This window comes from Oncorhynchus tshawytscha, unplaced genomic scaffold (assembly GCF_018296145.1).
Source record: "Oncorhynchus tshawytscha isolate Ot180627B unplaced genomic scaffold, Otsh_v2.0 Un_contig_540_pilon_pilon, whole genome shotgun sequence".
Lineage (NCBI taxonomy): Eukaryota > Metazoa > Chordata > Actinopteri > Salmoniformes > Salmonidae > Oncorhynchus > Oncorhynchus tshawytscha.
Window position 1 is genome coordinate 57,584 of NW_024609641.1, and position 109,077 is coordinate 166,660.

At 43.2% G+C, this 109,077-nt stretch overlaps 8 protein-coding genes and 1 long non-coding RNA gene across 9 annotated transcripts; 5 read left to right on the top strand and 4 right to left on the bottom strand.

Moving 5' to 3' along the window:
- Positions 1–2,168: 2,168 nt before the first annotated feature.
- LOC112241560 (zinc finger protein 501-like) lies at positions 2,169–13,647 on the top strand. Its single transcript, XM_042316562.1, has 2 exons — positions 2,169–2,825; positions 12,462–13,647. Exons 1-2 carry the CDS (start codon positions 2,426–2,428, stop codon positions 13,325–13,327), a joined length of 1,266 nt encoding a protein of 421 aa, XP_042172496.1. The 5' UTR covers positions 2,169–2,425; the 3' UTR covers positions 13,328–13,647.
- A 1,279-nt stretch (positions 13,648–14,926) lies between these two features.
- LOC121845363 (gastrula zinc finger protein XlCGF17.1-like) lies at positions 14,927–22,502 on the top strand. The gene is made up of 3 exons (XM_042316571.1): positions 14,927–14,939; positions 18,641–18,811; positions 20,930–22,502. The coding sequence occupies exons 1-3, from the start codon at positions 14,927–14,929 to the stop codon at positions 21,526–21,528; spliced, it is 783 nt and encodes a 260-aa protein (XP_042172505.1). The 3' UTR covers positions 21,529–22,502.
- A 4,863-nt stretch (positions 22,503–27,365) lies between these two features.
- On the top strand, positions 27,366–33,341 carry LOC112239567 (zinc finger protein 239-like). Its single transcript, XM_024408008.2, has 2 exons — positions 27,366–27,992; positions 31,766–33,341. Exons 1-2 carry the CDS (start codon positions 27,632–27,634, stop codon positions 32,572–32,574), a joined length of 1,170 nt encoding a protein of 389 aa, XP_024263776.2. The 5' UTR covers positions 27,366–27,631; the 3' UTR covers positions 32,575–33,341.
- A 3,517-nt stretch (positions 33,342–36,858) lies between these two features.
- On the top strand, positions 36,859–39,844 carry LOC121845360 (gastrula zinc finger protein XlCGF17.1-like). The gene is made up of 2 exons (XM_042316566.1): positions 36,859–37,416; positions 38,658–39,844. Exons 1-2 carry the CDS (start codon positions 37,143–37,145, stop codon positions 39,239–39,241), a joined length of 858 nt encoding a protein of 285 aa, XP_042172500.1. The 5' UTR covers positions 36,859–37,142; the 3' UTR covers positions 39,242–39,844.
- A 6,017-nt stretch (positions 39,845–45,861) lies between these two features.
- Positions 45,862–48,192, bottom strand: LOC112240447 (gastrula zinc finger protein XlCGF7.1-like). Its single transcript, XM_042316570.1, has 2 exons — positions 47,982–48,192; positions 45,862–46,697 (listed from the first exon to the last, which is right to left on the bottom strand). Exons 1-2 carry the CDS (start codon positions 48,160–48,162, stop codon positions 45,985–45,987), a joined length of 894 nt encoding a protein of 297 aa, XP_042172504.1. The 5' UTR covers positions 48,163–48,192; the 3' UTR covers positions 45,862–45,984.
- A 4,038-nt stretch (positions 48,193–52,230) lies between these two features.
- On the bottom strand, positions 52,231–60,444 carry LOC112240450 (gastrula zinc finger protein XlCGF57.1). The gene is made up of 4 exons (XM_042316569.1): positions 59,846–60,444; positions 59,117–59,361; positions 58,603–58,762; positions 52,231–53,585 (listed from the first exon to the last, which is right to left on the bottom strand). Exons 1-4 carry the CDS (start codon positions 59,982–59,984, stop codon positions 52,771–52,773), a joined length of 1,359 nt encoding a protein of 452 aa, XP_042172503.1. The 5' UTR covers positions 59,985–60,444; the 3' UTR covers positions 52,231–52,770.
- Positions 60,445–69,873: 9,429 nt separating this feature from the next.
- On the bottom strand, positions 69,874–71,993 carry LOC121845362. The gene is made up of 2 exons (XR_006082526.1): positions 71,935–71,993; positions 69,874–71,215 (listed from the first exon to the last, which is right to left on the bottom strand). It is a non-coding gene; the product is annotated as an uncharacterized LOC121845362 (long non-coding RNA).
- Positions 71,994–72,143: 150 nt separating this feature from the next.
- LOC112240448 (zinc finger protein 2-like) lies at positions 72,144–80,064 on the bottom strand. The gene is made up of 2 exons (XM_042316568.1): positions 79,447–80,064; positions 72,144–73,972 (listed from the first exon to the last, which is right to left on the bottom strand). Exons 1-2 carry the CDS (start codon positions 79,844–79,846, stop codon positions 72,654–72,656), a joined length of 1,719 nt encoding a protein of 572 aa, XP_042172502.1. The 5' UTR covers positions 79,847–80,064; the 3' UTR covers positions 72,144–72,653.
- A 9,035-nt stretch (positions 80,065–89,099) lies between these two features.
- Positions 89,100–108,060, top strand: LOC112240449 (gastrula zinc finger protein XlCGF57.1). Its single transcript, XM_042316572.1, has 4 exons — positions 89,100–89,724; positions 89,989–90,233; positions 90,586–90,745; positions 106,649–108,060. Exons 1-4 carry the CDS (start codon positions 89,391–89,393, stop codon positions 107,623–107,625), a joined length of 1,716 nt encoding a protein of 571 aa, XP_042172506.1. The 5' UTR covers positions 89,100–89,390; the 3' UTR covers positions 107,626–108,060.
- Positions 108,061–109,077: the final 1,017 nt, after the last annotated feature.

Here is a 109,077-nt window from a genome sequence, read left to right on the forward strand (position 1 = left end):
AGAAAGTTACATATTTAAATTTGCTCAGTAGCCGGCTAGTGACAGTGACTAAGTTCAGGGCAGGGTATTGGGTGGTAGCCGACTAGTGACAGTGACTAAGTTCAGGGCAGGGTACTGGGTGGGGGCCGGCTAGTGACAGTGACTAAGTTCAGGGCAGGGTACTGGGTGGGGGCCGGCTAGTGACAGTGACTAAGTTCAGGGCAGGGTATTGGGTGGTGGCCGGCTAGTGACAGTGACTAAGTTCAGGGCAGGGTATTGGGTGGTAGCCGGCTAGTGACAGTGACTAAGTTCAGGGCAGGGTACTGGGTGGAGGCCGGCTAGTGATGGCTATTTAACAGTCTGATGGCCTTGAGATAGAAGCTGTTTAACAGTCTCTCTGTCCCAGCTTTGATGCACCTGTACTGACCTCGCCATCTGGATGATAGCGGGGTGAACAGGCCGTGGCCCGGGTTGTTGATGTCCTTGATGATCTTTTTGGCCTTTGTGACATCGGGTACTTTATTTATTTCACCTTTATTTAACCAGGTAGGCTAGTTGAGAACACCTTTATTTAACCAGGTAGGCAAGTTGAGAACACCTTTATTTAACCAGGTAGGCAAGTTGAGAACACCTTTATTTAACCAGGTAGGCTAGTTGAGAACACCTTTATTTAACCAGGTAGGCTAGTTGAGAGCAAGTTCTCATTTACAACTGCGACCTGGCCAAGATAAAGCAAAGCAGTTCGACAGATACAACGACAGAGTTACACATGGAGTAAACAAACATACAGTCAATAATACAGTATAAACAAGTCTATATACGATGTGAGCAAATGAGGTGAGATAAGGGAGGTAAAGGCAAAAAAAGGCAATGGTGGCAAAGTAAATACAAAATAGCAAGTAAAACACTGGAATGGTACATTTGCAGTGGAAGAATGTGAAAAGTAGAAATAAAAATAATGGGGTGCAAAGGAGCAAAATAAATAAATAAAATACAGTAGGGAAAGAGGTAGTTGTTTGGGCTAAATTATAGGTGGGCTATGTATAGGTGCAGTAATCTGTGAGCTGCTCTGACAGTTGGTGCTTAAAGCTAGTGAGGGAGATAAGTGTTTCCAGTTTCAGAGATTTTTGTAGATTGTTCCAGTCATTGGCAGCAGAGAACTGGAAGGAGAGGCGGCCAAAGAAAGAATTGGTTTTGGGGGTGACCAGAGAGATATACCTGCCGGAGCGCGTGCTACAGGTGGGTGATGCTATGGTGACCAGCGAGCTGAGATAAGGGAGGACTTTACCTAGCAGGGTCTTGTAGATGACATGGAGCCAGTGGGTTTGGCGACGAGTATGAAGCGAGTGCCAGCCAACGAGAGCGTACAGGTCGCAATGGTGGGTAGCATATGGGGCTTTGGTGACAAAACGGATTGCACTGTGATAGACTGCATCCAATTTGTTGAGTAGGGTATTGGAGGCGATTTTGTAAATTACATACTTTAGGTGTCCTGGAGGGTTGCGCTTTCTTCACCACACTGTCTGGACCATTTCAGATTGTCAGTGATGTGTACGCCAAGGAACTTGAGGCTTTTCACCTTCCTCACTGCGGTCCCGTCGACGTGGATAGAGGCTCCCTATCTGTGCTGTCTCCTGAAGTCCACCATCAGCTCTTTTGATTTGTTGACGTTGAGGGAGAGATTATTTTCCCGGCACCACTCTGCCACGACCCTCACCTCCTCCCCGTAGGCCGGGGAGGTGGGGGGCAATTCCAGTCCTCGGGTTTCTTATTGGTGTCACAGTTTTACCCCATCCCCAGCTAACACACCTGACTCCAATAATCACCTAATCATGATCTTCAATTCAGAATGCAGTTTGATTAATCAGCTGTGTTTGCTAGGGATGGAGAAAAAGTGTGACATCAATCAGGCCCCTGAGGATTGGGGTGTCCACCCCTGCTGTAGATGTCTCGTGATTGTTGGTAATCAGACCTACTACTGTTGTGTAGTACAGTATTTAAATTCTCTTATAAAAAAAAAAATCTGCACTCATCCATCAACACACGCGTCTCTTTGTACGTTTACATAAAATATTACACTTAGATTATTAAACAAACGTTTGGCCCCCAAAATAAAATAAATACTACTGCGTTACCCACTCCAAGCAGCAGATGGCGTTGTGCAGATTTCAGGCGATACCGCTTGTGTGACGTCTAATGTAGTGGACGGACACCTCATCACCAGTCAACAGTTCGTCGGCCACCTCCGTAGCCGAAAACATCAAATGTTTTTAGGCTGTTTTGATGTACATTAGTCACTGTGTTTTAAACATATTTCTGTTTTGTTTACTTGTTGGTCCATTTAATGTACTATTTACGTTGTTTGTCAGGTAGCTGGCTTGCTAAGTTAGCTTTGCACGAGGCTAATCGCTAATGCTAAGTAGCTAGCGAGCTAACATCCCCGACCATGAGTTCACTAAGCTACTCCACTCCTGCTGAAGAAGAGGGGGTCTGCTGGACGGAGAAAGAAGAAGAGGCTGTCACAGTTAAACAAGAAGTAGAGGATGAGGCTGTTACAATGAAAGAAGAAGAGAAAGAAGTTACTGTGACAGAAGAGAAAGAAGCTTTCGAAGTAAAAGAGGAGGAGGAAGGTGTTTTCAGAGTGAAAGAGGAGGGTGAGATTACTGTCACGTTGAAAGAGGAGGAGGAAGGAGAGGAAGAGGGGCAGATTACTTATACGTTGGAAGAGGAGGAAGAAGAGGAAGAGGGGCAGATTACTTTCACGTTGAAAGAGGAGGAAGAGGAGGAGCAGATTACTTTCACGTTGGAAGAGGAGGAAGAGGAGACGGGAGATCTAAGTAAAACCAGTAAGTAGTGTCTTAAAAACGGAGGTACAAACTCTTCAGTCCTTGAAGATTTCTAGGTCACATGTTTGAAGACGAGGTATTAAAATGTAAAAGTTTCAAATATTTATTTAAAAATGTGTAAGTGCTTTATTGGAAAACCATAGGGTGAACGATCCTATGGGAAAACCTACCCTCTGAACGATCCTAAGTTGGTTTTAGGTTTCTCTGACCGAGCTATTGAAATTAAGTGATTTGTTGAACATTTTATTATATAAATAAAAATAATGTGCAACAGTGGACCATTGAAATTAGGTTTCTAAATCAAGTGGTGAAAGAGGTGATTCTCATAAAGAGTCTGAAGACATATTTCTCATTACCGTAACACTTGTTTAAGTTGCTGTAAAAACTCCAGTATTTGTTTTTACAAAGTTTTATTCCCCCATGATGGGGTATTGTGATGTCATTATGGGTTATTGTGATGTCATTATGGGGTATTGTTGTAAACTCCAAGTTTTATTCCCCCATGATGCATCATCTAGTGGAATATTCATTAGATGAGCACAAGATATTTAAATTGTTTCACTTATATGCGTTCAGAATGAGGGTCTTATTCTCACACCCTCCTCCTTTATGACACTTGACCTTGCCAATACTGAAATTACAAAAAAGCTAAAATTTGAGAAAAACTTAGAGACCCATTACCTTACCAACATGGAGACATGAATGGGCTTTAGTGATGTGGTCAACACTTAGAGACCATTACCTTACCAACATGGAGACATGAATGGGCTTTAGTGATGTGGTCAACACTTAGAGAACCATTACCTTACCAACATGGAGACATGAATGGGCTTTAGTGATGTGGTAAACACTTAGAGAACCATTACCTTACCAACATGGAGACATGAATGGGCTTTAGTGATGTGGTCAACACTTCGAGAACCATTACCTTAGCAACATGGAGACATGAATGGGCTTTAGTGATGTGGTCAACACTTAGAGAACCATTACCTTACCAACATGGAGGCATGAATGGGCTTTAGTGATGTGGTAAACACTTAGAGAACCATTACCTTACCAACATGGAGGCATGAATGGGCTTTAGTGATGTGGTAAACACTTAGAGAACCATTACCTTAGCAACATGGAGACATGAATGGGCTTTAGTGATGTGGTCAACACTTAGAGAACCATTACCTTACCAACATGGAGATGTTGGGCTTTAATGATGTGGTAAACACTTAGAGAACCATTACCTTACCAACATGGAGGCATGAATGGGCTTTAGTGATGTGGTCAACACTTCGAGAACCATTACCTTAGCAACATGGAGACATGAATGGGCTTTAGTGATGTGGTCAACACTTAGAGAACCATTACCTTACCAACATGGAGATGTTGGGCTTTAATGATGTGGTAAACACTTAGAGACCCATTACCTTACCAACATGGAGACATGAATGGGCTTTAGTGATGTGGTCAACACTTAGAGAACCATTACCTTACCAACATGGAGACATGAATGGGCTTTAGTGATGTGGTAAACACTTAGAGACCCATTACCTTACCAACATGGAGACATGAATGGGCTTTAGTGATGTGGTAAACACTTAGAGAACCATTACCTTACCAACTTGGAGGCATGAATGGGCTTTAGTGATGTGGTCAACACTTCGAGAACCATTACCTTAGCAACATGGAGACATGAATGGGCTTTAGTGATGTGGTCAACACTTAGAGAACCATTACCTTACCAACATGGAGACATGAATGGGCTTTAGTGATGTGGTCAACACTTCGAGAACCATTACCTTACCAACATGGAGACATGAATGGGCTTTAGTGATGTGGTCAACACTTTGAGAACCATTACCTTAGCAACATGGAGACATGAATGGGCTTTAGTGATGTGGTCAACACTTAGAGAACCATTACCTTACCAACATGGAGATGTTGGGCTTTAATGATGTGGTAAACACTTAGAGACCCATTACCTTACCAACATGGAGACATGAATGGGCTTTAGTGATGTGGTCAACACTTAGAGAACCATTACCTTACCAACATGGAGATGTTGGGCTTTAGTGATGTGGTAAACACTTAGAGATCCATTACCTTACCAACATGGAGGCATGAATGGGCTTTAGTGATGTGGTAAACACTTAGAGACCCATTACCTTACCAACATGGAGATGTTGGGCTTTAGTGATGTGGTAAACACTTAGAGAACCATTACCTTACCAACATGGAGGCATGAATGGGCTTTAGTGATGTAGTCAACACTTAGAGACCCATTACCTTACCAACATGGAGGCATGAATGGGCTTTAGTGATGTGGTCAATAGTTTGCTGACTCATAATGTCTGTCTCCTATTTCTTCCAGATGAAGCTGAGGGCCTCTCATTACCAAAACACACATTTCTCATTACCGCATCATTTTTAGGCTCGTTTCGGTAATGATAATAAGTTAATTCTAATGTATCGTCAGTGGGTGTGCTGTGCTGGTAACTTTCATTATTTACCTGGACCACCTATTGTATAGGTGAAAGCAGTAGGGGTTAAGTAGGGCTTGTCAATAAACATGGGTGTATAAACCCCATTTAATTCACATAAAGCCACAATCTGGAGTTTGTGTTATAGCAAAGAGCAACCCCACCACTTACAGAAGGATATCCCCCTATTTTTGACATGAGCACCTGTTATAACACCTGTAGTGTTATTAGATATCCTACCTGTTATAACACCTACCTGTAGTGTTGTTAGATATCCCACCTGTTATAACACCTACCTATAGTGTTGTTAGATATCCTACCTGTTATAACACCTACCTGTAGTGTTATTAGATATCCTACCTGTTATAACACCTACCTATAGTGTTGTTAGATATCCTACCTGTTATAACACCTGTAGTGTTGTTAGATATCCTACCTGTTATAATACCTACCTATAGTGATGTTAGATATCCTATCTGTTATAACACCTACCTGTAGTGTTATTAGATATCCTACCTGTTATAACACCTACCTGTAGTGTTGTTAGATATCCTACCTGTTATAACACCTGTAGTGTTGTTAGATATCCTACCTGTTATAATACCTACCTATAGTGATGTTAGATATCCTATCTGTTATAACACCTACCTGTAGTGTTATTAGATATCCTACCTGTTATAACACCTACCTATAGTGTTGTTAGATATCCTACCTGTTATAACACCTGTAGTGTTGTTAGATATCCTACCTGTTATAACACCTACCTGTAGTGTTATTAGATATCCTACCTGTTAGAACACCTACCTATAGTGTTGTTAGATATCCCACCTATTATAACACCTACCTATAGTGTTGTTAGATATCCTACCTGTTATAACACCTACCTATAGTGTTGTTAGATATCCCACCTGTTATAACACCTGCCTATAGTGTTGTTAGATATCCTACCTGTTATAACACCTACCTATAGTGTTGTTAGATATCTTACCTGTTATAACACCTACCTATTGTTTTGTTAGATATCCTACCTGTTATAACACCTACCTATAGTGTTGTTAGATATCCTACCTGTTATAACACCTACCTATTGTTTTGTTAGATATCCTACCTGTTATAACACCTACCTATAGTGTTGTTAGATATCCTACTTGTTATAACACCTACCTATAGTGTTGTTAGATATCCCAGTTGGTTCGTATCCCACATATTTAGATACTTAACAGGCATATCATGTTATGCCATTTTCCCTTAGAATCCCACTCAACTTAGAAATACATCTAAAATACCTGAGAACTACACTTATCCACGTCTGATAGAGATCAGTATAGTTTGATGATATATTGGGGTTACTGAATCTCTGATAGAGATCAGTACAGTCTGATGATGTATTGGGGTTACTGAATCTCTGATAGAGATCAGTACAGTCTGATGATGTATTGGGGTTACTAAATCTCTGATAGAGATCAGTACAGTCTGATGATGTATTGGGTTACTGAATCTCTGATAGAGACCAGTACAGTCTGATGATGTATTGGGTTACTGAATCTCTGATAGAGATCAGTACAGTCTGATGATGTATTGGGTTACTGAATCTCTGATAGAGATCAGTACAGTCTGATGATGTGTTGGGGTACTGAATCTATAATGAGCCTATAGCTGATCAGTGGGCAACAGCCGGCCTCCTACCAGGCGAAATAAAACAGACTAAATATTTTTTATTTTTTATTCTTTTGCACTTTGTCGCAAATATCTTAATGCCCAATTGTTTGAAAAAATTATACTTCAACAATATCAAAGTACTGTATGTCAACACTACTACTCAGACACCAAAAAAAAGTCACAGATTGGCCCATAGGTGGCACTGTAAGAAGCATTCAAAGTAGAAGGTTAAGCCCGCCACCCTGTTTGACGTACAACCTAGTACCTTGGTACAAGTGCTTCTCATCATAGTGAACATATTTGCCTCATGAACCTATGACTTCTGCCATATCTTCTCATGAACCAAAACATCTGATCGACGCCAAACTCAGTCCATTAACCATGAACTCAAATCATGTCTGTCTCTCGTACGTTTGAGTAAAGATAAACAACAAATAAACAATATCTCAAAAGATTAAATAAAATTCCATCTTTGTTAAAAATAAAAAATAATTGTCTTCAATGAAACTGTAATAACTCCACTTCTCTTCTCTCTTTTAACTTGAAAACCTGAAGTGTTTTGAATTGTTACACGTCCACAAGGGAGGATGTATAATACTGCTGCTGTCTCTGTCAGCCTGGACCTGTAGTACTATAATATACTATACTATAATATATAATACTGTAATATATAATACTATACTATAATACATTTTGAATTGTTACACGTCCACAAGGGAGGATGTATAATACTGCTGCTGTCTCTGTCAGCCTGGACCTGTAGTACTATAATATACTATACTATACTATATAATACTGTAATATATAATACTATACTATAATACTATACTATAGTACTATACTATATAATACTGTACTATAATACTATAATATATGTATAATACTTCCATGCTGCTGTACTTTAATACTATAATATATAATACTATACTATAATACTATACTATAGTACTATAATATATAATACTATAATATATAATACTATACTATAATACTGTACTATAGTACTATAATATATGTATAATACTTCCATGCTGCTGTACTTTAATACTATAATATATAATACTATACTATAATACTATAATATATAATACTATAATACTATACTATAGTACTATACTATATAATACTGTACTATAATACTATAATATATGTATAATACTTCCATGCTGCTGTACTTTAATAGTATAATATATAATACTATAATATAATACTATACTATAGTACTATAATATATGTATAATACTGCTGCTGTCTCTTTCAGCCTGGACCTATAGTACTATAATATACTATAATACTATACTATAGTACTGTAATATATGTATAATACTTCTGCTGTCTCTTTCAGCCTGGACCTATAGTACTCTAATATATAATACTATAATACTATACTATAATACTTTTCTATAGTACTATAATATATGTATAATACTTCCATGCTGCTGTCTCTTTCAGCCTGGACCTATAGTACTATAATATATAATACTATACTATAATACTACAATATGTCGTGTCTTTGGCTATGCCGGATTAAGTGATATGACATGCTATTCTATAAAATCCTTTCTCTGTAATTAATATTACCTGATTGAGCTAATCCTGTAAATGTAATTAACTAGAAAGTCAGGGCACCACAAAATAATATTTATAGAGCTGTTATCTCCCGAATAATCTCTTAACTTCTGGATGCTACCCATCCCTTAAATGGGATAATTGTCATTAGCAACCGCTGAATAGCATAGCGCCCCAGTCAAATAATATTACAAAAAATATTCATATTCATGAAATCACAAGTGCAATATTGCAAAACACAGCTTAGCCTTTTGTTAATCCACCTGTCGTCTCAGATTTTGAAATTATGCTTTACAGCGAAAGCAATCCAAGCGTTTGTGTAAGTTTATCGATCACATGACAAAACATTAAGTACACTTAGCATCAGGTAGCTTGGTCACGAAAATCAGAAAAGCAATCAAATGAATCGTTTACCTTTGATGATCTTCGGATGTTTTCACTCACGAGACTCCCAGTTAGACAACAAATGTTCATTTTGTTCCATAAAGATTATTTTATTTTTATATCCAAAATACCTCCGTTTGTTTGGCGCATTATGCTCAGAAATCCACAGGAAAGAGCGGTCACGACAACGCAGACAAATTCCAAATAATATCCGTAATGTCCACAGAAACATGTCAAACGTTTTTTATAATCAATCCTCAGGTTGTTTTTTAAATATATAATCGATAATATATCAACCGCAAATGTATTTCACAGTAGGAGAGGGAAAAACAATAGCTGTCCAAATTCTGTTGCGAGCAAAACTCATGAGAGCACTTGACGCGATGTTATCAGTCTGGCTAATTTTTCAAAATAAAAGCCTGAAACTACGTCTGAAGACTGTTGACACCTTGAGGAAGCGATAGGAAAAGGAATCTGGTTGATATCCCTTTAAATGGAGCAATGGGAAGCTATGGAACATGGAGTTTTCAAAATAGAAGCCACTTCCTAGTTTGATTTTCCTCAGGGTTTTGCCTGCAATATCAGTTATGTTATTCTCACAGACAATATTTTGACAGTTTTGGAAACTTTAGAGTGTTTTCTATCCTAATCTGTCAATATATATATATATATGCATATTCTAGCACCTGGTCCTGAGAAATAGGCCGTTTACTTTGGGAACGTTATTTTTCCAAAAATAAAAATAGTGCCGCCTAGCTTCAAGAGGTCAAAGACCTAGTAATATTTTACATCAATTGCAGTCAATATCAATCGTCACCTTATTTATGTCTCATCTGAAAGTTGTAAATTCTTGGTTATCTTCACGAACCCTGGCTAACAAGTTGAATCAGCAATACAAAATTGGGTTAATTATTTATTTACTAAATACCTAACTAATCACATAGAATTACATATACACAGAATGAATCATACCTTGATTACAAATGATGTCATAAAGGAAAATGTCCCTGGTGGACGGAGCAGATATGACAGCTGGTTACACAAAGAACGGGGGTTGGGTTTGAGTGAAAGAGCGGGAAGACTGAAGAACAAAGGGAGAAGCTATGCTATCGTAAATACAATATCCTATGCATTCTAAATTACCGCCCATTTGTAAAAGGAAAATGCAATAAATATTAACTCTGAGCTGCGCTTCCATAGATTGGTGGTAGATGGAAGGCCGTGTGGCCAACAGAGTCCTTTGTCCTTTGAAGAGTGTCTCTGGTGGTGAGCGGGAAACGTTGTAGTGTTCTCGTTGGGTGGTAGACGGGATACTCTGTCTGTCCTTTCCTAGCCCATGTTTTTAACTGCTCAACATCTAGGATGTCTCACTTCTTTAGTGAATAAGAGTTCAAAGTTCATACCATTCACAACCAAAGCTCACGCTGAGGTTGGCTTAGTTCTGTAGTTGACATGTTAGTCCTTTTTAATGTATGGACCGTCGTCCTCGGAACAGATAGTTATATTGTCGTCAAGGCTTTATATAGGAAGGGAGAGGAAGGCGTGTTTCATAGTTTATAACCAATGTCTCCTCAGGTGGGCGGGCCACTGAGTCGGGGCTAATTCACTCATGAAAACCCAATTCTCACATTTTAGAAGCTAAAATCACATTTCATCCCCTCCCAAATAATTTCATATTCAAACATTTAAATTGCACAACAATTCCATGTGAATCTGATAACTATAATATGTAGGCTTTCCACTGTTTTTCACTGCACTGCATCGCAGTTACTACAGACCCAGGTTCGATCCCAGGCTGTGTCTCAGCCGGCCACGACAGGATTACCCATGAGGCGGCTCACAATTGGCCCAGCGTCGTCCGGGTTAGAGGAGGGTTTGGCCAGCCGAGATGTTCTTGTCCCATCGCGCTCTAGCGACTTCTTGTGGCGGGCAGGGCTCAATGCACGCTGATGCCGTCGCCAGTTGTACGGTGTTTCAACTGACACGTTGGTGCTGCTGGCTTTCGGGTTAAGCGAGCAGTGTGTCAAGACGCAGTGTGGCTTGGCAGGGTCATGTTTTCGGAGGATGCATGACTCTCGAGCTTCGCCTCTCCTGAGTCCGTACGGGAGTTGCAGCGATTGGACAAGACTGTAACTACCAAATGAAAATCACTAAATACAGGAGAACCTGGGGGTAAAAAAATGTATAAATACAATTTCCCTTCAAGTGGCCCGAACCATGAAAAACAGACCATTATGCCTTCTTCATCAAACCTTACAGTTGGCACTATGCTTTGGTGCAGGTAGTGTTCTCCTGGCATCTGCCAAACCCAGATTTTTCCGTTGGACTGCCAGATGGTGAAGGGTGATTAATCTCTCCAGAGATTTTCATCCCTCCAGTGATTGCATTTCCACTGCTCCAGAATCCAATGGTGGCGAGCTTTACACCACTCCAGCCGACACTTGGCATTGCGCATGTTGATTTTAGGCTTTTCTGCGGCTGCTCTGCAATGGAAACCCATTTCATGAAGCTTCCGACTAACAGTTCTTGTGCTGATGTTGCTTTCAGAGGCAGTTTGGAACTTGCTAGTGAGTGTTGCAACCGAGGACAGGCTATTTTTACACGCTTCAGCACTCGTCGGTCTCGTTCTGTCAGCTTGTGTGGCCTACCACTTTGCGGCTGAGCCATTGTTGCTCCTAGACGTTTCCACTTCACAATAACAGCACTTACAGTTGACCCAGGTAGCTCTAGCAGGGCAGAAATTTGACAAACTGACTTGTTGGAAAGGTGGCATCCTATGACAGTTGAAAGTCACTGAGCTCTTCAGTAAGGCCATTCTACTGCCATTGTTTGTCTATGGAGATTGCGTGGCCGTGTGCTCGATTTTATACACCTGCCAGCAACGGGTGTGTCTGACATAGCTGAATCCACTAATATGAGTGTGTGTCCACATACATATCGTGTATATTTATTATTATGATGGACACAAGTGTTTTTTAAAAATATTGTTAATATTCTGAAAACCTGACCTCAAATATTCTGACCTCAGATTAATGAGGGTTCTAGTCTGGATTAAACCTCATAGGAAGTAGGATTACATAAATCTAGTCTGGATTAAACCTCATAGGAAGTAGGAACTAAAAGTAAAGAAAGAAGTTAACTTTATATTTGGGGCAAATCCAACACATCACTGAGTACTACTCTTCATATGTTCAAGCATGGTGGTGGCTGCATCATGTTATGGGTATGCTTGTCACCTGCAAGGACTAGGGATAAAAAGAAACTGACTAGCGCTAAGTACAGGCAAAATCTTGGAGGAAAATTGGGAGACAAATTCACCTTTCAGCACGACAATAACCCAATACACAAGGCCAGATATACAGTGCATTCATAAAGTATTCAGACCCCTTGACTTTTTCAAAATGTTGTTTTATGTTACTGCCTTATTCTAAAATGGATTCAATTGTTTTTTAAACTTGATCTTAACCGCTAGGCTACCTACTGCCCATTAAACCACATAGGAAGGTTTCATTCAGGCCTCTGTTTAGTATTTAACTAAATACTTTGTCTTTAGCAGGAGAGCGACCAGACTCTCACTCTGACAGCGGGGAGAGTCATTCAGGGGAACCAGACCCAGAGACGCCCAAACCAGCAAGACGACACCACTGCTCCCAATGTGGAAAAAGTTTTAACCGATCACAACACCTGAAATTACATGAGAGAACACACACCGGAGAAAAGCCCTACCACTGTTCCCAGTGTGGAAAGAGTTTTAGTCAGTTAGGGAGCCTGAAAGGTCATAAGAGAACACACACAGGAGAAAAGCCTTACCACTGTTCCCAGTGTGGAAAGAGTTTTAGTCAGTTAGGGAGTCTGAAAAGTCACAAGCGAATACACTCTGGAGAGAAGCCTTACCACTGCTCCAAATGTGGAAAGACATTTACATGGTTAGTGGGCCTGAAAATGCACGAGAGGACGCACACAGGAGAGAGGCCTTACCACTGTTCCCACTGTGGAAAGAGTTTTAGGTTGTTAGGGATTCTGAAACTGCATGAGAAAGCACACACACGAGAGAAGTCTTACCCCTGTTCCCATTGTGGAAAGAGTTTCAGGTGGTTAGGGTCCCTGAAAACACATGAGCGAGTACACACACACAAAAAGGAAAAGCTCTACCAATGTTCACTGTGTGGAATGAGTTTTACCCAGTTAGAAGCCTTGAATAGGCATGACAGGACACACACACGAGAGGATAAGCCCTACCACTGCTCCCAGTGTGGAAAGAGATTTAATTGGTTAAGGCAGCTGAATAAGCATGAAAGAATACATACACAGGAGGAGAAGACATACCACTGCTCTCATTGTGGAAAGACATTTTCCCAGTTAGAGGACCTGAAATCACATGAGAGAATAGAGAGCCTGTGTTCTGACTTGAGTTTTTGACTGATCATTTGTGTTTTTGTCTAATCCTCATGAAATTAAAATCATTTTGCTTTTTTTGTTGCTTTTTTTCATTTCGAGACATGATCATGTCTAATATCAGATTACATATTTTAAAATGTCTATTGAGTTTTGATGAGCTTTGCTTGATTGATTTGATACAAGTATAAACCCTCTGTTGTTCATCATATGCTTTTCATATTGCAAAATGTACATAAATATATATATATATAAATAAGTAGCTGTCACGTAAGAGTAGGCCAGAAGGCCAAACTGGAAAACCTAGACCTCAATCACAATAAAAAGATGTCGGAGAAGCAAAAGGTCTTCTGTGCTTCTGGGTGTTTATTTACACAGTGGTTCCGGAAGAAAAACAACCGTACTGCCATTACAAGTATACCTTTTGAGGACAGCTTAAACCAATCCACAGCTCAATCCAAAATGCCTCTTCAATGAACTGAAAGAGAGGCTCCTTTTGTACCCATCAGAACAATTAACACTAATTAATTAAGCAATTACCTATTCAAACCTACGTTTTACATTCAACTAAACATACTGAAGTATATACATTACAACACCTTTTTTTAATGAAACAATATATAATATCTTTGTAATAATAACATTTACAAAATTATATCACTACTGAAATGGTGTCTTTCAATATGCCCATTTACATTAATGAGCCATTCGGAACAGGCACTACAAAGTCAGCCCGATTCCCTTCGCTCGGGTCCTTATCCAGCATACCCGGAAGCTACAGCGATGGAGAGATAGGAACAGAACAAGCAACACGCTCATCCATAACATTGATAAGTTTATTTGCTTACATTATCTGTATACTCTTTATACCATAACCGGTTACTGACGGGAGGTAAGTGTGTAATGTACTATAGGGACATTAACTTGTGTGTCGACCCACTGTTAATAAGGGAATTTTTATCAATGATGACTAATTATGTATACATTTCAATCAGGACTGACTAATCAGAATAATATTATGTTACTGTATATGTACTAATCAGAATACTATTATGTTACTGTATATGTACTAATCAGAATACTATTATGTTACTGTATATGTACTAATCAGAATACTATTATGTTACTGTTTATGTACTAATCAGAATACTATTATGTTACTGTATATGTACTAATCAGAATACTATTATGTTACTGTATATGTACTAATCAGAATACTATTATGTTACTGTATATGTACTAATCAGAATACTATTATGTTACTGTATATGTACTAATCAGAATACTATTATGTTACTGTATATGTACTAATCAGAATACTATTATGTTACTGTATATGTACTAACCAGAATACTATTATGTTACTGTATATGTACTAATCAGAATACTATTATGTTACTGTATATGTATGAATTGTCTGTTTAATCCTAGTACTGAATATAATGTGTGTAAATATAATCAAGAATTAGAACAATGACTGTCTGTACCATGGTAGAAATGAATGAACTTATAGCCAGACTGGCTAGAAGGCTTATCTACACAAGCTGACCTTGGCTCAGTCATATATTATCTTAATAGGGAGAGACATGTGAGAAACCATACAGCCATTGTACTAGAGCGGAGATGAGGCGAGCTAGTACTGAAACTAATAACGTCATTTTCAGTTTATAACCTGTGGTAAAATGTGTAATGAGCAGTACTCTCGTGAATAAAAGCTGCTGGTTGACTTTAAGACTGGGCTCTGTCCATTTTATACAAATAAGGGTCATACAAATCCTTATGAATTGACAAGAGTGTTTGATTTTAATTGGGTATTAAAACAGAGGAATTTAATTCCTGCAACACCCACATTATTAATATTAACGTAGCTGATAACGGAGCAGCGAGGCGTGATGTGTGTGTGTGTGTGTGGCAAACGCTGTCCGCGGCCAGTGACAGACTTCTCCGTCACTGTAGCCTTGCACAAGCCTTTGTTTTTATTATGGATCCCCGCTACGCTTCCTGGGGTTTCACAACATATTAAGTGTGTTCCCTCAGGCCTCTACTCTACTACCACATATCTACAACGCATTAAGTGTGTCCTCAGGCCTCTACTCTACTACCACATATCTACAACGCATTAAGTGTGTCCTCAGGCCTCTACTCTACTACCACATATCTACAACACATTAAGTGTGTCCTCAGGCCCCTACTCTACTACCACATATCTACAACATATTAAGTGTGTGTCCTCAGGCCCCTACTCCACTACCACATATCTAGAACATATTAAGTGTGTGCCCTCAGGCCCCTACTCTACTACCACATATCTACAACATATTAAGTGTGTGCCCTCAGGCCTCTACTCCACTACCACATATCTAGAACATATTAAGTGTGTGTCCTCAGGCCCCTACTCCACTACCACATATCTACAACATATTAAGTGTGTGCCCTCAGGCCCCTACTCTACTACCACATATCTACAACATATTAAGTGTGTGCCCTCAGGCCTCTACTCCACTACCACATATCTAGAACATATTAAGTGTGTGTCCTCAGGCCCCTACTCCACTACCACATATCTACAACATATTAAGTGTGTGTCCTCAGGCCCCTACTCCACTACCACATATCTAGAACACAACATCCATGTGTACGTGTGTGTATAGTGCAAAATGTTATTGTGTGTTTGTATGGATGTGTCTATGTTTGTGTTGCATCACAGATTGTTTGAGACCAGCCATACGGACAGTTGATGAAACCTAGGAGTATTTCTGTCCGTTATCAATCCCTTTTGTGGGGAAACTCATTCTGATTTGCTGGGGCTGGCTCCCCAGTGGGTGTGCCTATACGCTCCCAGGCCCACCCATGGCTGCACCCCTGCCCAGTTATGTGAAATCCATAGATTAGGTCCTAATGAATTTATTTGCGTTGACTGATTTCCTTATTTGAACTTTTAACTCAGTACAATTGCTGCATGTTGCGTTTATATTTTTTTGTTCAGTATAGAAGTGTTCAGAAACATCTTCTATTCTCACAATACAAATATAATAAAAGTGCCTCCAATATGTTATTCACCATTTAAGGCAAAAATAATCCAAAACACAACCCAAACAAACTGCTAATACATCCAACACAGGTTTTTTTTAGTCTCAAAAGCTTGATGTGGTCATTGACTGAGATGAGCATGGCACCAGACCATTAATACATCATAAATGAATCATGGACTAGATCCATAGAATGCCCTCATTTTGATTTAAAACGGTAAAAACAGAGGAAAACATTCTTTAATGCCGTTCTGTAATTTAGCTTCCCTGTCTAAATACACATGGAGGTGAATGTATCAAATGCTGCATTTTCTGTGTGTGTGTGTGTGTGTGTGTATGTGTGTGTGTGTGTGTGTGTGTGTATGTGTGTGTGTGTGTGTGTGTGTGTGTGTGTGTGTGTGTGTGTGTGTGCGTATGTGTTAATCAAGTGCAATTTGCATTTGCTCTGTTGTTTACATTTGCATATGTTATCTTACGTAATGTGGCTTTTTCAGAAGGGATATCAATAAGACGGTTAACTTTGAAAAAGAACCCAAAATAACTACTGATTTTCTGGTTACTAAACGTTTTTGGTTGTCGAGTCAATTTCAAGCTTGTATTTTTTTTTTTTCCCCTCAGAATATTTAGGCAAGTAACTAACTCATTGACCCTGCTTTCTTCTGTATGCCTCAGGTCTTTGTGGGTTTTTATCCAGGATTTATGCTGCAGTAGTCTAGGGTCAGTCTGTTATATCTGGAGTATTTCTCCTGTCTTATCCGGTGTCCTGTGTGAATTGAAGTATGCTCTCTCTAATTCTCTCTTTCTCTCTCTCTTTCTTTCTTTCTTTCTCTCTCTCTCTCAGAGGACCTGAGCCCTAGGACCATGCCTCAAGACTACCTGGCATGAGGACTCCTTGATGTCCCCAGTCCACCTGGTCATGTTGCTGCTCCAGTTTCAACTGTTCTGCCTGCAGCTATGGAACCTTGACCTGTTCACTGTGAATATTATTACTTGACCATGCTGGTCATTTATGAACCTTTGAACATCTTGGCCATGTTCTGTTATAATCTCCACCCGGCACAGCCAGAAGAGGACTGGCCACCCCTCATAGCCTGGTTCCTCTCTAGATTTCTCTTTCGACTTTGGCCTTTCTAGGGAGTTTTTCACAGCCACCCCTCAGAGCCTGGTTCCTCTCTAGGTTTCTTCCTAGGTTTTGGCCTTTCTCGGGAGTTTTTCCTAACCACCGTGCTTCTACACCTGCATTGCTTGCTGTTTGGGGGTTTAGGCTGGGTTTCTGTACAGCACTTTGAGACATCAGCTGATGAGAGGTCTATATAAATACATTTGATTTGTTTACTTTTTTATGATCCCCATTAGCTACTGTGTAACAGATGTGAAATGGCTAGCTAGTTAGCGGTGGTGCGCGCTAAATAGCGTTTCAATCGGTGACGTCACTTGCTCTGAGACCTTGAAGTAGTGGTTCCCCTTGCTCTGCAAGAGCCGCGGCTTTTGTGGAGCGATGGGTAACGATGCGTCGTGGGTGTCAGTTGTTGATGTGTGCAGAGGGTCCCTGGTTCGAGCTCTGGTGGGGACGGACTAAAGTTATACTGTTACAATTACAGCAGCAACTCATCCTGGGATACACATAAAACAAATGAATACACAACTGTTATAGACAACAACAACAACATAAGATAATATTTCATTACAAAATTGTTTTTTTTTTAAATGATGTCATTGCATAGAGAAAAGTACTGGTAAGAAGTAAGAGAAAACATGAGCTCTGGTTGTTTTGCAATGACTCACGACAGAATAAGCAACGTAGTGAATATTTAAACTGCGTTACTCCAGCCAGCAGATGGCGACTTAAGTCTTCCAGTTGATGCCTCTTGCGTGACGTATAATCTAGTGGACGGGACGCTTTTTCAACAGCAACAAGGCTATTGATTCAACCACTTCGCTAGCCAACTAATAACCGAAATATTGACTTTTCTTTGGCAATTTTTTCGTATATTAATCTCGGTGATTTAAACACAACTATGTTTACGTATCTACTGGTTTACTTGAATGTAATTTGCTTGGTAACTTTGCAAAAAACGTGTTAAATTTGATACTGAGTCTAGCACAAGGCTTGTCGCTAATGCTAACTAGCTAACGTCCCTGACCATGAGCTCACTAAACTACTCCTCTGCTAAAGAAGATGAGGTCTGCTGGACGGAGAAAGAAGCTCTGGGGATGAACATTGTTGTAAAAGAAGAAGAGGAGAATATTACAGTGAAAGGAGAGGAAGAAGCTTTCAGAGTAAAACAGGAGGAAGAGGAGGCTGTTATAGGGAAAGAAGAGAAGGAACATTTTGGAGAGGAAGAGGCAGAGGAGGCTCTCACGTTGAAAGAAGAGGAAGAACCTTTTGGAGTGGCAGAGGAGGCTATCTCAATAAAAGAGGAGGAGGAAGACGTATTGGGGGTGGAGGAAGAGGAGACAGAAGATCTGATTAACATCAGTGAGTACTGGTTTACAAACGGGGCAAAAAACTCAACGCTTGTTGAACTAATGTGTGTGTTTAAAAAAATAATAATAATAATCCGCCGACGGAACCATGGAATTCAGACATTAAAACCAGGGATGTAGTTGACCCTAAGCATTGTTTTCAACACATTTTTATTTGCAAAATTGCGTTTTACTTAACTTTTTATTTTGTTAACTGGCGTTTACCCACTTATTGCGTTCCCAGTGTTGTTCAGAGCTCAGAAAGTTTATATTCTTGATCCGAGTTTTAATCGCTTCTGCCTCTTAGTCAATGAGTGGAATCATGAACGGTTGTTTGTTCGACTGCGCCCCTCGGTTTTGCCTTGTTACCAGCATGTTGCGTTTCTTTTACGCCTGCTGCGTTAGTTTTTGCAGAGCTGGGTATAATTTGTGTTACGTTCCAACAGGAATCTGTTCCAAAAACGTTGTAAATAACAAGGTTGCCAACACACAACTCATACAAAGTTGTATAGTGGCAGAAAAAGATACCGGGTAAGGAGTTTATTCTGAAAAATGTCTGTCCTCACTCTGGTAGCCTATGGACAAACATTAAGAATAAGCTACATGGTGAGTTGATGCCTATTCGGCAGTTAGTTAGCTAGGTGAATTATTCATGCTACTTTGTTTGCATTGTTTGTTAGAATCATTCTACATTACAATGTTTTTGGAACAGATTCCTGTTGGGACACAAATTATACCCAGCCGTTTAGCAGCACATTCACCGCTCAACCCTCTCGCCCTGTCCCGGGACAGTTCAAGGGCCACTGAGATTTGAAACGATCTACCCCAGCTCTAGTCGAGCTCAGCAGACCAACGGCAGGTGGCTATACAAGTAGGCAACTAGACACCGCTGCTGACAGACTAGTGGGGTTTGTGAGATTCTGGATATAAAGTAAGTTTTATTTTTCTATTGGACACAAAATAATCTGAAACACAAGCAAAACAAACAGCAAATGCATCCAACAAGTTTGTAGAGTCACAAGCTTAATGTAGTCATTGCGTGCTAGGAATATGGGAACAGTTTTTTATTTTTTTATAAATGTTTGCTACTTTAATACACATATAAGTGAATTTGTCCCAATACTTTTGTCCCTTAAAATGGGGGAGAGAAAGTGCTGTACTTTCTAAACAGTTCACCTGATAAAAATTCCCTCAAAAGAAAGTCCTGCAAATCCAAAATGCTGAAGTCAGAGCCATAACAACAACAGAAATGGTCACTGTCCCAATATTTTTGGCGCTCACGTGGAAAGGAAGCTATTGAAAAATTAGATCTGTACGTGAATTCATATCTAAAGCTGTAATAGAAAAAATATTTGTAGAGAATCGAGGGGGACCACTGGTGTAGCCTATTACCAACAACTACAGGAGCAGAATGGCAGAATCTGTGAAGGCCAGCAGCAGGAGGAGGAGGGTTGGGAACAAGGTTTTTCCCCTCTGGTTAGGCTATCTTGATCTCTGGCTCCCTCTTGAGTCATTTTTAATTATTTTAAATATTTAGCTAATTATTTTATTTATGCATAAATCAGAGAAGCTCAGTGCCTATACTTGATTTTGATTGATGTCTATATATGGAAAAATACTGATTTTTTTCTAAGCATACTGCTAAAGCAGTATGAAACCATTTAAATGTCTTGGAATGGTCTTCAATCCAATTGAGAATCTGTGGTATGACTATAAAGATCGTTGTACACCAGTGGAACCCATCCAACTTGAAGGATCTGGAGAAGTTTTGCCATGAAAAATGGGCAAAAATCCCAGTGGCTAGATGTGCCAAGCTTATAGAGACACACCCCAAGAGACTTGGGGGGGGTGAATAGTTATGCACGCTCAAGTTTTCTGTTTTTTTTTGTCTTGTGTCTTGTTTGTTTCACCAAAAAAAAGTGTTGCATCTTCATGGTGGTAGGCATTTTGTGTCAATCAAATGATACAAAATCCATTTTAATTCCAGGTTGTAAGGCAACAAAATAGGTTATTGAAGGATATATAGTTATTGAAGTATATAGTCCAGGTTAAACCTAATAGGAAGACATTTTTATTTAATGGAGGTTTCATTCAGGTCTCTCTGTTTAACCAAATACTCTGTCTTTGGCAGGAGAGAGACCAGACTCTCACTCTGACAGCAAGAAGAGTCCTTTAGGGGAACCAGAGCCAGAGACCCCCAAACCAGCAGGACCACACCACTGCTCTCAATGTGGAAACAGTTTTTCTACGTTAGGGAATCTAAAACGTCATGAGATGGCACACACAGGAGAGAAGCCTTTCCAATGTTCCCAGTGTGATAAGAGTTTTACCCAGATAGGGAGCCTGAAAAGGCATGAAGGAATACATCAAGAAGGGAGGAAGACCTACCACTGCTCTCAGTGTGGAAAGAGATTTACTCAGTTAGGTAGCCTGAAAACACACAAGACAGTACACACAGGAGAGAAGCCTTTCCAATGTTCCCAGTGTGATCAGAGTTTTACCCAGATAGGAAACCTGAATAGGCATGAAGGAATACACACTGGAGAAAAGCCCTACCAATGCTCCAAGTGTGAAAAGAGATTTTTGCGATCACAGTACCTAAAATCACATGAGATGACACACACAGAGGAAAAGTCTTTCCACTGCTACCACTGTGGAAAAAGCTTTACTCAGTTACGGAGCCTGAAAAGACATAAGAGGACACACACATGTGAAAAGCCCTACCACTGATCCCACTGTGGAAATAGTTTTACTCAGTTAGGGAGCCTGAAAATGCATACGAGAAGACACTCTGGAGGAGAAGACATACCACTGCTCTCATTGTGGAAAGATATTTTCACAGTCAGAGGACCAGAAGTCACATGAGAGAATAGAGAGGCTGTGTTCTGACTTATGTTTTTGACTAAGAATATTTTTTTGGGGGTTATGCCACATTAAATCATATTGTTTATAATAAATCACTCTCTATACCCTTATGCAATTTATGTTCCTCCAACTCCCCCGAGTGCCTCTGTAAATTCAACAACTATTGTATGCAGCAATCATGTGCCTATAAACCAGAATTATACTATTAACATTGAGACGGTTTGCCCTCGTAAGAAGTCCACTGTGTGCATAACATTAATAACATGAGCATGTCTACTTCCCAAATCAAATTTTATTTGTCACATACACGTGTTTAGCAGATGTTATTGCGGGTGTAGCGAAATGCTTGTAACAATTAGAATCTGAGACAAGTGCTACAAATAGTCCACGTTAACTTGTGTAGCCTTAGAAACAAGGTTCATGATATCAGTAAGTCGCTAGTAACAGACAACATTCATATACTTTCTCTGAAACTCACTTAGAGAATACCTTTCGATGAACCAAGGGTAGCAATACGTGGTTACGACCTCCTATAGAAGAGACAGAAATTCCAATGGGGGTGGTGTCTCTGTTTATACTCAGTCATATTCCTGTTAAGCTCAGAGACGATCTAATGTGAAATGCTGTGGAAGTAATATGGCTACAGGTTCACCTGCCTCACCTAAAGCCCATTCTGGTGGGAAGCTGCTATAGATCACCAAGTGCTAACAGTCAGTATCTGGATAAAACATGTGTGAAATACTTGATAATGTATGCGATGTCAACAGAGGTATATTTTCTGGGTGACTAAATATTTACGGGTTTTCATCAAGCTGTCCACTCAGGAATACTCTTCCAACTGTAACCAGTGCCTGTATCCTGGTTCAGGTTATCAGTCAACCTACCAGGGTCGTTACAAACAGCACAGGAATGAAATCATCCACACGTATTGATCACATCTTTACTAATTCTGCAGAAATTTGTTTGAAAGCAGTATCCAGATCCATCGGATGTAGTGATCACAATATAGTAGCCATATGTAGGAAAACTAGAGGCGGGGCCTAACATAGTGTATAAGAGGTCATACAAGAGGTATTGTAGTGATTCCTATGTTGAAGATATGAATAATATTTGTTGGTCTGTGGTGTGTAATGAGGAGCAACCAGACTCTGCCCGTGACACATTTATGACGTTTCATATCCCAGTTACTAATAAGCACGCACCCCATTAAGAAAACGACTGTAAAATGGTATGGTTGAGAGGGATGAGGCAAAAGGAATGAGAAATAAGTCTGGCTGCACAGCCGATTGGCTACTGAAGTCATGTGACTCAAACTGAAAAAAAGAAGAATAAACTGTACTATGAAACAAAGATAAATGACCTACAGCTTATAAAGGGTTCATAAGGCCTTCATAAACACTATGTGAATGTGTCACAAATGATCTAGAACCTTATGTCATGCTTTATAAAGGGTTCTTAAGGCCTTCATAAACACTATGTGAATGTGTCACAAATGATCTAGAACCTTATGTCATGCTTTATAAAGGGTTCATAAGGCCTTCATAAACACTATGTGAATGTGTCACAAATGATCTAGAACCTTATGTCATGCTTTATAAAGGGTTCTTAAGGCCTTCATAAACACTATGTGAATGTGTCACAAATGATCTAGAACCTTATGTCATGCTTTATAAAGGGTTCATAAGGCCTTCATAAACACTATGTGAATGTGTCACAAATGATCTAGAACCTTATGTCATGCTTTATAAAGGGTTCATAAGGCCTTCATAAACACTATGTGAATGTGTCACAAATGATCTTGAACCTTATGTCATGCTTTATAAAGGGTTCATAAGGCCTTCATAAACACTATGTGAATGTGTCACAAATGATCTAGAACCTTATGTCATGCTTTATAAAGGGTTCTTAAGGCCTTCATAAACACTATGTGAATGTGTCACAAATGATCTAGAACCTTATGTCATGCTTTATAAAGGGTTCTTAAGGCCTTCATAAACACTATGTGAATGTGTCACAAATGATCTTGAACCTTATGTCATGCTTTATAAAGGGTTCATAAGGCCTTCATAAACACTATGTGAATGTGTCACAAATGATCTAGAACCTTATGTCATGCTTTATAAAGGGTTCTTAAGACCTTCATAAACACTATGTGAATGTGTCACAAATGATCTAGAACCTTTGTCATGCTTTATAAAGGGTTCATAAGGCCTTTATAAACACTATGTGAATGTGTCACAAATGATCTAGAACCTTATGTCATGCTTTATAAAGGGTTCATAAGGCCTTCATAAACACTATGTGAATGTGTCACAAATGATCTAGAACCTTATGTCATGCTTTATAAAGGGTTCATAAATGTGGCATAACTGTGTGACATAACCACCCATGTCAAATGTGACATAACCCACTATGTGAAATGTGACATAACCCACTATGTGAAATGTGACATAAACCAGGGCTTTATAAAGGTCAGGATAAGGCTTTATAAATCATATTAAATTGGGGCTTCATGAAGTATCTATAACCTTGTCATGCGTCTTGGTAGAGCATTGCAACACCAGGATAGTGGGTTAGATTTCCGGGACCACCCGTATGTAAACATTTACGCACAACTGTAAATCTCTTACCTTGAGATGGGGGCTTTCATAGAGGTCAGTGTTTCCTTCAGTTGGGGGGCTTTCATCAAGGTCAGTGTTTCATTATGTTGAGTACTTTCATCAAGGTCAGTGTTTCATTATGTTGAGGGGCTTTCATCAAGGTCAGGGTTTCATTATGTTGAGGGGCTTTCATCAAGGTCAGTGTTTCATTATGTTGAGGGGCTTGTTTCATTATGTTGAGGGGGTCATCAAGGTCAGTGTTTCATTATGTTGAGGGCTTTCATCAGGTCAGTGTTTCATTAGGCTTTCAGTCAGGTTTCATTATGTTGGGGGCTTTCATCAAGGTCAGTGTTTCATTATGTTGAGGGGCTTTCATCAAGGTCAGTGTTTCATTATGTTGAGGGGCTTTCATCAAGGTTGTTTCATTATGTTGAGGGGCTTTCATCAAGGTCAGTGTTTCATTATGTTGAGGGGCTTTCATCAAGGTCAGTGTTTCATTATGTTGAGGGGCTTTCATCAAGGTCAGTGTTTCATTATGTTGAGGGGCTTTCATCAAGGTCAGTGTTTCATTATGTTGAGGGGCTTTCATCAAGGTCAGTGTTTCATTATGTTGAGGGACTTTCTTCAAGGTTGTCGTCCCCTTTACGCTGCTTCTATTCTCTGTTTATTGCCTATGCATCACTTTAACCTAAATGTACATATTACTTCAATTACCTTGACTAACATTGACTCTGTACCGGTACCTCCTGTATATAGCCTCCACATTGACTCTGTACCGGTACCCCCTGTATATAGCCTAACCTCCACCCCCATTGTTGGTTACTGGTACCCCCTGTATATAGCCTCCACATTGTCTGGTTACTGGTACCCCCCGTATATAGCCTCCACATTGACTCTGTACTGGTACCTCCTGTATATAGCCTCCACATTGACTCTGTACTGGTACCCCCTGTATATAGCCTCCACATTGACTCTGTACTGGTACCCCCTGTATATAGCCTCCACATTGACTCTGTACTGGTACCCCCTGTATATAGCCTCCACATTGACTCTGTACTGGTACCCCCTGTATATAGCCTCCACATTGACTCTGTACTGGTACCCCCTGTATATAGCCTCCACATTGACTCTGTACTGGTACCCCTGTATATAGCCTCCACATTGACTCTGTACTGGTACCCCCTGTATATAGCCTCCACATTGACTCTGTACTGGTACCCCTGTATATAGCCTCCACATTGACTCTGTACTGGTACCCCTGTATATAGCCTCCACATTGACTCTGTACTGGTACCCCTGTATATAGCCTCCACATTGACTCTGTACTGGTACCTCCTGTATATAGCCTCCACATTGACTCTGTACTGGTACCTCCTGTATATAGCCTCCACATTGACTCTGTACTGGTACCCCCTGTATATAGCCTCCACATTGACTCTGTACTGTTACCTCTGGTATATAGCCTCCACTTTGTTGGTTACGGGCTTGTCAGTCAGCATTTCACTCTATTCTGTGCATGTGACAAATAACATTTGATTTGATTACGTTCCTAAAGAAAATAAAGTGCTTTTTACTCCATACTGACACCCAAAACTACTCGTTACGTTTTGAATGCTCAGGCAGTTCATACATTTATCGATAAAAATGCGTTGTTGTGTCAAAAAACACAAATACTGTGTTTGTAAACGATGTCTTAGTGTTGGAGCCCCTGGTTGTCCGTAAATTTTTATAAACAAGAAAATTGTGCCGTCTGGTTTGCTTAATATCAGGAATTTGATGCATAGCATTTAATTTTCCTTGGAATTTTTATTCAAGTATGACAATTGAGTACTTTTTCCACCACTGTGCATTTAAAACCAGATACTTTTAGAATTGAACTCAGTCTGTTATGTACTGATTTAATTTATATGTAAATAAATGATTTGGAAATTACAAAATGTTCATTATTAAATGGATAAATAGAATGTGCATTTCTTGGGGTCTCCTAATTTGCGCAGCCGTCTAAGGCACGGCACAGCATCGCAGTGCTTGAGTTGTCACTATAGAGCCAGACTGTGTCACAACCGGCCGTGACCGGGATTCCCATAGGGCAACGCACAATTGACACAGCGTCTTCCGGGTTAGGGGAGGGCTTTACTTGGCTCATTGCGCTCTCGTGACTTCTTGTGGAGTCCTGCAGGCTGACCTAGTTCGTCAGTTGAACGGTGTTTCCTCTGACACATTGGTGCAGCTGGCTTCCGGGTTAAGCGGGCGGGAGTTAAGAAGTGCGGTCATCTTTCAGATGACGCATGACTCGACCTTCGCCTCTCCCGAGCCCGTTGGCGATGAGACAAGATCGCAATTGGATGTCACAAAATAGAATTCAAAAATTCATAATGTGATTTTAAAAAATTCTAACCTTGAATAATTGATTTAATTGAGTTAATTTGTGTTTCTAGTCGTCAAGATAAAGGTGACTGAAAATGTGTTGAGGTTCCGTGTTCCGAGAACATTTTGTTGACATGAAAAACATTCACTACCTCATGATTGTTACCATCAGTATTACTCCAACATGTCAGAGGAAACACAGGTACTGATTGTAAAAAAAAAGGATAAAACTAAATTGTTTATTCTGGCCAACAATGTCCTAAAAAAATATTTTCAAAATTAGCACAATGTTGTGTCTGACTTCTAAGTAGAGCCAATACTTTCCTCTGTGCAGACTGAGACTTGAATATGAGTATGTACATTATGAATGAATACTAGAATAGTAATTGTTTAAAAAATATATGTTTGTTTCTTTTCCCCGTCTAGATCAAATCACAATTTATTTAAAGTGCATTTAACAAAGTCACAACACACATTATAGAGACAAAATAAGACAGAAAGCAAAATCAAAATAATGTGAAAACAGAGAAATCTGTCTCTCTGTGGTTGATTTCTCTGTTTTCACTGTATTTGACCTGTCAGGTGGATGGAATATCTTGGCAAAGGATAAAATGTTTGTTTTTTATGACATTGTGGGCCAGAATAAACAATGTCGTGAATATTTTTCTAAACTGCGTTACCCACTCCAGTCAGCAGATGGCGTTCTGAGTTTCAGGTGAATGCTTCTAGCGTGACGTATAATCTAGTGGACGGGAAAGCACACTTCAACAACAATGCTGCTAATTTAACCACTTCGGTAGCTTGCTAGACAACAGAAAAGCGAAACACTGAAGCGCCTTAGCCCATTTTGGAAATAATAATCTGTGTTTTAAACACAATTCTGTTTACGTATCTAGTAACGTTAGTTCACTTAAACGTAACTGACAATTTGTTGAAATTGATAGTCAAATTAGCACTAAGCTAATGCTAACTAACTAACTAGCTAGCTAACATCCCCGACCATGAGCTCAGTAAGGTCCTCTGCTAAAGAAGAGGAGGTCTGTTGGACGGAGAAAGAAGCTCTGGGGCTGAACATTGTCGTAAAAGAGGAAGACGAGGATATTACCATGCAATCAGAGGAAGGGGCTTTCAAAACGATAAAAGAGGAGGAGGATGTTACAGTGAAAGAGGAGAAAGAAACGTTTGGGGTAAAAGAGGAAGAGTGGATAGAGGCTGTCACAGTGGAAGAGGAGGAGATGGATGCTTTCAGAGTTAAAAAGGAGGAAGAGGAGGAGGATATAATAGGGAAAAAAGAGGAAGAGCCATCTAGAGTGGAAGAGGAAGGAGGGGAGGAGGAGACTGAACAGGATCTGATGTTCACCAGTGAGTACAGCTGCTTTTGTCAAAATAAAAGTCCTGCAAGTGTGCCAAATGTGCACCAAAAAAAAGTAATAACTTTTATTTTGAAAGCAGAGAGAAAATGGGTCTGGAACGTTTGGAAAGTCCGTTTAATAATACGTTCCTTTAGCTATTTGTGTCTCAAATTTCTTCCGTTTGAAAGACCAATAAGTCCAGCTCACCAACTCAGTAAGTTCAAATGTAATTTTATTTCACTTCTGGCTTCTGACTGTTTTTGTGCAACGCAATTGCGAGCAACGCTAGTGTAAATACCTCAGCATTGGTAAAAGCAGCTACAGTGAGAACCATCTTTTAAAAACAGGGGCACAAACACTGAAGTTGTTGAACTAATCTGTCGTTTTGAAGAGTTCTTCAACTGAAGTTCTACACTTGAATATGTTGTTCAGTACTGTATTTAAAAAAATGTAAAGGCTCAATCTGCCATTGGAACGTGCTTTTATTTTGTTGACATTTACATTCAGGATGTGGCTGCGTTTCCAGATGCTCCTGGAAGCCTCTTACAGATAGCTAAACAACCAAATCTTCTGCTTCTACTCCACAGTAAAGTAAAGTGCAGTAAAGTAGAGTAGAGTCCAGTAAAGTAGAGTAGAGTGCAGTAAAGTAGAGTAGAGTGCAGTAAAGTAGAGTAAAGTGCAGTAAAGTAGAGTGCAGTAAAGTAGAGTAAAGTGGAGTAAAGTAGAGTAAAGTGGAGTAAAGTGCAGTACAGCAGTGTGCAGTAAAGTGCCGTAAAGTAGAGTGCCGTAAAGTAGAGTGCCGTAAAGTAGAGTGCCGAAAGGTAGAGTAAACTGCAGCTGGTTACAGCAAATGGAAATAAAAGGGAGGCTGGTTACAGCAAATGGAAAGGGGGGCTGGTTACAGCAAATGGAAATAAAGGCTGGGGGGCTGGTTACAGCAAATGGAAATAAAAGGCTGGGGGGGGCTACAGCTGAAATAAAAGGCTTGGGGGGGCTGGTTACAGCAAATGGAAAAAAAAGGCTGGTTACAGCAAATGGAAATAAAAGGGGGGAAATAAAAGGCTGGGGGGAAGGGCTGGTTACAGCAAATGGAAATAAAAGGCTGGGGGGCTGGTTACAGCAAATGGAAATAAAAGGGGGGGCTGGTTAGCAGCAAATGGAAATAAAAGGCTTGGGGGGCTGGTTACAGCAAATGGAAATAAAAGGCTTGGTTACAGCAAATGGGGGGGCTGTTACAGCAAATTACAGCAAATGGAAATAAAAGGCTTGGGGGGCTGGTTACAGCAAATGGAAATAAAAGGCTTGGGGGGCTGGTTACAGCAAATGGAAATAAAAGGCTGGGGGGCTGGTTACAGCAAATGGAAATAAAAGGCTGGGGGGCTGGTTACAGCAAATGGGGGGGGGCTGGTTACAGCAAATGGAAATAAAAGGCTGGGGGGCTGGGGGCAAATGGAAATAAAAGGCTTGGGGGGGGCTGGTTACAGCAAATGGAAATAAAAGGCTTGGGGGGGGGGGCTGGTTACAGCAAATGGAAATAAAAGGGGGGGGGGGCTGGTTACAGCAAATGGAAATAAAAGGCTGGGGGGGGCTGGTTACAGCAAATGGAAATAAAAGGCTGGGGGGCTGGTTACAGCAAATGGAAATAAAAGGCTTGGGGGGCTGGTTACAGCAAATGGAAATAAAAGGCTGGGGGGCTGGTTACAGCAAATGGAAATAAAAGGCTGGGGGGGGCTGGTGGCAGCAAATGGAAATAAAAGGCTGGGGGGCTGGTTACAGCAAATGGAAATAAAAGGCTGGGGGGCTGGTTACAGCAAATGGAAATAAAAGGCTGGGGGGCTGGTTACAGCAAATGGAAATAAAAGGCTGGGGGGCTGGTTACAGCAAATGGAAATAAAAGGCTGGGGGGCTGGTTACAGCAAATGGGGGGGGGCAAATGGGGGGCTGGTTACAGCAAATGGAAATAAAAGGCTGGGGGGGGCTGGTTACAGCAAATGGAAATAAAAGGCTTGGGGGGGTAACAGAGTGATAACTTTTAATCACTAAATAATTCATAAACACAATTGAATATCAGTTAAAACACTATACGTTATTGTTAGGTCTACTTTTACTTGTTACTTATGTGAACTTATATTGTCCACCGTCCTCAAAATATTTTAATGATCTGTTTGTTTTTTTAGTGACAAAATGACAAGGCACTGCCACTACTTTCTTAAAGCACTTTTCTAAACCTTCCTCTTTGGGCTGGATGTGTCACTATGTAGTTCATACATGCATCATTAATATCTTACCTCAATTAGCCACGGAAATCTCTAGTTTGAAAGTGACACTTTCTCTGGAAGTTGTGCTGCGCCATTTTCCCTACATCTTCCCCCTCGTGGGCCAGCCCCCGAGCAATTCAAGTTCAACAAATGAGCTTCAGTCCCTCGCCATATGAGTGACGGCTAGCAAGAGGCTCATCATGCGCCCACAGCAGAGCAGAGGGAGAGTAATGACGTGGTGCACAAATCTACATGTGACGTAGTACGCAATTTTCCAGGGACCACATTTGGATAGTGAGCACTACTTTCAGGGAAAAAAAGTATTCAAAAGTAAAGGAGAATCTCTTTAAACTTACAGAAGGAAAATAGAGTATCTGAAACTAAGTATAATAGTTGTCAGGGGAATTTACTTCAACATGATTCTGTTTTGATGCAGCCTGTTTCCAATCCCTTTTCAGACTGTTTCCAATCCCTTTCAGCCTGTTTCCAATCCCTTTTCAGACTGTTTCCAATCCCTTTTCAGCCTGTTTCCAATCCCTTTTCAGCCTGTTTCCAATCCCTTTTCAGACTGTTTCCAATCCCTTTTCAGACTGTTTCCAATCCCTTTTCAGACTGTTTCCAATCCCTTTTCAGACTGTTTCCAATCCCTTTTCAGACTGTTTCCAATCCCTTTTCAGACTGTTTCCAATCCCTTTTCAGACTGTTTCCAATCCCTTTTCAGACTGTTTCCAATCCCTTTTCAGACTGTTTCCAATCCCTTTTCAGACTGTTTCCAATCCCTTTTCAGACTGTTTCCAATCCCTTCTCAGACTGTTTCCCTTTTCAACTGTTTCCCCCTTTTCAGCCTGTTTCCAATCCCTTTTCCTGTTTTTCAGACTGTTTCCAATCCCTTTTCAGACTGTTTCCAATCCCTTTTCAGACTGTTTCCAATCCCTTTTCAGACTGTTTCCAATCCCTTTCAGACTGTTTCCAATCCCTTTCAGACTGTTTCCAATCCCTTTTCAGACAGTTTTTCCAATCCCTTTCCAATCAGACTGTTTCCAATCCCTTTCAGACTGTTTCCAATCCCTTCTCAGACTGTTTCCAATCCCTCAGACAGTTTCAGACTGTTTCCAATCCCTTTTCAGACTGTTTCCAATCCCTTTTCAGACTGTTTCCAATCCCTTTTCAGACTGTTTCCAATCCCTTTTCAGACAGTTTCCAATCCCTTTTCAGACTGTTTCCAATCCCTTTTCAGACTGTTTCCAATCCCTTTTCAGACTGTTTCCAATCCCTTCTCAGCCTGTTTCCAATCCCTTCTCAGCCTGTTTCCAATCCCCTTTCAGCCTATTTCCAATCCATTTTCAACCTGTTTCTAAAATCTTTTCAAACTAATTCTGGTAGATGTTTTATAAGACTGTTTGACCTGAAATGTTTGCTTATGCCACAAATGATTTGCATAACAACAGTGAAGTTCAATAGTGTTTTCAATTAGTGTTTATTCAGGTCTCTCTGTTTAAATAAACCCTCTGTTTGTCTTTGGCAGGAGAAAGATCAGACTCAGAGGAACCAGAGACGTCCAAACCAGCAAAACGACACGACTGCTCCCACTGCGGGAAGAATTTTACCAAGTTAGGAAACCTGAGAAGACATGAGAGGACACACACAGGAGAGAAGCCTCATCACTGCTCCCAGTGTGGGAAGAGTTTTACCCAGTTAGGGAACCTAAAAATACACGAGAGAACACACACAGGAGAGAAGCCTTACAAATGCTCTCAATGTGGAATGAGTTTTACCAAGTTAGGGTACCTGAAATCACATGAGAGAACACACACAGGAGAGAAGCCTTTCCACTGCTCACTGTGCGGGAAGAGTTTTACAGAGTTAGGCAACATGAAAAGGCACGAGCGGACACACACAGGCGAGAAGCCTCATCACTGCTGTCAGTGTGGAAAGACTTTTACAGAGTTAGGGAGCCTGAAAATACATAAGAGAATACACACAGGGGAGAAGCCTTACCGCTGCTCCCTGTGTGGAAAGCGTTTTACAGAGTTAAGCAACCTGAAAAAACATGAGAGGACACACACAGGAGATAAGCCTTTCCACTGCTCCCTGTGTGGAAAGAGTTTTACAGAGTTAGGGAGTCTAAAAATGCATAAGAGAATACACACGGGCGAGAAGCCTCATCACTGTTCTCAGTGCGGAAAGAGTTTTACAAAGTTAGGGAACCTGAAAATGCATGAGAGAATACACACAGGAGAGAAGCCTTACCAATGCTCCCTGTGCTTAAAGAGTTTTGCCTCATTAAGGCAATTGAAAGAACATGAAAGAATCCACACCATAGAGAAACGTTAGCAACGCTCCTAGTGTGAAATTATATATTTTTAACCTGTCAGTTTTAACCAGTCAGTTTTAACCAGTCAGTTTTAACCAGTCAGTATTAACCAGTCAGTTTTAACCAGTTAGTTTTAACCAGTTAGTTTTAACCAGTTAGTTTTAACCAGTTAGGGCACCTGAAAAAACCATGATGTAATACATACAGTGGAGATACCTTACCGCTGTTCCAGTGTAGAAACGAATATAGCACATCAAATAGACTTCAAGTTAATGACATTCTATTTTAAAGCTACAATGTGTAATGTTTTTGGGCAAACCTGATACACATTCACCTAGAAAAAACCCCACAAATAATGCTCCCACACTTGTCTCATATATTGTACCGCAAAATGTTGTGCTTTTGTTTATGCCACATGCAATCAAGTTGTATAAAATTGACCAAAAAATACATCTATGTTTTTTTCATTTCAAAATAATAACTGAATATGAAGCAGGCTATTGTCAGTGTGAATGTATCCGGGTAAAGAACGTCACGCTGCTTACTTAGCGATTACCACTTTCCCCTGATTAGACACATACCTGACTCGAACTCGGGACCTCTGCTTTACAAACACACGTGACCGTCCTCTATCTCTCAAACGTCTCTACTATTCGTGTCACTCAAAAGTTAGTAATCGAGTGTCGCGCGATTGGGACACTTACAACTGACGAGTAAGTTTCACACGTCTTCGATGTGCTCCATTCAGCCCCTCAAAACTTACAACAGCGACCACAGCGTTGAGCTGAGCACAACTGTACATCCGAGTCACTGTGAAGGACGTCACGTTGCTTACTTCAGGTTTGCCACAAGCTTCACGGAGACTGAAGATTCAGAGCGTAGCGCAGTGTTCCAATGTCGTTTCACGTCACAAAAGAGGCAACTCTTTGTAAACCAAATGCTGCTCCAGTTTCAACTGTTCTGCCTTATTATTATTCGACCATGCTGGTCATTTATGAACATTTGAACATCTTGGCCATGTTCTGTTATAATCTCCACCCGGCACAGCCAGAAGAGGACTGGCCACCCCACATAGCCTGGTTCCTCTCTAGGTTTTGGCCTTTCTAGGGAGTTTTTCCTAGCCACCGTGCTTCTACCTGCATTGCTTGCTGTTTGGGGTTTTAGGCTGGGTTTCTGTTCAGCACTTTGAGATATCAGCTGATGTACGAAGGGCTATATAAATACATTTGATTTGATTTAATATGTTCCGCTATTCTAAGCACTTTTTGTGCTCCCTGGAAATTTGAGACGGTGTCACTTTTGCCACATTGTTGATTCCTTGCCTTTTCTCGGTGATATAATGATATTCTATTTTAAAGCTACAACGTGTCACTTTTTGGGGGGCAAACCATTCCATTCACACAGAAATATGAGTTATAGATCTGTTAGTGTCATTGAAAGAAAGTCCAAGAAGCTGTAGATCTGTTCCATGTGTGCAATTTCTATGCTTCCCTGTTCTGAAGTTTAGTTTTTGTATCTTTTTAATTGGGAATCGAACCAGGGTGTCTGTAGTCCACCAGCTTCAAAACAGCTGAACATTATTTGGTTGTGTACAATATATTTCTATAGTGGTTTAGATGGTAAAATGATTCTCTACACAATGACTGCTTGTCATTGTGAAATTAGACTGAAATGAGGTGAACTACTAGAATTTAGGAGCCAGGAAAATGGTTGAGAGATTTCTGCATAGTACATCTTTAAGTTGATGTGTGGTACGAATACATTGAAGCAGCATATCAACTTGACATCGTTTTTTTTAGGTTCCACTGGGGAGTAGAATCATATTTTACCGGGGCTAATTATGTATACAACTCATTATTTCACATGGGGGAGATTTGCGAAGTTAAAAGACCAGCCTGCTTCCTGTCATCTAGCTGCTGTCAGAATAACCCACAGCCTACTGGCACAAAACCAGGTAAGAACAAAACATTCATTACATGTAACTATTATTTAAATATGCAGTTGGTTTTCTTTCAAATGAGCTTCCGGTGGTGAATTTCCGGTGGTGAATGATGGGCTTCCGGTGGTGAATGATGGGCTTCCGGTGGTGAATGATGGGCTTCCGGTGGTGAATGATGGGCTTCCGGTGGTGAATGATGGGCTTCCGGTGGTGAATGATGGGCTTCCGGTGGTGAATGATGGGCTTCCGGTGGTGAATGATGGGCTTCCGAGTGGTGAATGATGGGCTTCCGAGTGTCGCAGTGGAATAAGGCACTGCATCTCTGTCCTATCCGGTGTCCTGTGTGACTTTAAGTATGCTCTCTCTAATTCTCTCTTTCTTTCTTTGTCTCTCTCGGAGGACCTGAGCCCTAGGACCATGCCTCAGGACTACCTGACATGATGACTCCTTGCTGTCCCCAGTCCACCTGGCCGTGCTGCTGCCCCAGTTTCAACTGTTCTGCCTTCTTATTATTCGAACATGCTGGTCATTTATGAACATTTGAACATCTTGGCCATGTTCTGTTATAATCTCCACCCGGCACAGCCAGAAGAGGACTGGCCACCCCACATATCCTGGTTCCTCTCTAGGTTTCTTCCAAGATTTTGGCCTTTCTAGGGAGTTTTTCCTAGCCACCGTGCTTCTACACCTACAATTCTTGCTGTTTCTGGTTTTAAGCTGGGTTTCTGTACAGCACTTTGAGATATCAGCTGATGTACGAAGGGCTATATAAATACATTTGATTTGATTGTACATTTTTTACCCCTTTTTCTCCCCAATTCCGTGGTATCCAGTTAGTTAGTCTTGTCCCATCGCTGCAACTACCGTACCGCCTCGGTAGAGGCGAAGGTCGAGAGCCATGCGTCCTCCGAAACACGGCCCTGCCAAGCCACACTGCTTCTTGACACACTGCTCGCTTAACCCGGAAGCCAGCAGCACCAATGTGTCGGAGGAAACACATTACAACTGGCGCCCACAGGAGTCGCTAGAGCGCAATGGGACAAGGACATCCTGGCTGGCCAAACTCTCCCCTAACCCAGACGACGCTGGGCCAATTGTGCACCGACTCATTGGTCTCTCGGGGATCGAACCCAGGCTGTGTGCCCTCTTCACGACTTTGATTGAACCCAGAGGCGCTGTTGTGTCCTCTTCACGACTGTGTTGGTGTGTCCACCATCAGCTCCTTTGTCTTGCTGACGTTGAGGGAGAGATTGTTGTGCTGGCACCAATAGGCTGTCTCATCTTCATCGGTGATCAGGCCTACCACCGTCATGTCGTCGGCAAACTTAATGATGGTGTTGGAGTTGTACACAGCCACGCAGGCGTAGAGGAGGGGACTAAGCACGCACCCCTGAGGGGCCCCTGTGTTGAGGGTCAGCATGGTGGATGTATTGTTGCCTACCCTCACCACCTGGGGCCGGTCCGTCAGGAAGTCCAGGATCCAGTTGCAGAGGGAGGTATTCAGTCCCAGGGTCCTTAGCTTACCATATTTTTACTGTAGATATGCGGTATTTTTCTGCATATGCTTCTATTTTTCAACGCCAAACCTACTACAAGTGTGGCCAACGAGCTCTATTGTTATGTCATCTGACCTGTGTGATCAGCTGACAGTCACTCCTGTTTTCTCTTTGAGCTGTAGTCTAGAAACTTGCTTACAATGGGATTTGTGGGATTTTGCAGAGAATAAAAGACATATGCTAAAAAAAGATGTTTAAATTTGGAGCATTCGCTTATTATAAAGGTGTGTGGGGGGGGTATTTTATTTCCCTTTGAGTCTCCAAAAGTTGGCCCTGCTCCCAAAGTACCATTATCATGTCTCCTGTACTATGAGGAAATAGTGTGCTGGACCCACGGGTACACAAACATCCTTGACAAGTATAAAGCCATCACTCACCCCCACATTTTCGAATCAATAAGTTCACTTCTCTCTGTTCCAGGGAGCAACCAAAACAGAGAATTGTGAGGCGCTGGACAGAGGAGGCATACTCAATGCCTCAGGATTGCTTGGCGACAACTGATTGGAATATGTTCAAAGACTCATCCACCCAAGACTCATCCATCAACATTGAGGAATATACAGTATATATATTCTACAAACCTGCGGCACCCACAATATTTTTTGCTTTATAAAGACAATACGAAATATGGCCAATTATTTGACCTTGGAAAATGGTTTAAAACCCATATTTAATGCAAATGTTACAAATATAAATAATTGTTTAAGGTTTAGACAATTACTTATCATATATAATGAATAAATACAGGTCATTGACACCTTTCCACTATTACGTGTGGGACTTTTATTTAGAAAATCTTCCAAAATTCCGTGACCCGGAAGTACTTTTTCTGTGTTGCTAACGGGACGCTGATGTAGTTATCAACCACAGTAGCTTGCTAGCCAATATAGATAAAACGTTAAAGCTCATTAGACACTTTCGGTGTGTATTAGCCACTGTTTTAAACACACTTATGTCGTATAGCTAGCTAATTGTCGCATTTAATTTCATTTTACGTTGCTAGTAGTCAGCTAGCTCGCTGGTTAAATTAGCAGAAGCACTTGCCTTGTCATTAATGCTAACCAGCTAACGTTAGCTAACTAACATCCCGACCATGAGTTCACTAAGTTACTCTCCCACTGCCGAAGAAGAGGAGGTCTGCTGGACGGTGAAAGAGGAGAAGGAAGAGGAGGCTGTCACCGTCAAAAAAGAAGTAGCGGGTGAGGCTGTGACAGTGAAAGAAGAGGAAGAAGCTTTCCGAGTGAAACAGGAAGAAGCGAAAGAGCAGGACGCAGATGTTGGAGTGGAGGGGGAGATCACTGTCACATTGGACGAGGAAGACGTGTTTGGAGTGGACGAAGAGAAGACTGGAAATCTGATCAACACCAGTAAGTAGCATCTTAAAAACAGGGCCACAAACTCTGCAGTTGTTGAACTAATGTCTGTTTTTTTTTTTAAAGAGCACTTTACACTTGAATATGTTGTTCTGTACTTTAGTAATTGTTAAAGCTATAAAGAGTGGTGGTCAACCAACAAAACGTTATTGGATTAAATGCTTTACATGACATTTTTCCGAATCTCTTTCTGTAGTGCTTTGCTCAGTCTCTACTCTTATACTCGACAACCCATGAGCAAATTATATATATATTTTTTTTAAACATGTTTTGAAGCGCTACAATCATTAGTGTTTTTATAATCTCAATGGTGTCATTAGGTCCTTCATATTTTAGCTATAAGGTTTAGATAGACTGATCTGATTTAAAATATCTACGATACCACATCATATAACCAGTTATTACAACCAACTCGTGTCTGATTTGAAATATCTACGATACCACATCATATAACCAGTTATTACAACCAACTCGTGTCTGATTTGAAATATCTACGATACCACATCATATAACCAGTTATTACAACCAACTCTACGATACCACATCATATAACCAGTTATTACAACCAACTCGTGTCTGATTTGAAAATGATGAAGAAAATCGAATCGACGATTATTTTTGATCGGGATTAAATGTTGTAAAAGGAACTGGGCCACCAGTTATTTAATTGAAGCAAACAAGGAACGACGGCTGTTCTTAGGTGTGTTGCGAAGCGGAGTGCCGGGGAAACAGCCCTAAACACCGTGTTGTTCATTTACAGGTTCTAGTAAAATGGTTATTATTATGATCTTGCATGTCTATGTTTCTTCTTCCAGTGGAGATACAGTTGATAAATTAGCTGGCTGGGCTGTGGGACAGTGGAGATACAGTTGATGAATTACCTGGCTGGGCTGTGGGACAGTGGAGATACAGTTGATAAATTACCTGGCTGGGCTGTGGGACAGTGGAGATACAGTTGATGAATTACCTGGCTGGGCTGTGGGACAGTGGAGATACAGTTGATGAATTACCTGGCTGGGCTGTGGGACAGTGGATGTACATGGATAATTCAAATGGAACTGTTATTTATTATCATAAAAATAACTAGCACTTGTCAACCAATCAGCACCCAGGATCCAAACTATACTGAAGGATCTAGTCTGGATTAAACCTCATAGGAAGACAGTTTAATCATGTGGAGATTTTTATTTAGGTCTCGCTGTTTAACCAAATACTCTTGTTTTTTTCTTTGACAGGAGCGATATCAGACTGTCACTCTGACAGAGGAAAGAGTCCTTCAGGGGAACCCGATCCAGAGACGTCCAAACCAGTGAGGAGACACCACTGCTCCCAGTGTGGAAAGAGATTTTCCAGGTTAAAGCACCTGAAAGAACATAAGAGAACGCACACAGGGGAGAAGCCTTATCATTGCTCCCAGTGTGGAATGGGTTTTGGACACTTGGGGTATCTAAAAGTGCATGAAAGAACACACTCTGTAGAGAGGCCTTTTCAATGCTCTCAGTGTGGCCAGAGATTTATCCAGGCATCACATCTGAAAGAGCATGAGAGAACACACACGGGTGATAAGCCTTTCCAATGTTCTCAGTGTAAAAAGAGTTATACCAAATTAGGGAACCTGAAAATGCATGCGAGAATACACACCGGAGAGAAGCCTTTCCACTGCTCCCTGTGTGAAAAGCGTTTTACCTATTTAGGGATACTGAAAAAGCATGAAATGACGCACACACGAGAGAAACCTTTCCAATGTTCCCAATGTGGGAAGAGTTTGACAGAACACACACAGGAGGGGAGAAGACCTAACGTTGTTAAGACCAGTTAAGGCCCCGGAATAACCACCTCCAAAATGATTAACACCCTTGATAAAGATGTGTTCAAGATCGATAATACAAGTACTGAGCTGAATATTGTATGCTGAAATTGTGTTTTTATATTATAGAAGAAAAATATTTTGTTTAACAAGTGAAAAAAACGTTAACTTTCATTTATTGGCACCTCGTAAAGATTCTTGTTCATTAAATAAATAAAATAAAATCTACGTTAACATTGTGATGGGAAATTTCTCTCTCTGTGTATCAGATTGTATGTTTAGAATAATGCTGCTCTGTTATTACATGTCTTGGTTTGGTTCATGCGAGTGACTGACTGATTGTACACACTGATTGTAGATGGGAGTAAACCATAAGAAATGTAGCAATACGGCCCAGAACATTGTTCTGTGGGACAAAAGGAGTATCTCAACCCCGTGAGGTATCAGTCAGTCACATGCAGGAACCAACGTTAATAATGTAAATTATGCTTATATAACTTGTTTGTGTAGCAGTATATAAGGACTGAAAGGGGAACGCCCTTTTCATCAAGCTTGGATTGAGTTTGTGAACCTCTCCAGGCCGTGATAATAAAGAGTGATTTGTTTAAAATTTTACTTCAAGCGTTCCTGGTGTTGAATTTCCACCACAACATTAAAACTTTTTTTTAGTTCATGTCTTCCTGTGTCACTGGGGTATAAAAGTTATGTAAAAATTAATCTGCCATCACATTGACATGTGAGTCATTTAGCAGACTCTTATCGAGAGCCACTTACAGTAGTGAGTCATTTAGCAGACTCTCTTATCCAGAGCCTCTACAGTTGTGAGTCATTTAGCAGATGCTCATATCCAGAGCCACTTACAGTAGTGAGTCATTTAGCAGACTCTCTTATCCAGAGCCTCTACAGTTGTGAGTCATTTAGCAGATGCTCATATCCAGAGCCACTTACAGTAGTGAGTCATTTAGCAGACTCTCTTATCCAGAGCCTCTACAGTAGTGAGTCATTTAGCAGATGCTCATATCCAGAGCCACTTACAGTAGTGAGTCATTTAGCAGATGCTCATATCCAGAGCCACTTACAGTAGTGAGTCATTTAGCAGACTCTCTTATCCAGAGCCTCTACAGTAGGGAGTCATTTAGCAGATGCTCATATCCAGAGCCACTTACAGTAGTGAGTCATTTAGCAGACTCTCTTATCCAGAGCCTCTACAGTAGTGAGTCATTTAGCAGATGCTCATATCCAGAGCCATTTAGTAGTGAGTGCATGGGGAAGGGCAAACAACTCACAAATGAAAAGAGACACGGTTGTTGATCTTCATAAATCAGGTAATGTGCAAAAAAAAAACAATAGCTAGGGCAATGATGAAGACATTTAAAACCACTGGAACAGAGGTAAAGTTGTCTGATAGAGGACACAAGTGTATCTTATCTCCAGAGGAGGATGGTTCAGGAAGGGCCACAGTTGGAAAATTCTAGAACTTGGTCATCTTGGAGTCACCAAGTCTCTGAATCTCCAATTAGAATTAGAATTCCAGAACTTAGTCATCTTGGGGTCACCAAGTCTCTGAATCTCCAATTAGAATTCCAGAACTTGGTCATCTTGGGGTCACCAAGTCTCTGAATCTCCAATTAGAATTCCAGAACTTGGTCATCTTGGTGTCACCAAGTCTCTGAATCTCCAATTAGAATTAGAATTCCAGAACTTAGTCATCTTGGGGTCACCAAGTCTCAATCTCAAATTCGAATTCCAGAACTTGTACATCTTGGGGTCTCTGAATCTCACATTAGAATTAGAATTCCAGAACTTGGTCATCTTGGGGTCTCTGAATCTCCAATTAGACACCACCTACATGCCAGAAGGCTCTTGAGGGGTTGTAAGAAAAAAACAGCCTTTAGTGAGAGTAACCAACACATGTAAACACCTGGAGCTAAACAGCGTTGGAGCCAGTGGTGAGTTTGGCACTTGGATTGGAAAAAGGTCATATGGTGATATGAAACAAAGATGGAGGTCTTTGGCTAGACACACTAGCGGTGGATTTGGCATCGAAAGATAGACAAATGCGCAGTAAAGAACCTCATATCTACTGTAGAATATGGTAGGGTATATTTGATGTTATGGGGCTGTTCCCCTTCCACTGGTCCTAAAGGCCTTTGTTACGGTCAACAGCATCATGAATTCTAGCAAGTACCAGGAAATGTTTGGCCGAAATCTGGTTTCCTCTGACAGGAGGCTGAAACTTGAAACTTCAAACCCATGGCTTCAAATGGATCATCCAGATAGACAATTCTTATTTTATTTAACTAGGCAAGTCAGTTAAGAACAAATTATTATTTACAATGATGGTTTAGGAACAGTGGGTTAAGAGCGACATATTTTTTACCTTGTCAGCTCGGGGATTCGATCAATCAACGCTCTAACCACTAGGTTGCCTGCCACCCCAAGCACACATCAAAACCCACATAGAAATGGTTAATTGACTACAAACCAACATTTTGCAATGGCCATTTCAGTCTCCGGAACGAACCCCATTGAGAACCCGTGGTTTGAATTGAAGAGGGCAGTCCATAAACGCAGACCGACGGATATCAAGGATCTGAGTGGAGTCTGTATGGACGAACGGTCTAAGATCCCTCCTAGTGTGTTCTAGAACTCATTAACATCTGGTAGGATTCTGTATGGAGGAATGGTCTAAGATCCCTCCCAGTGTGTTCTAGAACTCATAAAACATCTGGTAGGATTCTGTATGGAGGAATGGTCTAAGATCCCTCCCAGTGTGTTCTAGAACTCATAAAACATCTGGTAGGATTCTGTATGGAGGAATGGTCTAAGATCCCTCCCAGTGTGTTCTACAACTCATCAAACATCTGGTAGGATTCTGTATGGAGGCATGGTCTAAGATCCATCTACAATCTCATAAAACATTAATTATAATTTAAAGAAAATATTATTATAAATATTATAAATTATATTATTATAAATATTATTATTATTATTCTTGCAAGGGGAGGTGCCCATAATATTGATGATGATGGTTGTCATTAGCATCATCGCTAACAGCTACACATAGTGGTAGACAAACGCACTCACTCATGATGGTTGTCATTAGCATCATCGCTAACAGCTACACATAGTGGATCATTAGCATCATCGCTAACAGCTACACATAGTCGATCATTAGCATCATCGCTAACAGCTACACATAGTGGATCATTAGCATCATCGCTAACAGCTACACATAGTGGTAGACAAATGCACTCAGACAAGGGCATTTCCTGGCTGTTTCCTCTTCAGAAACTTGAAGGAAAATACTAATCACTTAGGCAAATTTAATGACGACTTGCAGACAGTGAATATAGAATAACTATGACAAAAAAAATTATACAAATTATACCACCACCCAAAAGGGCACTTCAGAGACTGGAAGGGTAAAGGGGCATGTGCTCTACACAGGTAGAGACATATCTGTCCACGTTGCCTTTTGCAAAGTGGCCACTGCTTCATGTGTCAACAGCAACACTCACCTAAATATGCCACTGGGTGAGAGAAATGTTCAATGTTTTAGGGCACCATCATGTGAGGTGTTATTATGTGTTGTTAGTGAGGGTTAATTATTATAAGGAAAATACGTTTTCAGGCCACTGTCCATATACAGTACCTTGTGAAAGTATTCGGCCCCCTTGAACTTTGCGACCTTTTGCCACATTTCAGGCTTCAAACATAAAGATAAAAAAACTGTATTTTGTATTTTGTGAAGAATCAACAACAAGTGGGACACAATCATGAAGTGGAACGACATTTATTGGATATTTCAAACTTTTTTAACAAATCAAAAACTGAAAAATTGGGCATGCTAAATTATTTTTGGACACACCTACTCATTCCAGGGTTTTTATTTAATTTTACTATTTTCTACATTTTAGAATAATAGTGAAGACATGAAGACTATGATATTACACATATGGAATCATGTAGTAACCAAAAAAGTGCTAAACAAATCAAAATATATTTGATATATTCTTCTTCAAAGTTGCCACCCTTCGCCTTGATGACAGCTTTTGCACACTCTTACAAGGAGCAAATGTGTAAAAACACACAAGTCAGCCTGGACTGTCCCCTCTTGCACCAAGGAATTGCTAGTTTTGCTGTGGCGCTGACTGGTAAAACGATTCAGGAGGTCACGTGTGCTATCGAGACAGAGAAGTCCTGGGTTTGATCCTCGGTGTGAACCAGGCCGAAGTGGCAAGCAGTGACCATTACATTTACACGTTTCACTTCACACGTCCACAAATTTACTGAATGAAAGAAAAACGACTAAATTCAACTATATAATCAAGAAATGCAAATTATATGAATCTATTGAATACTTTACGTTAAATATCCAAATCATATAACGAGCCATATCTGAGGGTTTGTACATGTATCAGATCAGGTAATAATTAAATACATTCTGATTTGAGCTAAAATTTAAAAAAATAGGCCAATTTTTTTGACAAGCTAATATACACCGAGTATACAAAAACATTAAGAACACCTGTCTTTCCATGACATAGACCAGGTGAACCAGGTGAAAGCTTTGATCCCTTATTGAGCTCACCAATATATTATACACAGGCAGTTAGGAAAGCTAAAGCTTTTTCAAACAGGAATGTGCATCGAATAGCCCCCGCGATATGCAACTTTTCAGGGAGTTTAGGAACCCATATACTCAGGCAGTTAGGAAGGAAAGCTAAGGCTAGCTTTTTCAAACAGAAATGTGCATCCTGTAGTACAAACTCAAAAAAAGTTCTGGGACACTGTAAAGTCCATGGAGAATAAGAGCATCTCCTCCCAGCTGCCCACTGCACTGAGGATAGGAAACACTGTCACCACTGATAAATCCACAATAATCGAGAATTTCAATAAGCATTTTTCAACGGCTGGAGATGCTTTCCACCTGGCTACCCCCACCCCGGTTAACAGCCCTGCACTCCCCACAACAACTCACCCAAACCTCCCTCACTTCACCTTCACCCAAATCCAGTCAGCCGATGTTCTGAAAGAGCTGCAAAATCTGGAAACCTACAGATCAGCCGGGCTAGACAATCTGGACCCTCTCTTTCTAAAATTATCTGCCGAAATTGTTGCAACCCCTATTACTAGCCTATTCAACCTCTCTTTTGTATCGTCTGAGATTCCCAAAGATTGGAAAGCTGCCGCAGTCATCCCCCTCTTCAAAGGGGGTGACATTCTAGACCCAAACTGCTACAGACCTATATCTATTCTACCCTGCCATTCTAAGGTCGTCGAAAGCCAAGTTAACAAATAGATTACCGACCACTTCGAATCTCACCGTACCTTCTCCGCTATGCAATCTGGTTTCAGAGCTGGTCATGGGTGCACCTCAGCCACGCTCAAGGTTCTAAATGATATCAGAACCGCCATCGATAAGAGACATTACTGTGCAGCCGTATTCATCGACCTGGCCAAGGCTTTCGACTCTGTCAATCACAACATTCTTATTGGCAGACTCAACAGCCTTGGTTTCTCAAATGATTGCCAACCGTTTTGTCACCAAAGCCCCATATACTACCCACCACTGCGACCTGTATGCTCTCGTTGGCTGGCCCTCGCTTCATACTCGTCGCCAAACCCACTGGCTCCAGGTCATCTACAAGTCTCAGCTAGGTAAAGCACCGCCTTATATCAGCTCACTGGTCACCATAGCAGCACCCACCCGTAGCATGCGCTCCGGCAGGTATATCTCTATGGTCACCCCCAAAGCCAATTCTTCCTTTGGCCGCCTCTCCTTCCAATTCTCTGCTGCCAATGACTGGAACGAACTGCAAAAATCTCTGAAGCTGGAGACTCTTACCTCCTTCACTAGCTTTAAGCACCAGCTGTCAGAGCAGCTCACAGATCACTGCACCTGTACATAGCCCATCTGTAAACAGCCTATCTATCTACCTCATCCCCATACTGTATTTATTTATCTTGCTCCTTTGCACCTCAGTATCTCTACTTGCACACTCATCTTCTGCCTATCTACCATTCCAGTGTTTAATTGCTATATTGTAATTACTTTTCCACCATGGTCTATTTATTATCACTGTATATAGATTTGTCTACTGTATTATTGATTGTATGTTTGTTTATTCCATGTGTAACTCTGTGTTGTTGTATGTGCCGAACTGCTGTGCTTTATCTTGGCCAGGTCGCAGTTGCAAATGAGAACTTGTTCTCAACTAGCCTACCTGGTTAAATAAAGGTGTTCTGTGTGTTATACGTGTTCTGTTAAATAAATGTGAAATAAAAAAATTAAATAAAATAAAAAACGTGTTAAATCCACTTCAATCAGTTTATATGATATGGAGGACACAGGTTAACGAAAACCTTTTAAACCTGGATTGTGTGTATGCTCCATTCAGAGGGTGAATGAGCAAGACAAAAGATGTAATTGCCTTTGAACTGGGTATAGTAGTAGGTGGCAGGCTGGGTTTTTCAAGCTCAACAGTATCCCATGTGTATCAAGAATGGTCCACTACCCAAAGGACATCCAGCCAACTTGACACAACTATGGGAAGCATTGGAGTCAACATAGGCCAGCATCCCTGTAGAAGGCTTTCAACACCGTGTAGTCCATGCCCCGATGAATGGAGGCTGTTCTGAGGGCAAAATGGGGGGGGGTGCAACTCAATATTAGGAAGGTGATACTAATGTTTGGTGTACTCAATGTACAATATGATTTCATGTGGCTTGAAGAAGTAACACATTCTAAGTCAAAAACTCAAGTCGGAACACAGCCTCTCTATTCTCTCATGTGATTTCAGGTCCTCTGACCGGGAAAATGTCTTTCCACAATGAGAGCAGTGGTATGTCTTTTCCTCCTCCTCCTGTGTATTTGCATGTTTATCACGATGTATTCTCACATGCAATTTCAGGTTCTTTGAACCAGTAAATCTCTTTCCACACTGGGAGCACTGGAAGGGCTTTTCTCCCGTGTGTATTCTCTCATGTGATTTCAGGTTCCCTAACTGGTTGTAAGTCATTCCACATTGGGAGCATTGGTAAGGCTTCTCTCCGGAGTGTATTCTCTTGTGTGTTTTCAGGTACCCTAACGTAGTAAATCTCTTTCCACACTGAGAGCATTGGCAGGTCTTCCTCCCTGCTGTATGTATTTCTTCATGCTTATTCAGGTACCTTAACCAGGTAAAACTCTTTCCACACTGGGAACATTTAAAAGGCCTTTCTGCAGTGTGTGTCCTCTCATGCTGTTTCAGGTTCCCTAACATGGTAAATCTCTTTCCACACTGGGAGCATGGGTAGGGCTTCTCCCCTGTGTGCGTTCTCTTATGGTGTCTAAGGTGCCCTAACCACCAAAAACTCTTTCCACAGTGGGAGCAGTGATGTGGTCTTGCTGGTTTGGACGTCTCGGAGTCCGGTGCCACTGAAGGACTCTTCCCGCTGTCAGAGTGAGAGTCTGGTCTCTCTCCTGCCAAAGACAAACAGAGTATTTAGCTAAATACTAAACAGAGACCTGAATAAGACCTCCACAAGTTAAAACGGTCTTCCTATGAGGTTTAATCTAGACTAGATCCCTCAATAAAATACAGAGTATTTAGTTAAACAGAGACCTGAATGAAACCTCCACATGATAAAACTGTCTTCATATGAGGTTTAATGTAGACTAGATCCCTCAATAAAATGCTGAGTATTTAGTTAAACAGAGACCTGAATGAAACCTCCACATGATAAAACTGTCTTCATATGAGGTTTAATCTAGACTAGATCCCTCAATAAAATACTGAGTATTTAGTTAAACAGAGACCTGAATGAAACCTCCACATGATAAAACTGTCTTCATATGAGGTTTAATCCAGACTAGATCCCTCAATAAAATACTGAGTATTTAGTTAAACAGAGACCTGAATGAAACCTACACATGATAAAACTGTCTTCATATGAGGTTTAATCCAGACTGGTAATAACCCGAGGCCAGTTTTATTATTTTTAAACTTGGTGGCCAATATAATACAAATAATAATACCACTCTAGAACCTTGCTTTCATAGAGGCAGGTTTTTAGCCGATTGACCTTTGACCTCTGTTCTAGGACCACTACCCATGTTTTAGTACTTAGAAATGAAACTATTGTGAACCCGAAAACATTATTATATTGAAATTGTTACACGATTTGTCAATTAGAAGACTCTCTTATCAAAGATCAATTAGGGTTTAAGTACCTTGCTCAAGGGCACATTCACATATTTTTCACCTAGTTGGCTCGGGGATTCGAACCAGCAACCTTTTGGTTACTAGCCCAATGCTCTTAACCTGAAGCGAATGATGAGACTCAGTCCAGGACTCTATACTTAATGCTCTACTTCATCCACAGCGACTGATGGACAAGACTCAGTCCAGGACTCTATATTTAATGCTCCACTCCACTTTTAGACAGCGTTACTGTACAGCACTTTGAGATATCAGCTGATGTACGAAGGGCTATATAAATACATTTGATTTGGTTTAATAGATGAAACAACAGGGTCGTTCCATATGAATGAAGTGAGTACAGGAACCAGTTAAATAGACTAAACAGCTGGGTCGTTCAGTAGAATGCCTGTCCCTTTAGGGTCGTTCCAGATGAATGGGGTGAGAACCAGTTAAATAGACTAAACAGCTGGGTCGTTCAGTAGAATGCCTGCCACTTTAAAACTATACTTTGGTTCCATAACTGCAGACAGAGTTTATGCCCCTGTTTTTAAGATCGTACTTACTGGTGTCAATCTGATCTTCAGTCTCCTCCTCTTCCACTCTAAAAGGTTCTTCCTCTCCTTTCACTAGAACATCCTCTTCTTTCAATGTAATAGCCTCCTCCTCTTCCTCCTTTATAATTTTGAAATCTTCTTCCTCCTCTTCTTCTTCTTTCACTGTGACCTCGTCCTCCTCCTCCTTCATCACTCTGAACACTGCATCCTCTTCTTCCTCTCCTTTCACTCTAATATCCTCTTCTTCTTTTACGACAATGTTCAGCCCCAGAGCTTCTTTCTCCGTCCAGCAGACCTCCTCTTCTTTAGAAGTGGTGGAGTAGCTTAGTGAACTCATGGTCGGGGACGTTAACTAGGCAGATAGAATTAACCTTAGGTTAGTTGCTAATGCTAACTTAGCAAGCCACCTACCCGACAAAACAACGTAACAGCTTCCTCTTCCTTCTTCCCTTTCACGGGGCTTCTTTCTCCGTCCAGCAGACCTCCTCCTCTTTAGAAGGTGGGGGAGTAACTTAGTGAGCTCATGGTCGGGGATGTTAGCTAGCTAGATAGCATTAGCTGTTTAGCATGAGCTAAAATAGCTAGCTAACTATGTGGAATAAAACAGGTTAACACGTAGACATGTGCGTGTGTTTAAAAAACAAACAGTGTCTGATATACACAGAACGTGTCTCGAATTCGACTATTTTAGCAAGTTGCCCAAGTTCACCTTTACCAGGCTTGTGGTGAACAAAAGAAGCGTACCGTCCGTCCACTGGTTTATACGTCACACAGCATCCCCCGACAAAAAATACACACGTTGCCATCTGCTGACTGGAGTGGGTAATGCAGCTGAGGTAAAAAAAAAAATATTCACTATTCAACCACACCAAAGAATACATAGATTTGATCCATTTCAAATAAGCAAATATGCTTTCCAAACATGCCAGAAGGCAATCTAAAACAATGTAGTTAGAAGCTCTAGTTGGGCGCTATCAACTAGTGTCTGTGATGAACTGGTAGTCTCTTCTTCAAATCACAAGCAGTTTCCTTTACACACTTTAATTAATACTTTGCCATCCTCTGGGAATATATTACATATTGTTGTATTAGGTTTTCACCCAAATAAATTCAATTCAATTCAAAGCTGAGTGACGTCGAGGCATAAATGTTAAGTCCAGTGTACATTTATGAATGTATCTGCAACATACAATATGTTGTATCATATTACCTTGGTCTACCTTTATAAATGTTAGGTTCAGTGTAGATTTATGAATGAAGCATGGTGGTGGCAGCATCATGCTGTGGGGGTGTTAATTATGTCTTTATAAATGTTAGGTATCATATTACATGCTGTTGGTCTACCTTTATAAAATGTTGAAGCATGGTGGTGGGCATCATGCAGTGTCTACCTTTATAAACATTTATGAATGAAGCATCATGCTGTGGAGGTTTTAATTATGTCATATCATATTACCTTGGTCTACCTTTATAAACATTTGGCAGTGCATTTATGAATCATGCTGTGCTGGGGGTGTTAATTATGTCATATCATATTACCTTGGTCTACCTTTATAAATGTTAGGTTCAGTGTAGATTTATGAATGAATGGTGGGGGCAGCATCATGCTGTGGAGGTTTTAATTATGTCATATCATATTACCTTGGCTTTATAAATGTTTGGCAGTGTAGATTTATGAATGAAGCATGGTGGGGGCATCATGCTGTTTTAATTATGTCATATCATATTACCTTGGTCTACCTTTATAAATGTTTGGTCCAGTGTACATTTATGAATGAAGCATGGTGGTGGCAGCATCATGCTGTGGGGGTGTTAATTATGTCATATCATATTACCTTGGTCTACCTTTATAAATGTTTGGTCCAGTGTACATTTATGAATGAAGCATGGTGGTGGCAGCATCATGCTGTGGGGGTGTTAATTATGTCATATCATATTACCTTGGTCTACCTTTATAAACATTTGGTCCAGTGTACATTTATGAATGAAGCATGGTGGTGGCAGCATCATGCTGTGGGGGTGTTAATTATGTCATATCATATTACCTTGGTCTACCTTTATAAATGTTTTCATAATTTGAAGCATTTGGTCCAGTGTGAAGCATGGTGGGGGTGTTAATTATGTTCATATTACCTTGGTCTACCTTTATAAATGTTAGGTCCAGTGTACATTTATGAATGAAGCATGGTGGTGGCAGCATCATGCTGTGGGGGTGTTAATTATGTCATATCATATTACCTTGGTCTACCTTTATAAACATTTGGTCCAGTGTACATTTATGAATGAAGCATGGTGGTGGCAGCATCATGCTGTGGGGGTGTTAATTATGTCATATCATATTACCTTGGTCTACCTTTATAAATGTTAGGTCCAGTGTACATTTATGAATGAAGCATGGTGGTGGCAGCATCATGCTGTGGGGGTGTTCAATCCATGGAGGAGTCACCCTTACCAAAAGGTATTGCAGTAAGAGTGTATTATAACTGCAGTATGCAGCAAATAATGCATCCAAAATAAATAGTGGACTGTAATTACTGCAGTTTCCAAAACGGCAACCTTTGTCAGGGCAGAACCACGTATTTAATTTGTGCTGCAATCTAAATGAAGGAATAGTTATCTTGCAAACTCAGCAGGCTGGTGTGAAGTAGGCATCTCTATTTTATTACATTATTACTTGTCATTAATGTGATCTTTGGTGTGCTTTATCAATGCACAAGCACCTTTTTCACCAATACTATAGGTAAAATAGTTATTTATTTATCCAAAATTTTTACTGTGTGTGAAAAGATGTAATGTGATCAGTATTTTAATGTTTAAAAAATTTACATAATTTGATTTATTCATTATTTATATCAGTCTTCCTCAAATTAAATGGGACAATTCAGGATTCAGGATAAGTGGAGTTAGTCCTGAGTTAGCCTGCCCCAGACCAGGTTAGTCCTGAGTTAGCCTGCCCCAGACCAGGTTAGTCCTGAGTTAGCCTGCTCCAGACCAGGTTAGTTCTGAAGGATTCCTTACAATAGAAATGTACCTGGCTTAAAGGTGAGCCACATTCGTGTGACTGGTTATCCCGAGTCGAACTTAGAGTTAACCACTAAGTTACCTCGCTAACTCCTCAAACCTAATTCATAGTATAGAGTTCAGGACTAATAACGCCAATATAACTGCATGTTTTAAAGAATAATTTTTATTTATATTTTTATCGATTGAGATATAGCTTATATGATGTCTAGCTACTTCTGAAGCACATGCTGTGCCCTAGAAACGAGTTGATTAAAAATACCAAGAATATTGAGACAAATAAGTAATTTGTGTAATATTAGGTTTTTACTTGATGTAAAAGCACCATTTCCTATTGAGATGCGGAACATAGAACACGGTCTCTTTCAGAACGTTTGTGACGACCAAGAGATCTGTCATTCATTCATTGCTATGATCTCCTGAAGAAGCTTTCCCGTTTCCAATCTTTCTGTGCCCCCAAATGTTTGAATGTACTAATAATGTTAACAGGTTGTTATCTACCTGGCTAATGAGGTAACAAACATGACTGAACAACATGTAAAAGAAAATGGTTAACAGCCCGCGAGGAGTTTTAGAACAGCAAGCGACGTGTTTTATGAATGGAAAATGCGCCCCCCAATACGTGACAGGAATAAAAAAGAAAATCCTGTTTGGTTTAGAAATTAGCAGTAGTAATGGTGCTAGCACGACGCTAACGAAACTGTACCCAGGAAACAACAGCACAGCGAAGCTTTATCATTACAAAAGTATTTATCTGGGTGATATTTTTTTATAGGCGTACTGGTGCTCCTGAATTAAAATTCCAGGTCGCACAGGACGATATTAAGGGGCATGTGCGACTGAAACGGGGGGGTATTTATTGTCTCATCTAGGGTGGTGGAACAGTGTGTGTGTGTGGGGGGTGTATTTGTCTCTCCTAGGGTGGTGGAACGCCAGGATCTGTCCTGTTTTCCTCTAGGCAGACTTAGACCTGAGTGGTATACAACAACAGCAGGATCGATGAGTTAGCCAGCTACCTTTTATTATTTTGAAAAGGGACGCTAGAAATGGGCATGGTCTGAAAAACGCATATCAAAGTTGAGATTTTTCAATGAACCAGAAAATCCATAGTTATTTCTGGTTCTTTATCAAAGTTAGATGGCTAGTCCTTATTGATCCTGCCTTGCAGTACACCCCTCTCAATATTAACATGTACATTATGAATAAATACTGTTTAAATAAGAATCGTACGTTTTTCTCAGTCTGTACATTTGTTTATTTTTTCACACACACACAATGCAAACACAAGAGGAAATATATCACATGTAAATAGACAGCACTTGACTAACACACAGAGAAAATACACAAAGACAGAGTTCTAAAAAGTGATAATTTATTTAAAAAGCATTACAACTGACCTACATATACTCACTCTATGTCCAATTCATGTTTTAAAAAAAAAACATTGAGTTCACTTTGTACAATTTGATTTCGTGTGGCATAAACAAATAAACAGTCAGTCAAAAATATGAGACAAGTGTTGGAGCACTGTATGTGTTCACTCATTAATTAACTGATGTATTATTGTTAAATCTCTCTTTCCACACTGGGAGCAGTGGTAAGGTGTTTCCCCTGTGTCTGTTACCATCAGTTAATTAATGAGTTACGTTAAATCTCTCTTTCCACACTGGGAGCAGTGGTAAGGTGTTTCCCCCGTGTCTGTTACCTCGTGGTCTTTCAGGTTCCCTAACTAGGTAAATATCTTTCCAATATATATTTCTCTGCAATGTGTATTCTTTCAAGGCTTCTCCGCGGAGTGTGTCCTCTCATGTTTTTTCAGGTATCTTGACTGTGTGAAACTCTTTCCACACTGGGAACAGGGGTGAGGCTTCTCTTTTATGTGTGTCCACTCATGTGTTTTCAGGCCCCATAACTGGATAAAACTCTTTCCACACAGGGAGCAGTGGAAATGCTTCTCTCCTTTGTGTAATATCTTATGTTTTGTCAGGCCCCCTAACTGAGTAAAACTCTTCCCACACAGGGAACAGTGGAAGGGCTTTTCTCCTGTGTGAATTCTCTCGTGTGCTTTCAGGTGCCCCAACCGGGTAAAACGCTTTCCACAATGTGAGCAGTGGAAGGGCTTTTCTCCTCTGTGCATGCTCTCATGTCCTTTCAGGCTTCCTAAATGGGTAAAACGCTTTCCACAAAGTGAGCAGTGGAAGGGCTTTTCTCCTGTGTGCATTCTCTCATGTTCTTTCAGGCTCCCTAATTGGGTAAAACTCTTTCCACAATCGGAGCAGCGGAAAGGCTTCTCTCCTCTGTGCCTTCTCTCATCCATTTGCAGGTGCCATAACCGGGTAAAACTCTTTCCACACTGGGAGCAGTGGAAAGGCTTTTCTCCCGTGTGTATCATCTCATGTCTTTTCAGGCTAAATAACCTGGTAAAACTCTTTCCACACTGGGAGCAGTGGTAAGTCTCCTCTCCTGCGTGTATTCCTTCATGCCTTTTCAAGGACCCTAACCGGGTAAAACTCTTTCCACACTGGGAGCAGTGGTGTCGTCTTACTGGTTTGGATGTCTCTGGCTCTGGTTCCTCTGAGTCTGGTCTTTCACCTGTTAAAGAAAATCAGTATGTGTATTTAAAAGAGAGACCTGAATGAAACCTCCACATGAAACAACTGTCTTCCTATGAGGTTGAATCCTAACCACATCCCTCACTAACCTGAGGCCAGTTTTCAAATAATTCTTACATTTTAAAAAGTCTTATAGCAGAGCACTATAATCATAGAAATTGAGGACTACAGTATTTAAATCAATGTCATAGGCTGCATTTGATCCATTGTTAATAATGTTTTGTTGTTGGCCCACTCTTTGACGGTAAACACATCTTACACTGTGGCTTTAAACGGATACTGCGAGATTCTGGCAGCTCGTGTTAGCGCAATGACTGAAAGTCTACAGGTATGCTAGCGGATGCTAGTTAGCATTGTCCTGTGAAACTACCTCTAACATCTTTCATACTGCACGGCAGTCAACAGGTATGCTAGCGGATGCTAGTTAGCATTGTCCTGTGAAACTACCTCTAACTTCCTTCATACTGCACGGCAGTCAACAGGTATGCTAGCGGATGCTAGTTAGCATTGTCCTGTGAAACTACCTCTAACTTCCTTCATACTGCACGGCAGAGACAGACAAAATGGATCCACGAGTTCATCTGACATTGGGTCCAGTGCCTTCAGAAAGTATTCATACCCCTTGACTTGTTCCACATGTTGTTGTGTTACAGCCTGAATGCAAAATGTATTAAATAAAACATTCTAATTCATCCACACACAATACCCCGTAATGACATCACAATACCCCGTAATGACATCACAATAACCCATAATGACATCACAATACCCCATAATGACATCACAATACCCTATAATGACAAAGTGAAAACATGTTTTTAGACATTTTTGCACATTGATTGATAATGAAATACAGGAAATATCTAAATTTACTTAAGTTTTCCAACCCCCCCCGAGGCAATACATGTTAAAATCACCTTTGACATTGATTACAACTGTGAGTTTTTCTGGGTAAGTCGGTCAAGTTGGTTGTTGATCATTGCTAAACAGCCATTTTAAAGTCTTACAAAAGATTTTCAATACGATTTAAGTCAAAACTGTAACTACGCCACTCAGGAAGATTCAATGTCGTCTTGGTAAGCAACTCCAGTGTAGATTTTCTGAATGCTGGAAACATTTGGCTACTCGGTTTTGTTGTTTTTGATTTTTTTTAAAACCTAAGTTAGATTATAAATACTGGACTTGTTTTTTGCATGGATTTATTGTTCCGGAATCCTGCTTAAAGGGGAAGTTGACCCACAAACTCTTGTGGGTCCTTTAGAACACGTGGCTGTTTGTCAGGATCCCAGACAGTTTTTAGGTACATTGTTTGAGTATTTAGAGCGTAATAATAAATACACAATGAGTAACGATAACATGGCTGTAAACACAGGGGTACCAGTACTGAGTTGATGTGTAAGGGTACGAGGTAATAACATGGCTGTATGCACAGAGTACCAGTACTGAGTTGATGTGTAGGGGTATGAGGTAATAACATGGCTGTATACAGAGTACCAGTACTGAGTTGATGTGTAGGGGTACGAGGTAATAACATGGCTGTATGCACAGAGTACCAGTACTGAGTTGATGTGTAGGGGTATGAGGTAATAACATGGCTGTATACAGAGTACCAGCACTGAGTTGATGTGTAGGGGTACGAGGTAATAGCATGGCTGTATACACAGAGTACCAGTACTGAGTTGATGTGTAGGGGTACTAGGTAATAACATGGCTGTTTACAAGGAGTACCAGTACTGAGACCATGGTCTAACTAATGCTGAGTGACACTGTGAATTGCTTAGTAACTGTAATTGTTTTATGTTTAATAATAACATTAAATTGTTAATAAAACAATTTAACTACAATGTTATTTCTTGAAAATGCTATTTGTCTAAGACGCTATGAGCCTCAGCTTCCTGGAATCCAATGTAGCTGCTGTTGTGGTCAGGGTAGTTAGATATAACTGCTGCCACCAAAAGCTGGGATGACCAGTCGTTGGCCTCGACCTAGATGTTCTCCCCTCAACATCCACTCCAGGGTGAGACCCGTCGTCAGTCTGATGTTCTACCTCCTCCATTATCAGAATAAACTGGTCCCATTGTCAACAGCAGGGACATTCACTGTCTTTTGGTAGAGGTAGGCATCTCACTCAACTACACCACCAGTCCCCGTGCGTTCTGTGTGGAGTAAAGGTGGTCTAGAGTTTGTTTTCCTCTGGTTGCACATTTAGCATGCTGGTAGAAATGAGGTCAAACTGATTTAAGTTTCCCTGCATTAAAGTCCCAGGCCACTAGGAGCACCACTTCTGGATGAGCATTTTCTTGTTTTCTTATGACCTCATACAGTTTGTTGAGTGCAGTCTTAGTTCCAGCATCAGTCTGTGGTGGTAAATAGACATTGTTTTTTTTTAAATGTTTTTTAAACTTTTAGCTTTGTCCGAGACAGTTTTAGAATTTTAGCTAACCCTAATTCTAAAACCTAAAATTCTACTAACCTACCACGTTAATTATCCTAACCTTAACCTAATTCTACTAACGTACCACGTTAATTATCCTAACCTTAACCTAATTCTACTAACCTGCCATGTTAATTATCCTAACCTTAAGCTAATTCTACTAACCTACCACGTTAATTATCCTAACCTTAAGCTAATTCTACTAACCTACCACGTTAATTATCCTAACCTTAAGCTAATTCTACTAACCTGCTACATTAATTACCCTAACCTTAACCTAATTCTACTAACCTGCTACATTAATTATCCCAATTCCTATTTTAAAGGTCCCTGATTTGAAATCAGTATTTCTGTTAATAATTATATATTTTTAATTAATTCTTATCCACATGTGGTATCGCCATTGTTACCTTCCCACAAGACAAACTGAAAATGTCTCTCACAAACAAGTGAACTCACAAAGAAACTCCCTGGGACAACCAAAACCAAACAGGTAGGGTTGTAGAAGGGGTTCTGAAAGACATCCTTTAAAGTTGACATGTAACTAGGAAATGTGCCCTAAATGATTCCCACCATGGATACCCACAAAGGAGAGCCAAATGAAAAGACAAACCCACACCAACTTAAGACAGGGAGTCAACAGAAAGCAGAGCTATAGGAAACAGGGAAGACAGGGAGTCAACAGGAAGCAGAGCTATAGGAAACAGGGAAGACAGGGAGTCAACAGGAAGCAGAGCTATAGGAAACAGGGAAGACAGGGAGTCAACAGGAAGCAGAGCTATAGGAAACAGGGAAGACAGGGAGTCAACAGGAAGCAGAGCTATATGAAACAGGGAAGACAGGGAGTCAACAGGAAGCAGAGCTATAGGAAACAGGGAAGACAGGGAGTCAGCAGGAGGCAGACTATATGAAACAGGGAGACAAGACAGGGATCTATCAACAGGAAGAACAGAGGATCACCTGGGAAGACAGGAGTCAAAGGAAGCAGAGCTATAGGAATGACAAGACAGGAGTCAACAGAAAGCAGAGCTATAAGGATTCAGAAGACAAGTCAACAGGAAGCAGAGCTAAGACAGGAGTCAGGGAGTCAACAGGAAGCAGAGCTATAGGAAACAGGGAAGACAGGGAGTCAACAGGAACAGAGCTAAGAAACAGAAGACAGGGAGTACAGGAGGCAGAGCTATATGAAACAGGGAAGACAGGGAGTCAACAGGAGGCAGAGCTATATGAAACAGGGAAGACAGGGAGTCAACAGGAGGCAGAGCTATATGAAACAGGGAAGACAGGGAGTCAACAGGAAGCAGAGCTATAGGAAACAGGGAAGACACCGGATAAAAGGCTTGGGTTCACACTTAAACAGGGAGAACCAACAAGTCATTACTCTCTCAACATCTATCATGCCAACTGATGAACATGCCAGCAGGTCTTAAGGATCACCTGGGGCAGTACAGGTGAAACGCCTTCTGACGAGAGATGACAAGCCAGCATGGGTGAAACACCTGACTAACACCATTCAGTGCACAATTACTTTAGCAAAAAGCAGCTCGAGTAGTTTCAGAACTAATGAGCTGCTATACAACAGTGAATACACTGACCACAGAACTAATGAGCTGCTCTACAACAGTGAATACACTGACCACAGAACTAATGAGCTGCTGTACAACAGTGAATACACTGACCACAGAACTAATGAGCTGCTCTACAACAGTGAATACACTGACCACAGAACTAATGAGCTGCTATACAACAGTGAATACACTGACCACAGAACTAATGAGCTGCTATACAACAGTGAATACACTGACCACAGAACTAATGAGCTGCTATACAACAGTGAATACACTGACCACAGAACTAATGAGCTGCTCTACAACAGTGAATACACTGACCACAGAACTAATGAGCTGCTATACAACAGTGAATACACTGACCACAGAACTAATGAGCTGCTATACAACAGTGAATACACTGACCACAGAACTAATGAGCTGCTATACAAATGAATACACTGACCACAGAACTAATGAGCTGCTACAACTACAACAGTGAATACACTGACCACAGAACTAATGAGCTGCTATACAACACACTGACCACAGAACTAATGAGCAGTGAATACACTGACCACAGAACTAATGAGCTGCTGTACAACAGTGAATACACTGACCACAGAACTAATGAGCTGCTGTACAACAGTGAATACACTGACCACAGAACTAATGAGCTGCTCTACAACAGTGACCACAGAACTAATGAGCTGCTCTACAACAGTGACCACAGAACTAATGAGCTGCTCTACAACAGTGACCACAGAACTAATGAGCTGCTCTACAACAGTGACCACAGAACTAATGAGCTGCTCTACAACAGTGAATACACTGACCACAGAACTAATGAGCTGCTATACAACAGTGAATACACTGACCACAGAACACTGACCACAGAACTAATGAGCTGCTGTACAACAGTGAATACACTGACCACAGAACTAATGAGCTGCTAATGAGCTGCAGAACTGTAACAGAAGCAGATTGTAGTCTCATCCACACACCACTGTTCTTACTTGAATCTGAATCTCCCTCTTCTTCTCCTCTCACAGTTCCACGCAGACCCGGTGTTTTCCTGCAGTCGACCAGCCGCACACACACCCTCTTCAGACCCCACAGTAAGGCAACATTGGGAGAGGCACGACCTGTGGACTCTGGGAGAGGGAAAGACATGTCCTGGAAACCACAAAAATAAACAATCAATTTAGGGTGGGAAACACTCTCCTACCTTGATTCCTCTCATTCTCTGGACCTCCTGCTATAAATGTTGTGGAGGAGAAAGTCCAAGAGGAGGAACCTCAGATCAGAAACACACCCTCCTTCATTCCTAATTCTCTGGACCTCCTGCTATAAATGTTGTGGAGGAGAAAGTCCAATCAGAATCATCTGTATTTGCCTAAAAACATTCACACATATCAGTATTTGGATGAACCTCAAATGTTCTCCTCCAATGGATTTATAGGAGGAGGTCCAGGAACTAAGGAAGGAATGTTGAGAACCAGAATCACTTTGTGACTGGGATGTACTCACACCACTCCCCCTCTGCTCTGGGGTGTGGCTCTCTGGAGCCGACTCCGCCTTCAGCCTGTTGCTAGGAAACCAATCCTTGTCTTTCACGTCGCATTCTTTGTCGCAGTGAATAGAATCGTCATCACCACCAAACTGTCTGGGACTCGCGGGTGTCACATTAGATTCTTCCTGTATCTTTCTGATGTCCTCCTTCACTGAAGAGCCCTGGGAGGGCCAGGAAACTGCATATTGCCTCGTTTTTAGATCTGTAAAAGGGAAGAGAGTTTGACTACCGGTAAAAACATAGGTTGTAGCTTGCTCCCTCATCTGATTCCAAACATGTCACTTATCATCCTAGGACCTTCCGACGGAGAGCAATAGATGAGCGAACTCTGAATACAAACTAAAGAAAAATAAATAAATACACTTTTTAAAAAGTAGTATTTTTATATGAGGTCATTAGAATAAGCCCAATAATGACAACAACAACAAACAACAACACGTCTTAATACGCTGTGATCAAAATCTTAATTTTTGTTTTTTGCTCCTTTAAGATTGCACCCCAGACATGTATGTGGGGTGTATTGAATGTTATAATGGCAGGATTAAATTGGAGTTGATGCTTTAAATCAATGTTTTTTACTGGTTAAGCTCTTTTTAGTGTATTGACACATGTATATATTTTTTTACAATTTAAAACCAGTTCAACAACTGCACAGTTCTCCCCCTGTTTTTAAGACAATTACTCACCAGTGTTAACCGGATCTTCTGTCTCCTCCTCCTCCTCTTTCACCCCAAAAGGTTTCTCTTCTTTCAATGTTATTGACTCCTCCTTCACTCCAAAAGGCTCTTCTTTCAATGTGATAGAGGAAGCCATCTCCTTTTTCATTCTGAAAGCTTCTACCTCCTCTTTCACTGTGACTGCCTCTATCCCCCCTCTTCATCTGTTTTAATTCGACAAGCTTCTTCCGTTCCTATCACTGTAATATCCTCCTCTTCTTCTTCTTTAATGACAATGTTCATCCCCAGAGCTGCTTTCTCCGTCCAGCAGATCTCCTCTTCATTAGCAGGAGGAGAGTATCTTAGTGAGCTCATTGTCAGTGATGTTAGCTAGTTAGCATTAGCGACTAGCCTAATGCTAGGCTCGGTAAACACATGTGCAAATGTAGCAATCTAATCACGTTTACTTGAACTAGTAGATACGTTAAATGAACTGTGTTTAAATCAGCGAGATTCGTGTAGCTACACAAAAATGGCCTACAGAGCTTCAATGTTTGTATTTCATGTTGGCTAACAAGCTACAGAGATGGTGTTGTTGAAGACGCGTCCAACGCAGTCGGTCGTCACTAGTTACCACAACCACAAAGTCATAAACCCCACCCATTCCCACAATTTATCTTCTTAAAATTAGATTTCAACCTTAACTCTAACCACATTGCTAACCTTATGCCGAACTCTAAATTAAGACCAAAAAGAAAATGTTTGTTTTCAACCAAAAAAAATGTTTTCATTAATCTTTCGATTGGCCCATTTTGACATTGTGGCTGTGGTAACTAGTGGAAACCCGTGTGTCCACTACATTATACGTCACGTGAGAAGCATCACCTGAAAGACTTCGCCATCTGCTGACTGGAGTGGCTAACGCAGTTTCTAAAAAGATTCACTATATAGTTTTTTTTTCTGGCAAACGATGTCATTACATATCATTCCAAATAAGGAAATGTGTCTTCCTCTTTTTGAACCTGTTGGACTGTATATGTTGAGGGTTTGTGTTCATCTCCCAGGCACTTGTAAGTTGAGGTCGTTTAACGCTGATTCACACAGAGCAAGAACAGTGCAGTGTATGGGGCTAAGACACTGAGTTCGAGGTGCTAAAGGAAACTCGACCCCCCCAAAAAAACATCCGTGTCAAATGGTTTAGACCCTTTCTGGTTGCTGCCACTATCATCACCAAGCCCTATCTCTAACCTTTTAAACCTGTCTCTCCTTTCTGGTTGCTGCCACTATCATCACCAAGCCCTATCTCTAACCTTTTAAACCTGTCTCTCCTTTCTGGTTGCTGCCACTATCATCACCAAGCCCTATCTCTAACCTTTTAAACCTGTCTCTCCTTTCTGGTTGCTGCCACTATCATCACCAAGCCCTATCTCTAACCTTTTAAACCCGTCTCTCCTTTCTGGGGAGGTTCCCATTGACTGGAAGGCAGATACAGTGGGTCCTTTATTTAAAGGGGGAGATCAAGCTGACACTAACTGTTTACAGGCCTATTTTTAATTTGCCCTGTTTGTCAAAAAGTGTTGGAACAACTTGTCAATAATCAATTGACTGTCTTTCTTGATGTCTATAGTTACTCTCTGGTATGGAATCTGGTTTCCTCTCAGGTTATAGATGTGTCACTACAACCTTAAAGGTTCTAAATGATGTCACCATTGCACTTGATTCTAAGCAATGTTGTGCTGCTATTTTTTTTGACTTGGCCAAAGCTTTTGACACGATAGACCATTCCTGTGACAATACAGAGGCGGATGCAAGATGCAAGCAACGATGGTTTAATGAATACAGTTTACAGCAGCAACAGGACAGACAGACTGTACTCAGACGGAATCCGACCCAGGGACTAGGGCGCATCTTCCGATGATAGTGTGCTGAGAAATCCAGGGGAGTGTGTCCGGATGGGTAGGAGGAAGCACAGCAGATAATCCACACAAGGGCGGTGAGAGATGAGCACGGACACACGACACAACCTCAGAGAAGTAACAACGATCTGACAACAAGAAACACTGGTTACAGAACATATAAAGGGAAGATAAGTGATTCCAGCTGGCACAGACAATCAGGCCGAGATTGGGAACCACGCCCACACAAACACGGGAGAGAGAGAGGAGAGAGAGAGAGAGAGAGAGAGAGAGAGAGAGAGAGAGAGAGAGAGAGAGAGAGAGAGAAAGAGAAAAAGAGAGAGGGAGGCAGTGGATTCATGAACCGTGACACTACCCCCCTAGGAACGCCTCTTGGCGTTCCCAGGTGAATTTACCTGTCGATTGAAATCATCGATAAGGGAGTGATCCAGAATGTCCCTAGCAGGTACCCAACTTCTCTCCTCCGGGCCGTAACCCTCCCAGTCCACCAGGTACTGGAATCCGCGTCCCCTCCTTCTAGAGTCCAAAATACGATTGACAGAAAAGGTGGGTTCCCCATCAACAAGTCGTGGCGGCGGGGGAACCGGGACCGGCGGGTTAATGCGTGCCTGAAACACAGGTTTTATTTTAGACACATGAAAGGTAGGATGAATTCTCCTATACGCCGGAGGAAGCTTGAGCCGGACCGCCACCGGACTAATGATCCTGGTGACTTTGAACGGGCCGATAAATTTGGGGGCAAGCTTGTTCGAAACGGATCGGAGTGGAATGTTCTTAGTAGAAAGCCACACTCTTTGGCCAACGACGTATACCGGAGGCTTCGACCGGTGGCGATCGGCCTTAGCCTTGGTGCGCGCCCCCACCCGGAGAAGAGTCTCACGGGCTCTGCTCCATGTGTGACGGCACCTCTGGATGAAAGCGTGAGCGGAGGGAACAGTGACCTCGGACTCCGTACTGGGAAAGATAGGTGGCTGGTAACCTAAACTACACTCAAACGGAGAGAGACCCGTGGCTGCCACTGGCAACGAATTGTGAGCGTACTCAACCATAGAGAGTTGTTGACTCCAGGAAGAGGGATTCTTAGAAACCAAACATCGCAACACTCTCTCCAAATCTTGGTTGGCCCTCTCCGTTTGACCGTTGCTCTGGGGATGAAACCCTGAAGACAGGCTGACACTCGCTCCCAGTAACCTACAAAACTCTTGCCAAAACTTGGACACAAATTGGGGCCCCCTGTCAGAAACTACATCCATCGGCAGGCCATGTAAGCGAAAGACGTGATCCACGACAGTTACCGCTGTCTCCTTGGCAGATGGTAATTTAGGCAAGGGAATAAAATGAGCCGCCTTCGAGAACCGGTCCACCATGGTCAAAACAACCGTCTTGCCCTGGGAGGGCGGGAGGGCGGTAACAAAATCTAGCGCGATGTGGGACCAGGGTCTCGAAGGGACCGACAGCGGTTGGAGTAACCCACCTGGGCGTCGATTAGAAGTCTTCCCAGTGGCACAAACCGAGCAAGCCAAGACAAAACTGTGAATGTCACGAGCCATCAGTGGCCACCAAAAGCGTTGCTTAACCAAAAAGCTAGTGCGGCTGACTCCTGGATGACACGCTACGTTGGAGCAATGCCCCCACCGAATAACATCGGACCGACACCCCTCCGGCACAAACAACCGATTAGGCGGGCAACCGGGCGGAGGCATTACCCCTTCTAAGGCCGTTTTGACCCTCGATTCAACCTCCCATGTGAGTCCCGGGTAGGATGCACTCGGGAGTGGATGGGTGTTCGGAATGGTCAAAAATGCGAGAAAGGGAATCGGGTTTGACATTCTTGGAACCCGGGCGATACGAGAGAGAGAAGTCAAAACGTCCGAAAAAGAGTGCCCACCGCGCCTGCCTGGAGTTGAGTCGCTTGGCGGTTCTGATATATTCTAAATTTTTGTGATCGGTCCAAACTATAAAAGGTACCCCCGAACCCTCTAACCAATGGCGCCACTCCTCCAGTGCTAACTTCACTGCCAACAACTCTCTGTTGCCAATGTTGTAGTTGCGTTCCGCAGGTGATAACCGATGGGAAAGGAACGCGCAAGGGTGCATCTTGTCGTCAGAAGAGGAACGTTGGGAAAGTACCGCACCTACCCCCACCTCTGAAGCGTCCACCTCCACCACGAACTGACGCGAGGGATCGGGAGCTATGAGGATGGGAGCCGAAACAAAGCGGCTCTTGAGTTTGGCGAATGCAGCCTCGGCTGTATCGGACCACCTGAACGTCACTCTGGGGGAGGTTAAGGCGGTAAGAGGAGCGACTATCTGGCTAAAGTTGCGAACGAAACGCCGGTAGAAATTGGCGAATCCCAGAAACCTCTGTAGGGCCTTACGGGAATCTGGGCTTGGCCAATCCACCACAGCCTTAACCTTGTCAGGATCCATGCGAATACCTTCAGTCGAGACGATGTAACCTAGGAATGGAACGGATTGTGCATGAAAATGCATTTCTCCGCCTTGACAAAAAGTCCATTCTCCAACAACCTCTGAAGCACTCGTCTGACGTGCTGAACGTGTTCCTGGAGAGAAGAAGAAAAAATCAGTATGTCATCCAGGTAAACATATATGAACTGATCAATCATATCTCTCAGCACGTCATTGACGAGTGCCTGGAAAACCGCTGGGGAGTTGGATAGCCCAAAAGGCATGACCAAATATTCGAAGTGCCCTCTGGGGGTGTTAAACGCGGTCTTCCATTCGTCCCCCCCCCTTATGCGAACCAAATGATATGCATTCCGTAAATCCAACTTAGTGAACACGGATGCTCCCTGTAACCTTTCAAAGGCTGAGGACATCAACGGTAAGGGATAGGTATTCTTCACTGTGATGTTATTCAACCCACGGTAATCAATGCAAGGACGCAGAGAACCGTCCTTCTTCCCCACAAAGAAGAACCCCGCCCCGCTGGAGAAGAGGAAGGACGAATGAATCCAGATGCCAGAGAATCAGAGATGTATCTCTCCATAGCCTCCCTCTCAGGAACAGAGAGTGAATATAACTTGCCTTTAGGCGGAGACTCACCTGGCAATAATTCTATTGCACAGTCATAGGGACGATGCGGAGGAAGAGAAGCAGCACGGGACTTACTGAACACCTCCTTCAGGTCGAGGTATTCAACGGGCACGTTAGACAAATCCACTGCCTCCTCTAGAAACACAGAATCAGACACAGACGAACAAGCAGACACCAAACAGGACTCAGGGCACTTGTTACTCCACATGGATATAGAGTTATGACCCCAGTCAACTCTGGGGTTGTGTTGGGTGAGCCAAGGGTGGCCGAGAACTAATGGTGCAAGGGGTGAGTCCATGAGTAGAAATGATAGTGTCTCAGTGTGATTGCCAGAAGTGATGAGTGTGATAGGTTCAGTGGTGTGAGAAATGTTGGGGAGTTCTTGACCATTGAGAGTGTTGACGGATATCTTGTGCGAGAGTGAGGTGATAGGAATCTGGAGTTTGTGAGCGAGCTTGAAGTCCATGAAATTACCCTCTGCTCCTGAGTCCAGTAAAGCTTGGGTGTCGTGCGTGTGGGTGGCCCATCTTAGTCTTACCGGGAGGAGAGTAGATGATGAGGTCTTCTCTGTGGTGACACCACCCGATAGTAGCCTCATGCTTACTACCGGGCCTGATCTTTTACCGGGCAGGAGTGGATAAAGTGGCCCGCTCTACCACAGTAGAGACAGAGTCCTTGGGATCTCCGCCTCTCCCTCTCTTCCCGGGAGAGGCGAGCTCTCCCCAGCTGCATGGGTTCGTGAGCGGAGGCTGAACTGGCCGTGTTCCCGCCGCTGGCATGCCAGCCCTCCGTGTCGTTATACGGTCTGTTAGGGCATGCTCGGCGGCCAATACGACTCAGACGAGCGTCGACCCTCAAGGCTAGTTCCACTAGTCCATTTAAATTCCTGGGAAGGTCCAGAACATAAATCTCCTTCTGGATCCGGTCCTCCAGCCCATGCAGGAACATGTCCCACTGCGCCTCCTCGTTCCACTGACACTCTGCGGCCAGAGTGCGGAATTGGATGGAGTATTCCGATACTGAACGGTCTCCTTGGCGAAGGTCAGCGAGTAGTCTGGCCGCCTCCCTACCCGCCACGGCCCGATCGAAGACCCTTCTCATCTCCTCGGAGAGTGTCTGGAAAGAGGTGCAGCATGGGTCCTGGTTCGCCCACACCGCCGTTCCCCAAAGAGCCGCTTTGCCTGATAGCAGTGTGAGTACGAATGCTACCTTAGACTGTTCACGGTTGAAGGTCCGTGGCTGCAACGAGAATTGCATGGAACATCTCGTAAGGAAAGCTCTGCAATAGTCAGGATCACCTGAATAACCCTCTGGTGTCGGTAGCCGTGGCTCTAGCTGGGAATCCGGCTCTGGCGGGGCGGGTTGAACTGCCGGTGTAGGTGGCGCATCGAGACCCCTCAGATGTTGTAATTGTTGGGTCAGCTGGGATACCTGCGTCGCAAGGGCTTGTACTGCCCGACCTGTGCTGGAGATGTTCTCCTCTTGTTGATCCATTCTCGTGATACTGCGGGAAATGAATTCGGTCAGACTCGTTGAACTCGCTGCATCCATGGTCTGGTCAGATCGTTCTGTGACAATACAGAGGCGGATGCAAGATGCAAGCAACGATGGTTTAATGAATACAGTTTACAGCAGCAACAGGACAGACAGACTGTACTCAGACGGAATCCGACCCAGGGACTAGGGCGCATCTTCCGATGATAGTGTGCTGAGAAATCCAGGGAGTGTGTCCGGATGGGTAGGAGGAAGCACAGCAGATAATCCACACAAGGGCGGTGAGAGATGAGCACGGACACACGACACAACCTCAGAGAAGTAACAACGATCTGACAACAAGAAACACTGGTTACAGAACATATAAAGGGAAGATAAGTGATTCCAGCTGGCACAGACAATCAGGCCGAGATTGGGAACCACGCCCACACAAACACGGGAGAGAGAGAGAGAGAGAGAGAGAGAGAGAGAGAGAGAGAAAGAGAAAGAGAAAGAGAGAGGGAGGCAGTGGATTCATGAACCGTGACAATTCCATTCTTCTGGGCCGGCTAAGGTGTATTGGTGTCTCTGAGGGGTCTTTGGTCTGGTTTGCTAACTACCTCTCTCAAAGAGTGTGGTGTATAAAGTCAGAAAATCTGCTGTCTCAGCCACTGCCTGTCACCAAGGGAGTACCCCAAGGCTCAATCCTAACCCCCACACTCTTCTCAACTTACATCAACAACATAGCTCTGGCATTAGGAAGCTCTCATCCATCCATTTATATGCAGATGATACAGTCTTATACTCAGCTGGCCCCTCCTCGGATTTTGTGTTAAATGCTCTACAACAAAGCTTTCTTAGTGTCCAACAAGCTATATTTTAACCTTGTTCTGAACACTTCAAAAACAAAGGTGCATGTTCATTTCCACAGGTGCATGTTCATTAATCGTTTATGGTTCATTGAAGCATGGGAAACAGTGTTTAAACCCTTTACAATTAAGATCTGTGAAGTTATTTGGATTTTTACAAATTATCTTTGAAAGACAGGGTCCTGAAAAAGGGACATTTCTTTTTTTTGCTGAGTTTAGTAACCAAAAAAGTGTTAATACAAATCTAAATATATTTTATATTTGAGATTCTTCAAAGTTGCCACCCTTTGCACACGCTTGGCTTGTGGAGGATTCCTCAGTAGCTTGTGGAGGATTCCTCAGTAGCTTATGGATGATTCCCCAGTAGCTTGTGGATGATTCCCCAGTAGCTTGTGGAGGATTTCCCAGTAGCTTGTGGATGATTCCCCAGTAGCTTGTGGAGGATTTCCCAGTAGCTTGTGGATGATTCCCCAGTAGCTTGTGGAGGATTCCTCAGTAGCTTGTGGATGATTCCCCAATAGCTTCTCTTCTCTTCCTCTCTCCATCTGTCTCTCTCTATTGTCGAGAACTTTTCTGTAATTCAATATGATTTTTGTTTGTCTATCTTTTGTGTCTTTATCTACATGTTGATTTATATTTACAACAAGCAATGGGAAGATATCTGAACAGGGCTGTTGTCTTGGTCGACATGTTTATCTATGTTTACAACAAGCAGGAAGACATCAGAACAGGGCCGTTGTCTTGGTCGACATGTTTATCTATGTTTACAACAAGCAGGAAGACATCAGAACAGGGCCGTTGTCTTGGTCGACATGTTTATCTATGTTTACAACAAGCAGGAAGACATCAGAACAGGGCCGTTGGGGAATAATAACATAATGTACGGGATACATTTGTACTGTAGTGAATCCGTCTCTATAGTAATGCAAGGTCTCTTTCATCATCATGTGCAATGACAATTACTATGTATATTACAAAACTAATTACTATGTATATTACTGTACTAATTACTATGTATATTACTGTACTAATTACTATGTATATTACTATACTAATTACTATGTATATTACTATACTAATTACTATGTATATTACTATACTAATTACTATGTATATTACTATACTAATTACTATGTATATTACTATACTAATTACTATGTATATTACTATACTAATTACTATGTATATTACTATACTAATTACTATGTATATTACTATACTAATTACTATGTATATTACTATACTAATTACTATGTATATTACTATACTAATTACTATGTATATTACTATACTAATTACTATGTATATTACTATACTAATTACTATGGAAATGGATGTGTTTTTCTCTGAAAATGAGGTTCATTGTAACTATCATGCTGCCAAACAAACAACCCTCCAGACGAGCTTCAATGCCATACAACTCTCCTTCCGTGGCCTCCAACTGCTCTTAAATACAAGTGAAACTAAATGCATGCTCTTCAACCGATCGCTACCTGCACCTGTCCGCCTGTCCAACATCACTACTCTGGACGGCTCTGACTTAGAATACGTGGACAACTACAAATACTTAGGTGTCTGGTTAGACTGTAAACTCTCCTTCCAGACCCATATCAAACATCTCCAATCCAAAGTTAAATCTAGAATTGGCTTCCTATTTCGCAACAAAGCATCCTTCACTCATGCTGCCAAACATCCCCTCGTAAAACTGACCATCCTACCAATCCTCGACTTCGGCGATGTCATTTACAAAATAGCCTCCAATACCCTACTCAACAAATTGGATGCAGTCTATCACAGTGCAATCCGTTTTGTCACCAAAGCCCCATATACTACCCACCATTGCGACCTGTACGCTCTCGTTGGCTGGCCCTCGCTTCATACTCGTCGCCAAACCCACTGGCTCCATGTCATCTACAAGACCCTGCTAGGTAAAGTCCCCCCTTATCTCAGCTCGCTGGTTACCATAGCATCTCCCACCTGTAGCACACGCTCCAACAGGTATATCTCTCTAGTCACCCCCAAAACCAATTCTTTCTTTGGCCGCCTCTCCTTCCAGTTCTCTGCTGCCAATGACTGGAACGAACTACAAAAATCTCTGAAACTGGAAACACTTATCTCCCTCACTAGCTTTAAGCACCAACTGTCAGAGCAGCTCACAGATTACTGCACCTGTACATAGCCCAAACAACTACCTCTTTCCCTACTGTATTTAATTTATTTTGCTCCTTTGCACCCCATTATTTTTATTTCTACTTTGCACATTCTTCCATTGCAAAACTACCATTCCAGTGTTTTACTTGCTATATTGTATTTACTTTGCCACCATGGCCTTTTTTGCCTTTACCTCCCTTCTCACCTCATTTGCTCACATTGTATATAGACTTGTTTATACTGTATTATTGACTGTATGTTTGTTTTACTCCATGTGTAACTCTGTGTCGTTGTATCTGTCGAACTGCTTTGCTTTATCTTGACCAGGTCGCAATTGTAAATGAGAACTTGTTCTCAACTTGCCTACCTGGTTAAATAAAGGTGTTCTCAACTAGCCTACCTGGTTAAATAAAGGTGTTCTCAACTAGCCTACCTGGTTAAATAAAGGTGTTCTCAACTAGCCTACCTGGTTAAATAAAGGTGAAATAAATAAAAATAAATAAAAATGATGTTGATACGACACGGATTACAATCATCATCCTGAATATTAAGGCTACACTCCATTTTACACACACAGACAGTCAACCATGCAAACTGGCTGGGTTATTCTTTATTTCAGACATCACACATTATAGTCTTACTCTAATCCAGACATCGTACACACACAGACACTCAACCATGCAAACTGGCTGGGTTATTCTTTATTTCAGACATCACACATTGTAGTCTTCCTCTAATCCAGACATCGTACACACACTCACTAAATCACATCCACGATCATACACATCAACCTACACAGATCTACTACACACGTAATATCTTGACAAAATTTTCTAACATCTGTGGCATTGGCTCACAGGCAAACAGAACCAAACAAATGTCATTAGAACCTGTTTCTTGGATTCTAAACATCAGACATTTGAAATCTCTATTTTTGACCTTCATAATACCTCTGATGGCAGTAAGTTTACAAGCACTAATTATGGTCCATTTAGACTGAGAATAGTGTCTAGTTACAGTAAAGGCTACAATAAGTGTAGCCGGTTAGAATTGTAACGGTTTAAGACATTATAGGAAAAGATCAGTCTTTATGCGGCTGAAAGAAAAGGAATATAACATATATTATTTACAGGAAACATAATCTACATCCTGAGATGAAGTTGCATGGAAAAATAAATGGGTTGGTGAAAAATTTCTTTCATGGACAAAGGAACTCAAAAGGTGTGATGATATTAATTACCAACTAATTATCAAAAATATTATGGACTCATTAGAAATAGGGGATATTTAGAGACTAAAAACCCCTGAAAGAATGCGATCAGCCCATTGTCTAATTGGCCTTCACATAATTCTTATAGAATTTCCAAGTGGACAGGGATATTGGACATTTTAATCAAAGTTTACTGGAAGACAATTTATTATTTATTAAAATTTACATTTTTAACATTTTAATCCAATACCAATATTTACTGGATGACAATTTAATCTTAACTAAGACAAAATCATTATAACTGAATATTTCCTGTACAATATAGGTTCAGCAAATCCCCTTATTGTTTGGGATACCTTTTAACTGTACCTTCAGAGGTCATTCAATAGCCATCAATAATAAAAAAGCAGTTCCTGTCTGAAGAGACAAGCACCCTTTAGTTACTATACCGCCAGCCTTTAGTTACTATACCGCCAGCCTTTAGTTACTATACCGCCAGCCTTTAGTTACTATACCGCCAGCCTTTAGTTACTATACCGCCAGACTCTGGAATAGTCTGCCAGAGAACCTGAGGGGGACCAAGAGGCATGGAGAGGCAGCCTTTAGTTACTATACCGCCAGACTCTGGAATAGTCTGCCAGAGAACCTGAGGGGGACCAAGAGGCATGGAGAGGCAGCCTTTAGTTACTATGCCCCCAGACTCTGGACTAGCCGGCTAGAGAACCTGAGGGAGACCAAGAGGCAGCCTTTAGTTACTATGCCCCCAGACTCTGGAATAGCCGGCTAGAGAACCTGAGGGGGACCAAGAGGCATGGAGAGGCAGCCTTTAGTTACTATACCCCCAGACTCTGGAATAGTATTGTATAGTCTGCCAGAGAACCTGAGGGGGATCAAGAGGCATGGAGAGGCTTTAGTTACTATACCCCCAGACTCTGGACTATGCTGCTAGAGAACCTGAGGGGTACCAAGAGGCATGGAGAGGCAGCCTTTAGTTACTATGTCCCCAGACTCTGGAAGAGTATAGTCTGCCAGAGAACCTGAAGGGGACCAAGAGGCATGGAGAGGCAGCCTTTAGTTACTATACCCCCAGACTCTGGAATAGCCTGCCAGAAAACCAGAGGGGGACCAAGAGGCATGGAGAGGCTTTAGTTACTATGCCCCCAGAATCTGGAATAGTATAGTATAGTCTGTCAGAGAACCTGAGGGGGACCAAGAGGCATGGAGAGGCAGCCTTTAGTTACTATGTCCACAGACTCTGGAAAAGTATAGTATAGTCTGTCAGAGAACCTGAGGGGGACCAAGAGGCATGGAGAGGCAGCCTTTAGTTACTATGCCCCCAGACTCTGGACTAGCCGGCTAGAGAACCTGAGGGGGACCAAGAGGCATGGAGAGGCAGCCTTTAGTTACTATGCCCCCAGACTCTGGACTAGCCGGCTAGAGAACCTGAGGGGGACCAAGAGGCATGGAGAGGCAGCCTTTAGTTACTATGCCCCCAGACTCTGGAATAGTATAGTATAGTCTGCCAGAGAACCTGAGGGGGACCAAGGAGCATGGAGAGGCAGCCTTTAGTTACTATACCCCCAGCCTCTGGAATAGTATAGTATAGTCTGCCAGAGAACCTGAGGGGGACCAAGAGGCAGCCTTTAGTTACTATACCCCCAGCCTCTGGAATAGTATAGTATAGTCTTCCAGAGAACCTGAGGGGGACCAAGAGGCAGCCTTTAGTTACTATACCCCCAGCCTCTGGAATAGTATAGTATAGCCTGCTAGAGAACTTGAGGGGGACCAAGAGGCATGGAGAGGCAGCCTTTAGTTACTATGCCCCCAGACTCTGGACTAGCCTGGCAGAGAACCTGAGGGGAGCTGAAACTGTGGACATTTCTAAAAGAGATTAAAATACATTTTTATCTTTTCTTTTCCTCAGGGTGCTTTTTAGTTGTGCCGTTTTTATTGTTAATGTTTAGTTCTTTAAAAATTCTCTTATGTTTGTTGTGTCGTAAATATTTCAGTTTTTTTCCCCCATTATTTTTTACCTGTGAAGCCCATTGTGTTGCATTCCATGTCAGAAAGGTGCTGTATAAATATAGTTTGGTTTGATGTGATTTTAGGTCATGTGACTGGGACAATGTATTTCCTCAATGGGACGAGGTTCTCTAACTGCGTTAAATTCTTTCCTCACTGAGACCAACTGTGTGGTTTATCCCCTGTGTGTGTAATTGTGCGTTTTCTTCCCCTGTGTGTTTCCTTTTATGTAATTTTAGGTCATGTGATCGTGAATATCTCTTTCCACACAGGGCGCAATGGTAAAGCTTCTCCCCCGTGTGTGTCCTCTCATGCTCCTTCATGTTATCTAATGACCTAAAGAATTTTCCACAATGGGAACAGGGGTAAGGCTTCTCTCCAGAGTGTATTTTCTTATGTTTGTTCAGGTTCCCTAAATACAAAAAACACTTTCCACACTGGGAGCAACTATGTGGTTTTTCCCCTGTGTGTGTCAGCTCATGCGATTTTAGGTCATGTGATCGTAAGAAACTATTTCCACATTGAGAGCAATGGTAAGATTTCTCCCTTGTGTGTGTCCTCTGGTGCTTTTTTAGGTCCGATGATGTTGAAAATCTCTTTCCACAATTGGAGCAGTGGTAAGGCTTTTCTCCTGTATGTGTCCTCTCGTGTGTTTTAAGGTATAGTGACCTTGAAAATCTCTCTCCACACTGGGAGCAGTGGTAAGGCTTTTCTCCTGTGTGTTTCCTCTCATGCTCTTTTAGGTTCCCTAACTTGGTAAAATCCTTTCCACACAGGGCGCAATGGTAAGGTTTTTCCCCTGTGTGTGTCCTCTCATGCGCTTTCAGGTTATCGGAAGACCTAAAATTCTTTCCACAATGTGAACAGGGGTAAGGCTTCTCTCCAGAGTGTACTCTCTTATGTTTGTTCAGGTTCCCTATATGGGAAAAACTCTTTCCACACTGGGAGCATTCGTAAGGCTTTTCTCCTGTGTGTTTCCTCTCATGCTCTTTTAGGTTCCTTAACTTGGTAAAATCCTTTCCACAAAGGGAGCAATGGTAAGGTTTTTCCCCTGTGTGTGTCCTCTCATGCGCTTTCAGGTTATCTGAAGACCTAAAATTCTTTCCACAATGGGAACAGGGGTAAGGCTTCTCTCCAGAGTGTATTCGCTTATGTTTGTTCAGGTTCCCTAAATGGGAAAAAAGCTTTCCACACTGGGAACAATTGTGTGGTTTTTCCCCTGTGTGTGTCCTCTCATGTGATTTTAGGTCATGTGCTCGTGAGAATCTATTTCCACACTGGGAGCATTGGAAGGGCTTTTCTCCAGTGTGTTTCCTTTCATGCTCTTTCAGCTTCCATAACCACTTAAAACTCATATTACACTGGGAGCAGTGGTGTCGTCTCGCTGGCTTGGGTGTCTCAGGGTCTGGTTCCCCTGAAGGACTCTTTCTGCTGTCAGATGGAGAGACTGGTCTCTCTCCTGCCAAAGACAAACAAAGTATTTAGTTAAACAGAGAGACCTGAATGAAAACTCCATTATAAAACTGTTTTCCTATGAGGTTTAATCCAGACTAGAGCCCTCATTATGAAACACAACATTTAGATCCTGAATGCTGATTGGTTGATAGCTGTTAGTGATTCTCGTTAGTCCCGGGTAATGGCTGTTAACAGTTCCATTTGAATCATTCCTACACATCCACTGTCCCACAGCCCAGCCAGGCAATTCATAAACTAATCTCCACTGTCCCACAGCCCTGCCAGGCAATTCATAAACTATTATCCACTAGAAAGACTCATTGAGACATTATTACCCCATGCTTACAGCCTAGCATTTGGTTTGCCAAATAGCAAGATTTTTACCAATCCCCTCTTTTGCCTCTCCAACCGGTACACATTTTGTACGCAAAAGAAAATATAGACGTATAGAGCATATTTTGGTGACTCGTTATTAAACAGCAATGGAACATGTTTATATATTTACGTGTAATCTCTTAAAATTACTATAACGACACCTAGTGGCTAATTGTTGGTTTGCTACTAGAATGGTACATAAGGGGTTAAGATGGGGCTAGAATGGTACATACGGGGTTAAGATGGGTCTAGAATGGTACATAATGGGTTAAGATGGGGCTAGAATGGTACATAAGGGGTTAAGATGGGGCTAGAATGGTACATAAGGGGTTAAGATGGAGCTAGAATGGTACATAAGGGGTTAAGATGGAGCTAGAATGGTACATAGGGGTTAGAATGGGGCTAGAATGGTACATACGGGGTTAGAATGGGGCTAGAATGGTACATATGGGGTTAGAATGGGGCTAGAATGATACATACAGGGTTAAGATGGGGCTAGAATGGTACATACGGGGTCAAGATGGGTCTAGAATGGTACATAATGGATTAAGATGGGGCTGAAATGGTACATAAGGGGTTAAGATGGGGCTAGAATGGTACATAAGGGGTTAAGATGGGGCTAGAATGGTACATAAGGGGTTAAGATGGGGCTAGAATGGTCCACAAGGGGTTAAGATGGGGCTAGAATGGTACATAGGGGTTAAGATGGGGCTAGAATGGTCCATAAGGTGTTATTAAGATGGGGATAGAATGGTACATAAGGGGTTAAGTTAAGATGGGGTTAGAATGGTACATACAGGGTTAAGATGGGGCAAGAATGGTACATAAGGGGTTAAGATTGGGCTAGAATGGTACATAAGGGGTTACGATGGGGCTAGAATGGTACATAAGGGTTAAGATGGGGCTAGAATGGTACATAAGGGGTTAAGATGGGGATGGAATGGTACATAAGGGGTTAGTTATGATGGGGTTAGAATGGTACATACAGGGTTAAGATGGGGCTAGAATGGTACATAAGGGGTTAAGATGGGGATGGAATGGTAGATAAGGGGTTAAGATGGGGCTATAATGGTACATAAGGGTTAAGATGGGGCTAGAAGGGTACATAATGGGTTAAGATGGGGCTAGAATGGTACATAATGGGTTAAGATGGGGCTAGAATGGTACATACCGGGTTAAGATGGGGCTAGAATGGTAGATAAGGGGTTAAGATGGGGCTAGAATGGTACATACGGGGTTAAGATGGGGCTATAATGGTACATAAGGGGTTAAGATGGGGTTAGATGGTAGATAAGGGTCTGAGTTAGAATGGGGCTAGAATGGTACATAAGTGGTTACCATCAATATAAATTGGAACCTGTTTCACTATCAATAACAAATGGGACCTGTTTTACCATCAATATCAATTACAACCTGTTTTACCATCAATATCAATTACAACCTGTTTTACCATCAATATCAATTACAACCTGTTTTACCACCAATATCAATTACAACCTGTTTTACCATCAATATCAATTACAACCTGTTTTACCATCAATGTCAATTACAACCTGTTTTACCACCAATATCAATTACAACCTGTTTTACCATCAATATCAATTACAACCTGTTTTATATCAATTAGAACCTGTTTTACCATCAATATCAATTACAACCTGTTTTACCATCAATATCAATTACAACCTGTTTTACCATCAATATCAATTACAACCTGTTTTATATCAATTACAACCTGTTTTACCATCAATATCAATTACAACCTGTTTTACCATCAATATCAATTTCAACCTGTTTTACCACCAATATCAATTACAACCTGTTTTATATCAATTAGAACCTGTTTTACCATCAATATCAATTAGAACCTGTTTTACCATCAACATCAATTACAACCTGTTTTACCACCAATATCAATTACAACCTGTTTTACCACCAATATCAATTACAACCTGTTTTACCATCAATATCAATTAGAACCTGTTTTACCATCAACATCAATTAGAACCTGTTCTACCACCAATATCAATTTCAACCTGTTTTATATCAATTACAACCTGTTTTACCATCAATATCAATTACAACCTGTTTTACCATCAATATCAATTACAACCTGTTCTACCACCAATATCAATTACAACCTGTTCTTCCATCAATATCAACTGGGACCGGTCTGTGTTACCATCATTACCAACTGGGACCGGTCTGTGTTTACCATCATTACCAACTGGGACCGGTCTGTGTTTACCATCATTACCAACTGGGACCGGTCTGTGTTTACCATCATTACCAACTGGGACCGGTCTGTGTTTACCATCATTACCAACTGGGACCGGTCTGTGTTTACCATCATTACCAACTGGGACCGGTCTGTGTTTACCATCATTACCAACTGGGACCGGTCTGTGTTTACCATCATTACCAACTGGGACCGGTCTGTGTTTACCATCATTATCAACTGGGACCGGTCTGTGTTTACCATCATTACCAACTGGGACCAGTCTGTGTTTACCATAATTTTCAACTGGGACCAGTCTGTGTTTACCATCATTACCAACTGGGACCAGTCTGTGTTTACCATCATTTTCAACTGGGACCGGTCTGTGTTTACCATCATTATCAACTGGGACCGGTCTGTGTTTACCATCATTATCAACTGGGACCGGTCTGTGTTTACCATCATTACCAACTGGGACCGGTCTGTGTTTACCATCATTACCAACTGGGACCGGTCTGTGTTTACCATCATTACCAACTGGGACCGGTCTGTCATCATTATCAACTGGGACCGGTCTGTGTTTACCATCATTACCAACTGGGACCGGTCTGTGTTTACCATCATTACCAACTGGGACCGGTCTGTGTTTACCATCATTACCAACTGGGACCGGTCTGTCTTTACCATCATTATCTAATCAAATTGTATTAGTCACATTCGCCAAATACAACAGATGTAGACCTTAGAGTGAAATGCTTACTTACAAGCCCCTAACCAACAATGCAGTTAAAAAAATATATGGATAAGAATGAAAAATAAAAGTAACAAGTTATTAAAGAGGAGCAGTAAAATATCAATAGCGTGACTATATACAGGGGGGGAACCGGTACAGAGTCAATGTGCGGGGGCACCAGTTAGTGGAGGTAATATGTACCTGACGGTAGAGTTATTAAAGTGACTATGCATAGATGATAACAGCAGAGGGTAGCAGGGGTGTAAAAGAGGGGGAGGGGGCAAGTAATCTGGGTAGCCTTTTAATTAGCTGTTCATGAGTCTTATGGCTTGGGGGTAGAAGCTGACCTAGACTTGGCGCTCCGGTACTGCTTGCCGTGCAGTAGCAGAGAGAACAGTCAATGACTCGGGTGGCTGGAGTCTTTTAGGGCCTTCTTCTGACACCGCCTGGTATAGAGGTCCTGGATGGCAGGAAGCTTGGCCCCGGTGATGTACTGGGCCGTTCGCACTACCCCTGTAGTGCCTTGCGGTCGGAGGCCGAGCAGTTGCCATACCAGGCAGTGATGAAACCCGTCAGGATGCTCTCGATGGTGCAGCTGTAAAACCTTTTGAGGATCTGAGGACCCATGCCAAATATTTTCAAATCCTATAGCAATAACTCCCACCTGTCAGGTATAAGTCCATAATGATTTATATTGTCATGTAGCAATAACTTCCACCTGGCAGGTCTAAGTCCATAATGATTTATATTGTCATGTAGCAATAACTCCCACCTGGCAGGTCTAAGTCCATAATGATTTATATTGTCATGTAGCAATAACTCCCACCTGGCAGGTCTAAGGCCATAATGATTTATATTGTCATGTCATATAGCAATAACTCCCACCTGGCAGGTCTAAGTCCATAATGATTTATATTGTCATATAGCAATAACTCCCACCTGGCAGGTCTAAGTCCATAATGATTTATATTGTCATATAGCAATAACTCTCTCTCATAAAATGGACTGCTCATATAGCAATCAACACTGCTCTCAACAGCCTCTTTCCACATGTTACCAACCCAACAGATGAGTCTTGGACAGCCTCTTTCCACACTCTACCAACCCAACAGATGTGTCTTGGACAGCCTCTTTCCACACTACCAACCCAACAGATGAGTCTTGGACAGCCAGATGAGTCTTTCCACACTCTACCAACCCAACAGATGTCGGACAGCCTCTTTCCACACTCTACCAACCCAACAGATGTGTCTTGGACAGCCTCTTTTTCCACACAGATGAGTCTAGCCTCTTTCCAACTCCAACAGATGTGTCTTGGACAGCCTCTTTCCACACTCTACCAACCCAACAGATGAGTCTTGGACAGCCTCTTTCCACACTCTTGAGTCTTGGACAGCCTCTCCACCAACCCAACAGATGACAGTCTTGGACAGCTCTACCAACCCAACAGATTTCCACACTCTTTCCACACTCAACCCAACAGATGTGTCTTGGACAGCCTCTTTCCACACTCTACCAACCCAACAGATGTGTCTTGGACAGCCTCTTTCCACACTCTACCAACCCAACAGATGTGTCTTGGACAGCCTCTTTCCACACTCTACCAACCCAACAGATGTGTCTTGGACAGCCTCTTTCCACACTCTACCAACCCAACAGATGTGTCTCGGACAGCCTCTTTCCACACTCTACCAGTGGAGGCTCCTCGGGGGTCAGTAGGGGACTAAAAGTAGTCCTCGTGCACAGAGTTGTGTGTGTTGCTAAGCTCTGAAATCAATGGTTTCTGAAAGATTGATCCACGGGTGGGTCAAAATACTATTAAGGATTTTAAATAACCTCTGTGGTAATAATTGTTTTATACATTTCATCCAGATCAAAATTATCCTTCATTGTCTTGATTCTGTCCTCTTCATCATTTGAAGTCAGACATGAGTTGATTTTTGCTTTAATGTGATGTCAAGCAAAGCACTACAGAAAGAGATATTCACATGTTTACAAATGTTAACGTTTTGTTGGCCGTCTCCTTGTAGCTTTAACGATTCCTACAGTACAGAACTATTAAAGTGTAGACCTTCAGTAAATGCCCCTTTAAAACCACACATCGGTTCAACAACTGCAGAGTTTGTAACCCTGTGTTTAAGATATTACTCACTGTTGTTAATCAGATCTCCTGTCTCCTCTTCTTCCTCCTCCAATGTGACAGTAATCTCTCCCACTTCCTTCATTCCAAAAATGTCTTCCTCTTCTTTCACTGTGACAGTCATCTCCTCTTTCTCTTCCTCCTCTTCTTTTACTGTAACATCCTCCTCCTCTTTCACTCTGAACGAGTCTTCATCTTCTGTCAATTTAACTTCTTTCTCTTCTTCTTTCACTGTAACAGCCTCAACCTCTGTTTCTTGTTTTACTGTGACATCCTCTTCTTCCTTCTCCTCTTTCACGACAATGTTCAGCCCCAGAGTTTCTTTCTCCGTCCAGCAGACCTCCTCTTTAGCAGTGGGGGAGTCGTTTAGTGAGCTCATGGTTGAGATGTTAGCTAGATAACTAGTTAGCATTAGTGACTAGACTAGCACTGCTAATTTACTCAGCCAGTTAGCTAACAACAACGTAAATATTATATTAAATTGGGTAACTAACTAGTAGATACGACAAGTGTGTTTAAAGCACCGTGGCTAATATACACCGAAAGCGTTTATAGAGCTTGAATGTTTTCGCTTATGATGGCTAAAAGCTCCGGAGGTGGATAACGCGACGTTCTTGAAGAAGCGTCCCGTCCATTAGATTATACGTCACACTGGCAGCATTGCCTGAAATAGGCAGATCGCCATCTGCTGGGTGGGAGGGTAACAGTCAAGGGAAATGTTTATTTTATTTTAAGACAAAAGGTAGGTTTTATTTATTTCATTATATAATAGAGAAACATGTGTTGATAAGTGAATATCTCCAATGAGTGAGAATTTAAAACACCCTACTATACTACTGTACATCTGCATTCAGGAAATCAATCAAACAAACAGATAATATCCCAATAAGGCAGCGAGGTCCAAACTGCTCCTACACGGTGTAACAGTACTGAGTAGGTCCAAACTGCTCCTACACAGTGTAACAGAACTGAGTAGGTCCAAACTGCTCCTACACAGTGTAACAGAACTGAGTAGGTCCAAACTGTTCCTACACGGTGTAACAGTACTGAGTAGGTCCAAACTGCTCCTACACAGTGTAACAGAACTGAGTAGGTCCAAACTGCTCCTACACAGTGTAACAGTACTGAGTAGGTCCAAACTGCTCCTACACAGTGTAACAGAACTGAGTAGGTCCAAACTGCTCCTACACGGTGTAACAGTACTGAGTAGGTCCAAACTGCTCCTACACGGTGTAACAGTACTGAGTAGGTCCAAACTGCTCCTACACGGTGTAACAGTACTGAGTAGGTCCAAACTGCTCCTACACGGTGTAACAGAACTGAGTAGGTCCAAACTGCTCCTACACGGTGTAACAGTACTGAGTAGGTCCAAACTGCTCCTACACGGTGTAACAGTACTGAGTAGGTCCAAACTGCTCCTACACAGTGTAACAGAACTGAGTAGGTCCAAACTGCTCCTACACGGTGTAACAGTACTGAGTAGGTCCAAACTGTTCATACGTGGTGTAACAGTACTGAGTAGGTCCAAACTCTTCCTACACGGTGTAACAATACATCATGTAGATGTATATAATGAACAGACTAGGTCTATACTGCTCCTACATGGTGTAACAATACATCATGTAGATGTATATAACTAATAATGAACAGACTAGGTCTATACTGCTCCTACATGGTGTAACAGTACATCATGTAGATGTAAATAACATCCCTTTTCAATGAACAGACTAAAGGTCAAATAACAATTTCCACAGATCTTCATGTAAATGTGTAACAATACATCATGTAGATGTATATAACTAATAATGAACAGACTAGGTCTATACTGCTCCTACATGGTGTAACAGTACATCATGTAAACTCAGCTAAAAAAGAAACATCCCTTTTTCAGGACCCTGTCTTTCAAAGATAATTTGTAAAAATCCAAATAACAATTTCCACAGATCTTCATTGTAAATGTTTAAACACAGTTTCCCATGCTTGTTCAATGCACCATAAACAATTAATGAACATGCACCTGTGGAACAGGGCTTTCTTTGGGGCAGGGCTTTCTCCTATAGAGCTCCATTTTTATGGAATGGTCTGCCTACCCATGTGAGAGACGCAAACTCGGTCTCAACCTTCTTTAAGTGAAAAACACCAAAAGAAAGAACATGATTCATCATTCAGGAGTGTGAAGGTGGCGGTTGGGTTGGAGCGGAACCGCCCTTGCTGTCTCTTGTTCCCCTCTTTCCATATTCTCTGCCTCTAACCCTGGTCAGTACATCCTGTCCTAGTCCTAGTCCAGTGGAGTTTTTGCTCTAGGGCTTGTCTGTCTAATTCCTCCTCTTTCTCTCTTTCCTCTCTCAGTATTTATGGAGGACTCTGAGCCCTGTAGTGCTCAGGAACTGCCTCAGGACCTGACTGATGAACAGCTGTCCCCTCTCCACCCCGTGCTGCTCTCAGTTTCCCTGTAGTGCTGTACTGAAACAGCTGCTCTCCCTGGCCATGTTCTGTTATAATCTCTCCCTGTAGTGCTGTACTGAAACAGCTGCTCTACCCCTGCATTGCTCTCCCTGGGGTTTTAGGTGCTGTACTGAAACAGCTGCGAATCTACATTTGATTTGATTTTCTCCCTGTAGTGCAGTACTGAAACAGCTGCTCTACGGACTCTGAAAAACACCAAAAGAAAGATGCCCAGGGTCCCTCTCCCTGTAGTGCTGTACTGAAACAGCTGCAGATCTGGCCCGGACAGCTCTCCCTGCAGTGGCAGTACTGAAACAGCTGCTCTACCCTCTCTCTCCCTGTTGTGCTGTACTGAAACAGCTGCTCTCCCTCTCTCCATCAGTGCCCTGTAGTAGGCAGTACTGAAACAGCTGCAAACACATGACTCTCCTCCCTCTCCTCTCTCTCAAACCCCTCTCTCCCTCTCTTCCCCCTCCCCTGTAGTCTACTGAAACAGCTCCCTCTCCCCCTCTCCCTCCTCTCCCCCTCTCTCCCTCTCTTCCCCCCTCTTTCTCCCTCCCTCCCTCTCCATCCCTCCCCCTCTTTCTCCCTCCCTCCCTCTCCATCCCTCCCCCTCTTTCTCCCCCCTCCCTCCCTCCCTCCCTCCCCCTCTCTCCCTCCCTGTTGTGCTGTACTGAAACATCTGCAGTTTGGAGGATGCTAGGAGAACACTACCTGCTCGAAGGCATAGTGCCAACTGTAAAGTTTGGTGGAGGAGGAATAATGGTATGGGGCTGTTTTTTATGGGGCTCCTTAGTTCCAGTGAAAGGGAAGTCTTAACGCTACTGCATACAATGACATTCTAGATGATTTTGTGATTTCAATTTTGTAGCAATAGTTTTGGGGAAGGCCCTTTCTGGTTTCAGCATGACAATGCCCCTGTGCACAAAGTGAGGTCCATAGAGAAATGGTTTGTTCGAGATCGGTGTGGAAAAACTTGACTGACCTGCACAGAGCCCTGCCCTCAACATCATGGAACACATTTGGTATGAATTGGAACGCCTGCTGTGAAGCCTACTGTGAAGCCAGGCCTAATCGCCTAATCGCCCAGTGGCCGACCGCACTAAAGCTCTTTTGAAGCAAGCCCCCCCCCCAGCAGTGTTTCAACATCTAGTGGAAAGTCTTCCCAGAAGGGTGGAGGCTGTTATAGCAGCAAGGGGGGGACCAATTCCATATGAATGCCATTGATTTTGGAATGAGATGTTGCAGAGGCAGGTACATACATACAACCTCTATGAGTGGGACCGTTAGGGGGTTTGTTTTCACATTTCCCCAAAACAGATTATTACCGGTGCTTCTACTGCTGTGTGGCAGCATCTCGTTGATCTGTCATTGGTGACGTCACAGCCATGTTGTTAGGCTGTATTGTCCAAACTAGTGACGTCACAGCCATGTTGTTAGGCTCTATTGTCCAAACTAGTGACGTCACAGCCATGTTGTTAGGCTGTATTGTCCAAACTAGTGATGTCACAGCCACGTTGTTAGGCTGTATTGTCCAAACTAGTGACGTCACAGCCATGTTGTTATGCTGTATTGTCCAAACTAGTGACGTCACAGCCATGTTGTTCTGCTGTATTGTCCAAACTAGTGACGTCACAGCCATGTTGTTCTGCTGTATTGTCCAAACTAGTGACGTCACAGCCATGTTGTTATGCTGTATTGTCCAAACTAGTGACGTCACAGCCATGTTGTTATGCTGTATTGTCCAAACTAGTGACGTCACAGCCATGTTGTTAGGCTGTATTGCCAAACTAGTGACGTCACAGCCATGTTGTTATGCTGTATTGTCCAAACTAGTGACGTCACAGCCATGTTGTTAGGCTGTATTGCCAAACTAGTGACGTCACAGCCATGTTGTTATGCTGTATTGTCCAAACTAGTGAAGTCACAGCCATGTTGTTATGCTGTATTGCCAAACTAGTGAAGTCCCATTTTACTTTCAGAACCATACTCTTGGTTAAAACAAATCAAATCAAATCAAATCAAATCAAATTTTATTTGTCACATACACATGGTTAGCAGATGTTAATGCGAGTGTAGCGAAATGCTTGTGCTTCTAGTTCCGACAATGCAGTAATAACGAACAAGTAATCTAACTAACAATTCCAAAAAAACTACTGTCTTATAACACAGTGTAAGGGGATAAAGAATATGTACATAAGGATATATGAATGAGTGATGGTACAGAGCAGCATAGGCAAGATACAGTAGATGATATCGAGTACAGTATATACATATGAGATAAGTATGTAAACCAAGTGGCATAGTTAAAGTGGCTAGTGATACATGTATTACATAAGGATGCAATGCATAAGGATAACAATTGTCAAGCCATTAGTGCCTTAGCCCATACACTGTGCTGTTCCTGCTCCATGTGAATCAGCGTTAAGCCACCCCAACTGGATGCTGTCTGTCTGTCATCTGTGCCCTTACAACCTCCTTGGAGATGAACACATGAAGGAAACCCTCAACATATACAGTCCAACAGGTCCTCCACTTCAAAAAAAGAGAAAACATCACATTTACTAATTTGAAATTACGTAATGTAGTCAAGAGATTGTAACAAACTCTGTTTCACGTTAACATGGCTCACTCGGGATATAGAGTCGGTACAGCCACCGGTTTCTTCAAGCATCGCGCCGACAGAAACAAACATCTCTCTGGTAAGAAGAAGTGCGAGGGGTGTATGCCTTATGATTAAAGACTCATGGTGTAATCATAACAACATACAGAAACTCAAGTCCTTTTGTTCACCTGACCGAGAATTCCTTACAATCAAATGCCGACAGCATTATCTCCCAAGGGAATTCTCTTTGATTATAGTCACAGCCGTGTATATCCCCCCCAATAAGATACCTCGTCAGCCATGAAAGAACTTCCCTGGACTCTATGTAAACTGGAAACCATACATCTGAAGGCTACATTTATTGTAGCTGTGGATTTTAACAAAGCTAACCTGAGAACGAGACTTCCTAAATTCTATTAGCATATCAAATGCACGACATGGGCTGCTAGCACTCTGGATCATTGCTACTCTAACTTCCTCAATGCATACAAAACCCTCAACCGCCCTGCCTTTGGCAAATCTGACCTTGACTCTATAGACAAAAACAAAAACAGGAAACGTTCGTGCTCAGGTCTGTCCAACGCTGGTCTGATCAATCGGATTCCACGCTCCAGGATTGCTTTGATCACGTGGACTGGGATATGTTCTGGATTGACTCAGACCACAACATTGATGTATATGCTGACTCGGTGAGTGAGTTCATTAGCAAGTGCATCAGAGATGTTGTACCCACTGTGACTATTAAACATTTCCTAACCAGAAACAAAGGATTTTTTATTCGATTTATTTCACCTTTATTTAACCAGGTAGGCCAGTTGAGAGAAAGTTCTCATTTACAACTGCGACCTGGCCAAGATAAAGCAAAGCAGTGTGACACAAACAACAACACAGAGTTACACATGGAATAAACAAATGTACAGTCATTAACACAATAGAAAAGTCTATATACAGTGTGTGCAAATGAAGTAAGATTAGGGAGGTAAAGCAATAAATAGGCCTTAGTGGCAAAATAATTACAATTTAGCAATTAAACACTGGAGTGATAGATGTGCAGAAGATGAATGTGCAAAGGAGCAAAAAATAAATAACAATATGGGGATGAGGTAGTTGGGTGGGCTATTTACAGATGGGCTATGTACATGTGCAATGATCTGTAAGCTGCTCTGACAGCTGATGCCTAAAGTTAGTGGAGGAGATATGAGTCTCCAGCTTCAGTGATTTTTTTTACAATTTGTTCCAGTCATTGGCAGCAGAGAACTGGAAGGAAAGGTGGCCAAAGGAGGAATTGGCTTTGGGGGTGACCAGTGAAATTCTGGAGCACGTGCTACGGGTGGGTGCTTCTCTGCTGACCAGTGAGCTGAGATAAGGTGGTGCGTTACCTAGCATAGACTTATAGATGACCTGGAGCCAGTGGGGTTGGCAACGAAAATGAAGCGAGGGCCAGCCAACGAGAGCATACAGGTCGCAGTGGTGGGTAGTATATGGGGCTTTGGTGTCAAAACAGCTGGCACTGTGATAGACTGCATCCAATTTGCTGACTAGAGTGTTGGAGGCTTTTTTGTAAATTACATCACCGAAGTCAAGGATTGGTAGGATGGTCAGTTTTACGAGGGTATGTTTGGCAGCATTAGTAAAGGATGTTTTGTTGTGAAATAGGAAGCTGATTCTAGATGTAATTTGGGATTGGAGATGCTTAATGTGAGTCTGGAAGGAGAGTTTACAGTCTAACCAGATACCTAGGTATTTGTAGTTGTCAACTCATTCTAAGTCAGAACCGTCCAGAGTAGTGATGCTAGACGGGCGGGCAGGCGTGGGCAGCGATCGGTTGAAGAGCATGCATTTAGTTTTACTTGCATTTAAGAGCAGTTAGAGACCATGGAAGGAGAGTTGTACGGCATTGAAGCTTGTCTGGAGGTTAGTTAACACAGTGTCCAAAGAAGGGCCAGAAGTATACAGAATGGTGTTGTCTGTGTAGAAGTGGATCAGAGAATCACCAGCAGCGAGAGCGACATAATTGATGTATTCAGAGAAAAGTCGGCCCGAGAATTGAACTCTGTGGCACCACCATAGAGACTGTCAGTGGTCCGGACAACAGGCCCTCTGATTTGACACACTGAACTCTATCTGAGAAGTAGTTGGTGAAACAGGCGAGTCAGTCATTTGAGAAACCAAGGCTATCGAGTCTGCCAATAAGAATGCAGTGATTGACAGAGTTGAAAGCCCTGGCCAGGTCGATGAAGACGGCTGCATAGTATTGTCTTTTATCAATAGCGGTTATTATATCGTTTAGGGCCTTGAGTGTGGCTGAGGTGCATCCATGACCAGCTCTGAAACCAGATTGCATAGCGGAGAAGGTAAGGTGGGATTCGAAATAGTCGGTGATCTGTTTGTTAACTTGGCTTTCAAAGTCCTTAGAAAGGCAGGGTAGAATAGATATAGGTCTGTAGCAGTTTGGGTCTAGAGTGTCTCCCCCTTTTAAGAGGGGGATGACCGCAGCAGCTTCCAATCTTTGGGGATCTCAGACAATACGAAAGAGAGGTTGAACTGGCTTGTAATAGGGGTTGCAACAATTGTGGTCGGATAATTTTAGAGAGAGAGGGTCCAGATTGTCTTGCCTGGACATTCTGACGGCCGCCCCCAGGTGGTGAAGGTAGGAAACAACTTCTCCACCCCACTGATTTTCAACACTGGGGACAAGGGTGTGTTCTTCAACCCTCTCCTCTACTCCCTGTTCACCCATGACTGCGTGGCCATGCTCGCTTCCAACTCAATCATCAAGTTTGCAGACGACACTACAGTGGCAGGCTTGATTACCAACAACGGTGAGACGGCCTACAGGGAGGAGGTGAGGGCCCTGGGAGTGTGGTGTCAGGAAAATAACCTCTCACACAACATCAACAAAACAAAGGAGATAATCGTAGACTTCAGGAAACAGCAGAGGGAATGTTTTAAGTTCCTCGACGTACACATCACGGACAAACTGAAATGGTCCACCCACACAGACACAATAGCGCCTCTTCATCCCCAGGAGGCTGAAGAAATTTGGCTTGTCATCTAAAACACTCACAAACTTTTACAGATGCACAATCGAGAGCATCCTGTCGGGCTGTATCACCGCCTGGTACGGCAACTGCACCGCCCTGAACCGCAAGGCTCTCCAGAGGGTAGTGCGGTCTGCACAACGCCCTCCAGGCGCCCACTACCTGCCCTCCAGGACACCTACAGTACCCAATGTCACAGGAAGGTCAAAAAGATCATCAAGGACAACAACAACCCGAGCCACTGCCTGTTCCCCCCGCTATCATCCAGAAGGCGAAGTCAGTACAGATGCATCAAAGCTGGGACCAAGAGACTGAAAAACAGCTTCTATCTCAAGGCCATCAGACTGCTAAACAGCCACCACTAACATTGAGTGGCTACTGTCAACAACAGTCTCTGGCCACTTCAATAAATGGACTTAATGAAGGTATCACTAGTCACTTTAAATAACGGCACTTTAATAATGTTGACATATCCTACATCACTCATCTCATATGGATATACTGCTCTATACCATCTACTGCATCTTGCCTATGCCACACGGCCATCGCTCATCCATATATTTAAATGCACATATTCTTCTTCATTCCTGACATTTGTGTGTAAAAGTAGTTGTTGTGAATTTGTTCGATTATCTATTTGATACTACTGCTTTTGTCCGAACTAGAAGCACATGACAACCAAAGCATTTCGCTACACTCGCATTAACATCTGCTAACCATGTGTATGTGACCAATAACATCTGACCAATAACATCTGCTACCCATATGTATGTGACCAATAACATCTGCTAACCATGTGTATGTGACCAATAACATCTGCTACCCATATGTATGTGACCAATAACATCTGCTAACCATGTGTATGTGACCAATAACATCTGCTAACCATGTGAATGTGACCATTAACAGCTGCTAACCATGTGAATGTGACCAATAACATCTGCTAACCATGTGTATGTGACCAATAACATCTGCTAACCGTGTGATCAATAACATCTGCTAACCATGTGAATGTGACCAATAACATCTGCTAACCATGTGTATGTGACCAATAACATCTGCTAACCATGTGTATGTGACCAATAACATCTGCTAACCATGTGTATGTGACCAATAACATCTGCTAACCATGTGTATGTGACCAATAACATCTGCTAACCATGTGTATGTGACCAATAACCATGTGTTTGATTTGATTTAGTGAATCTTTTTATAAACTGCGTTACTTCAGTCAGCAGATGACGAAGTGAGTTTTTTCAGGTGATGCTTCTCCCGTGACGTATAATGCAGTGGACACACGGGTTTCCACTAGCTACCACAGCCACAATGTCAAAAATGGACGATATCGAAAAAAATAAAAAAATAATGAAAACGAACATTTGCTTTTTTGGTCTTAATTTAGGGTTCGACATAAGGTTGGCAATGTGGTTAAGGTTAAGGTTGAAATCAAATTTTAAGAAGATAAATTGTAGAAATGGGTGTTTTTGTGTGTGTGTGTGTGTGTGGGTGTGTGTGTGTGTGTGTGTGTGTGTGTGTGTGTGTGTGTGTGTGTGTGTGTGTGTGTGTGTACTTTGTGGCTGTGGTAACTAGTGACGACCGACCGCTGTGGACGCTTCTGGAACGACACGGTTCAACCGCCTCTGTAGCCTGTTAGCCGACAACAACTACAAACATTGAAGCTCTGTCGATCATATTTGTGTAGCTACACAAATAAGAACCCCAGTGATTTACACACAGTTCTGTTAACGTATCTACTATCTCATTTAAATGTAATTGGCTTTTTATTACATTTGCAAATGTGTTACCGAGCCCAGAACTAGGCCAGTCGCTAATGCTAAGTAGCTAGCTAGCTAACATCCCTGACAATGAGCTCACTAAGATACTCTCCTCCTGCTAATGAAGAGGAGATCTGCTGGACGGAGAAAGCAGCTCTGGGGATGAACATTGTCATTAAAGAAGAAGAAGAGGAGGATATTACAGTGATAGGAACGGAAGAAGCTTGTCGAATTAAAACGGAGGAAGAGGAGGAAGGGATAGAGGCAGTCACAGTGAAAGAGGAAGAGGGGATGGAGGTTGTCATAGTGGAAGAAGAGGTAGAAGCTTTCAGAATGAAAGATGAGATAGAGGAGGATATCACATTGAAAGAAGAAGAACCTTTTGTGGTGAAAGAGGAGGAGACTGAAGATCCGATTAACACCAGTGAGTATTGTCTTAACAGGGGACACACTATGGGGTTGTTGAACCAGGGTGTGGTTTTAGGGGCAATCTACAGACCTCGTTAAAAAAAGGGTACTTTAAAAAAAGTGGATTTATGTTTTTTGTTTAGTTTGTATTCAGAGTTCGCTTGTCTATTGCTCTCCGTCGGAAGGTCCTAGGATGATAAGTGACATGTTTGGAATCAGATGAGGGAGCAAGCTATAACCTATGTTTTTACCGGTAGTCAAACTCTCTTCTCTTTTACAGATCCAAAAACGAGGCCATATGCAGTTTCCTGGCCCTCCCAGGGCTCTACAGTGAAGGAGGACATCAGAAAGATGCAGGAAGAATCTAATGTGACACCCGTGAGTCCCAGACAGTTTGGTGGTGGTGACGATTCTATTCACTGCGACAAAGAATGCGACGTGAAAGACAAGGATTGGTTTCCTAGCAACAGGCTGAAGGCGGAGTCGGCTCCAGAGAGCCACACCCCAGAGCAGAGGGGGAGTGGTGTGAGTACATCCCAGTCACAAAGTGATTCTGGTTCTCAACATTCCTTCCTTAATTCCTGGACCTCCTCCTATAAATCCATTGGAAGAGAACATTTGAGGTTCATCCAAATACTGATATATGTGAATGTTTTTAGGCAAATACAGATGATTCTGATTGGACTTTCTCCTCCACAACATTTATAGCAGGAGGTCCAGAGAATGAGGAATCAAGGAGGGTGTGTTTCTGATCTGAGGTTCCTCCTCTTGGACTTTCTCCTCCACAACATTTATAGCAGGAGGTCCAGAGAATGAGAGGAATCAGGGTAGGAGTGTTTCCCACCCTAAATTGATTGTTTATTTTTGTGGTTTCCAGGACATGTCTTTCCGTCTCCCAGAGTCCCCAGGTCGTGCCTCTCCCAATGTTGCCTTACTGTGGGGTCTGAAGAGGGTGTCTGTGCGGCTGGTCGACTGCAGGAAAACACCGGGTCTGCGTGGAACTGTGAGAGGAGAAGAAGAGGGAGATTCAGATTCAAGTAAGAACAGTGGTGTGTGGATGAGACTACAATCTGCTTCTGTTACAGTTCTGTGGTCAGTGTATTCACTGTTGTAGAGCAGCTCATTAGTTCTGTGGTCAGTGTTCTGTGGTCAGTGTATTCACTGTTGTAGAGCAGCTCATTAGTTCTGTGGTCAGTGTATTCACTGTTGTAGAGCAGCTCATTAGTTCTGTGGTCAGTGTATTCACTGTTGTAGAGCAGCTCATTAGTTCTGTGGTCAGTGTATTCACTGTTGTAGAGCAGCTCATTAGTTCTGTTCAGTGTATTCACTGTTGTAGAGCAGCTCATTGTTCTGTGGTCAGTGTATTCACTGTTGTATAGCAGCTCATTAGTTCTGTGGTCAGTGTATTCACTGTTGTACAGCAGCTCATTAGTTCTGTGGTCAGTGTATTCACTGTTGTACAGCAGCTCATTAGTTCTGTGGTCAGTGTATTCACTGTTGTAGAGCAGCTCATTAGTTCTGTGGTCAGTGTATTCACTGTTGTACAGCAGCTCATTAGTTCTGTGGTCAGTGTATTCACTGTTGTACAGCAGCTCATTAGTTCTGTGGTCAGTGTATTCACTGTTGTAGAGCAGCTCATTAGTTCTGTTCAGTGTATTCACTGTTGTACAGCAGCTCATTAGTTCTGTGGTCAGTGTATTCACTGTTGTAGAGCAGCTCATTAGTTCTGTGGTCAGTGTATTCACTGTTGTATAGCAGCTCATTAGTTCTGTGGTCAGTGTATTCACTGTTGTATAGCAGCTCATTAGTTCTGTGGTCAGTGTTCTGTGGTCAGTGTATTCACTGTTGTATAGCAGCTCATTAGTTCTGTGGTCAGTGTATTCACTGTTGTATAGCAGCTCATTAGTTCTGTGGTCAGTGTATTCACTGTTGTATAGCAGCTCATTAGTTCTGTGGTCAGTGTATTCACTGTTGTATAGCAGCTCATTAGTTCTGTGGTCAGTGTATTCACTGTTGTACAGCAGCTCATTAGTTCTGTGGTCAGTGTATTCACTGTTGTAGAGCAGCTCATTAGTTCTGTGGTCAGTGTATTCACTGTTGTACAGCAGCTCATTAGTTCTGTGGTCAGTGTATTCACTGTTGTATAGCAGCTCATTAGTTCTGTGGTCAGTGTATTCACTGTTGTAGAGCAGCTCATTAGTTCTGTGGTCAGTGTATTCACTGTTGTAGAGCAGCTCATTAGTTCTGGTCAGTGTATTCACTGTTGTAGAGCTCATTAGTTCTGTGGTCAGTGTTCACTCTCATTAGTTCTGTGGTCAGTGTATTCACAGAAGGTGTTTGTAGAGCAGCTCATTAGTTCTGTGGTCAGTGTATTCACTGTTGTATAGCAGCTCATTAGTTCTGTGGTCAGTGTATTCACTGTTGTAGAGCAGCTCATTAGTTCTGTGGTCAGTGTATTCACTGTTGTACAGCAGCTCATTAGTTCTGTGGTCAGTGTATTCACTGTTGTAGAGCAGCTCATTAGTTCTGTGGTCAGTGTGGTCAGTGTATTCACTGTTGTAGAGCAGCTCATTAGTTCTGTGGTCAGTGTATTCACTGTTGTACAGCAGCTCATTAGTTCTGTGGTCAGTGTATTCACTGTTGTATAGTAGCTCATTAGTTCTGTGGTCAGAAGTGTATTCACTGTTGTCTAGTCAGCTCATTAGTTCTGTGGTCAGTGTATTCACTGTCTTGTCACAGCAGCTCATTAGTTCTGTGGTCAGTGTATTCACTGTTGTATAGCAGCTCATTAGTTCTGTGGTCAGGTGTATTCACTGTTGTATAGCAGCTCATTAGTTCTGTGGTCACTGTTGTAGAGCAGCTCATTAGTTCTGTGGTCAGTGTATTCACTGTTGTATAGCAGCTCATTAGTTCTGTGGTCAGTGTATTCACTGTTGTATAGCAGCTCATTAGTTCTGTGGTCAGTGTATTCACTGTTGTATAGCAGCTCATTAGTTCTGAAACTACTCAAGCTGCTTTTTGCTAAAGTAATTGTGCACTGAATGGTGTCATCTCACTAGTCAGAAGGTGTTTCACCCGTGCGGTCTTGTCATCTCTAGTCAGAAGGTGTTTCACCCGTGCGGTCTTGTCATCTCTAGTCAGAAGGTGTTTCTCCCGTGCGGTCTTGTCATCTCTCTAGTCAGAAGGTGTTTCTCCTGTGCGGTCTTGTCATCTCTCTAGTCAGAAGGTGTTTCACCCGTGCGGTCTTGTCATCTCTAGTCAGAAGGTGTTTCTCCCGAGCGGTCTTGTCATCTCTCTAGTCAGAAGGTGTTTCTCCTGTGCGGTCTTGTCATCTCTCTAGTCAGAAGGTGTTTCTCCCGTGCGGTCTTGTCATCTCTCTAGTCAGAAGGTGTTTCACCTGTACTGCCCCAGGTGATATTTAAGACCTGCTGGGCTGTTCATCAGTTGGCATGAGAGATGTTGAGAGAGTAATGACTTTTGTTGGTTCTCCATGTTTAAGTTGTGAAACCAAGCCTTTTATCCACTGTCTTCCCTGTTTCCTATAGCTCTGCTTCCTGTTGACTCCTGTCGACTCCTGTCTTACCTGTTTCCTATAGCTCTGCTTCCTGTTGACTCCCTGTCTTCCCAGTTTCCTATAGCTCTGCTTCCTGTTGACTACCTGTCTTCCCTGTTTCCTATAGCTCTGCTTCCTGTTGACTCCTGTCGACTCCTGTCTTACCTGTTTCCTATAGCTCTGCTTCCTGTTGACTCCCTGTCTTCCCAGTTTCCTATAGCTCTGCTTCCTGTTGACTACCTGTCTTAAGTTGGTGTGGGCTTGTCTTTTAGTTTGGCTCTCCTTTGTGGGTATCCATGGTGGGAATCGTTTAGGGCACATTTCCTAGTTACATGTCAACTTTAAAGGATGTCTTTCAGAACCCCTTCTACAACCCCACCTGTTTGGTTTTGGTTGTCCCAGGGAGTTTCTTTGTGAGTTCACTTGTTTGTGAGAGACATTTTCAGTTTGTCTTGTGGTATAGACATTGTTACCTTCCCACATGTGGATAAGAATCCATTACAAATTATAATTATTAACAGAAATATTGATTTTAAAATCAGGGAACTTTAAAATGTGAATTCTAATGTCTGTTTCATTGTGACATTGGTAACCAAGTAAACAACTCCAAGTGATTCTACTTCTGTTTCCTGTTACTATTTTATAATAATAAGAATATAATTGAACTTGTCTGAATAAAATAGAAAGGATATTTTTCCCATCCCGCAGCGAGAGTGTACATAATGAAGTTGACTATGTTGAGCGTAAAAGTGATCATTTGATTCTAAATTTCAAGTCATTTCTCAACTATTTGTGAATGACACAAACCTTAGAATATCTCAGAAATCAGAAGATAATATGGGCTGCATGATGCGACTAGAGGCTATTGATGATTTGAGAAATGCGCAAAAAAAGCCTGCGCTCTGTTCCTTGCATGTGAAGTAGCTAGCTAGCTAGCTGTAAAATTGCCTAAACAAACTGCACTGTCAATTTATGATTATCTCGCCGAGTTCAATTTGCAGTGTCTCTGCCACTGAGCTATAAAACGGAGTCTGCCCAGAGCGCTGTGGCGCATTAAGTGGAAACAAAGACTGTTCTCAGGGCAGGTCTGCCGGTTTTCACTAGCGTAAGTGACTTTTCGTAGCAGGTTAGTGCAAATAACGTGGTCGGTTAGTAGAATTAGGTTAAGGTCAGAATAATTAACGTGGTAGGTTAGTAGAATTAGGTTAAGGTTAGGATAATTAACGTGGTAGGTTAGTAGAATTAGGTTAAGGTCAGGATAATTAACGTGGTAGGTTAGAATTAAGGTCAGGATAATTAATGTGGTAGGTTAGTAGAATTAGGTTAAGGTCAGGATAATTAACGTGGTAGGTTAGTAGAATTAGGTTAAGGTTAGGATAATTAACGTGGTAGGTTAGTAGAATTAGGTTACGGTTAGGGTAATAAACGTGGTAGGTTAGTAGAATTAGGTTAAGGATAATAAACGTGGTAGGTTAGTAGAATTAGGTTAAGGTCAGGATAGTTAACGTGGTAGGTTAGTAGAATTAGGTTAAGGATAATTTAACATGGTAGGTTAGTAGAATTAGGTTAAGGTCAGGATAATTAACGTGGTAGGTTAGTAGAATTAGGATAATTAACGTGGTAGGTGAGTAGAATTAGGTTAAGGTTAGGATAATTAACGTGGTAGGTTAGTAGAATTAGGTTAAGGTCAGGATAATTAAAGTGGCAGGTTAGTAGAATTAGGTTAAGGTTAGGATAATTAACGTGGTAGGTTAGTAGAATTAGGTTAAGGTTAGGATAATTAACGTGGTAGGTTAGAAGAATTAGGTTAGCTAAAAATGCTAAAACTGTCCCGATGCGACTTGGACATATCTAGCTAGAACCAGGCCTGTCCTGAGAACAATCTTGGTTTCCACGACTACGATGCTGCCTCATGACACACGGGACGGATTGAGAGGCGGTGCTTGAAGGGGAAACTGAGTTGAATCATTTTGTCCACTGTTTAAATGGAGCACATCTAAGCTAAATATATATACAGTGCATTCGGAAAGTATTCAGACCCCTTGACTTTTTCAAAATGTTTTTGTTACGTTACAGCCTTATTCTAAAATGTATTAAAATAAAATCTTCAATCAACAAACAATAATGACAAAAAAATAGACATTTTTGCAAATGTTTTAAAAATATAAAGCTGATATCACGTTTACATAACTTTTCAGACCCTTTACTCACTCAGTACGTTGTTGAAGCACCCTTGGCAGCGATTATACAGCCTCGAGTCTTCGTCGGTATGACGCTACAAGCTTGGCACACTTGTTTCTCACATTCTTCTCTGCAGATCCTCTCAAGCTCTGTCAGGTTGAATGGGGAGCGTCGCTGCACAGCTATTTTCAGGTCTCATCACCACGCTTCATCAAAGGGATGGTGGCAGGTTAACTATTTACCAAGAGTTAAACACAACAATTATAATGTCTATTTACCACCACAGACCGATGTTGGAACTAAGACTGCACTCAACAAACTGTATAAGGCCATAAGAAAACAGGAAAAAGCTCATCCAGAATGCACGGGGACTGGTGGTGTAGTTGAGTGAGATGCCTACTTCTACCAAAAGAGAGTGAATGTCTCTGCTGTTGACAATGGGACCAGTTTATTCTGATAATGGAGGAGGTAGAACATCAGACTGACGACGGGTCCTCACCCTGGAGTGGATGTTGAGGGGAGAACATCTAGGTCAAGGCCAACGATGGGTCCTCGCCCTGGAGTGGATGTTGAGGGGAGAACATCTAGGTCAAGGCCAACGACAGGTCCTCACCCTGGAGTGGATGCTGAGGGGAGAACATCTAGGTCAAGGCCAATGACGGGTCCTCACCCTGGAGTGGATGTTGAGGGGAGAACATCTAAGTCAAGGCCAACGATGGGTCCTCGCCCTGGAGTGGATGTTGAGGGGAGAACATCTAGGTCAAGGCCAACGACAGGTCCTCACCCTGGAGTGGATGCTGAGGGGAGAACATCTCGGTCAAGGCCAACGATGGGTCCTCACCCTGGAGTGGATGTTGAGGGGAGAACATCTAGGTCAAGGCCAACGACAGGTGATCCCAGCTTTTGGTGGCAGCAGTTATATCTAACTACCCCGACCCCAACAGCAGCTACATTGGATTCCAGGAAGCTGAGGCTCATAGCGTCTTAGACAAATAGCATTTTCAAGAAATAACATTGTAGTTCAAATGTTTTATTAACAATTTAATGTTATTATTAAACATAAAACAACATTTACACAGTTACTAAGCAATTCACAGTGTCACTCAGCAGTAGTTAGACCAGGGATTTACACACATCTACCTAGAGAGCAACCATCTTGTAGAGTTTCACTCCAACAGCTGGGCTTGATTAGGGTTGGATTGACAACCTACAGGGCGGTAGGTCTCTAGGTACAGTGTTTGAGAACCTACAGGACGGTAGGTCTCTAGGTACAGTGTTTGAGAACCTACAGGATGGTAGGTCTCTAGGTACAATGTTTGAGAACCTACAGGACGGTAGGTCTCTAGGTACAATGTTTGAGAACCTACAGGACGGTAGGTCTCTAGGTAAAATGTTTGAGAACCTACAGGACGGTAGGTCTCTTGGTATAATGTTTGAGAACCTACAGGACGGTTGGTCTCTAGGTACAATGTTTGAGAACCTACAGGACGGTAGGTCTCCAGGTACAATGTTTGAGAACCGTGGGGTTTCTGTAAAACGCAGGGACGATCCCAATTGCATACTATTTGTGTCGTCTCTCCTTCTCAGAACACATTGGATGAGAAATCCAGAGGACCTCTGTCTCTCATCCAATGTGTGTTTTGAGAAGGAGATGAGCAGAGGCGACGTGAGGAGTATGTAATTGAGATCTTCCCACAGAATCCTCCTCATTACTCCATGTGCTGACTCAGGCCTGGGAGGCAGCCCAGTTCCAAAACTTCACCAGGTTGTAAAACAAGCCTCGCTGGGTGCCAGATGAATCGAATCCCCTCATTGGACAGACCGGGAGTTCCCATTCAAGACGATGATGTCATAATGGGTGGACTGTCGGCCGTTGCGAGTGTACCCATTGGAGCAAGCAGTAACTAAAAGCGGGAAGTGTTCCCATCAGTCTGTGCTGTGATTTGTTGAATCAACTCAACTGACATTACAAAAAATACATTCCATTGCATGAACCACATCCGTTAGCATCATCTGAATGAACATTCCACATTACCATGGAAATGATCGTATCACGTACGGCAAGAGGTGCCGATGTGTGAAGTCTGGAACCAACAGGACCCTGAACAGCTTCCCCACCCCCGAGCCATAAGACTGATAAAGAGTTCACCAAATGGCTACCTGGACGATCTGCATGAACTTTTACCCACATCAACATACGCTGCTGCTACTGTTTCTCATCTGTCACTTTATTCCTAGTTATATGTACATATCTACCTCCATTACCCCGTACCCCTACACATCAACTACCTGGTACCCCTACACATCAACTACCTAGTACCCCTACATATCAACTACCTGGTACCCCTACACATCAACTACCTGGTACCCCTACACATCAACTACCTAGTACCCCTACACATCAACTACCTGGTACCCCTACACATCAACTACTGATGTCTATACTAATGAGTTGACCAGGGTTAGAGGTTATTCTATTCATTCTGATGTCTATGCTAATGAGTTGACCAGGGTTAGAGGTTATTCTATTCATTCTGATGTCTATGCTAATGAGTTGACCAGGGTTAGAGGTTATTCTATTCATTCTGATGTCTATGGCCATGAGTTGACCAGGGTTAGAGGTTATTCTATTCATTCTGATGTCTATGCTAATGAGTTGACCAGGGTTAGAGGTTATTCTATTCATTCTGATGTCTATGGCTAATGAGTTGACCAGGGTTAGAGGTTATTCTATTCATTCTGATGTCTATGCTAATGAGTTGACCAGGGTCCAGAGGTTATTCTATTCATTCTGATGTCTATGCTAATGAGTTGACCAGGGTTAGAGGTTATTCTATTCATTCTGATGTCTATGCTAATGAGTTGACCAGGGTTAGAGGTTCTATTCATTCTATTCATTCTGGTCTATGGCTAATGAGTTGACCAGGGTTAGAGGTTATTCTATTCATTCTGATGTCTATGCTAATGAGTTGACCAGGGTTAGAGGTTATTCTATTCATTCTGATGTCTATGCTAATGAGTTGACCAGGGTTAGAGGTTATTCTATTCATTCTGATGTCTATGCTAATGAGTTGACCAGGGTTAGAGGTTATTCTATTCATTCTGATGTCTATGGCCATGAGTTGACCAGGGTTAGAGGTTATTCTATTCATTCTGATGTCTATGCTAATGAGTTGACCAGGGTTAGAGGTTATTCTATTCATTCTGATGTCTATGCTAATGAGTTGACCAGGGTTAGAGGTTATTCTATTCATTCTGATGTCTATGGCCATGAGTGTGCCAGTATGAAAACACCCCTGAGAGAGAATGGTGCTGCTCCAGATGGTCTGCATAGCATTCACACTGAACACAACCACCATGCCATGTTTTTGATTCCACAACATCACACTGCCATTATTAGGCTAAAGGTTTCTTTCCACCAGGGCAATGTTGGGAGGTTGGTCTGGTGACCCCCGGGGTGATGTTGGGAGGTTGGTCTGGTGTCTCCCGGGGCGATGTTGGGAGGTTGGTCTGGTGTCTCCCGGGGCGATGTTGGGAGGTTGGTCTGGTGTCCCCCAGGGCAATGTTGGGAGGTTGGTCTGGTGTCCCCCAGGGCAATGTTGGGAGGTGGTCTGGTGTCCCCCAGGGCAATGTTGGGAGGTTGGTCTGGTGTCCCCCAGGGCAATGTTGGGAGGTTGGTCTGGTGTCCCCCAGGGCAATGTTGGGAGGTTGGTCTGGTGTCCCCCAGGGCAATGTTGGGAGGTTGGTCTGGTGATTCCCCCGGGGTGATGTTGGGAGGTTGGTCTGGTGACCCCAGGGGTGATGTTGGTCTGGTGACCCCCAGGGTGATGTTGGGAGGTTGGTCTGGTGACCCCCAGGGTGATGTTGGGAGGTTGGTCTGGTGACCCCCAGGGTGATGTTGGTCTGGTGACCCCCAGGGCGATGTTGGGAGATTGGTCTGGTGACCCCCAGGGCAATGTTGGGAGGTTAGGTCTGGTGTCCCCCAGGGCGATGTTGGGAGGTTGGTCTGGTGTCCCCCAGGGGTTGGGAGGTTGGTCTGGTGACCCCCGGGGTGGTTGGGAGGTTGGTCTGGTGTCCCCTGAGGGGTGATGTTGGGAGGTTGGTCTGGGTCCCCCGGGGTGATGTTGGGAGGTAGGTCTGGTGTCCCCCAGGGCGATGTTGGGAGGTTGGTCTGGTGTCCCCCAGGGCAATGTTGGGAGGTATGGTCTGGTGTCCCCCGGGGTGATGTTGGGAGGTCAGGTCTGGTGTCCCCCAGGGCAATGTTGGGAGGTTGGTCTGGTGTCCCCCCATGGGCAATGTTGGGAGGTTGGTCTGGTGTCCCCGGGGTGATGTTGGGAGGTAGGTCTGGTGTCCCCCAGGGTGATGTCGGGAGGTTGGTCTGGTGACCAGGGGGTGATGTTGGGAGGTCAGGTCTGGTGACCCCCAGGGTGATGTTGGGAGGTTGGTCTGGTTCCCCCGGGGTGATGTTGGAGGTTGGTCTGGTGACCCCCAGGGTGATGTTGGGAGGTTGGTCTGGTGACCCCCAGGGTGATGTTGGGAGGTTGGTCTGGTGTCCCCCAGGGCGATGTTGGGAGGTAGGTCTGGTGTCCCCCAGGGCAATGTTGGGAGGTGGTCTGGTGTCCCCCAGGGCAATGTTGGGAGGTTGGTCTGGTGTCCCCCAGGGCAATGTTGGGAGGTTGGTCTGGTGTCCCCCAGGGCAATGTTGGGAGGTTGGTCTGGTGTCCCCCAGGGTGATGTTGGGAGGTTGGTCTGGTCATTCTGATGTTGGATGTTGGTCTGGTGTCCCCCAGGGTGATGTTGGGAGGTTGGTCTGGTGACCCCGGGGTGATGTTGGGAGGTTGGTCTGGTGTCCCCCGGGGTGATGTTGGGAGGTTGGTCTGGTGTCCCCCAGGGCAATGTTGGGAGGTTGGTCTGGTGTAGGGGTGATGTTGGGAGGTAGGTCTGGTGTCCCCCAGGGTGATGTTGGGAGGTTGGTCTGGTGTCCCCCAGGGTGATGTTGGGAGGTTGGTCTGGTGTCCCCCAGGGTGATGTTGGGAGGTTGGTCTGGTGACCCCCAGGGTGATGTTGGAGGTTGGTCTGGTGACCCCCAGGGTGATGTTGGGAGGTTGGTCTGGTGACCCCCAGGGTGATGTTGGGAGGTTGGTCTGGTGTCCCCCAGGGTGATGTTGGGAGGTAGGTCTGGTGTCCCCCAGGGCAATGTTGGGAGGTTGGTCTGGTGTCCCCCAGGGCAATGTTGGGAGGTTGGTCTGGTGTCCCCCAGGGCAATGTTGGGAGGTTGGTCTGGTGTCCCCCAGGGCAATGTTGGGAGGTTGGTCTGGTGTCCCCCAGGGCAATGTTGGGAGGTTGGTCTGGTGACCCCCGGGGTGATGTTGGGAGGTTGGTCTGGTGACCCCGGGGTGATGTTGGTCTGGTGACCCCCAGGGTGATGTTGGGAGGTTGGTCTGGTGACCCCCAGGGTGATGTTGGGAGGTTGGTCTGGTGACCCCCAGGGTGATGTTGGTCTGGTGACCCCCAGGGCGATGTTGGGAGGTTGGTCTGGTGACCCCCAGGGCAATGTTGGGAGGTAGGTCTGGTGTCCCCCAGGGCGATGTTGGGAGGTAGGTCTGGTGTCTGATGTTGGGAGGTAGGTCTGGTGTCCCCCCGGGGTGATGTTGGGAGGTAGGTCTGGTGTCCCCCAGGGCAATGTTGGGAGGTTGGTCTGGTGTCCCCCAGGGTGATGTTGGGAGGTTGGTCTGGTGTCCCCCAGGGTGATGTTGGGAGGTTGGTCTGGTGTCCCCCGGGGTGATGTTGGGAGGTAGGTCTGGTGTCCCCCAGGGTGATGTTGGGAGGTTGGTCTGGTGTCCCCGGGGTGATGTTGGGAGGTTGGTCTGGTGTCCCCCAGGGCAATGTTGGGAGAATGGTCTGGTGTCCCCCAGGGCAATGTTGGGAGGTAGGTCTGGTGTCCCCCGGGGTGATGTTGGGAGGTAGGTCTGGTGTCCCCCAGGGCAATGTTGGGAGGTTGGTCTGGTGTCCCCCAGGGCAATGTTGGGAGGTTGGTCTGGTGTCCCCGGGGTGATGTTGGGAGGTAGGTCTGGTGTCCCCCAGGGTGATGTTGGGAGGTTGGTCTGGTGTCCCCCGGGGTGATGTTGGGAGGTAGGTCTGGTGTCCCCCCAGGGTGATGTTGGGAGGTTGGTCTGGTGTCCCCGGGGTGATGTTGGGAGGTTGGTCTGGTGACCCCCAGGGTGATGTTGGGAGGTTGGTCTGGTGACCCCCAGGGTGATGTTGGGAGGTTGGTCTGGTGTCCCCAGGGTGATGTTGGGAGGTAGGTCTGGTGTCCCCAGGGTGATGTTGGGAGGTCTGGTGTCCCCCAGGGTGATGTTGGGAGGTTGGTCTGGTGTCCCCCAGGGTGATGTTGGGAGGTTGGTCTGGTGTCCCCCAGGGTGATGTTGGGAGGTTGGTCTGGTGTCCCCAGGGTGATGTTGGGAGGTTGGTCTGGTGTCCCCGGGGTGATGTTGGGAGGTTGGTCTGGTGACCCCCAGGGTGATGTTGGGAGGTTGGTCTGGTGACCCCCGGGGTGATGTTGGGAGGTAGGTCTGTGTCCCCCGGGGTGATGTTGGGAGGTTGGTCTGGTGTCCCCCAGGGTGATGTTGGGAGGTTGGTCTGGTGTCCCCCGGGGTGATGTTGGGAGGTAGGTCTGGTGTCCCCCAGGGTGATGTTGGGAGGTTGGTCTGGTGTCCCCGGGGTGATGTTGGGAGGTAGGTCTGGTGACCCCCAGGGTGATGTTGGGAGGTTGGTCTGGTGACCCCCAGGGTGATGTTGGGAGGTTGGTCTGGTGACCCCCAGGGTGATGTTGGGAGGTTGGTCTGGTGTCCCCCAGGGTGATGTTGGGAGGTTGGTCTGGTGTCCCCCAGGGTGATGTTGGGAGGTAGGTCTGGTGTCCCCCAGGGTGATGTTGGGAGGTAGGTCTGGTGTCCCCAGGGCGATGTTGGGAGGTTGGTCTGGTGTCCCCGGGCGATGTTGGGAGGTAGGTCTGGTGTCCCTGGGGTGATGTTGGGAGGTAGGTCTGGTGTCCCCGGGGTGATGTTGGGAGGTAGGTCTGGTGACCCCCGGGGTGATGTTGGTCTGGTGACCCCCAGGGTGATGTTGGGAGGTTGGTCTGGTGACCCCCAGGGTGATGTTGGGAGGTTGGTCTGGTGTCCCCCAGGGTGATGTTGGGAGGTAGGTCTGGTGTCCCCCAGGGCGATGTTGGGAGGTAGGTCTGGTGTCCCCCAGGGTTGATGTTGGGAGGTAGGTCTGGTGTCCCCGGGGCGATGTTGGGAGGTAGGTCTGGTGTCCCCCAGGGTGATGTTGGGAGGTAGGTCTGGTGTCCCCCGGGGCGATGTTGGGAGGTAGGTCTGGTGTCCCCCAGGGCAATGTTGGGAGGTTGGTCTGGTGACCCCGGGGTGATGTTGGGAGGTTGGTCTGGTGACCCCCAGGGTGATGTTGGGAGGTTGGTCTGGTGTCCCCCGGGGTGATGTTGGGAGGTAGGTCTGGTGTCCCCGGGCGATGTTGGGAGGTTGGTCTGGTGTCCCCGGGCGATGTTGGGAGGTTGGTCTGGTGTCCCCCAGGGCAATGTTGGGAGGTTGGTCTGGTGTCCCCAGGGCAATGTTGGGAGGTAGGTCTGGTGTCCCCCGGGGTGATGTTGGGAGGTAGGTCTGGTGTCCCCGGGGCGATGTTGGGAGGTTGGTCTGGTGTCCCCCAGGGCAATGTTGGGAGGTTGGTCTGGTGTCCCCCGGGGTGATGTTGGGAGGTAGGTCTGGTGTCCCCCAGGGTGATGTCGGGAGGTTGGTCTGGTGTCCCCCGGGGTGATGTTGGGAGGTAGGTCTGGTGACCCCCAGGGTGATGTTGGGAGGTTGGTCTGGTGACCCCTGGGGTGATGTTGGGAGGTTGGTCTGGTGACCCCCAGGGTGATGTTGGTCTGGTGTCCCCGGGGTGATGTTGGGAGGTTGGTCTGGTGACCCCCAGGGTGATGTTGGGAGGTTGGTCTGGTGTCCCCGGGGTGATGTTGGAGGTTGGTCTGGTGACCCCCAGGGTGATGTTGGGAGGTTGGTCTGGTGTCCCCGGGGTGATGTTGGAGGTTGGTCTGGTGTCCCCCGGGGTGATGTTGGAGGTAGGTCTGGTGACCCCCAGGGTGATGTTGGGAGGTTGGTCTGGTGACCCCCGGGGTGATGTTGGGAGGTTGGTCTGGTGACCCCCAGGGTGATGTTGGGAGGTTGGTCTGGTGACCCCCAGGGTGATGTTGGGAGGTTGGTCTGGTGTCCCCCAGGGTGATGTTGGGAGGTAGGTCTGGTGTCCCCCAGGGTGATGTTGGGAGGTAGGTCTGGTGTCCCCCAGGGTGATGTTGGGAGGTAGGTCTGGTGTCCCCCAGGGTGATGTTGGGAGGTAGGTCTGGTGTCCCCGGGGCGATGTTGGGAGGTATGTCTGGTGTCCCCCGGGCGATGTTGGGAGGTAGGTCTGGTGTCCCCGGGCGATGTTGGGAGGTAGGTCTGGGGTGACTGGGGTGATGTTGGGAGGTAGGTCTGGTGTCCCCGGGCGATGTTGGGAGGTAGGTCTGGTGTCCACTGGGGTGATGTTGGGAGGTAGGTCTGGTGTCCCCCGGGCGATGTTTGGAGGTAGGTCTGGTGTCACCCGGGGCGATGTTTGGAGGTAGGTCTGGTGTCCCCCGGGGTGATGTTGGGAGGTAGGTCTGGTGTCCCCCGGGGTGATGTTGGGAGGTTGGTCTGGTGTCCCCCAGGGTGAGGTTGGTCTGGTGGTTCAACTTTGAAGTCTGGGTCTTTGTATATGACCTGTTTTATCTTCCCGCCGCATTACAGTCTGCTGGACCAATGGTGTTCTAGACAGCCTGCTGGACCAATGGGGTCCTAGACAGTCTGCTGGACCAATGGGGTTCTAGACAGCCTGCTGGACCAATGGGGTCCTAGACAGCCTGCTGGACCAACGGGGTCCTAGACAGCCTGCTGGACCAACGGGGTCCTAGACAGCCTGCTGGACCAATGGGGTCCTAGACAGCCTGCTGGACCAACGGGGTCCTAGACAGCCTGCTGGACCAATGGGGTCCTAGACAGCCTGCTGGACCAACGGGGTCCTAGACAGCCTGCTGGACCAACGGGGTCCTAGACAGCCTGCTGGACCAACGGGGTCCTAGACAGCCTGCTGGACCAACGGGGTCCTAGACAGCCTGCTGGACCAACGGGGTCCTAGACAGCCTGCTGGACCAACGGGGTCCTAGACAGCCTGCTGGACCAACGGGGTCCTAGACAGCCTGCTGGACCAACGGGGTCCTAGACAGCCTGCTGGACCAACGGGGTCCTAGACAGCCTGCTGGACCAACGGGGTCCTAGACAGCCTGCTGGACCAACGGGGTTTTAAAGTTCGGGTTCTAAAGGGGTTCTACAGATGTAACAGATTAACAAATCATACAATATCTGTCCTCATTTGTCTTACCTTGCATCCTGCTGAACAATTATTTTAGGAGGCATGAGTGGAGGAACTTTGGGTCCCAACTTTGAAAAGAGTGAAATGGATACAAAGATAGAAGATAAAATCAGGGTTCGTCAAATCAAATGTTATTGGTTGTAGACACATATTTAGCAGATGTTGTTTGAAATGCTTGTGTTTCTAGCTCCAACAGTGCACTTCCCTCCCCCTTAACATGCATTTTTTTAATTTAAAAAAAATGTTACCCCCTTTTTCTCCCCAATTTTGTGGTATCCAATTGTTAGTAGTTACTATCTTGTCTCATCGCTACAACTACCATACGGGCCCGGGAGAGATGAAGGTTGAAAGCCATGCGTCCCCCGAAACACAACCCAACCAAGCCGCACTGCTTCTTTAACACAGCGCACATCCAACCCGGAAGCCAGCCGCACCAATGTGTCGGAGGAAACACTGTGCACCTGGCGACCTGGTTAGCGTGCACTGCGCCCAGGCCCGCCACAGGAGTCACTTGTGCGCGATGAGACAAGGATATCCCTACCAGCCAAACCCTCCCTAACCCGGACAACGCTAGGGCAATTGTGCGTCGCCCCATGGACCCAGAGCCTGGGCTCGAACCCAGAGTCTCTGGTGGCACAGCTAGCACTGCGATGCAGCGCCACCCGGGAGGCCCCTTAACATGTATTTTTAACCTCACGCTTAATGTTAAGGAAGTCCCCAAGTTATGGAAATCTGCTTTTGTGCTGCCTCTCCTGAAAGGTGGAGATCCTTTGCTACTTGTCAACTATCGACCCATATCAAAATCGTCTGTACTGTCAAAGGTCCTGGAGTCCTTAGTTAGTAGGCAGCTGAAGGCCTGCCTCCAAGAAAACAACATCTTAAATGGAATCAGGTTTTAGTTTTGGCCACAGCACCGTTTCAGCAACATTGAAGGTTTTAAACGTCATCCATTGTGCTCTTGACAAGAAGTTACATTGTGTTGTCTGTCTTTATTGATTTGTTGAAGGCATTTGACACCGTGGACCATGCTGTGTTGGTGCAAAGGTTAAAAATGATATGGGTATTACTGGTCATGCTCTAGATTGGTTATTTATTAACCAATCACATTGTACACCATGTGTAATGGCGGATGGTTGAGTCCATAGAGTTGTGCTCAGGTGTTCCGCAAGGTTCTATTTTGGGCCCACTGTTCATTTTGTATATCAACAACATTGGGGATCATATTGAAACAGCGGATGTTCATTTTTTTATGCAGATGATACTGTTCTTTATTCAAGTGGTAGTAGTTTATCTTTAGCTTTTGAAAATGCCCAAATAGCATTTAACACCATACAACATAATCTGTATGATTTTAAAGCTGGTTCTGAATTCGGGTAAAACAAAATTCATGATATTTTCAAATGCCAGGCATGTTGCTAATCATGTCATCGCTACATTGGATGGACATACTATAGAGCAAGTCAGTGTACAAATATTTGGGTGTGTGGGTTAACTGCCTTGTCAGCTCGGGGATTCGATCTGGCAACCTTTCAGTTACTGGCCCATGTTATGTCAATGAGAAAAACCTGTATAAATAAAGGTTAAATAAAAAAAATATCTTAACAATTCAAAACAATAGCCAATGCTAACTAGCATCCGCTAACATACCTGTAGACTTCCAGTAATTTCACTAAAACGAGTTGACTGTCTTCATAGGAAGACAGTTATTTCATTCAGGTCTCTCTTTTAAATAAACACTATTTTTTTTTGGCAGGTGAAAGAACAGACTCAGAGGAGCCAGAGATGTCCAACCCAGCAGGACAACACCACTGCTCCCACTGTGGAAAGAGTTTTTCCCGGTTAGGGTCCCTGAAAAGGCACGAGATGATACATACAGGAGAAAAGCCTTTCCACTGCTCCCAGTGTGGAAAGAGTTTTGCCATGTTATTTTGCCTGAAACGACATGAGATGATACACACAGGAGAAAAGCCATTCCACTGCTCCCAGTGCGGAAAGAGTTTTGCCCGGTTATGGCAGCTGAAAATGGATGAGAGAAGGCACAGAGGAGAGAAGCCTTTCCGCTGCTCCGATTGTGGAAAGAGTTTTACCCAGTTAGGGGGCCTGAAGGAACATGAGAGAATGCACACAGGAGAAAAGCCCTTCAACTGTTCCTTTTGTGGAAAGTGTTTTTCCCGGTTGAGGCACCTGAAAACACATGAGAGAATTCACACAGGAGAAAAGCCCTACCACTGCCCACATTGTGGAAAGAGTTTTACCCGGTCGGGGCACCTGAAAGCACATGAGAGAATTCACACAGGAGAAAAGCCCTTCCACTGCTCCCTGTGCGGAAAGAGTTTTACTCAGTTAGGGGGCCTGACAAAACATAAGATATTACACAAAGGAGAGAAGCATTTCCACTGCTCCCTGTGTGGAAAGAGTTTTATCCAGTTATGGGGCCTGAAAACACACGAGTGGACACACATAAAAGAGAAGCCTCACCCCTGTTCCCAGTGTGGAAAGAGTTTTACCCGGTTGGGGCACCTGAAAACACACGAGAGAATTCACACAGAAGAAAAGCCCTTACACTGCTCCTTGTGTGGAAAGACTTTTATTCAGTTACTGGGCCTGAAAAGACATGAGTGGACGCACATTAAAGAGAAGCCTCACCCCTGTTCCCAGTGTTCAAAGAGTTTCACACAGTCAAGATACCTGAAAAAACATGAGCTGACACACTCCGCGGAGAAGCCTTGAAAGAATCCACATTGCAGAGAAATATATATTGGAAAGATATTTACCTAGTTAGGGAACCTGAAAGATCATGACGTAACAGACACAGGGGAAGTACCTTACCACTGCTCTCAGTGTGGAAAGAGAGATTTAACGTAACTCATTAATTAACTGATGGTAACAGACACAGGGGAAGTACCTTACCACTGCTCTCAGTGTGGAAAGAGAGATTTAACGTAACTCCGTAATTAACTGATGTATTTAACACATACAGTGTTCCAACACTTGTCTCATTTTTTTCACTGACTGTTTATTTGTTTATGCCACACGAAATCAAATTGTACAAAGTGAACTCAATGTTTTTTTTTAAACATGAATTGGACATGGAGTGAGTATATCTGTTTCAGTATAGAGTAGGTCAGTTGTAATGCTTTTTAAATAAATTATCACTTTTTAGAACTCTGTCTTTGTGTATTTTCTCTGTGTGTTAGTCAAGTGCTGTCTATTTACATGTGATATATTTCCTCTTGTGTTTGCATTGTGTGTGTGTGTGAAAAAATAAACAAATGTACAGACTGAGAAAAACGTACGATTCTTATTTAAACAGTATTTATTCATAATGTACATATTAATATTGAGAGGGGTGTACTGCAAGGCAGGATCAATAAGGACTAGCCATCTAACTTTTTTTTATATAGTACCAGAAATAACTATGATTAATAATAATAACTACGATTTTTCTGGTTGAATTCAACAATCTGAACATAGATATGCGTTTTTCAGTACAAAATAATAAAAGGTATCTGGCTAACTCATCGATCCTGCTGTTGTTGTATACCACTCAGGTCTGCCTAGAGGAAAACAGTCCAGGTCTCCACCACCATAGGAGAGACTAATACCCCCCACACACACACACCGTTCCACCACCCTAGGAGAGACTAGTACCCCCCCACACACACACACCGTTCCACCACCCTAGGAGAGACTAGTACCCCCCACACACACACTGTTCCACCACCCTAGGAGAGATAAATGACCCCCCACACACACACACACACCGTTCCCCCCCCCCACACACACCTTTCCACCACCCTAGGAGAGACTAGTTCCCCACACACACACACAATTTTCCACCACCCTAGGAGACCAGTACACCGTTCCCCCCCCCACACACACACCTTTTCACCACCCTAGGAGAGACTAATACCCCCCCCCACACACACACCGTTCCAGTCGCACATGCACCTTAATATTTCCTGTGCGACCTGGAATTTTAATACGGGAGCACCAGTGCGCCTGTAAAACAAATATCACCCAGATAAAAACTTTTTGTAATGATAAGGCTTCGCTGTACTGTACTGTTCGTTAGCGTCGTGCTATCATCATTACAACAGCGAAAACTGCTCAATTCTAGATCAAACAGGATTTTTCCCCCCCTTCTTCCTGTCACGTATTGGGGGGCGCATTTTCCATTCA

What these genes read in the sequence shown, in the direction of transcription:
- LOC112240449 (XM_042316572.1), top strand. Translation starts at nt 89,391, where the DNA reads ATGAGCTCACTAAGATACTCTCCTCCTGCTAATGAAGAGGAGATCTGC. An exon ending in TGAAGATCCGATTAACACCA is followed by an intron (nt 89,725 to 89,988) that starts GTGAGTATTGTC and finishes TCTCTTTTACAG; the next exon opens with ATCCAAAAACGAGGCCATAT. An exon ending in AGAGGGAGATTCAGATTCAA is followed by an intron (nt 90,746 to 106,648) that starts GTAAGAACAGTG and finishes TTTTTTTGGCAG; the next exon opens with GTGAAAGAACAGACTCAGAG.
- LOC112241560 (XM_042316562.1), top strand. Translation starts at nt 2,426, where the DNA reads ATGAGTTCACTAAGCTACTCCACTCCTGCTGAAGAAGAGGGGGTCTGC. An exon ending in GGGAGATCTAAGTAAAACCA is followed by an intron (nt 2,826 to 12,461) that starts GTAAGTAGTGTC and finishes CTTTGTCTTTAG; the next exon opens with CAGGAGAGCGACCAGACTCT.
- LOC121845360 (XM_042316566.1), top strand. Translation starts at nt 37,143, where the DNA reads ATGAGTTCACTAAGTTACTCTCCCACTGCCGAAGAAGAGGAGGTCTGC. An exon ending in TGGAAATCTGATCAACACCA is followed by an intron (nt 37,417 to 38,657) that starts GTAAGTAGCATC and finishes TTTCTTTGACAG; the next exon opens with GAGCGATATCAGACTGTCAC.
- LOC112240447 (XM_042316570.1), bottom strand. Translation starts at nt 48,162, where the DNA reads ATGAAGGAGGAGGAGGACGAGGTCACAGTGAAAGAAGAAGAAGAGGAG. An exon ending in TGAAGATCAGATTGACACCA is followed by an intron (nt 46,698 to 47,981) that starts GTAAGTACGATC and finishes TGTCTTTGGCAG; the next exon opens with GAGAGAGACCAGACTCTCAC.
- LOC112240450 (XM_042316569.1), bottom strand. Translation starts at nt 59,984, where the DNA reads ATGAAAAAGGAGATGGCTTCCTCTATCACATTGAAAGAAGAGCCTTTT. An exon ending in AGAAGATCCGGTTAACACTG is followed by an intron (nt 59,362 to 59,845) that starts GTGAGTAATTGT and finishes TCCCTTTTACAG; the next exon opens with ATCTAAAAACGAGGCAATAT. An exon ending in CAGAGCAGAGGGGGAGTGGT is followed by an intron (nt 58,763 to 59,116) that starts GTGAGTACATCC and finishes TGTGGTTTCCAG; the next exon opens with GACATGTCTTTCCCTCTCCC.
- LOC112239567 (XM_024408008.2), top strand. Translation starts at nt 27,632, where the DNA reads ATGAGCTCAGTAAGGTCCTCTGCTAAAGAAGAGGAGGTCTGTTGGACG. An exon ending in ACAGGATCTGATGTTCACCA is followed by an intron (nt 27,993 to 31,765) that starts GTGAGTACAGCT and finishes TGTCTTTGGCAG; the next exon opens with GAGAAAGATCAGACTCAGAG.
- LOC112240448 (XM_042316568.1), bottom strand. Translation starts at nt 79,846, where the DNA reads ATGCTAACTAGTTATCTAGCTAACATCTCAACCATGAGCTCACTAAAC. An exon ending in AGGAGATCTGATTAACAACA is followed by an intron (nt 73,973 to 79,446) that starts GTGAGTAATATC and finishes TGTCTTTGGCAG; the next exon opens with GAGAGAGACCAGTCTCTCCA.
- LOC121845363 (XM_042316571.1), top strand. An exon ending in AGAAGATCTGATTAACATCA is followed by an intron (nt 18,812 to 20,929) that starts GTGAGTACTGGT and finishes TGTCTTTGGCAG; the next exon opens with GAGAGAGACCAGACTCTCAC.